At 44.0% G+C, this 121,896-nt stretch overlaps 1 protein-coding gene across 1 annotated transcript; it reads right to left on the bottom strand.

Annotated features, from left to right (window-relative positions):
- Positions 1–5,655: 5,655 nt before the first annotated feature.
- tmtc2b (transmembrane O-mannosyltransferase targeting cadherins 2b) lies at positions 5,656–120,207 on the bottom strand. Its single transcript, XM_036517465.1, has 12 exons — positions 119,814–120,207; positions 64,439–65,009; positions 40,384–41,209; positions 37,506–37,620; positions 36,122–36,207; positions 33,878–34,062; positions 32,974–33,052; positions 28,837–28,958; positions 23,012–23,093; positions 20,426–20,540; positions 14,004–14,067; positions 5,656–5,837 (listed from the first exon to the last, which is right to left on the bottom strand). Exons 1-12 carry the CDS (start codon positions 119,894–119,896, stop codon positions 5,658–5,660), a joined length of 2,508 nt encoding a protein of 835 aa, XP_036373358.1. The 5' UTR covers positions 119,897–120,207; the 3' UTR covers positions 5,656–5,657.
- Positions 120,208–121,896: the final 1,689 nt, after the last annotated feature.

A 121,896-nucleotide genomic window follows, 5' to 3' on the forward strand; every position in this document is an offset into this window, starting at 1 on the left:
AGCACTTCTTATTTTCTCCCTATGAAATTTTGACAGTCAGAAGAGAATGCGCTGCAACCAATGCCTCTTTATACAGCACTGAACACACCATTTCATATTTGCTGAATGTGAAAGATTCAAGATGGTTCTGCAGCCTTATTTCTTTCATGTGACAGGCCATGCTCATTTTAAATAGGCAAGGAAATGATAATCAGCAAATAGGTTACTAGTAATTTAATTTATATTGTTTTAGATGCTGTAATCCATGCACCGTGTAATCCATCCATGAGAATATATTTTTGTTCTGCTGGCATTTGTAAAGGAGTACTTGAATTAAATCAAGGTATTAGCATTTGAAAGGGTCTGATTCAGTGTTCCGTCCCTTTGGTGAATTCAGACATGATATGCTGTAAGCCTCTCTCACCCATTAATATAATAGAGCATGGTTGCCATGTCCACATGGAGTTGAGTTGCCTTTATTCAAGTATACGGCATTCTTGATTTAATCAGACATCATGTTGAAACAGGGGGAAAGGGGGGGGGGGGGGGTACATCCTCGTTTACAATACCAGAATGCGATCAACATTACTTCTAATGCTTGTACCTCGTCTGGCAATTATTGAAACTTGATCATGCAACACCTCTAATATTGTTAACTCCACGTAGGTTGGATAAAGGCATCTGCAAATGACTAAATGTAAATGTAAATTGACATTGCTTACAGTCTCAGTTAACAATGTCTTGAAACCATATGTAAAAAATACTTTTCTCCAATTCAACACCTTTATTTGACATTTGACACTGATTTGCAAAATGTATCGGCTGTAAGTGTGCTGGATGTGCATCACTGACACAAGAAGCACAGTATTCATAGTTCAAACATTTTTTCGACAGGGAAGTAAGTGAAAAATGCCTCATGACATGCCGCAGACATGATGGAAATGTTTTTCCACACTGGCTCGAGAAACTCTCCGTTTGACACAACACGCACAGAGCTCGCAAAACTGAGCACAAAAGAGAGAGAAAGAAAGGCTTTCTGAGGGGTATTGTATGAGGGTTTGAACTCTTTGCCCTCTCTGATTCTCTGCTTAGTCTTCCCAGGCCCACAATTTCTTAATACATTCCTAATAGCCTTGTGCAGACCCCTGCTTCTCAAAAAGAGAGGTCTCGAATAATAATGAATCGTTTTATGCTTGTACAGGAGGGAAATTTTCAATAGTTAGAAAGTGAAAAAAATTAAACAATGGAATTGTGTTAACAGAGAATTGTGTGTTGACCTGCTATGCACTCTGCAGGTTAAACATTTGAAGCAGCTAAACATTGGCAGCTAGGAATGTCAATGTAGTAAGATTTGTAAGGCTGTTAGTTTTCAGTTCACATAAACTGCCCCAAAGTCACTTTTACCTCCGATTTAAAACTTGTAGGCTTAAATGTACAAGCTTCATTTTCTGGTAATTAATTTTTTTTTTCCTGATTGTAAACAATGATCTAGATTCATATTGCAAGTGTAATGAAGTTCCCCTTTGATTCAATACCCAGTACTAATTAATACCTACAGTTCTATAATTCCAATTTTATATTGTTTCCATTTTACTACAAATCACATTTCAGAGATGTAAAGTTTTTAAAAATTCTCCACGGATCAGTCTCTGTGGCTCACAGATAAACCAGGGGAACACAGGTTTACAATTACCCCGGCACCTTGGGAAAATCAGTACAGTGTATGAATTCAGACGTTGACTTAACAGGAAAGAGACATATCCACACATGTGGTCTTTTCATACATTTGAAAGGGATTTTCAAATATTTACTGTACAATGAAAAGCCTCACCAGACATTCATTACATTAACAAATGCACTAAGTAAATTAAATACGTTATGTGGTTATGGGTTGGACAATAAAAATGAACTATAAGGGTGTCTTACAAGAATTCACTTTGATCAGCATTCTTTCTTTGGGGATCTGTATAATTAATGGTTATTTGTACCTGATTTTCTAATATATATCCATATATTCTTTCTGGGCTCAGTGAACTTTTAATGGAAATTATATTCTAAACCCACACGAAACATTCAACCCTCTCTGAGACTCCGTAATGAACCCATTGACTGTTCTCTTCAAAGAGATGAAAACATTTCTTACATTGATCATATATCCTCTGATCTGTCAGAAGAATGCTCCCATTTCCACAGAAACTGTGTGAACTAGGGGGAAGAGGAAAAGCTATGAATCTTCATTATTAATAGTACTTTTGTTTATTCATGTACTTGAGAATTATAATAGCTTGGGAACCAGCTACAGCATGCCCACTTAACGTGGACATGTCGAAGGTCACTGAACTAGGGTCGGAGGACAGCAGCAAAAATTATATATACAAAAAAATATATATATACAACTTCAAAAACAGAGCAACACATCAGAAAGTCTGGGCACAAACGCATGTTACCATGACTTTATTGTGGAAAAAAGCAACATTTTGGGGAGCCTGGACTGGCATAGATCTTGGTTTTTTTTTTTTTTTTTTTACAATACAAAAAGGAAAGGCTACAAATCTTGATAATTTATTCAAATACAACAATTTTCAAAAAATAAAACTTTTAATTTAGTAAACTCTCAGAGTGCTCCACGAGCACAGTTCTGGAATAACCCACTGTTTCGAAATCCCTGAGCAGAGACACACAATGAAACATTTCTTTTCATCTTTGTCAGTTTCTTCAAACAGTTCCTACTAGTAAAGAACGACTGAGTTTTTCCTGTGCAGAGGCGTGTGTGTATGTGTCAGTGTGTGCAGTCCACTGTAGCCACGCTCATTATTTCACATTGCTGAAAACAGCACAGTGTTGACACAGTCAAGACCATTACCTTCATCCTGCCTGACCATGAGTGTTTGCTGTGCTTTGCTGAAATGGTGAGGTTACAACACTTTAAAAGACCACAAAGGTTCAAAGGAATAACAAACTATGGAACAAAACTGAAAGTTTCATACAGTAATCATGGCTTACAGTACTATACATGACCTTCAGAGGGCATTAAAAAAACGCCTTTGAAGACTTTGACTGTGGTTGTTGACAATGAGTAAGGTCTCTCATATTTGACTATTTTTGTATCCAAGTAAAATTTATTAATGAAATCAAAGCTATAGCAGTTTGGATACTTAAGCTAAATAATGAAAACCAAACCAGAGCGTAGACAGAAACATTTAGGGACTGTTTCTAATTTGTTTATTTTTTTTTACTGACATAGATCAAATGTGACCCATTTCAAAAACACAATGTAAATATTAGATGAATAATTATCTGCAGCTACACTTCTATTTTTTGTACACTGTTGTTTGTAATGTCTTTTCCCTGTTGGTGAATCAAACTGAGATCAATTGGATTTCTCAAAGAATCTCTGATGCCTGCTTGCTGACTTTGGTTGCCATTTACTGCATATGCAAAGTAAATTCTAATAAGTGTTTTTATTGCATTAATGCATAATTAACATTTATTCTACAAAAGGGAATATCTGATTCACCAGTATCCACTGAAGCAACGTGTTATAAATTCTTCTCTTTTTCTATATACTTCATAACATAACCCAGTGCCAGCTGTTTTGTTAGCCAGGATAACAGAGAAATAAGTTAAAAAGAAGCTTCAAATGACAAGTAACAGAATTAAAAATACAAACAATATACATAATTACCTTTTCTTTAAAGGAATAGCTTTGTTACACCAAAAATAGAGATATTCCTGACACATACATCATCAGCTGCAGGGGAGTGGTGGTCAATGAGGATTAATTACTGCATGACGTGGCCAAACACTGTCAATATCACGCACTCTAAGAGAATCGTATATACAAAAAGGAAAATATTGGAGCAACAAAAAAACATGAGGGAAGACAGGAAAGAAAAGCACTATTATTTAACACACTTCTGACATGCTTGGCTGGCAGCCTTACATGAGAGCTTCCCTCACTTGGCCATTTTTTTTTTTCTCTTGGCCTCTGCATAATGCAGCGTTTCATAAAATATATTAAGGTTTTTTTTTTTTTTTTACACACACTGAAAAAGGAAATTAAAACATTAACGAACTAAGCGTTACGCAGCTGAGGAGTCTGTCGCAGACAGAGAACAGCTCCGCGGTGGCGCTGTGCGGACGGACGGAAGAAGCAGAATTCACTGAAAACTTATGCGGCTTCGGACGTCACCTCTGATGGGTTCTGCTCTGAAGAGCCTGGCACATAATCAGAGGGTCCTCAACATTCTGCCCCCCGATCTAAACCGCCAACCACCTTTTCCACGTCTAACGGATGCGAGTTAGTACCTTAGACCTACAGCAATTCCCTTTCTTATAAATCGACTTTCCATATACTACAGAGGCAGCTTGAGAGTGACCATTAGCGTTTATGGTGTTCGGGTCAGGTGAAGCAATGAGAGAAACAAGCTCTCACCCCCGCTACCACTGTAGCATTTAACACCTTCCTGTAATATAATAAGGCAAAATAGAGCTTGCACGCTCAACCTTTCAACTCAAATGTCACGTCAACTCTCATTCAAACTGGCAGTTTTTTTTTTTTTTTTTTCTACAATAGAATTTTTTTGGCAAAACTTTTTTTTTTTATGTTGTGTCCATTCATAAAGGAATGTGTGAAATGTGACTTGGACAGAACCAAAGAATATACCTTGCAACACCGTATCCTTAGAAATCAATATTAATTCAACTGAATTCGTATCATTGTAAAGATGTTTTCAATGTGAGGGGGTGGTGCTATCAGAGGTTACAAAGGCTGAATCCATTTCAGTTTTGTGTATAATGTTGAGCAACTTGCTCTTTCACAACCACACTGTCTTATCCACATTCAAGGCTCAATCTGTGCTCTACAAGTTGAAATCTATCAGAGAGCAAACAGAAGACCAGACCCACTCTGAGACTGGCAAAGCTTGAGTTTTGCCATGTGAAGGGTTAATATCCGACCAGCGCCACACTTTGAGGGCACTATTGGACAGCCTGGAACTGGAAATGTGGGTATTGCGCTTGGTATTAGTCTCCGGTTCAGCCGTTGTATTTAATGAGGGATTCAGCCTGATGCAAAGCAGATGTGCTAGCTTTCAGTTTCATCTCAAACACTCCGGATAATGCAGTGTGGCACACGCTCTTACATCTCACCACGAATGCCGCTGCCGTCCCTGGAAACCCACGGACACATCAGACAGGCAAAGCCAGAAACACGGGCATCATTCAAATTTCACTGCGCGTGTGGGGAAGAAACTCATTTTCACAATTGCACTCCTCTGGGTTCTAATTTTAGCCCCTAGTTTTTTTTTTTCCCCCTCCCCTCATCTTGCACTGGCCCAAGACAAATATCGCCCAAAAAGAACCTCTAAGCATCGATTAACTAATTCGAATCTAATCTGCTAGGAGACTTCAAGTATGCAGCTATGGCCCACTTCAAGTTAAGTGCTGTGGCTTAACGCACCGTTCCTGCGAGGGCTTAACTTCCGAACTAAAACGAGGAGCGTTAGGCCACTCACAGTTCATTCGCAGCCTTTCGCGAAGTAGCCGGTGACCCGAGGAGCGTCATTAACACTGCGTTACACTGTGTACACTGTACACTCCGGGTCCCTGCATTTCTGCGCTGACTTGGGTGGCCCGGTTTTAGGGTTTGGCGTCCCCCCCCCCTCCATTTCCGCTGGTCACGGCCCCATGGTCTTCAGCCCCTGTTTCTCCATGATATTCCACAGCTTGCGCAGGTTGGACTGGGTGATGACGTCGTCCGGTTTGAGCTGCAGCGCCCGCAGGTAATTGGCCTCCGCCTGCTGGAGCTTCCCGTTCAGGTGGAGGATCGCTCCCAGGTTCATAAGGGCAGCTGGGTACTGAATAAGAAAACACAAACAGTGCTCACCACATATGCCTTCAAGAGAGAGCTGAAAACTTATTTCGTCAAGCTTTATCTCTAGTCTACCTTCCTCTCTATCTATCCTATAGATCCCTATTTTCTATTTAAAAAAAAAGCACTCTACACTAGTTTAGCACTTAACTCAGTATTTTACTGACCTCTTGTAGTACTTTTCAATAATTACTTTTGGCATTGTGATGCATTGTGATGCATTTGGAAAGAGCGTCTGCTAAATGATGTAATGTAATGTAATGTAATATACATTTACATTTATTCACTTGGCAGACGCTTTTATCCAAAGTGACTTTCAAGTGAGGCAGAGTACAGCACAAGCAAAAAGCCACACAAGGAGTCAACAATATTAGAAGTGCTGCATGACCAAGATTCAATAGTTGGCCAGACAAGGTACAAGCTAGCTATTAGAGACACAAGTGCATTAAACTATTATTGTTATTATTATTATTAAAGGAAAACAGAGTTTAGGACATAAGAAATTGCTTTAGGTGGTAGTGTTTCAGGTGATCAGGTGAGTGCACAAGAGCTGTGTCTTCAGATGTTTCTTAAAAACAGTGAGGGATTCGGCAGAATGGATAAAGTGTGGAAGGTCATTCCACCATCGGGGGACAACAGGAAAGAAAGTTCTGGATGGCGATTGTGTGCTGCGATATGATGTGACCACCAGACGCCGTTCGCTAGCAGAGCATCATGGTCAGGAGGGAACGGGAATATACACAGGGAGCAAAACACTTAACCTCAGTAGACGCTATTGACAGTAAAAAGACATTACATTCCTTAAAAGGCATAAAGGCGTATATATAGTGTCACGACTGAGGAAAAGCAACAGAATACCAGAGTACCACTGGTATTTAAACTAATCGTTTTGTGTACACAACAACAAACCACAAGATGGCGATGATAAATTCATTTAGTTCTCAGCCTGAGGGAGTGACCAGACCCTGTGGACCTACCTAGTCATACTTCATTTATATGTTCAAGGATCTAAAGTCGGTCTGTGCCATATCACATGTTGCTTGTGTTTCCCTGACTGGATACAGCTATTTTTCTTCACGCTTAAAAAAACTTCCTTGTACCTGAGACTACTGTGTTTACATGCAAAAGTCAGCCTGCAGATAAATAATGCAAATTTTAATGTCACTTCTCATGAAAGGTTTAATCTATCTACTGTTTTTACACATGAATAATTCATGGAAAAAACATTTTCTTCACAGGAAATGCATGACAGTCAACAAACAAACCTGATACTGATAGCACCGAGTGGGTAATGTTCCAATTCAGCTGTAATATTTATTTAACCATGAAGGGATGGATATGGATGAGAAAGTAGTTCTGAGATCTTGTGCCGCCTACACAAGTTAATGTCTCTCTCTCTCTCGCTCTCTCTCTCTCACACACACACACTCACACACACACTCACTCACACACACACACAAACACACACACACACACACACACACACACACTCACAAATCCTGTGATCAATTGTTGGAAAAACAAAAGCTAACAAAATCATATCACAATGCACCGTCACCTGTACATACGGAAAAAGTGATAAAGGCTTAAAGTCAAAAAGATCTGTCTTTCTGTCCACTGTTATTTAATCTATTTAAATTATTTATCACAATGCTACAAGACTTCCTTCCAAAAGAAACCTTAGTTCAGTTTTTCTGAGTACAGACCCTCCTGACTCTGCACCATGGATGCCCATTTTCTTTTTGCTTTTCAGGCTCAGTGGTTACATTTCATTTCCACCTATAAAGCTATGCACACCCACAGTGCAACACTGTAAAAATAGCCCGTCAGGCCGGAGAAAATGTGGCATTGTGTCAGGCGTAGCGTCAAAGCTCTTCTACGAGCTCCGCTTCCCGTTTGTGACTGTGCACGCCGCCGGCCCCTTTGAAGCGGGACACAGGATGTGATGAGTTTTCCTGCCGATGCCGTGAAGAGAAAAACCCCCAGAATCCCAGAGGATGAATCAACCGGCCACATTTGCAGAGCTGGGCAGCAGAACCTAAATAAGCCCACGTTATTCATTTGGAAACCAAGGACTACCCCTGGCCTAGTAAGTGTAATCTGAAGTGTAACTGGAATAAAATAAAAGCACTTATTACTGTCTCAGCTTTAATGAAACGTTGTGGCATCTGAATGAATTCACAGACAGAAGCACAACATATGCATATGTACACCAATGAAGATCATTACTAGCAAGTGTAAAGTACAAAATCAGAGTTTTTACCATGTCACCAATTGGTTATTACCCAAATTACTGTTTGGTTTTTATCCATATAACTGTTGGGATTTTATTCAAATCACTGTTGGTTTGAATCCATACCATGATCAGGTTTTTGTTAATATCACTGATAAGTTTTTATTCATGGGCTTTTCAGTCATATTACACGCAGTCAAATCTTTACTTGCATTTTGTAACTGGTAAAGTTTATTTGCATAAACCTTACAGAAGTGATGAAATAGGCATCCCATCATTCCTGCAGAACTCCACAGTAATTTAACACTTACTTGCTTACCTGCTGAGCCATAACACCAACCCTGTAAAAATCAATGTCAGCACCAGCAATTAGCCTGTTTCACCTGTAACATCACCAGTATGCTGACACACCGTATACAGAATATGAATTTTTAGGGGGGCCTGAAATTTCGGTTGCCGAATTGCTTCGTAAGCTTTGAGACTAAAACTGGTTAATACACATTTTACGGCTTCTGAATACTCTTCTTTTAGTGAAGATAAAAAAAAAATGCTGTGAGGCCTGTGTAGACACAGCTTTTGTAAAACAGCCGGTCTTCAGTGTACAGGTGAGATAAACAAAGATGTACAACATCAAAGCAAACATCTGACTAACGCAGCTTTAACAGACGGTTTTTCAGCGGAAAAACCGAGTTAAACCAAGCAGCTGAAAGTGAAGCCATCTCATACTGTAAAACAAATAAATTATACAAAGAAAATAAATATCTGTAGGAATGGCAAAAAGAACTCAGATTTATTTCATAAGTAATAAATATATGTAATTTCTTCAAAATATAAAGGACAGATTGACAACCACACTGTTTATTTTCATCTGTGTGGTCATGGAATAAACCATTTCTTATTACTTTACTTTCTTATTACAATAAGTTATGTCACTTATTATTACTTATTACTTACCATGTTACTTATAAAACCATTAATCATTACAAATTAGGAAAGAGAAATTTGCTAAATTGAATATATAATTCCACCATCTTATTCAGAAGTTTGGAACACAATCACACACTAAGCCAGATGAAAATATATTTTCAGCCTCACATTACTGTGAGTGACTAAAATCGCGGGCGAAGCCATATCCTTTATTACAATCTATTTATTTAATTTATGACTGATTATCCGCATTTCATTCAGTGCCATCTGTTTATCGTATATGACTTTTCACAAGTGCGCCGAAAGGTTACTTTCGATTTAATTCACACCCCTGGGAGTGTGAGGCACTCCAGAACGACGTAGCTGCCAGTACATCTGAACCCTACAGAGGGACATCTGTGCCAGGGAGCGTAATTAGAAACGAGTGGCAGAGTTTCACCAGACGTTTGTGAGAGGAGATATAACACCGCTGAAGGAGTCTGGCTAAATTGTGGGGCTACGACTGTGTTTTCAATTAGCAGATTCCGAGATAAACTAGCAGGAATATTTTAAATTAGTCTGTGTACTTTGTGCTGTACAGGAGGCACAGCCATGTCAGAACATATAATACTAATTAATGTCGGCAACAGTAAGCATATTGTGATTGCTTCATGATCCAAATTTTTTAGGACTTAAGAAAGCCCCTTTAATCTTGACTTGGGCAACGTAAAAAGTTAAATCCTGCCCCAGAACAAAGAAAGTAAGAGGATGAACACAGGTTCAGTCCACAGACAGAACAGCATATGTTGGCCTCACAGGCAGTTCAGAATGACCAAAGCTGAATCCACAAGCCCTCTGATGGTGGGAGAGGACTGGATTTCCCCAAGGAAACATCTGGGATTCGCTCAAAGAATGCTGCAGTTGTCCATATGGAGTGCCCAAAACTGGGAGTCCAAAAAGCGGAGCCCTCAAACCTCGAAAATCACATCCTCCTTCCCCTTTTTGCTGCTGTTTGAAGCTGCCAGTGTCCATTTCTGTCCACTGTATCAGTTTCTCCTGCTCGAGGTCCTAAACTCTAAAGCATCCTTCATCTCTGCGTTTCCTTGAGTCAGGGTAAAATGAGTGATGCTTCTCTCAACGGGAACAATATGTTCAATGCCACGATTTTTGATTTTCCCAGAAGGGGGAAGCCATATTGATAAATAAATCAGGCCGCTTCTGGAATGATCCTATTGTCCCCTTGGCGGGGCCCCCGTCGTCCCATAAGAAAACACATTTGTTACCGCGGCCCAAGCCAAAATAAAGGTTGGCGTGACAAAGTTTTCCACTCCTGCTGACTCCAGCGTGCAAAAGCACACAGCCGCCAGTCAGAGGCCATGCCGCTTTTATCTCTCCCTGTGAATGTGTGTGCTCCCGGACAACCGCTCTTTGTGTTACCCTCCACTCCAAGTCAGATTAAACAGTGAGGGAAACACTGGTGATGTTTTAGAGCAAATAAATATTTTGTTAGCCCATGTTTGACCTTTATATATCTGGTCAAACCTCAAAATGAGTCCTTTTTTTTCCTAGGTGCAGACCTTTGCTCAGAGGTCTTTGAAATATGCATTGCTTGAAAGTGCAGAATTAAAAAATTATGAATGATCATTTTTAATAAATCATAAAATTGCTAGTTGCTGGTGTAACATATAAATATCAATAGTGAGGAGGTCCAACATTCCTACTAATATTGCTGAACTTGTCTAATACTCTGTGCACTGTAATTGAAATGAAAGCATTTCAGCTTGTTAGAAACAGTTTCCAGTTGAAATTTTCTCCTTTGCAGGAGTGACCTACTGCTTTATCTGTGAAGTGTTTGCAGACGTTTGTCAGACTGTATCGAACCACAGCATGAGATGGATACGCGTTGATACAGGGACAGATACACTAAGCTGCTGATCTGCAGTAGTTAAAATCACAAACAGCCCCAGCACAGAGGAAGAAGCTGCTGCTCGCTGCTTTAGACACTGCACTGATTAGGAACTGCAGCCTGCAACACAACTGCAGAAAAACTACTTTCATTCAGTTCCAGCTATTGTCTGTGACACCAAAGGCTTTCTCCTGAAGCACATACTTCCATCTTGTGTCAATAATTCAAGGCTAAAGGCTGGAAAGGGTCTGTGTTTGTTTTGTCTTGGGCCACACATCTTACCCAACATTCTGTGTGTGTGTGTGTGTGCGTGCGTGCATGCGTGCACGCGCATGTGTGTATACGTGTGAGCGAGTATGAGTATGTATGTGTGTATGTACGTGTGACTGTAACTGTGTGTGTATATGAGAATGCATGTACACGCATACATGTTTAATGGTGTAGTTCAATCAAACCTTCCTGTCCGAGCAGCAAAATGAAATCAGCGGGCCGAGGCGATGTAATAAAAGATTACGACCCTGTGTGCAGTCTGTCACAGCAAACACAATGATATCCCATCAGTCCCTCCGCCTTGTGAATGCCAGACAAGATGCTTTCACATAAGAGCGAATCCGGATGTGGAGGTGGTGGGGGGGGGGGGGGGACCCCGAAACAGGAAATCTGCTGCTTCTCCTTTCAATGCTGGTCAGGCAAACCACAGGAACTATCAAAGGGTCCCCCCCTCTGACCCAGCCCCCAGCCCCCACCCCTCGGTCCGACCCACCCCCGCCCCCTTTCCCTGGTGTGCAGTAATGGGAGTCCCTCCAGATGTGCAGAACATCAGAGGCCCTGTGAAGAAACAGCTGCCGAAAAAACCCAAAGACAAAGAGGGGAAGAACGTCTGGCCATAAACCCGTCTGATGCCACAGTAAACATACGCCTGCAAAAAAAAAAAAAAAAAATTGAATTTCCTGCCAGTCGTAAATACTGCAGATGCCACTATCTATTGGCAACCGCCGACATGCCTCTTTCAGACTGGCTCATCCTTCAGACGGGACGGGAGGGAGGGAGGGAGGGAAGGCGTCTGAGAATTTGATTTAAGACGCAGTGTGTGCTTCTGCTGCAAGCGAATGGACACATGTGCTCAATAAAACCACTGCCACTTTGGGCTGGATGTCGTTCAGCCTGCTGTGCTACTATAGGACAGGGGCACTTTGAGTCACACAGGGAAGAACAAAGGCCCCACTCTTCAGAGGGAAAGTGGACCAGGACTAAAAATCGTGCCTCTCGTCAGCTCCCAAAATAGACTTCTGCTGGGACGAGCTTGACCTTTAAGGTCGAGAGGGCAGGTCTATCTCTGTTTGTTCTGATATTCTGGCCCAGACTAATTTGCTCCCCGACAAATGCCAGTTTCCCTTGAGCTCCCGAATTTTGATTAACAGCACAGTCTTCACAGGCATTATTACTGAGAGAGATCACATCCAACACACACACACTGTTGCATACATTCTGCTCTGAACGGCGGCAGGGTCAAAAAAGGAATAAATGCAACGTGGCAGTGCAGCATAGTATTAAGGAGCAGGGCTTGTAACCGAAAGGTTGCTGGTTCAATTGCAGGGGCATTGCAGCTGTACCCTTAGGCAGGGTACTTAACCCACAATTGCCTCAGTAAATGTCCAGCAGTAAAATGGATAACACTGCAACCTATGCAAGTTGCCCTGGATAAATGACAATAATATAATGTAAAATAATGCAAAAAAAAAAACCAAAAAAACATGCGTTTTGTTTATTGTTACTCTGGCGCACTGAAATACCTCCAAAGATACAGAAATACACCATTACCGTTACCCAGCATGCATCTGTATGCATCTGCTGAAAGTTCATTCGAAGAGTATATTTCCTTGCTCTCTACAGCGAGAGGCAGCCCTCTTTTTCCCACAAGCCACTGAATATCTTAGTCTGTCACAGCAGGGGGTGGAGTCTCTGTGACTATCGACAGAAGATTATGCTAATGAGTTCCAGAATTTACCTTCCACTCTAATGAACTCCCGGTGCATTTAGTGGAAATGGGTCAATAATGAAGATGGTGGCAAATCCAATTACACAAAACACAGGGGTATGGCTGAGGACCTTTTTTGGATACATATCTACAACTGCACTTGAAAGATGTTTCACTGAGGCTATGTGCAGCTTTTCAAATAGTAACTGCAGAAATAATTATTATTATTACATTATTATTAGCAGTAGTTGAAGTGGTAGTATCAGGCATCACATTAATTTTGTTGTTGCTATTATTTTTGTTGTTAAAATAAGAGAATAATTGGTGTCACTGCTCAAAACTCAATGGAAAACAGCAACATGATGAACTAGCTTGAAAGCATTTCTTCCTCTATCTGACTGGAACCTTTTCATAATTAGTCTGGGAATCGCTGTAGCTTTCACACCCTATGCTAACGATATTTCAAAGGTCTCATGTTGGTTAATGGGGTTCACACAAATCTGTCACAGAAAAGGCAATGTTATTATTTTTTTTCAGATGACTGAGCATAGCCTTATTGCATTTAAGACGGCAGGTTTGAACCTTGTCCTTTTCCTGCTTTGTAATGAATTATAATAATCAGCTTCTCACAGAGCTGGAGATGAAGAAATCACTTATTTTACACAACTGTCTGTCACCATATATACATGCATATGATGTATCTGTTCAAGTTAATTACAGCAACACCATTAGGGGCCAACACTAGCGGGAGATTTATCAGGCTCAAATGGATTGTTAAATGAATAACGACATCCTTGGAAGATACTCTCCAAAACGGCCACATCTATGCAATTTTAAAACACTGAAGTCCCAAGAGCACATCAATACTCCATTTTTCCCCCCCGAATTTCCCTCTGCAAAATCCCTCTCACACTCTTCCTTTGAAGTCCTTGATTGATGCTGTGCAAACAGGCCTTGATTATTTTATATAATTAACCACGAACTGTTTAGTGCTCAAGTGACAATGGAAGCCATTGATAAAAACCCATGGCAATGGCATGGAAGTGCAGTGACTACGAACGCAGCCACCCAGTCAGTAATTGCAGGGTCAGTCAGCTTGAGTGATGCGACCCATTAGGCTGGTACTTACATTGGGTCTCAGAGTTGCTGCTTGCCCGTAATACTTCTCAGCTGCTTCGTTGAGACCGGCTTGTCTGTAAAGAAGAAAAAAAAAAAAACACCAAATGTTATTCCTGTTTAAGGCAATGGGATCAAACAAACCTTGACGCACAAGCTTCCTTATGTTCCGTGGACAGGAAGCTGCTTAGAGACAAGACAAGCCGTTAAACACGCAGTCTTCCGTGCTTGGACCCCGCACCAGCCTCTGCTGGCCGTGCCGAGGCCTGATGCTTTACACATTTCCCGGGTCACGACCCTTGGTTACCGTGTCAACATGAAAGCCACAAGACTGCCCCCGCCCCCGGTTAGAGAAAACATCCCCTCGCTGACTCATGTGACATTTTAACTTCTGCCTAAACAAAGCTGCTGCTAGTGGAACAGAGGGATGAATACAGAGAAACGCAATGACAGGAGCCATTTCACTGTGCTGAATTAGTAATGACATAAGTTATAATCAATTTGATTATATCACCTCCACCACCCCACCTCTGTCTCACAGTAAGCAGATGGTGGCAGTAAAATTAGCTGCTTTTTAGAGCTGTGTCATACTGGACTCGTTATAAACGAAGGTCCGTTGTCAGGAATTACAGACAGCAAAATATGACCCTCACTATACCTGTATGGAAGTCTGCTGACCTGCATTGTCAGTGTAATCGTTTTCTATAATACAGACACAAATACAATACTGCGGGAAAATTTAAAAAGGTTCTGAAGAACCAAAGGAACAAGTTAATTAAAACAAATGCAGATTTCATTGTTAGCAAATTAAACCAGGAATAACAATGATTTCAGTCAGCTTAATTTACATGTTTTAATAACAGTGCTAAACATGTATAATGAAGCTGTTAAGGGGAGCACAAAAACAGTAATTATGAAAAGGCCAATTATTTCAATATGAGTAAGTAGGACTGAGGACTGTTCACTGTTTTGGTTTGGTCTTGGATAGTAAGAGTATACACAACTCAAGCTGATAGGCTGCAGTCATGGTTAGTACATACATCATTTCCTTGTATTTATGAAAAAAGCTTATAATTGACAGAAATTAAAAGAAATTAACTTTTTCAAATGATACACATTTACACTTTTTAACTTCCATGTGCCTGCAGAACAGAAATATTTTATAATAAATGACTCAGCCTAAACCTGTATCCATTTCATACGCTTATTCTATATGGACATTTTTCTACAGTGACCTTTTAACCTATTTATGTCATTCTTTTTGGGGCCATAAAGTATTACTGCCGTGAATATATTCATAAAACCAAAAAGATTTTATAAAGAGGGGCTGCATTCCACTGATGGTAGCGAGTGGCTGTAAAGTTGTACTTTGAAAAAGATAGTCAGTGACTGTTTGCTCTGGAAGAGAACACCCTCATGATAAAAGCAAAGGCTGTCTGAAATCACATCTTTTAGAGGAGTTTTCCTCCATATGGCAGCAGACAGTCCAATGTTGAATCCATCCATGTCTAAAATGTATAATACCAGACAAGGTTAATAGTGTACGGCATTTGGCATATGTTAAACTGTAAAATAAGACAGCATATGTTGCACTGAAGAAAATGCAATGTTTTGTATGCCATGTTACACATCAGAAAATCCATTATGCACTTTCTGGAACCTACAATAGAATTAATCATGTTTAAACAGATAACTACTGGCATCAGGGGACATAATGTAGGTTGCATACTAAATGCAACAGACATTTACCTTTCTCCTTTACTTAACGTAGGGATGAAGAATTTGAAAAATGAATCCTCACTGGAAGTAAGTGGAAACTTCAAAGAAAGCGGCCTGTAGCCTGCTTAGCGCTAGTCGTTGTGTTAGCGTTACGCATCAGAAGCTGCCCTCCACATTCTCATTCGATGCACATTTAGACATACCCTTCAGCTGCTTGCTGGCTCTGAGAGAGGATTTACACATTCAGGCCAGTGGGATCGTTTTGGGAATTCACTTTTGGAAACATTCTCAAAAGAGTAAGTAGGTTATGGTGACCTCTGTCTCCTTATATAAAGCATACATACCAACTACCAAGTTCCAGTTCAAGTATAGATGCACTAAAGCCAATTTGATCTGAAAACAGTGGAGGTACAAAGTTGAGTTGCAGAGTTAGAGGAGAGGAATAAAGGTCTTTGAAATGAAAACAGGTTTTGATCAACACAAGGTCACACATAGCCGAGTCCTGCATTACAAACGTGTAAACTCCATATGCCATTCTCACTGCTCTCCTGACAGGCCTAAACATGCATTATCGCTGCTGAAAGAGCACCACAGGACCAGCCTTTAATTCCTCTATCTGTCACTCAGTTGGACAACTGCAGAGCATTACATGGATAACTACTGAAACTGCTAGAGGCTGCAAGAGCTTTTGGATTTCCCTGGGGGCAAGAGGCACACTGGGAGCAAACGCCTCCATGTGGGAAGTACAGTGATTACTGGTAGATAACAGACATTACTGGTAGATAACAGACGTTACTGGTGGATAACAGACATTACTGGAAGATGACAGACATTAGCAGGCTATTGTGGGCCAGAGCCAAAGGGCATGCTACCTTAAGTAGAAACGAAAACTTGAAACACCCCTGCTCTTCACCTGTGCTCCAGTGAAAGAGGACGTCACTTAGTGCCCACTTTCATTGGGCATTTCCTAAACTCAGCCAAATACGGAAAACACTGATGTCATTCCGAATGAAAAGGGGCCTCACGTACAAATGAAAGACCTAGCAGGCACTTACAGAGAGCCCTTTCACAGGACCCAGCCATGTTCTAGGAAGCTCTGTATTATTTGCATTCAGACTGTTTCCATGGGACTTTGAGCAGCAATGGCAAACCATGCCACTGCCTTTAGATCACAATCACCATGGACTCATTTCCCTCCTGAATCAATGACATTACGATATGCTCTAAATAAAGATCTTCACTACTTTATCTTTTACAAGTACACAACTCAGTATGGCTTGAAGGACCTCCACACCCTTCTCAAAAAACTCTCCTTAACCCCAGTGTAGAGTACAACAGTCAGGAGGGATTGTGGGTAGTGAGAGCAAGGAGGTCTGTGTCACCCCCACACTGAACCCGCTCAGAGCTGGGAGAACTATGACAGCAGCATGAGAGAGAAAAACTACAAAAGGATCATAAATGAAATATGAGTTGCCTAGCTGAGGGATGTATAACCATATTGCTGATCTGTTAAATAACCGTAAAATTGTCTCTTTTTTCCTGTGCTGCAACAAACTATCCCAGCATACCATATTAGCCATAGCCATAATACACACGCACGTACAAACTCACGTATGTATGCACAAAAGCAAGCACAAACACCCCAATGCTTGCGCATGCTCTCACTCAAACACACAAGAATACCAATGATTTTACTCCTCATATTTCCAAAACACCCTGGAAAAATATCTTCATGTGAAAGCAAGAAATACAATAGATTTATTTCAGTGAAAACACTTCAAATCTACAGGAAGCATCTTCTTATTGACTGTAAAAAAGTGCTTGGTTTAGATAATGCCATATGCCATCTGCCTCAGATTTACCCAAACTTGCCCATTGCCTCTGAAGTTGGTAATGACTTGATAAGTAATGACATTTCACACTTTTGCAACTCTTCTGTGGGTTCTGGGAAATAAACCCATATGCCACTTACTGTGTATGCAAATGTGATTTTCTAAAGTACATTTACACATCTTGACACTGTTAACCATAGAAGTTAAATTAAGAACATGACATTCTAGTGCAACATTATCTGAAACTGCACGAAACTGCACTGTATATAGTAACTACATTAACTGGTATGGTGTATTATAACAAGTGAACTTAAGTCTTCACATTTCTCTTTTCCTGAAAAATAAGAGCTTATTGCAATGTCAGCCACTGGACTGGTTCTTTTGATGATTTATTTGAGAAAATTTTTCATATTAAATTTGAAATTATTAGGAAGAACATTCCGGAGAGAGACTTGGACCTGGATAATCCCCACATTGTAAACCAAATGGGCTCAACTTACACAACCTCTCCACTTGTCTGGACCTTCTGACTAATGCTTTGTGAATCCTACGTAGCAGTATTTAAGATAAAGTGCACTCAGTTTTAAATTAGTTTTCCAGATGTGTAAATCCAAAAAAATGAATTAATGAAAGGCCCCTCCATATTCTCCTGTTCAAATGTGTTGAAGGATATGTCGTTTGAGCCTACCGGTTGCTATACATAGCTCATGAAAAGAACGAAGCTATGCTCCGTCTGTTTCTATGCTTTCCTCTCAGACTGCTAAACCATACTGTGCTCTTCAGGCCATTGGCAATCTTTGGTTGTATTGCATTACATCTGACAACCAGGGCTTTATTTCATGGAGTAGAATTCACAGAGTTTTGCTGCTGATTGGATTCCACACACTTACTCATCCACTCAACCAATGTGTGCATAATCAGTGCAATACTCTCAGTATCTGAGTAACAAGGACCCGGATGCGCTGAAAGGCAAAGGCTTATCGGTGGATATGCTGCATTTATAGGACTAAAACAGCAATTAAATAACGGAAAAACAATATTCCTGCTTAATGACAACCTATCTCAGGGGAGACTCGAGTTTCAAAGAAGGACCGCGGCACAATTCTCCTGTAATGTACGGAAAAAGGAGAATTCAATAACAAGAAGCAATACGCGCTATTGGATTCGCTGTTCCCCCACCTGGGGACCGTCTGGTTTTTAATGAAATATAATTACATGTCTAACAACACTGCTCAGAAAATATAAAATGTTACAATGCTCAAAAGTGATATACCTACCCACGATCACTGTAATTTTCAATTAAAGGAGTATCAACACAGAAAGTGAAGGTTGGTGATTTATGTAGCAAGAGATAAAAGGAAACACTGGCAATAGTGGACAACACATTAATTATGCAGGCACCTTCAGGAGAGACTGATAGTCCAGCTGCTGCTTGTGTTTATCAAGGGAAAGAAATTGCTCCTGTTTAAACTAGCTCTGTATTCTACATGGATTTCCACTACATTACATTATTGTCATTCAGCGGGCGCTCTTACCCAGAGCAACTTACATAGGTTACAGTTTTATCCATTTATATAGCTGGGTATATACTGAGGCATTTCTAGGTTAAGCTCCTTGCCTAAGGGCAGAGAAGCAGTGCCCCAGCATGGAATCAAACCAGTAACCTTTTCGGTTACTGCTCCTTACCGCTACACCACACTGCTGCCCGGTAACAGGTCACAATCCACAACGTACCTGTATTCATCTGCACTGCAAATTCAGTCTAAATATCACACAGTACAGAATCTGTAAACAGCTGCTGTTGTAACTGACAGAGCTGGGCACCCTCTACAGGTGTAAGCGCTAGCAGAATTCCCCCAAGCTGTCAATCAGGAGACCTGTCATATCCTGCACAGGGGCCTGCATCCTGGAGCAGGTCTGGAATAACGCGCTGATTGTTTAAAGGAGGCAGGAGAAAGGACAGGAGAGGAAGCAAACTTGTCAGAAGGGGAAGCCCGTGGGAGCCGTGAGAGACGTTTCTACATCTGAGGGCCCTCCGCACCGTCGCCCGCCCCGGCCAGGCCCGTCAGCGTCTCCTTCCAACACAAACACGTCCAGAACACTGGATCCAAACTGCAGGAACCCCTGCCAGAGAGGCAGGGTGGGGGGAGACAGAACCTCAGACGTTAATAAGGAGCCCAGGGTTCAGTGCCCTCTAAAACCCCCTCGAATGCGGGGCGGCTGGTGGGACGAGCATGGGGTCATGCAGCTTGGCACGAGAGGACATGGCGGTTACAGCACCTGTCTGCTGGAAGCGCATTACAAAATGACCTCAAAGCCACAGCATCTGCATTACCCTAGATCTGAGGCTGAAGAGTAAAAGAGGAATTCGGGACACACAGATACACACACGCACTCCTCCATACACGTGAACACACCCACACACACAGACACAGGTGAAGTCCCTACAGGTGTTTTTTGTATGATCCCGTGTACAGCGGTACACATCCCCTCACTCTGAGACGAACCTCCGCCTCATGCGTGCCGAATTCCCTCAGACTCTGACAAACCCGGCTCAGTATGCTGCCTTATTTCCAGCTTTCCATGCCGGCCAGCACTCGAGCGAAGGGGCGTTTCCGGCTGGGCGCTGAACCCCGGCGCCCCGTTGGACAGCTCTTCCTCTGAGGGAGCCAGGAGCAGCAGAGAGGGGGTGGCGGGCGTGTGCGCGCCGGGCCGAATTTAGACGGCAGCTCCCAGGTCCTGCCAGGCACTGCGAGGGATTACCGCACGGCTGCCGGCTAAATTACACCGCTAATCGCATAAGCCCCGAGAAGTACATTAAACGCTACAGTGCCCATCGCAACAGCAAACGCCCCCCCCCGCGGTGATGACATCGCATACCCACCTGAGCATGTGCGCGGCGTTGAAGACCACGTCGAACTCTCCCCCCTCCAGCCGGGCCGCCTTCTCCGCCATCTCCGCCGCCTCCAGCAGGCGGGACTCTTCCAACAAAAACTGACCTGGGTGTCAGAGGGAGGGAGAAGGAAGGGGCGAAATGTTTTAGTGCTCGATGAGGTGTCGGATGAGACGGACTTCGCATGGAAAAGTTAGCTTTGGCCCCGGGGATGCTGGTGGCTGGTTTGCCGAAACACATAAAGGGCGGGGATGGGGGGGATGGGGGGGTCTGTGGAATGTAGGTCATCCTGCAGGCACTCTACAGGCTTCAGAGATGAAGGGAGAAAAGCTTCTCTTACGTGTGGCATCCTTGTAATGAGTCCTGTCATTGTACCCACTTGTGACCAGCTCCATTCCCGATAATGCCACATTGTGAACTGTGAACTGTGAACTGCACCCACAGAAAACTAAGTCAGGGTCTGGCGAAATCAATACTCCCTGTTCGTTTCGGGCATCCTGACAACTGCGCCTCTCTTTCAAACCACCTGGCACGACCGAGAATATTGTCCTAAATATCTGCGGACGGAATCTGAAAACTGTTCTTGCGAAAAACTGGAGTAAAAAGGACAAAAAGCTGGCAGTGCCCGCCGCGATTTCCGCAAGCTTTCCAGTCGCCTTCATGTTAGAGACAGCAGCACCGTGCTACGCGTTACATCATTTAAACCGCGAAAAAAAAAGAAAGTAAATATTTTGAAAGAAAGTGTTTTCTTAACTAATCCAAAAAGCAGCTCTGACACGAGCTCTGGTGAACAAGCTGAATAAAGCTGGAACAGGATTTGCACAGATTCTGCAAGCGCTCATGTTAATAGGCCAGAAAAGGATAAAAGGCAGCAACAGCTTTCATGAATAACACTGTGCAAATTCAATACATTTGCCTAAAGGTTGCTCATTCTAGCGGAGCAAAGTTAATCTATGCTGTAAAATCAAACAGCATAATACACTTTCAAGAAAAATCTGAATATTTTAACACCTACTACACTCAAAGGGTTCGCTAAGCTACATGTACTACAGTATCTACTCCACCTTTGACTGTTTTTTTGAGCAACATCTGGATCTCCACTTCATCTTTTTATGAACTGTTCAGTTTAACACCTTTGTCTGTATGACATATATTAAAATGTCCTAAAACAATATTTAGAAGTGTAAAAAACTGATTATTTTGTGTTTGTTTTACTAATGTTCTAATGTCTAAATAATGGAAGATATTTCTTCCGTAGATACAAAAAGAGTATATTGAAACATGACAATTTCTGTTTCTGAATGATATACTTTATCCTTCTGATTAAGCTGTTGTTTCAAGGTCAGATAATCTTGTGAATTTCTACCAATCCTGTCCTGTATCCTCTTGCAGTTTTCCCGTTTCCAGTGGGAAAAAAAAGTGGAGAGAATTTCAGGTTTTATGCTTTGGAGCTGACATTTAGAATGTGTCAGAGGTGCACAAAGAGAGCAGCCACAGAACATTCCGGTACGTCAACACAATTCTCTGCAACTTCATTTCTCTTCAGCTGTCCAAAGCCCTCCCCTCAAGAGATTCTAAGCCAGTCCAGTCCAGCAGAACTGCGTCACAGGGAAGACCATAAATCTCATCATAGATGCCATCGGCGGCTTCCTTGTGAGGGAGTGACCGTGTTTCGCAGGAGGGGCGTCACCGCTCTGGACCTTGGCAGCAGCTCCTCAATGTCAGTTAGCTCTCAGCGTCACTCCGCTCATCTTAAATTGGAGGGGTCAATGCCGAGCGAGTGAATCGTGACGGTCGACACGTTCTCTTCGTCCCCTCACGGGCATGTGAGAACAATGCCTGGAAATGGGTTTATCTCCGCCGTGCGGCCTTTCGTGAGAGTTTTCACCCCTGTCTGCCCCGCGGGGACCTGTACCGCATGCTGCGCAGAAATGGGGAGACCGGGGAGGGTGAGAGGAGAGGGGGTGGGCGGGCGGTTAGCGCAGACATGCTAGCAGGAGCGCGGGGAATGTGGAGGACAGGAGCGATTTGGTGAGAAGGTTCACTGATGCTACTGAGCAGGAAACCGCTGAGCAAAATCTCTCAATCTGCCAGAAACAAACCCTCAGACAGGCCCAGAGAGACCTGAGGGACCACGTAGAAAGAGAAAGAGAGAGAGAGAGAGAGAGAGGGAACCAACAACCGGTCTGGGAGCTGAAGGAATCGATTAATATTATACGAATATTCTGAGAAAGAATGCTGCTCATATACAGCAGCGTTAGTCAAAATAAAGTGAGCACTGACATAAACAGATAAATAGTTACACTTTCATCTTAGTTTTCCTTCACTGCATGACACACCATTGACACCATGCAACGAGCCCACAGACAGTGCAGATATGGCATTCTGAAAAACTGCAGGAAGCTAACATCATGCAAGTCTGTATTCAGTACCTTTCAGTAGTGATCTTAGGCTCACCAGTCAGTGATCTTGGATTAGGATCAAACTTGCCACTAGGCAATTGAGCATAAATTCATTTTATGACAACAACTACTTAAAAATGAACCTCCCCCCCTCAAGCATCATGTGACAGCTTACCGTAATGCATGTAGCAGTTTCCTTTCGTGGGATCAAGTTGGATTGCCTTCAGAAAGTACCTCTCAGCTTCAGCCTTCTGTCCCTGCAAGAGAAAACAGGCAGTGTGACATTAATATTGAAGAGTTGCCTAATGACTGCTCATTTCAACAAGCCGTGCACATCTGAATTTCAATAACCACTGCAATTTCAGAAGCTGGTGATGACACAGAAGAATTAGCATAATTTCTGCGGTGATATGTGCATTTGTGACTTTCCCCAACATACAAAAATGTATGGAAAATCTTGACTCCAAACATAATATCACTAATATATGCTTGATTTCATATTTCATGCAAGTGCACTAAGCACAATTGCACATTATGATTCTCATTCATAAAATGTGCACAGGGTCACTTCAGCGCTGTGGCCAGCTGTTCCGCACCAGTCATGTGACCGCCAGGAGACCACTGTGATGTCACAGGGGGAGTGACAGGGGTTGCCCACGCTGCCACCTCTGCCCTGAGAACAGTGACCACACTGACCGTGGCGTCCGTCATCCCCCGTCTCCTTGGGATTGGCCACGGAAACACAGAGCTGCGAGAGAGAGAGCTGCGACCCGGCTGTCACGGGCTGGCCCAGAGCATGATGGGAGTCAGCGGTGACAGATTGCGTCCCAGTGGAGTCTGTCCTGGGAGAATTTCAGAGGCTGGACTCAGCTCTCTGACTGGACCCTAGCAAAGCGGGAAAAATTTAATTCGCCAGACAAGGCTGCTCCACTGTCATGTTTAAACATGCTATGCAGCGGTGTGGTGCAGTGGCAGACAGCAGGGCTCACAACTGAAAGGCTGCTGGTCCTACTTCCCACTGGCACACTGCTGTTGCACCCCTGGGCAAGGCACTTAACCCGTACTTGCCTCAGTAAATATCCAGCTGTATAAATGGATGCAACTGTAGCTTATACAAGTTGCTCTGGATAAGAGAATCTGCTAAATGACAATAATGTAATTCATCACGAATGCATTTTATCAAGACAAACCATTAACTGATACCAAAAGGAAAGTTAATCCTAAACCAAAATACATCTTTTATCTAAGGACTAGCACTGATGGTAAAAGCAATCAGAGAATGCGCACTCAATAGCAGACCCTACTGAAGCCACACAGCACAAGGGAAAGCTAGAGAGACACAAAGCTCTTTTAGTCTAAATGTTTAAAATGAGCTCCTTCAACAGTCGACTGAATAAAACTACATGGGGTTGGCATTTGGGGGGGGGGTAGTGGGGGTGGGGGGATTAAATTTTCATTACAAAGAATGCGTCAATAGAAAAAAAAAAAGTTCAAACCTCCACAAGTTTCTTTATTACCCAGAGGTTTTTTTTTTTTAATAATTTCACAGCAAAATTCCAGCTGTAAATATTTGAGAAGAATTTACCGTTGATGTGCGGAGCTATTTTCCTCGCGCAGAGTAAATGTTTAATGTAGCTCAAGGCATAAGGCTAATTGCAACAGTTTGAGTCTGCAATGTATTATTTTTATACTCTTTTACGCTCCACTTGACATATGGTAGCAGTGGACCACTGTAAAGCAGCAGGAGAAGCAGGGGCTATAAAGACAATGGAAAACTGTCCCGAAATGCTTTAAACAAAAGCCAACCTGTGCAGCACATCACGATCGTGCAACATATTGAAACTAATATTGCCTGTGAATGCCTGTTTTTTTGCCTTTTTTATTATTATTTATCACAGATTGCTTTCCTGTTGTATGTATAGGTATTTCAGGTTTAATGAGAGCATGTCGGCGCGTTAGTTCCGGTTCATTTAGGAATGTTAATGGAAGCAGTCATACAAAGAAGTCAGAAGCAGGAATGGCCTCCCTGAGCTGAATTCCTCTACACACCAGCTGCTTCTGTTTTCCCTCGATTTCTGTCCCTCCACAGCAGTCAGGCCAGAGTTTGCGACAGGTTTTTTTAAAATGTTTGTTGTTGTTATTGCTGAGAAGCCCAAGGGGAGGAATCTCACTTTGTTGCCATGAAGTAATTGGCTTGTGAAGCAATATATACACCTTGTAGTAAATTATGCAATCACACAGGGTGTTAAAAAGTAATCATTTATGGGATATACATATATTTGATATATATGTTTGATGTTAAAAACTAGAATCATTTATATGTGATGTACATATATTTGATTGACTAATCTAACATAATTGATTTCCTCATTGATTGTAATAACTGACAGAAATGATTACCTCTGTGTTGCATGAAACTATATCCTGGTTTTACACTCAGTTTAACTGTCATTGCTTTTAACATGTCCGTCTCAGGACATCAGAGACACAGCAGAGGAGCTGCTGTTCTGACGATCACAAAGGTGGCTGCATTGAGGACTGTGTAAGGAAATAAGTCAGTTTAAGAATGTGTTTCCCATCGGCCCATCCCTGACGTCAGAAGCACAGATACATCATCCCTCAGATTTCAGAGCAACCTGCGGGGGGTTCTGTCCTGGGAGGAAATGGGACACATTTCCAGAACACGCCTGTTACCCCTCCTGCGGGGATCTGACCCTCGGGCCCGGAATGCACCGGTAGGATCCCTCAGGTGGGAGAGTGCCTCCCGAGGGCTGGTTTAAAGCCGGCATAACCGAAGTCAGCTGTGAACATATCAGCCGCCGTCGGGGTGTCTCTCGCGATGAAGGGAGGGGAAGGGGCCCACGCCATGCATGAACAAAAACACGCACGACGGGAGAGGAAAGCCGAGCTGGAATCATGAGCCCTGTCGCCGGCTCGATCAGACGCATCCCGCTGCCCGCTCCCATGACCCTAACAGCCGCGCCGGTCAAATCACCCGGGGAGGGCCCAATACCGAGGGCAGGTCGGACCCAACAGGGCAGAATACCTGTCTGATCTGCCTTACTCTCAGATAACTTCACTATTTCATATCTCTCCTTGGCTTTTCCCCAAGATCTGCTGGTTTCATGCTTGGCTGCCTCCATGAAACCGTCATTCTCCCTCAATCCTCTCCCCTGATTAGGTTCCTCTTACACCCAGAGGATCATGGGACACTTGCCATTGTTTTCTCTCTCTCTGTTCTTGCTTGGGAGTGCGGATAGATGTAGCTCTGGATAGATGAAACTGTGGGCGGATGGATAGAGATTTGAGCCCTGATCGGGTCACTTTGGTCTGATCGGTATCCCTCCTTGTAGCAAAATGTATTCTTCTCAGTCTATTGAGTTTATCCAAGCTAGTAATCTGTTGGCATTCAGCTACAGCAATGAGATTTTGCAGTGAATTGAGTAGTTTTTTTTTTTTGCTTTCTACTTCAATTAAGCAAATTAGCTGAACAAAGACAATGGCTCTGGTTTCAGAGAAACGACCGCATCACGAGACGGTAGTTAAGAGAGACTGTCTAGTTAACATGCAAATCTTCATTGTACTTTCAGCTCAGAGGCTCTCTGTAATTATCATAAGTCCTGCAGTTTAGACAGAAATCAATTGAAAAAAAAGCTTTGACCCTCTGCTTTTATGCAAAGCACATCTGAATTCAACAGTCTTCTTATTTCAGTAAATGGCATTGATACATGTTAAAATACTGGTGCTTTAAGCTTACTTTCAGACAAAACACTCCAGAGGCAGACAAATGAATGAAATAATTGCTCCACTGTTTTGTAAATCTGCTTAGATAAAAAAGGTCTAAGGTTTTATGGTGAAAAAAAAACTAAATAAAGTACTTAACATGCATTAATAACAACTGGAGGAAAGTTTTAATCCATAAGCAAATCTTCACAAAATTTCCATTGTTGATGAAAATTGCATTTCTGGCTGCAGTTCTATTCCAAAATACACCCACTCCCAGAATCGGTTCACTAAAGCACACACGCTGTAATGAGAAAAGTAAACATCAAAAATCCAGGGCTTTGACGCGTATTTCTTTAAACGCGCAGTATTTGCCTTAATAGCTGTGACCCTTTCAAAGGAACTGACACGAAAGGAGGGGAAGCAGGGAAGTGGAGATGGGAGCAGACAGGAGCAGGAAGGCTCAGGGACGGTGGAGTCGGAGGTGCAGAGGTGAGGAATTCAGGCCTGCTCCTCGGCCTCCCCACACATCTCCTGCCTCCAGCCTCCAAAGCGGGGTTTATTCATTCTGACAGGGCCTGAGGAAAGGGGGATGGGTTGCTAGACTGCCTGGCCAGGCCTCTGAGAGACGTGTCATTAGTCCCCTTGTTCTCTGTCCATCCCACACAAATTTCGAAAGTGGACACTGAACTTCCTCTCCGCCAGAGACAGGTCGCCCAAATAACCCTCACGGAAACCGTCTGACCTGCCTCTAGCTGCAGCACATATGTTCTTCCTTTTCATAAAACAGAAGATTAATATGACTCTATTAATATAACTGATTAATATGGCTTTTAATTTATTCTTGAAGGCTTCAAGCAGGAGAAGAAACAGGTCTGAAATGGTAGGGCAGGATCTACGTATTAGAACATAAAAATGCAGTGATATTGTTTTTGATGTCATCTGAAGTCTCTACCTTCAGGTCTCTTTCTAAATATCAAAACATCTGCTGTCTAAGAGGTTTTTTTTTTTTAGGTTTGTTGCTGTTTTCTTCACAGAAACCGCAAACGGATGTTCTTTCTTCAGACTGTTCATAAAATAAAACCATGTAGGTCCTACGCACGCCATGCCGTGCCAAGAAACATAGACTGCATCATTTCTCAGAGTGCCTTCATGTGCTGAAATTAATGAAAGTGACAAATTGGTAATGTACAGCGAATTTATTACTGAACTGTAAATGGTTCGTTATGTTTATTTTATGTAGCAGGCCTTAGCTGTCTTACAATACACCCGTTCTGCTTTGCCTAACGAGGCCCAGAGCACTGCTTTCCCCCTTCACCCCCCCCCTTTTACAAAATGGTGCAAATATGCCTGGGTCTTTTGTTTGCAGTTTTTCAGTTCTCCACAATGAAATTAATCATGATCAGACATTCTGCAAAATATACATGCAGCTAGCTGCCTACACAAAATGAACACTGACCTTCAGTTCTGAGACAAAGCTCTCAGGAAGCTCTTCGCTGCAACAGTTTTAACTTCTTAACGTCCCTTTCGGAACATGCAGCAGTGTCCCTTGCTCTTTGGTTTTCTATGGTCAAATAAAACTAAACTAAAAACAAAACAAAACAAAAAAAAACTATACAGATGAGAGCTGTATTATGGAAAACAGGACTTTCACTGTAGTTTAACAGCTGATATACAATGCTATCTTGCTGCTCAGTTGGTGCTTAGAGGGAGAAAACAGATTTATCATCATTCTAGAAGGATAATTTAGGGTTCTGTAGTCAAAGCTAACTATAGAAAATATCTTTGTCTACAACCTGGCCGTAGTACCTAGTTACCTAAAATAACAGGTTTGGTTCAGGTTTTAAAGTGCCCAGATCCAGTTTCAGTTTCAAAGCCTTTACTGCACCTTACTACTACATTTTACAGGCTCTGCTGCTAAAATTGAGTGGGATCTTGAATGTCAGCGGAGAGAGCAGACATAGGCAGCCACAGTGACAGGTTTCGGGCCCTAGAAGCAGATCTGAAACGACACTAAACTGTGACGCGATTTCCAATTAATCAGCTTTTGTCCGGCGAACACGGAGCACCTTGAGAAACTCAACGTTGCTCACGCGCACATCTCTGGTTAAGGCAGGGCTGCCAATCGATTCATTCTGTTCAGGGACCTTGGAAACGCGAACAGACTGCCAGGCCGCATTAGCACTGGAGCTGGAGGGAGCGTGAGCGGGCCAATGGAGCAGGGAGGAAGAGGAGGAAGAGGAGAGGGGGAGGAGGAAGAGGAGGAGCTGCACTCACGGTGAGGGCCAGAAGTTTCCCGTAGGTCAGGTGGGCGGGGATGTGGTCGGGCTTGGCCTTCAGGGACTCTCGGTACCAGTGTTCGGCCTCCGTCAGTTTGTTCAGCCTCATGTAGGCCTCTCCTGTGCAGGGAGGTCAGAGGTCAGGTCAAAGGTTAAGGAACCACAGAACTCTCTATTGTTCCACTAACACGTTCGGTGACTGAGAGAGGCAGCCATCCAAAACGGCCCTGCCCCGACGCCTGCTGACTTTGAAATCTACACCCTGTCACCGAACGCTGACATTTGCCAGAACTCCTGTAGCTTTAACTTGAAATGTGTTTGGTTTTTTTCCCCCTCAAAGAACAGCCTCAAAGGAACAATTTTTCCAATTAATGAAAGCGTTGTCAGGGATTGCATGGTGATGAAGCAAATGACAGATCTTCTTAAACACTTCCCCTCTGTCTCAGACTAAGCACGTGCTTTAAGAGTAATCGCAGATCACTTTGCCTTGTTGTTCTCCAGCTTCTGTAGATAAGAGGGTGTAAGAGGGATTATTTCCTCTCAGAGATAACTATCTCCAGTTGCAGTACATCACTATGCCAGCTCAGCTAACAGCTTCCTTTTAGCGTGGCTAATGTCAATGACACAGCCTCAAACAGACAGCCTCGAGGCCCACAGACCAGTAACAATGGACTATAAAGATGCAGATTTTTTCCATAATTATTTTGTAATATAATAATAATAGTGTTTGTTGAATAAAGCAGATGTCTCTTCAGGGGGTTTCCACAGTCATGAAAATATTTACTGAATCAAACTCCCTGGACTCAAAGCCAATACACCACAAAGAAAAAAGCAGCATCAATGGCAAAAAAAGAATTTCTTCTCTTATATAAAGTATTTTCCCTAGGATATTAAGAATAATAATCATTTTTTGGAATGTTACTGATGCATAATTAGTTAATTAATTAATTAATTAGTTATTTTGTTTTCCCCATATGCCTGCAGGTGCTGGGGCCAGGTAGCAGCTACAACCAGGCCCATTTTCCCTTGAAGAGGCTTCCAGGGAGAGAGAGGTGTGGCTGACCCATTACTGATGGGTCGGGTAGAAGTTATCTAATGATATAGCGTTGAAGAACTAAGTATAAACACACTGTGACCCTGCAGACACCACCTGATCCTGTCCTGGCCTCCAGCGTTCTCCCACCTGAAAAAACACACTCTCCTTCACAGGCCTCCAGACATATTATTCCAAGAATCCGAGGACACGGCTTCTTAATTGGTGAAACACACCCAAAACAATGTTTTTAATGTAGTTATTGTAGGAATAACAAAGGAGAGATGGCCCATTGCAGAGCTTAACTTTCACTTGAACTTGTGGCGCAAGTTTCAAGTCCATGTATGCGGTATACCAATTAGAAGGCATATTATCCCAGCAGATCGAATGATCCACTATCACATGTAGTTCACGGTAATTCTTTTTCCTGTTTTAAAAAAAAAAAAGATTATAAACAGGCCTGCAGCCAGTATCTTAAATTTGGCTTAAACCTCTTATGTGGATAAGATAAATATCATAATTCCCTCTTTAAATTTAGTCTCAAGCAGAAACTCTAAATCTGTCCGATCTTTGAGTCAGGAGTAAACACAGGAATAAAATTTGAACTGACGCAAAGTCCTAGGTGTTGAAAGCCATATTTTCCAGAGGAACATTCCATGGCTGATTTAGGAGTGTTGGGGCAAGATTAAGTGGCAGATTAGATCAAAACTCTGACCCACTTTCTCGCAGCAATAAAATATCTCTCCTAATGACAGCTTCCTTTCGTTGGCCGGACCAGGAAACCTCTGACAATTTAAAAAACAACCTGATGAGCTTGCTATGTAAAATAAACAACTGGCAGTTCCGTTCCAGTTTTGAAATTCAATCAAAACAAATCAGAACGGTGACCTGTGCTAATCGAGAATGAAAAAAGCCCCGTACTGACCGCAAGCCTCCTCCTGGAACAAAGACCTCCCTAACAGGTTGGAAAGCTGACATCGGCATCAGCTTTTCAACTTATAATACCCAGGTTGGTCAGCATTTTGACTTAATTCCCACCCTTCTGTCAAGCCGCATTTAGCTCAAGCCATTAATTAGAAGGTTCGCCGTAACAGGAAGGCCACAGTGGAATTCAGCTCCAGAAAAAATTCATCAGAGAGGCAAATTACTATGAGATCGACAGAGCTGATGTTGTAGACTGGAAAACAGTTGGCAAAGACCATCAGGCAGGACTCTGCAGGGACAAGAACACGAGTGGAAAGTGGGTTCACTGGAAATAGAGTATTTTGTTAACTAGAGAAGGACCAGCTCTGGCGGCAAATGCATCCACGTTACTGTTACATCGTAAATGAGGGTGGTCACCACAGCAGAAAGTGAATGAGCTGCATTAACGCAGTACGGGAACGTCGACCGCGAGACTCAAGGAGGGCGTTGATCAGCTGCCGCAAAATCCACACTTTGAAGCTGCTTTCCGTGTCTCTCAAAAATGAATATACCCAGGCTGCAGATTTATGAGAACCTGTAAAAATAGAGCAGCTTCAAACCATCTGCCTGAGGAGTAATCTTACCTTCAGAAACCCAGATAATTTGTAGTGTTGCTAAAGTTAAGCCTTGATCTACTGTCTGCTACATATTGGTGCCAGACACACCTGATTAATAGGATTCCAAAAATTCATTCAAGGTGCTCCACAAGGCAAAGTAAACCTGTGAGAATGTTTGCTTGGACTATATTCCAATAATGCTGTGCCAAAATCAAACCAAAGGGTCAAAGTTCACTATTAAAGCCTGACTCAAGTGAGAATCAAACATTTTGATCTGATGCCCTACTTTCGGTAGCTTGGGTATATCCTGTTACTGCAGGGTTTGTATCATTTTTTTCAGGGAATTGTATAAATATAGCATTAAACTCCTAGATTTCTGAGGGCAGTCAAAATAAAATTTCCAACATTCCCAAGGCCTTGCACTCAGGTGAGGTTACTGTCCCAGGTGGGGCTGCATCCAGACGAGGTTTTCGTTTTTCCATTTAAGATCACCACTCATCCTCAGTGGCTGGAATTCATCTGGCAAATGGACTCCTGACATTTCCCCTCCCTGCTGCATATGGAGGGTCTGCCGCTTAACCAGCTATCTTTATCTGTCTTTATTCAGAACATCGGTGCACGTCATGAAGGCTGTTTGTCTTAGACACTTAGCTTTCTGAAAAGTTTAAAGCCAGTAGTTGTGCATACTAAGTGGAACAAGTATATTCTAAATTTTACCTGCAGTCTACTTATAGATTTGTCGACTTCACCCCCGCAAAAGTTGTTAAATCATGAAGAAATTGGGTGAAGAAATTAAAAAAGGGGTGAAGAAATTAAAAAATTGTTACATTCCACGTGTGTGCTAGCTCAGGAGTAAGATTAGAACCTGAGAGGGTTATCAGGGTCAACAGAAGTTTATTTTAGGCAAGAACACTAAATCAAAGTAAATACAATCCGCAGTGATTCCACGCCACAAGTTCTGTGCAAAAAAACAACAAACTAAAAAACTGAAGAGAAGAAAAACATGTCCTTATCCCCATCTTAACCAATCAACATTTACAGAAGCCTAATGGTCCAACAGCTCAAAGCCCCAAAGTTTAAGCTGGAAGGAACTCAGTGCCAATATTCTGACCAAAAATAACAGGGACAAACTTCCATTGAAGCTGGGCTTTAAATGTAACTGAAACTGGAAATTTGGAAGTGCTTTTGTTTTGTCTTCAGTGGTGTGGTTAGGAGAGTATCAGGAAAAATTTGCTGACACTGCAGGTCTTCGCTTCCCAAAGGTGGCAGGAAGTAGCTCACCAACAAGCTGACAAACAAGCCGCTGATTGGTCGGGTCACAATATAGCCCAGGAAGAGCCACACTATCAGAGAGGGCAGCTCTGGTTTATCACTGAAACTTTGGTTTGGCTAATTTACAGATATTTCAGCTCTCCAAGTACAGTGTAATTGTTTTCTCCCCCCAAGAACTATTTCTGGTCCCATCTCTGTCTCCACCACGTGACCTGTCATCTCCACAGTCTTCCTCCCTCCGGAATCATCACCAGATTGGGGCTATGAAGTTAAATCTGGACTCTGAAGTTAAATCTGAAATCCCGCTTACCCATCATGTTGTAGAGACTCTGAGGTGCAAACTGTCTCGGCATTTTCTGGATTGCTTCTTTGTACACTGACAGGGCCTCCTGTGAATAAAACGAGGGGGTCAGTTATTAATGAGGATGAACTAATTAGTCTAGGTTTTCCTTCGGGAAGGTCTTTCTTCTGGTGTTGACAGTGACAAAGTGAATGGGGTCACAACAGTGGTATCTTACACCGCACATTATAGTACATGTGTTATGAGAAACCAACCTCAGGGTTCTTGGGATAAAGACATACTCCTAACTTGGCCCACCATCCTGCCAGTTTGAAAACACCGAGCTGAGATTCCACATGTATAATCCTCAAGATTTTCTTCATTAAGACTGATCTTGTGGGTGTTTGATAGGTGCGGGCAACATTTATATGTTATATATTTTCTAGTTCAGGTACGTATTCATTTTTTTTTTTTTTTTTGCAAATGGGAGCACCATTCCCATTGTAGACATATGGATTATGTCATTTAAAATCCAGGGTTATTCAGTGGGTTGTTCGAATGGGAAGTTAGTTCATTTTGGTAGTTGGAGGCAACACTGTAGTTAAGGTTGGGGTTCTTGAATTAACATCCATTTCTAATGGTAGATTATATACACGGTGGCAGTGTAACATAGTGGTAAGGAGCAGGACTCGTAACCAAAAGGTTGCCAGTTTGATTCCCCACTGGGGCACTGCTGCTGTCCCCTTGTGCAAGGTACATAACACATAACCCATAAACTACTACCTCAGTAAATATCCAGCTGTATCAATGGATAACACTGTAAAAATTGTAACACTCTGGATAAGTGCATCTTGTGCATTTATAAATTTATAAATGACAGGTAATGTATTGATCTCCAGCTTGGATCTGTATGTCGGCCTAGTTCTGTGCCCACCTCCTGCTGGCCCTGCTCGTGCAGCAGCTTCCCCAGGTTGTAGAGGCAGCTGGTGACCGAGCTCTTGTGGGCGTGGGGGTCCTTCAGGTTTTCGTCAGGGATGTTGGCGCAGGTGAGGAATGTCCGCTTGGCCTCATCCAGACGCCCCTGGTTCATCAGGACAATCCCCGTGTTCAAGTACGCAGCTGCAGAGCCAGAGAGGCAACACAGGGTCAACATTCAGCAGGTAATAATCACGGGGACCTGGAGAGTAACTGATATATGGTAGCAGACTTGGCTTCCCTTGTCTGCTCAGGTTGCACAAATTAACTAAGGGTGGGGCTAGAATGGTGTTATGCTATCACTGACTGGTCGGGGAGTGTTGTTAGCCTGGTCTGACACTGCTGCTCATTCAACTTGAACGGATACGCCCCTGTTCTCTTGTGGTGGAAGTTGCTCTGGATAAGAGCGTCTGCTAAATGAATGTAATGTAACCTCCTCCGAGAGAAACCAATGCTGTGGTCAGTAGTGTGGCGTAGGTACTTTGCCCCAGTATTGCCGCAGTAAATATCCAGTTGTGCAAATCATAACATGTAAGAACTGTAACCTCTGTAAGTCGCTCTGGTAAGAGCGTCTGCTAAGCAATTAAATGTAGACGTAGCACTACAAAACTCGTTCACGTCTCCCTCTGAGACTGCAAATGGCATGGTCTCCCTCCCGGTAACTGTCTGCCACATGCAATACACCACAAATGAGTTAAAACACTCTCCTCCATTACCCTTGTCCTTTAACTCTTAATCACGATGTGGCAGCAATCCAACATTTATCAAATCAGCACTGTCTCTGAATAACCTTCCTTTGGACTGCCCAGGGTTTCTGCTGGAAAGCTGTTCCAGACTGTTTGCTTAAGGGGTCTCTGTCTCAGATGGAGGAAGAAAGTGGGACAAGACGCTGTGATCTCGTATATACGTCTGAGAACACATGACCTACACGTGAACTACCCTGCACAGTACATGAAGAGTTCCTGTTTAATTATGCGGCTTTTCGCATTTTCAGTCCTTAGCCTCATTGTAGAATCAACTTCCTCTCTTTAAATTAATACATTTACACCCAGGCTCATTAACACGGTGTCTGTGGATTTTAGCGATTTCCTTGATTTACTTTCTCATTAGTCTGGGAGTGAAATGTGCCAGCCAATTGAAATTGTTCAGGATCATGTGATCACATGGTCACATCCTAACATTATATTCACTGACTAAACCTTGGGACCCTAATATGTTATGTATGTTATACATTATTCCTCTTTTTGTTGCAAAGGATGACCATTTCCAGCACTATAGCATGGCCATCACACGCAATACCAAATTACTTTTCATGGTATTGAGAGTTATACAGGCTTTTAAAGTTGTAAATGATTCCAAGAGACCTCATATATCCTTTACCAGCATGATTTTCAACAGCAAAAATTTTTGGTCTTACATATTCTGTAATCCTTTTAGCAGAGGTAATGAACATGAAGCACAGTTCCTAATTACAACAATAGCGACCGTAGTGTATTACTTGCAGTCTCAATCCTCAGAAAACCACTGTAGTGCATGCTACTCTACAGTTTCATAACAGAAGTTCCTCAACATACTGAAAAAAGAAATGGCTTTCAAGTTCATTTAATTTGATTTAACTTAATTTCACATTTGAAGTTGATAATTCCAAATATGATCTGCACCGTTATAACTATACAGGGGCTTACATATAATGAGGAACTACATACTAGTACATATATATGTATGCATATACTCTCACAATCTTCTTAGACATTAATTGACTGTATATGACTAAAAGCTCTGACCGTTCCTGCTCTCTGTCACTGCTCGATAATGCAAAAAAATCAGCCCAATTAAGAACATGACCAGTGAAGAATGAGAAGTCCCTCCTTATACCTGAGGACTCAATTCTGCTAATCTGACATCTGACAGGGGCCGATAATGGCCCGCAAACAGCATGAGGGAACTACAACTAAGCAGAAGATAAAGGAGAACGAATTAAAACCAGACAGTAAGAGTGCGTTAGACCTGGATTAATTATCAGTGCAATTAAGAAAGGGTTTATTCTTTTGAAATGAATGGGGTTATACTGAAATGACTCAAAAGCTCAGCTGGTCCATTAATTCGGTGTGTGTCACCACCGTTTTCCCCATTTCCCAGGTGCCTGGCTGCAGACGTGATCAGGGGAGCCTAAAATTGCCTATAAAACTGAAACGGTACTTACAAGCCAAAGTTGGCCGGCTCCCAATCGCCAGCTTATAGTAATGCAGGGCCTCGGAGAACTTGTTGTTTTCTTGTAGCAGCAATCCTCTGGACAAAAAAAGAAGCGAGCCAAGAGTTTCAGCAGAAATCTCAATTACGGTGAATATTACCATCAGACAATAGTTGCCATGGGGGAATGCACTCTCAAACAGGAGACCAGGGAGAAAACAAATCGAAGTGTCATAGCTAACCCCCCCCCCCACACACACACACACACACACACACTCTGGGCGCACAGCGAGGGAGAGTGGTGCTAAGGGTGACATTTCTCTGACAAGGTGGTATCTCTAATTTTAGTACTCTCAAGCAAGCCTCCAGAGTGAAACAGAGGATGAAAGAGCAGAACTTTGGAATACAGTCAAGTGAGGAGAAGAAAGAAGAATACTGCCTATACAAATATGCTTAAAAATAGTGGTGTTTACTAGAGATACACAAGCACTGAGACAGGATAGCCACAATCTTTGTAAAATAGGACACTGATTCACATGTTGTACAGGTGTCAATCAGCTGCTGAATGCAAGCCAAAGCCTCCAGGACTTTGGATCTCTGGTCCCAGGAGAGGACACTATGCTGGAGTGTAATGGTGAGTTCAGCTGTTGGACACAGTCCTACATTGCATTTGCAACCAGGACTAAAATCTTCAATGTGAATCTGCAGGCCATGGTTTTGTATACCCCCCACTGCCCTGACAAATCTGCTGTCCAGGGTCTATACCCCAGAGTGACCAGGAATATGGCAGAAACATTCGAAAGACATAGTGTGTCTTTGCTGTGTTCCTCAGTCATTCACCGATGCACATCTGTGAAATTCGTCATGTCAGAAAAAAACTGCAGGGTCAGGAACAAAGCTGGCCCTGACCTTGAGCACATCTAAAACGCAACAACCTTCCGCTCCCGGACCAGAATTTAGCAAGGAGCTTGGAAGGCTGTCCTTCAAAGCCACAGTAATGAGATGTGCGCTTGAAAAGTGGCCATCTCAATGAGAATTCATAACTCATCTTCGGTTCCTTTCAACATGCAAGGAGTTTAATTCAGCCTGCAGTCACAAGACATATCCAACAGACTACACAGACTGTGACAGAGAAGAGAAACGTAGCCAAGGGAATCAGAGGTGTCAGAGTTATGGGGTCTGGTACCCTTGGCACTTCAGGGTTAATGTAAGTATCAGAAGTAGCTGCTGTCGTCCCCAAGGCTTACAAAAGCCTGATTAATGGAAACACTGTCACAGTAACAGCGCCCCTGGGAATTCAACAGACAGTTTCCTCAATGAGGAGACTGCCGATCAATAGACGCTTTCTAAGGGCCGGTCCCGCAGAGAAAGCACAGGGATGATTCATGCATACTCACAGATTATACAGCATGTCGGCCATGTTTCTGCGGTAGTACAGGGCATTCCTGTAGGCCCGTTCGGCCTCCGCCATCTTCCCCTGATTCTTCAGGACGTTTCCGAGGTTGCCCCACGCTGGCAGGGGGTAGAGAGAGTCCGTCAGTACACTTTCCAAACTTTTTACTCGTGTAAGATTGTTGTTCTCTCCTGAGAGCTTTAGGTAGGCTTTGGCCACCTCCAGTAGCGCCAAAGGTATCTCAAAGCAGCAAAAAAATGAAATTAGACATGACAGCACATTGGTCCTCCGCTCACATCAGCTGAAATATGGCTCCACAAAAGCTGTTTGTCATCAGAAGAAAAAACAAGGTCAAACATAAGCGGTAATATTCAGTGTTGAGCCTCTCACAGCACCCAGATGGAAAGAACTGCTCATAACACCGTGATCCTGAAAGATCGATAACAATATTACATTTAAATCCTTAACAGATTCCTTCTGCGCTGCGCTAGGGTCAATAAATAATATATCACGTAACTTAAGTGGCCGGCCTGTTGAATGTGTCAATATTTCTGCCAGGAAGGTAAATCCACACTGAGGGAAAGTACAGACAGTTGGGATCCATCATGCAGTCAGTCGCTCAGACTTTTTATGCACTATTTAAGCCAATCTACAGCCCTAGCTCCACACCACTGGGACGACAAACTGCAAGTGCTCTGAGGCAGAGTCACTGTAAAAAAATCTCTCCTCAGAATGCTGTTTCTCTTTAATCTCCTGACAGCTGTAAAGAAGGGGAAAAAAATCACAAACATAGCCATTCAGGCTGTACTTTTTATTAAAATATATAAACCGATCTCTTCGTCCAATGCTTATTTTAGGCCATGCATTTAGTAGCACACTTATTAGTGAGCCGTGCCTGTATTAAATTCCATTTAAGATGATCAATACCTCTGTAATAAATGACAGAATTTTCCTGTCCTGTTTCCTTTGCACTGCAAGAGTACTGCATGGAAGAACAGCCTTTGGGTTGGTTTGTGGGAGCCCTCTAGTTTTACTGCGCACTTCTGTACAGTAACAGGCAATTTTTATTTTTACTATTTTTCACATTTTAGAAGAATATGAAAGACATCCAAACTTTGAAATAACACAGATGGAATTATGCAGTGGCCAAAAAAGTGTTATAAACAAATCAAAATCTTTCATTTTAGATTCTCCAAAGTAGCCAAAAAATATTTTTCAAAAATAATTTTTTTGTGTTGATAGATAAATATAAATAGTGAAGCTGATGCCTAAGAAACAAATTTCAAGCATTTAAGCACAAGTCTTCCGATCAAAATGTTTTTGCGTGCATGTTTCCCACTGTCTTAATCTTGTGTGTGCGACCTTTTGACTGGTACTGTATGTGTGCGGCCACTGCTTCATAGCAGGGCTTTCAAAGGACAAGCGAGGATTATCTCTGCGTGGTGCTGTCGAGGAGCTGGCCCACAACGACTCTTCACACATCGCTTGACAGTGAGCCAAGGCAAGCGCTGATGGCCTTCCCAGCCCGGGTTAACAGCCATCACAATTCTGTACCTCGGCCAATCCGAGAGGGAGAACAGTTCACATCATATGCCATTGTTTCACTTGTTCATCTTCTGATTCGAAGGAGCAAGTCAAAGAATTACGCATGACTGGCCCTGGTTTACCATACTGAAACGTGTGCTCGGACGCAGGGTTTTTCTACGGCAACTAAAAGCAGAAATGTCAAAGGCGAGCACAGAGGACTGACTCCCCTGTGGTGACAATGAGGTGTCCAATTACAGGGGTACGTTTCAAACAAAAGGTCAGTGAACCGTCAAAGGACCCTTCCCAGCATGCCGTCTGAGACACTCATTTTCAATCAGGCTCATGAGAAAAAAAAATGTTAAAAAAGCCCCTTCTCCTGTTCATATCACAACTGTACTAATACTAGGCAGGAGTTACACTTGTACAATCACTGCCGCTAATTACACCCACAGCAGCGTTAGTGACAGGGTGAGATGCTGATTGCAACTCAAGGCTCAATGCCATAGTTTAACTCCTTATAGGGAAATTGTGGTTTGACCCATAATGCACCAGCAGAACCCCATCTGTATTAATTAATCCCAGACAATGCATGACATGAAGTCATCTGTCTTGTCGTGGTGCTCCTGTTTAGCAAGTATATATATGACACCATGGGCTAACAAAAAGAGACTAAGATAATACATTAAGACATAGATCTGTCCTCTCTCTTTTAATGGTGTGCCTAGAGGAAGTTAAGATAACATGCAATATATCATTTTTATTTCCACAGAGAAAGCAGCAGACTCAACCCTCTGGATACACCCTTCCAGATAGAGGAATTATATTTCTAAGGGACTGCCATGGCTATTATAACCCATCCCCCGCAGGGCTGCCTTTGTTAACGACACCGCAGCTCTCCTGAGACACTGTGTCATCACTTACATGGTCCCTCGACAACTCCCACTGTCTAGTAAGAATACGATTTGAATGAATTTCACTAGATGCTCTCTCACACCCACGCACACATGCACACACGCATACAGACACATACAAATACTTACATCAATGGGACGATTGCTTTTCATGTTCATACTGTTAAATTGGTAGTAGAATCAATACTGTCTGTGTAATGCAAGTAAATTCTTCTCAGATTTTTGTCTTTGCTTACGCTGTTTTTAGGATACAGAGTGATAGGATAACCAACACAAACTCTTAAGTCAGCTCAAAAAAAAAAAGAAAATCTGGGTACAACCACAGTCCACAAAAACAACAATACCCCATTTGGAACAATACCGGCTTTCACATTCATCACTGTGGTGTATTAAAAAAAAATTCCACAAACTCCGAAGTGTGACTTGTAATAAGGTCCGATTTACCTTTGGCAGGGTTCACCGTTATCCCTGACCTGTACAACATCTCCTCGTTCTGCCAGTCCTGGTTCCTCAGCACGGTCTTAATGCCGTAGAGGAGGACCAGCGCGGCACTGCAGTAGAGCAGCAGGGTTTTGGAGGTCCGTCTCCTCAGCCTGACGTACAGGGCCCGTATCCCCACTGTCAGGAGCAGGCAGAAGCCCATGCTGGGGATGTAGAGCACCCTCTCGGCGATCACGAAGCCCACGTAGAAGAACAGGTTGGTGGCCGGGAGGAAAGGGATGGCCAGCAGCCCCAGAGAGAACACCACCACGTTCTCCGTGGTGGGCAGCGAGGTCTTCGGAACGCAGTGGTTCTTCGTACCGTTCTCAACGCTCTTCGGAGGTTCCGAGCCTGGGCCGGGGTGCTCGGGGTCCGGGTGACAGCTGTGCCCGTTCGTGCTGGACTTCCCGTTGGTGACGTGGGCTTTCCCGTTTGCCTCGCGGAGCTTGGCCGGGCTCCGGAGGCCAAACCAAGCCAGGAGCAGCAGCGCGGCGTAGAAGGCCACAGTGTGAAGGTTCCTCCAATCGGCCAGCGTCCTGAGGAGAGGCAGGGCGTCCATGGACCAATCGAAACTAAGCGTGTTGGGGCACAAGAGCAGCCACACGTTGGCGGCGGGCAGGTAGAGGAAGGTCAGCGTCCTGGTGAGGAGGCTCGAGGAATCGGCCGCTGGGTTGTCGGAGTTCGAGAAGTTGGGCGGCTTGTTGCCCATCCAGTAGAGGCGACTGGCCAGCAGGACGGCGCCCCAGGTGGCCAGCAAACAGACGCTCCAGAGCAGGCCGGCGTTCTTCCTCTGCAAGAGAAAAGAAAAGCACACGGGGTGCAACGTTTCAATCAACCGGACACAGCAAGGCCACTGCAGGTAAACCGATCTACAACGGGGAGAGCCAATCCACTTCTCCGTTTGGCTTGAGGTTTCCTCCAAATTGATTTTAATCTGAGCTGTATTCATAAACTGAGCGGCGGACCGAGTATAATTTCGATTTTTGAACCAGCGTGACGAGGTCAGTGAGGGAAGAGTGAAAACACAGGAGTGCTTTACAGGGCCGTGAGGATCTCAGACTGCATCCATGGACAATTTATTCACCCCAGTGCTTTCTGCAGTATTGGCAGGACAGTCTGAGAAGGAACCACCAGGGCCAGCAATAATACAGCTTTTGTTGCTGTGGAACAATTTCAAATGCGCACATGAACAGATCGAGATATAGGCTGTTTATATAGTTGTGAGGCACTACATGGAAATGACACAAAGTTTACTAAAAAGACACCTTGTTCTTTAAAAAACATTCCATTTGTCACAGCCTAATTTTAAATTGTTGTCCTTCATCCCATGCACAGAATGAGATGCCATGTAGTTATGATCAGCCTCCTTTAAAAGGACAGACATTCTGATTACATCACAGCAATTATAACTAAGAAAGTATTACCCATACAATTTCCCCTGTAACTTTACATCTCTATCTTCCACTTATTCTGTCCTCTGGCATATACAATACATTACATTACAGTACAATCATTTAGCAGACACTTTGATCCAGAGCAACTTCCAGCACAAAATAACATAAGCATCCATTCAAGTTAAATAAGCAACAGTGTCAGACCAGGCTAACAACATTCTCAAACCAAGGTTTATACCTAATATACCTCAACACATAGCAATGTATCAATCACTACAGGTCTGACACTAAACAAATTCTTTGTTCCTACATGGAAAGAGTTACGATGCATCTGTAGGGTGTTTGGAACTTTAATTCGTTAATACAAGCATGGTCAAAAAAGGTCTACTGCATGGGTCCCGGCAGATGTATGTCAGATTGACCAGCTTCACAATGTTTACTTTGGAAACCTGGTGCCACTAGAGCTCTTTATGGTTTCCTTTTTCCCCCCAATAAAGGTAACATAAATAAAGAGAAAACAAACACCACATCTGTTCCCGTACGAGAGAGGCAGACAGCGATTTGCTTGCAGGGACTGCGAGGAACGTTGACATCATAACCAGCGATGCCAAGAACCAAACTACAACATTAGCTAGATTCAGGCTAGATAATCAAGGAATTGGGAATAGCCGATTCCAAAAGAAAGAAACAAACAGCACCAAGACCTGGGGTCATTTGAATTCAACTATAAGAAAGTAATTGATGTACTGTATTAGGTCACTTTGAACAATTTTTTTTATGTCTTTTGATATTTTCTCAAGAAACACATTTATTATTATTATGAAATATTAAAATTAATATAAATATAACATAGATTTGAATCTTTTTTTATTTTTGTTAGAATGTTTTACTGATGACTGTTCAAGCTGTACAGATTCTTCTAATGTCCATGCGCGGTCAGTGCAGACATCTATTCTCAAGAGCGGAGCGGTGCGAATACCTTTATTCACCCAGCATTTTTCAGGCAATGCTCGTGTCACACATTTTTTACCATTAAAATGAAGAGGCAAGGCCTCTGCACAAGTATGGGTTCAGCTTCCACAAATCCATCAGAATTGGCACCTAAGACAAAGGGATTCCTTTCAGCACCCAGGCTCATACTTTACAGAATGGCTCTGCCTCAAGGTTCAGTATTGATTTTCTTGCTGTACTTTATCACAGAGGTCTGAACCCGGGAGGTGAAAGTGTATTCTGAGGGGAAATCTGGTTAGAGAGGCAATTTTCATTCCGTCCCATCATATTAATGCACTATTGATGTACCGAGCAGGTTCGCTCAGCCAATTTCAGCGGTTGACACAAATATGCTTTCAACTTCACAGAGTGGGGGAAAAAATGCAATGGCTAAATCTACAGCCAAGTCTCAGAAACAAGACGGGAAACCAAACCAAAGCAAAGTGGCCATAACCGAGAACCTCCAGAGAACGTTGAAAAAACAGTCTTAATGTCTGTGTGGAAAAATATCTCGATAATCTGCAAACGTCCTCCTCCGTTTAGTGATGGAGTTTAATTATGTGTCTGGATAAATGTAACTGCAATGACAACCCCCATAGGTGCACACGTGTGTGTGTGTGTGTGTGTGTGTGTGTGTGTGTATGTTTGTGTCTGTGTGTGTGTGTTTGTGTCTGTGTGTGTTGTACGCTTTAACTCACATTGCTTGCGTGACTGTGACAAATTCAGCATTTGAGAGCCATGGCATGTCTCCGTGTCAATTTTTTCCAGCCTCCGTTTCAGCCTGTACATCAGAGTCAGGCTACAGCCACTTGATCCAGCACACTAAAACGCCATGCTGCAGTCGGATGATCACAACAGGAGCTCATTTCTCCTGATAAATAACAGGAGCTGCATCGCAATGACGGACGTAGGAATCCCGGGCCTGGGTGTGCGTGAGAGCGCCGTCTGGGGAGCCGTTTGCTCAGACCTGTTACGGAGTGCGACAGGACAGCGAGGGCCCCGTGGAAAATGAGATGCTACATGTGGAAGGGATGATGCTGTAAATGCAGTCCCCTGCAGCGTCTCTAAACAGCATGTGGCTGAGACCAAAGGGACCAGTGCTGCTAAAGAGACAGGCTGAGCTGACCAGACACCGAGTGCGTCTGCGGACCCGCACTGAGACAGGAGAGGGACTGTAAAATCTATCTTGAACAGGAACAAGTCTGAAAAAATTTTTACATTTATATTTACGTGAATTCATTTGGCAGGTGTTTTTATCCAAAGCGACTTGCAAGTGAGGCAGAGTTCAACACAGGCAAAAGTACAGCGTGAAACAATTCTTATAAATTATGCTATGAGGTGCCACTGATTGGTAAAGTGCATAATTACATTACATTCATTTAGCAGACGCTCTTGCCCAGAGCAACCTCCAGCACAAAAGAACAGATGTATACCCATTCAAGCTGAATGAGCAACAGTGTCAGACCAGGCTAACAATACTCCCAGACCAGTGAGAGGGAGCATAGCACTATTCAAGCCCTACCACAAGTTAACTTGTGCTAACCTGACTATACAGCCTAGAAACTAAGGGAAGCCAAGTAAACATAAACTACCATCCTACATAAGGACATGATTCGCAGTAGACTGGTATGTAGTGGAATAGTTAATTAGTTGCTTAAGTAATTAATGTTTACAAATCCTTAGGTTAAAACATGTGCAGCAACTGAGCTTTCATCGCCTTAAGTAACCAAAGCATAGCTAGAAAAATACAGCTGTTGGCACCCCATGCTGTAAGCCTTTGCAGGAAAAATGCTTTTGCTACACAGGGTATTGTATTTTCCAATAACTTTTCCTCAAAGACCAAAGGCAAGTACTGGCCTCATGAAAGCTTCCCGATCGATGTCCTGCTATTTCACGAGGGTCACCGTTGTCCAAACTGTAGGGTCACTTCCCCGGAGAGCACCAGAAAAAAAACAGCGGAATGGGAAACAGCTGCAAAATGCGTATTTCACAGGAAGCCAACACAGGTTTCAAACAAGGAAAATATATCTATATTGCAGAATGCACTTACAACAGTCTTGAAGATTCATGGTGTTTCTAACACTTATGAGACCACACGGCCAGCTGGATCTGGAGACAGCACCCACAGCTGGTGCTTAGTACTGTCACATTATTTAATAAACTGGGACCCACCAGGAACACAGAGGTTCTGGTCATGATCCCAGGGGATACAGACACACAAAAAGGCAGTGTAGGGCCACTAACAGGAAAAGGAAAAACCCTTGTTTCATAAGAACGTTAAAAGACAAACAACAGCTTCAGCATGACATCACAACAGCTCGTGCCGATTCATATAAATTTACTCTTAAGTCAGTCGGTGACCCGACGCAAACTGGCACACTGACACTAAAATGGGTTGGTCTAAGGGAAATGCCAAAATTAGGTTAGCGGCCCCAGGTAATTGGCGTGTGAGGCCAAATTACACAGGCACGAAGGTTACTTCCTCTCAGCCACACAGCGCAGGGACCAATTAAGAGTGTATGACACGAAGGAACGCCGTCTGTACGTAATAGCTGCCCCGCGTAAAATTAGAGCTAACGCGAGTTCAAGGAACGTGTCATTCATCAGCAACTGCACCACAGAAATGAATGAATGAATACATAACTGATATCATTTCCAATGTCATCAGGGATACGGCAGTGGACGGCATTAACCATCCCTGTGCTAAAGTGATTCTAACATTGCAGCAGTGTGGGGTAGTGGTTAAGGAGCAGGGCTCGTAACCAGAAGGTTGCTGGTTTGATTCCCTGCTGAGGGCACTGCTGCTGTACCCTTGGGCAAAGTACTTAACCCACAATTGCCTCAGTAAACATCCAGCTGTATAAATGGACGAAACTGTAACCTATGTAAGTCACTCTGGATAAGAGGCTCTGCTAAATGTCAATAATGTAATGTAACATGAAATGAGAGCGCCTTTTTAAGCACTTAAACTTATAATTATAAAATACAAAAAATATGCTTAAAATATGTATCTACATGACCTCGTTGATAACAACAGGCTGGACACATTAAAATTGACCTAAAACCTTACAGTATCATCTCTATAATTACTTCTATCTCCATTTGTTTCAGACATGGGAGATACCGGGCCCACCAACATGGCTGCTGATTTTTTTTTTTTTTTTTTTTTTTACAGTAGGTCACCGCAAGTCTGATGAGATGTTAAGGCGGCAGAGGGAGGTGGCCTGCGAGTGCAGCAGCGCTGGTTTATCAGCCTTGGCGCTGAAATGCACCATGAATTACAGCCGATAAAAAGCAATATGAAATATGCGCTTTTCTGCAGACATAAATCAAAGAGGGAGTGCCGTGGCAGGGGAATCAGCACGCTCGCTAACACTGTCGGAGCCGACGGTTCAAACAATTACCCCCCGTCTGAACCTCCCCAGATCCCGCAGACGGGCCGAATTCCACGAATCCCAGCCTGGTTTTACACTCTGTGTGTCAATCTCAGCTATGAATGTATGCCGACACCTCTGAGGTAAGAAGAAGGTAACATCCTAGATCAGCCGAGTGAGGGCTCATGCTTGTCCATGCTGGCTGGGTCGGCACGGGGGCCACAACCACACACCTTGCATGGGAATGGGTGAGGATTTATGGTGCACCTGTTGATTAACAGCAACTTTCTCTCTCACCAGATGGAAATTTTAAACTTCTTTTGCTATTTAGATGAAGCATGGAGACAGAATGAATCCAAAGGAAGTTCATACTTGGACAAGATTGACACCTGGACTGTACAGGTGTACTGGTGTCAGGTGGGACATGGTCAGTCAGGCAGAGTTATCCCTGTTGTGAGGTAAGGGGTGGGGTGGGGTGGATAGGCACTGTAAGGCATCTATAAAAAATTTAAAAATATTGTAATATATTGATGAATATGTTGTTCAGACTGTTCAGACTGACTGACAGAGAATGTATTGTGTATAGAAACAAAATGTATCAATGTAATATTTCATAAAATACCTAAATGGCAATAATCCACATATTTTAAATGTACTGACTGAATTAAAAGTATATTCTCAAAGCCATACATAAAAATATATAAATATTTGCATGGGAGGCAGCACTAGCATAAGGCCAACAGCTGGCCTGGGGAAAAAAAACAATGTGTCATTTCAACTTTCCCTCTCTTTTCCCTGCAGAGTGGAACACCACTGTGCTAACTGCCTTCAAATTGAGTGAAACTCCATTGGACCAACTGCACCCAAATGGTTCCCAGCAGCTGCTTGTGACCGATGCATGCATCTCCGTGTAACAGCACAAAATGGGTGACCCAACAAAGAAGGTCTGCAGCCTGCTCTAGTATTCTAAGGGAAATGTTAATCAGAACAAGATCAGAATGGCAGACACCAATTAGAACTGGAGCAATTTCTCCACAGAAAAAAAGGGGTCTTCAAGGGGAAATTCAATTACTTTAGATGGCTTGCATGCCATTACTTTTATCTCATTCGCAAACAAACATGTATATCCCGATAATGTGTTCCCAGTTAAAATGTCTGCCATTCAGCTGCTTCAGTTCAATTACCAACTGCAGGAGTCTCTGAGCTCCACTACTCCATTATAGAGAGGGTTGAGGAATGTGAGCTTTGTCTCTGTCAATAATCCTTTTTAGCTAGAAAAATGTGACTTAACTCCACTCCGCAGGAGGCAAGAGAGTCTTTTTCTCTCCTTCTTCTTTATTTTTTTTTTTTAAATCATTCTCTCCAAATCAGTTTAGAATTGAAACAATTTAGCCTTTATAAAGCAGGACATATGAAGAAAATATCCTTGCAGACGAGGTGCAGAATGAACTGATTACGGGATCTCTCTCGGTACCCAGAATCCTTTGCCGCACCCTCAGGCGGGGAACCTGACAGGAACCAAATGAAATACAACAGGGTTTTCAGCACTGACACTCCGCAGGGAAAACGAGGCTGAGCTTATTGATTCACCTTTGACTCATGGCACGGATCGCCGGCATCGGACGACCAAATCGCATCGTTCACATTATGTGCTCAGGGATTTGCTTCATCCTTTGCTCTGCGGTGCGGCTACAGCGTAATCCCCTGTTTACCAAGACATCCAGTGCTGCCGGGCACTGGAGAAAAACACGATGAAAGAAAAAAAAAAAACTATGACGGCACGCATCGGCTAAGACATTTCAGAGCGTTTACGGTCTACAACCTTCTTTCTCGGCTGTGGTTCTTCCATCGCCATCTTCCAACACAACTCGGATTTTTCCTCATGGACCACAGGATCAATTCCAGACACACACTCGCCCAAGTCTCTCAACACTTCAGCAGCAGAGCGTCAATGTATTCTGTTTAAGCTAAGAATGACCAGTACATTGGCTTTGTCCACCCTGATAATTGAGGTTTCTTGTTTCGATCCCTTTAAGGCGCCAAACCAGAGACTTTGAAAATGGATCCTGCAGTCTGTTTGCACAACAATCGGCAGTGAAATACATTGCTCAGGGGGTGTCTTCCCACATCATGGTGCAGAAACTAGGACTACATCAGCCTCTCAGACTCGGACTCTGCTTCCAAAGCTGAGAATCCATTCAACACACATGAAAATGGATATGTTTATTTTAAATTACTAAATTACACTAATGTAATGTGAATTCCAGGCCGGATTCTGACTGTACTCCCAGCTATCCCTGGAAAGCTCTACAAATCTGCAGCTGCATGGTGCAAATGACATCCCAATCACACTTGGGCTTTATATAAAACCTCTATTTTCAATAGCTTAAGGACTTGATGGATTATTGTCCTAAATAAGTCTTCGCTTCCTAACCGCAGAGAGCTTTATCCTCAGCAAACTGACATGCTGTCTGGGCTTGTACCATCTCGGCACAACCTCTGTCATCAAAAAAAAAAAAAAAATACTTTAGGCTTTCTGCTAGTTACCTTATTTTCTGTGTTTGTTTAATCCTTGCACTTCAGTTGGCGGGACACACTTGTGGTAAGCACAAAGTGAAGACAGTGCTGACTAAGGGGATTACGTCAGTATTAATACAGCATTTGGATGCGTATGGAGCAACGTCTGTGGTTAAGGTGATTCCAGCCACTGCTGTTGATAACTGCATCAGCGAAACACCCATGTCACTGGAACGGTGATACTGATAAACTAACCGAATCACACGGCAGCGCTGCTTATTAGGACCGAACTGGGGCCTGCCGTGCTGAAAGCAGCGACCTCATCACCAGGGGGTTGCGAGCTCAGATCCCAGGAGGGACTCCGCTGCTCGAGACGTTCTATAGACCCAGCTGTACTGTCAGCCTCTCGAATTCAGCCGTTAATTCAGATCAAGGTCAAGGTCAATCTAAGCTCAATGAACGGCTTGGTTGATTGAACTTACCGAATGTAGGCTGAATATAACTCTGTGCAAGGTTTCTGCTACAGCGATTTCCAGCGAGGAAAAGGAAACACTGCTGAAAAGTGCTGGGGTAACCAGCAGAGGAAGGGGAGACTCCTCGGTTAGCTGCTGAGAGCCCTTCAGATAATAAATAACTGCTGCATGGGCCATCACTTTCAATAACACAGTCATGGAAAAAGAGCAAGCGTGAAAGGCTGCCGAGTATTATTACACTGTCATAGTACATTGTGGGGATTAAAGCTCTTCTGTAGGTTAAACACGTCAGTATTAAGAAAGTTCATTTCCAACGAGATGTGGAAAAATCCAAGGTGCTTCTTCTTAAAATAGGAGAAACCAATCAGACAGAGGAAAAAGGAGGGAAAAAGAATAGGAATTATAGGCAGCAAACAAGAACTGCAGTGACAAAAATGCGCATTTTGTTTGGAAATAAATCTGAGATTTTGCCATTGGAAGTAACTGAAACCACATTAAGAGAGTCTGGATAAAGGGATAGCTCTTAAACATCGTCCTTCTTTCCTTCCCTCTTTTGTGCTTATTTATCCTGGAAAACTGTTCAGCCTGGAAAAAGAGGCTGGTTCAGCATCACTTCTGAGGAAATTAAGGGATTGCAAGGAGCCTGAGGAATAATTTCCCATGATTCCCCAAAAAATGCCACAGATTTTCAATTTAAAAAAAATAACTGTTCACATCTGGCCATATTGCTTTGCTTACGTGCTGTGTGCCCTCTGCCCAGGCCTGCCTTCATTACAAGGAATCTGGAAGGTTAGACTTCAAATCCAGGAGTCGTTGCTCTGGATAAGAGCTTCTACGAAATGACAAAATGGAAACGTAACTTCTGAGGATTACAAGATGCGTTTAGCTGCCTGGAGAAGGGGGTGGGGGGGGGGATGTCGCCTGCGGGATCCGCACCTTGCCGAAATGACAGAACCGTTCAACTCTTTCTTTGAGACTCTCTCCGAGCAACTCCGCTGTGCGGTTTTCAAACATGTTCTGTCATCTTCTTTCCACCACACGGCCCTGACAGAATAACTGCCACGGTGTTTGTACTGGCTACCCTTGACCCGAGGAGATCCAAGCAGCCAGAGAGCTGATGATTTGTGGTACAGAGCAGAGTATTTCACAGAAAGACTTCTGAGGCCTTAAGAGAATTCAGATGCTGTTCATCGTATATTAGATACCGTCTATCGCATGTGGTAAGATGAGACGTGATCCTTTGAACACCTTTATTGAACTGAACACAGAAATGTGGTGCCCTAAGAAGAAACTGTAAAGGCATAATGATGCATATTAGAAAATGATGAAATCACATTTTTCTGGTGTGCACAATCTGAAGCAAGAGACATTGCCATTCATGAAATGAAATTTCATACAGTAGAACAGCAGCTGCTTAAGATTCTGAAATACTATGCACAGTCACACATGCAAGCACAAATACACACACCCACGCACGCATGCTCACATACACTTATCACAGGGAAATGAGGGGGAATTATCATTCTCAACATCATTTCACAGATGAACGCTTCGATGGATAATAATTGGTTTTGCATTCATCAACCCACAATGCAAAGTGTAGTTTTGAAGTCATTCGCCACCCTGCCTCATTGACACAAATTAGGAAGAATATTGTCTCTGTCACGGTTTAATTACACACCACAGTGTGGAACCCCCTGAAAGAATATCAAGCCATCCGCTTGAAAGCACCCTCTTAAATAACACCGTGCTTCAAATGCCTGGTGAAAGCACAGTGGAGAAAAAAAAAAAAAACCACTGAATGTAAAACAAAAGCCGGGCCTTATCAAGACTGCAATGCAGCCGTTTTCGGACCGTCTGCGCTCTCCGTCACTCTCACACTTTCCTTTTTCCCGTCCACAAATTGCACTACTATCACAACCCGCTGCCCGTGGAAAGATAACGACTGTCTATTCTGTTCTGCCTATGCGGTTCCATCCGAGTCCTAATAGAACAAGAGTTATTCTGGCACTGAAAGTGGCAGAGTCTGCCACCACTGATTTCCATTTTCTTACTACTTTAGGTTCAATCTGCGGCGCGGTACACAGAACGTGAACTGCGAGCTGTGTTCTTTTATTCGTACCGGGCTAAACGAAACAGCGCGCACAGCAGTTCGCGCAAACCTACGTACACTGCAATATTGTATCTGCCAAATAATTACGCCACTGTGCATGCGATGACCTGGTGCTGGAAGTGAAAGCAGGATGCAGGACAAAGGCGGACTCTGTGCCTTGGGGAGGAGGTGTGAGGAGAGGAGATAAGGGGAGAGAGAGAGGAGTCCCCCGGGGAGTCTTCTTCCCATGACTCCCCAGCCACGGTCCGCCCATACCCCTCCGTGGCCTTGGACTCAGCCCAGTGCGACGGGTCAGCACTGGCTCCTACCGGTGGCATTCTTCAAGATTATAAATGACTGGAGCAACAACAGAGTACTTTAAAGAGCACTACATGCTCCAGATGCGCTGGCGGCAGTTTTGGGGGTCGGTACCCCTGATCAGTGGCTTCTCAGGCAGATTACTGAGGTCCATTGTCTGAAAATGGGCGGAGCACGTTGCTGAGGACTGGGCCGCTATCAAAGAGGCTATAGCTTGGCAAAAGACCAGGGCACTATCACACAGATAAATGCAGCCTGGGAATTCAACAAACCTCCTCCTCCTGGACTTTTCACTCTCAAATTAATATGCAATAATAATTTGACTACAGTTTTTTTTTTTTTCCAATTTTGCTATTTTGACAACCACCATTACCAAAAAGAAAGCCAACAAGTGGACTGATAACTTTAAATAGACATAAGTATCAAATATCATAAGGACATGGGCTGTGAATCTGAATTAATATGCTTGATAACATAACAATTACAAAGCCTGTGAAAGAGATAATTATACAGTGTACTCTGCTTCTTAATTAATATTGATATACCCCACTAGAAAGAATTAGATTGAGTGAACATGTAATGTAATATGGCAGTCACTGGAGTGAAATGGTGCACAATTCATTTAAATGTTCATTAGAATTTGAGTACAGCATATCTCACAATAATTACCAAATCACTTATGTGGTAAAATGTTTTGACAAATAAGCTATGAGGTTCAGCTCAGTGCCTGGACACCAGTATTTTATTTCAATTTAGCTAGGAATATTGACTGGGTTACAGCATTGTAGCTCAAGCAGAACTAGCAACGAGGTCAGTGACATTCAAAAACTGTAATTGACACCAGTCAATTTATTTGAATTAATGAAGAACAACATTAAAACATTAAACTTTAAAAAGTATATGAAGTATTCAAAGAACTCATATAAGGGCATTTCTCAAGTAGTTAGAAAAGAGTTTGTTCAAAACATAAGCTTCCACTTTACCTCTTCATTTGATACTGTGGTCATAACAATTACCCGCACATAAGAATCAAACCCCTCTGGTCAGATGTGATTGTTAGCCAAGTGCACTGCGGTGGGGATTCGCCTGACACAGCAGAATCACTATTCAATAGAGCAAAATCGACTAACCTTTCAACCACAAAACTAATATTACAAAAGCACAGGCCAGAGATATAAGCGCTCCAAGCATATCTGAACTTGCGCATCTAATGCAAAGGAAAAGTATATTTCAGCTGCATCGTTGCATTGCTGAGACAGCACATGGCGGATTTCCAGTGTGACATAGCTCCTCTCATTCCCATGAATCACCACCATTGCGTCCAACCTGGCGTTGTCACGGCGCTGTGATAATTATTACAGTGTCACAATGCAGACATGAGTAATGGGTCTGAGACACACAGTCTGATGCTGAATAGCCCATTATCAGAAATGAAAGGAAAAGCACAGCGGTTTGTTGATAAAACGCTCCAGGAAAGCAGAGGCAGCTGGAGCTCCTCTCTGTGCCTCCGGACATCTTTATTAGTGCACAGGCACGATGCGTCTGCACGGCCGTGTTCTAGAACGAGAACGAGTCACATTAACGAGAGTCCCATCGCTAATGAGCTAATCACTTAAGTACTTAAACCGGCAGAATTGTTTATGTGTATATATATATACACACATATACATATATATGTGTGTGTGTGTGCGTGCGTGCGTGCATGAATGCATAAGTGTTTGTGTGTGTGCGTGTGCATGCATATGTGCGCACGTGTGTTTCTGAGCGAGTGAGACAGCAGGAGAGAGTATTTACCATGTGTGTGTAGTATTTATTTTTTTATTGAAATATTTTCCAGGAGTTTAACTCGATCGCCTCTTTGCTAGAGGTCGGGCGATGAGTTTCAGTTTTTCCCACACTGGTCCATGGATTGTTTCTGATTTTTTTTTTGAGCCCTTCTGGGAAACACTTGTACAGTACACTCTGTACAGCACTTTACAAGAACCTCGATAGTAATATGCACAATATTCAATACATTTTGTTGTTGTTGTTGAGTATGCTTTTATAAAGTTGTCATCCCATTTTGGAGTAATAAATTGTTTAGTAGTGGAAGATTGATGACCACTAGCAAAACAAGCAGGATCTCTGATTCTTGTACACACACACACACACACACACACACACACACACACACACACACACACACACACAGAGAGAGAGAGAGATGCTGATTTGATCAGACTGATGATGATTTGCTATGAGTGAACAGAAATTTATACAAACCATGCTGAAAGCCAAGGCTTTCTAATGCATTTTAAATCCCCATGATTGATATTTGGCCTGAGTATAAGAAACAATTTAGGTACCAGCCATACACAAATGAAACTAAATGAAACCACGATAAAACAGATAAGACATAACTCCTTTGAACACAGTCCCTTTCAAGTACTCCCTTTAGCTGAGGTAATCCATCACAGTAACAGATAAGAAACAAAGCAAGAGAAATCTCATCAGAGATTCTTGTCAAAAACCTACAAAAGAGACATATCTTGGAAGACAGTGTTGGAAAATGACTGGAGGGTAATTGCTTTCCAAACAGAACAGAAAACATTAATATACTGTACTCAAATCGACTGCTGTGTTTACAGCCAGGCTTTTCTGAACTGAAAACAATGAGAGTCCCCTCGGCCCAGGTGACATCAGCGGGGACAACATGTTGTGACAGCTTGCCCTGTGGGGCCAAATTCATCCCGCAGCCCCTGTTAGTGTGGTGACGCTCTGGAACACAGTCCCTTAGAGCCAGCGTTGCAGTGGGGGCGCGGCAGGGAGGCGCACGCAGGCCCACTGTGACTGACAATGCACTCATGAAGCTATTTCCATTGATCCTGCATCAGGTGGTAGTCTTCACCAACAGCTTCCAGGAGAAGATCCCTTTTGAAAAGAGTTTTGATTTCTCTCCCCTCAAAGGGAGGTGAGAAAAAACAGACTAGCCTTAATGAGCAGAACTGCCTGGAACGAGCTGCATTTATCATGGGAGAAAGAAGAGTGACAGGGAAACTCAGTATCGGCCCACACGAAAATAAAATATGGTGCAATATATTGATAAATGTGTTGTTCAGCCCAAGAATATATTGCCAATACATTTAAGATAAATTACTGCAAAGCAGAAATATATTGCAACATAACAAAATGGCAATATATTCAATATAATGATTACAATAAAAATATATTCTCAAAAATATAGTTTTTGTGTGGTAGGCTGGAACAAGGTGAAACCTCATACTGACTGATTTGTACGCTCATCAGTCTGTACATTTGAATTATTACCTCTGGTTGAATCATCTCATCTCTTCTCTTGGTGGAGTATAAAGGCATCAGCTACAGCCATTACGCTGAACCAGATGAACAGAGTGAATTACTATAATGTTGCTGAGGAAGTGCATAGTCACTGATCTTTAGAACTGTGAAAAGCTACACAAGCAGAATACTTCAATAACACTAGCATTTTTGCCATCCTACAGAAAAATATACTGTATTATTTTCACAGTATAACACAAATTGAAATAAATAAAGGTCATGCATGTTGAATTCAGAGTAACCTCCCAGTATATTGCATTTAGTTATTCTCAAAATAGCATTTCTAGATATTCCAGAGTCTATCCAAGCCACAAGCGCTCCCACTTATCTGTAGATTTAGTCATTACTTTTTCCCTCCCCAAAGGCATGCCTCACGCGTCCACAGCCAAAATGAGGAGATCATGGAAGCACACGGAGCACTGTTTTTACAGACACAGAAACCACAGCGATCTATATTTATCCAACGGCATGACAACACAGCGAAAGCAGTGTGACGTGTCACTTCCTGTCCTGTCGCCGGAAAAATGAACACAGAAACAATAGAACGGAAGCAAATTCAGAAATAAAGGAGAGGAATCACAACAGTCAAAAATGTGCAAATGAAAAGGAAAAACATTTTTTTATAATATCTGGAACTGAAGCACTTCAGCTTCTGGGAAATGTTATGTTTGTGTGCCCTGGTGAGCGAGTCTGCTCTCTCTCCTCCTCCTCTGCTCCTCGCCTCAGGCTGATGTGGGGTCAGAGCTCTGGCTGTCTAAGACACGATGTGTGTCAGCTTCTCTTAACTATGATGGGAAGTGGGAGGGGGCCGGATGCTCCTTCTCCTCAGCGCAGACATGCTGCTGTTTTCAGGGCAGAATTGTCAAACATTCAGGTCCACAGGAGCATAGAAAGAAGCATACTGCTGCTTCCATACTTCAGCATCATGGAAAACAAACATCTCTGACACCAAGACCTTCAGAAAACCAGAGAAAAATGGTCGACCGCAGTGGTGAAATTACATGAATTAAAGCCCTAGACGAACATTCCTGTCCTTGCCAAATTACAAACCAAACCAAAGTTAATAGTCTTAGTTATCGGGACTCTAGTTTAAAAACAGCCCCGCCTAAATTGAAGCCAAGCCTCCACGTACAGTACCGAGCACCGAGCCGTATTCCCTAGACCCCTCGTACCCCCAGGGGCATAAAGAGAAGCAGGAGGCTGGAGAGAAACAGCAGAAGGATCCTCTTACACCACCACGCTCACTTCATCGTGTGGAGACAGCAGCCATTACCAGGCGAACACGGAGTACGGGAGGCATCAGGACTGTGGAGGAATTCACAGAGACGTTTCACAGGGAGGGCTTGTACCAGGCCTCAGTGTGGGCACTGCACCAACAGAGACCAACCTGCCTGCTCCCCACGGACACGGACACGGACACGGACACGGACACGGACACGGACACGGACACGGACACAGACACGGACACAGACACAGACACAGACACAGACACAGACACAGACACAGACACGCACGCGCATGCACACACACACACAGACGCACACAGACCACATCTGTAAGGAAACACAGACACCGATTACCGGATTACTGTTACAAATCCAAGCCCTGTTCTTTCTCATTCTCTGTCTTCGGCTATCAGAAACCATAGCTGCAGACTGTTACCTCGAGTGCCACCTAAATGAAAGGGAAACTCTTTGTGTTTGAGTTCTGAACCATCCGAGCCATTTAGTTTCAGCAGAATTAAACACATGCACGTTTAATCTACCCTCTGAAGCTCAGCACTGTGTCTGTGTGATGTCTGAGGCAGCCTTCTTCAGGAAGAGAGGCGCCTTGCATTTGAGCATCTTGTCATGCCTGGCCAGTCTGTTGGTATTCCAGTGTTATACCAACAGGCACTGTGCAAAAGTGTGGTCAGAGGTTTTCGGGGCAGTTGATTCTGGAAGAGCTGTGCTACCATTCATTTGAGCAGCAGAAGTCTGACACAAACTCTTCTCACTACAAACTCTTATCCGCTGCGACACTTATCCGCTGCAATACAGACACATGCAAAATCATTTTAACAGCATTTTGCCATAAAGGATTAAGAGGAGTGCAATAACAAGCTTAGTTTAGCTTGTTTAACAGAATATGAAACATTGTATGGACTTCAGACTTCAACCCACAAAAAAATGTAATATATTGTGATATACTGAGAATTATGTTGTGTAGCACAATAATACATTGCAAATTTAAAGTATATTAATGCAAAGTAATAACATACTGAAATATAAAAAGGCAATACTTTACATATTTTCAATATATTGAGCTAAAAATATATTCTCTAAAACATTCTCAATATATTTTGGTTGTATGGGAATCCTTTCCAACCTTCTTTGTGTCACTCTAATACATGCGGCGCTGGACGGTACCCTTTTCTTTGGAGGGTGACCCTTTATCTGAGTGGAAAGCACCGAACAATGTTATTCAACACTGACAAGCCAGAGGTGCTCCATGCTTTTTCACCATATGAACTGTAAACAGAGCCTAATCTCCCATCAGAACGAAGGCTGTGTTTCCTCTGCTGTTGCAAGGATTATAAACAACGAACATGTTACGACACTGGAACCATTTTCAGACAACATGGGAACAATTGAGCTTTTTTTTTTATAGATCAAATTAGAAACTGGACCTCAAAAGGGATCTATTTTTTCCTTCGCCATATCCTATAAATGCCCATGAACATATAACAAACGTTTGTGGCAACATTGTTTCCCTTCTTTTTGCAAAGCTCTGGATTAAATTTACTGTCCAAATGTTTACTTTAATAGCCAAACAACAATGCAATTTTTTGTCATGGAAAAACCCTGTAATGGCCAAATCCACAGGAATAAACATTTTACAGCAAATTGTTAATGAACAAACATTCAGAGCTCATACTCTCCAGCAATAAAGCAGATGCCAAGCTAGGTGTGCTAACTGCATCAGCCCTTAAGTGTTTGTTGTTGAAAATGGGCCCGTTAATCTGAACTGCACAGAAAATTAGCCTGTAAAATGCATATTTCTCTTAAGAATAACCTGATTACAGCAGAAATTTACTGGCAGTCAGCAGTTTTAAACCTGTGTGCCATTTAAGGATTAGGTGGGAGTTACACATCCCTGTAACTGCTTGTAATCTGTTATGAAGTCCACAAGATGGATCTCCATGTGAAACACGGTATGTTTATTAAACATAAGATTCCACACCGCCATCAGAACATACATTTCACAGGGCATGATCCGTGTAATGTTATGCTTATTTCACAAGTACTCAAGGTGATGTTAAGATCAAACACTTCAGCCTGTTCTTTGTTTCTGAGTATTGCACTCTCAGGGGCGTTTAGGTAATTGCAATTTAACACTGTAATGCTACTACATTTTTACCTCATTAGTGCTCTCAATCCTGAGCTGTGAAGTGTAATCAGAACATCAATATGGATGGAAATACTGCTTGAAATTCAGTTTCAATTTATTCTAAAGTTATTACTGGTTGTGATACCGATTTTAGTTGCAGCTATAGTCCTTAAACTGAAACACTGCATAACTCAACACCCTTGACAAATGACACTCATAACAGTGATGAAACCCACCGCAGACTTCTGCTAGGTGTTGACTCAGGATTCAGGAAAGTGGCAGACGGATTGGTCTCTCAGGCCCCTGTATCCATTCTTGCCATTGCTCAATGACAAAATCAAGAGACTACCCACATTTATTCTGACAGTGTAAGACAATTAGTCATACAGTTCTGGCTGTTAAACACCATGAATCACAAACGGTCCAGACGGTTAAAGTAAATCAATACAACTTTTTTTTTTTTCTGGCGGGAGATACTACAGGTTGTTTGTTAATTATAACATTTTTTCCGCCCTCAGAGCGACGCTTGAGGAAAAATGAGAGGGAAACGTGGAGATGCTGAAGACGGGTCCTGGTGTTAAATGAAAACAGTTACAGGCTGAGACTATGCTTGGCTGCTGGAACACAAACAGGTTGAGGGGTGACCAAGTGCCCCCAGCACCAGCCAGCCTTCACACACATCCTGTCATCACACTGTGAGAGGCTGCCAAGAGAGGCTACACCGTTAACCCCGCTAACCCCGGGTGCTGCCCCCCTCTGCATTACCCTCCTTCCCTCTCACACATTCACACACATACAACTGTGTCAATGCACACACAAACATGCACGCACACAGCCATGCAAACACGCACACAGGCAACCACATGCGCGCATACAGAACCGTGCCAATGTGCACACGCACACGCACACACACACGCACGCACGCACGCACGCACGCACGCACGCACGCACGCACGCACACACGCACGCACACACACACACACATGCACACACACACGCACACACACGCACATGCACATGCACACACGCACGCACACACACACGCACACACATGCACACACACACGCACGCACGCGCACACACACACACACACACACGCACATGCACACGCACACGCACACGCACACGCACACGCACACACACACACAACCACACGCGCACGCACACACGCACGCACACACGCACACACACAAACACGCACACACAGCCATGCAAACACACATACAGGCACACACACACGCACACATACAACTGTGCCAACGTGCACACACATACACACACACATATGTGCGCACACACACACACACACAAATTTGAAAAAACAGCACAGCACTGCACTGCTCCTCACCCCTCTTTCTTTGACAGTACTGTGCACTTCAACAACAGTAGAGTGCCATACATACAGTGTGCAACAGTGACGAAGGTGTGCATGAGGGGTTCTGACAATTTCATATCATTACTACATGCAAATCAACTGGAACAGGAACAAAGAGATACCAGCAAATGTATGTTTGTGCATGATCTATTCTGGCAAACATGCTTCTTTTATTAAACGTTAAACCAAAATGTTGGCAGTAACACCAGCGTTGTATGTTACCCACCTCCACAGCCATAGTGTTCTCCTGCAGACCTTGTGTTTTTGTCATACATTATAATCGGCATGTAAAAACAGGCAGAGTGTCTGAACTCCTCCTCAGCAGTGACACGGTTATCCTCCAACAATCGGAAAATAACTGCTGAGCAATGCAGATGCCGCTGTCAGGGTATGGCACAAACCGAATCAAAGCGATGGAGCAAACTTTGATTTGAAAAATAAGCAGAAAAGGCTGACATTGCATCAGCAGTCAGTACGGATCGTGTTATAAAAAAAGAAAAAGAAAAGCAGAGAGCAGCGGCCATCAGTCTAGCAAGGACAAAGAACATTAGCATTTGAATTAAGCGCCAACAAATTAGCCTAACATAAAGCAAGGATTTGGCCAGCGCGGGATTCAAATTAGTCTGACATAAAGCAAGGATTTTGGACAGCCAGGGATTCATCGTTTTGGAGTAAAAAAAGAGAAAGAAGAGAGAGGGAGAAAGAGAAAGAACATAAATGGCTCAATAAAATGTGATGAAAATGCATGATTTTCATTCGGGTGATTCCAGGGGGGGAGATGTCTCATCCAGTGTACAAGTTGCCGCTTTTTCCCCCCACGCCATCAGACAGAGGTGGCCTCGCTGAGAGCATCCAGCTCTGTCCCAGGTCCCCACTCACTGTGACGGCTGCGAAGACACCGGTCGTCCCACCATCCCCCCCCGAATGAACCGGGCCAGGCTTATAAAGCTGTCACGCAGACCAATAAATAGGCCAGCACTGGCCGATGGGCAGCGGCCAGAACAACCCAGACATTAAAAAAAAAAAAAAAAATGTACATAAAAACAGGACGCTGACTGTACGATTTACATCCGATGCTGGTGGGAAAGCCGGAGCCGTGTTTAACATATAAGGAGGTAAGCGAACGCCCCAGTTTACAGTATGTTAAACTGGGATTTATCGCGCAGTGCTAACACTCCCACCCGAATCTGAATAGCTCGGCTGAAAAAGGCCGGTCTAATCCCTTAAACCTTCCCTGTGCCCGGCTCCCATTGAGCGAAAGGAAGTGATACCGTCATTAAGGGCCCTCTAAACATTCACATATCTAGCCATAAATCCCTGCTGCTACCCCATCATTGGACAAGTGCACGGCGGTTACAGCCTGGATATCCTCTATTAATGGTACAATAAATACACTATGAAATCGAGGGATAAATATTTAACTGCTAAAATAAATCTGCTTTGAAACATTTGGCTTGGAAAATCCACCATATGTTATGGATGCAAACTACATCCAAACGCGCCATAACGCTAATTTAATATAAGATGCCTGCTTCTATGTCATACATTGGCTTGCATTTTAAAAGTTAAAAAAAACACACACTAAAAGTATTGTAATGAAATCTGAAATTAATTTGCTACCCTAAAAAAAATATGTACTGACACTACAGTGTAGCGCCAGGCTTGCTTTGAGTGATAAACTCAAATTGATTTCGCCAGTCTTATTATACTATTACACTGACATTTACCTCCATCAAATGCAATTACCAAAGATATTAATGATGCTATTTAGCAAAGTCCCAAATGTTTGGTCAGAATAATAGGTTGTATATTGACTGTGCAAATGTTAACAGGGATAATTTCAACCATCATTGCTTAGCTTTATTTCAGCAAATAGATGCAGTGGGAAAGATCTGCAGCAAAGAAACACACCTAAAAATCTCACAGACCATAAAATACATAAAACCATAATCACAAAACAGGCACATTATAACAGTTTCCTGAATGGGAATCCAGTCAATGGGCTCGAATAAAAGCAGACTGACATCTCACTCAGACTGTGGCAGAAAGAGGGGCTCAGCTCACTCATTAAACAGGACAGCTGAGCTTAAACACCTCACTCTCTTGTTTTCTTTAATCACAAAGTAATTAGTCTCACTTCCCTCCTTTTTTTCCCCCCGCCGAAGTCTTCTCACTTTCGGCGAAAGCAAGCCTTCCGTCTCAGCAGGAGACGGCTCCAGCTGTCACCGTGGCCTTAGCCCCGCCCCGTCCCGTGGAATTCCTTATTTATTTCCCTCAACTTCTCGCGGGCCTTCCGAATACAAAGCCTGATGATAACACAGCAACACAGACTTATCCCCATTGTCTCCCCTCAACACCATTACTCCGCTGTTTCTCAGTGTGGCTGATTCACGCCCCGACGCTTAGAACTCTGTGTTCCAGAACTCAATTTACCAAAAAAAAAAAAAAGTAACATTCCAAGATGGCTGATAGGAAGAGGGCAAAAATAAACAATCAGGAGATAAGCAAATTAATTCACTTCCAAAGAATGAGAGATAAGGAGACCAGGCAAGCAAGCTAAACTGGAGGGGGTTCAAAGACTGAGGAAAACTATTTCAGGGAGCAGGATTCTAGTGAGGCCTGCCAAAACAAGGACAAATGACACTTTTCTGCCTTGTTTTGGTGCACAAAAAAAGATAGTGAGTGTTGCTTCAACATGTAACATGTAAACCCAGACCAAGGTCAGAAACATAACCTTCACGAGGTTTAAAGGTAATCCTCCATTTAATAATTCCCAAATCACCATTATTTCGATAACCCTAACCCAATACAAGTAACACTCCGTCACAGGGTTTTATGCAGACCCTAAAACATCTCAGTTACAGAGTGATCAAAACTCCTCAGACAAGCCATGAAAGAATAGTCTCCAAGGTCTGTGCTCCAGCATCCATCATTTTCGGTTTAATGCACTAAGGCTTCCGTTTGCCCCATCGCACCCTCAGGCTCTCCCCTGTTATTCATGGAACAAATTATTTATTTGGCTGAAGCTCTTATCTGAAGTGACTTTCAAGGCTATTGAGACGCACTGCATACATATCACAAGAGTAACAAAAATAAAAGTACAGCGCAGATTTCAGAAATAAATAAGCATCAAGTTATACGTGCGCTAAATATAAGCAATGCATTATGGGTTATAAAATATCTATACAAAGCAATGTATCTGTTCTTAGCTGCAGGTGCAAGGCAGCGAGACAGATGTGAAAGGCACACACACCTTTATCACTGCTGACACCACAGATGGATCTGGGAGGTAGACGTCCAATCAGATGCTGAAAACCTGTTAGACACGAGGCTATCATCACCTTCTATCACTTCAACCACCATTACCACAGCTCCCACTCCTGTGCCAAACTGACAGGCTATTAACAGCGCTGTCTACCACATCAATGGATGGGCAGCTCTCCAAAAGCCGAGAGCCTCCGATTAGTCTTAAACTAGAGAGAGGGTTTTTTTTTGGGGGGGGGTAACCAGACAGCCCCAGGCTCATCTTCCACACCCTAGTGAACACAGAAATGGAGTGGCCTGACTCTCCTCATGCCTTCGTTGCCACAGAAACGTGCCAGCGATCTCCAGCGAGTGTGAGAACGTGACAGCGTCGTCGGCGTCCGAGCCCTCCTCCTGATCTTTTTTGTCACGTTTAAAAACTCGTCTCCTTCGGTTTGTTTCTGAAAATCGTAAGTTTCTGCTGCTCCTGTCACCCTGACAGCAGATGACGGTGCGGCACCACTGGGGAAACGTTAGCCTGACAGCTTTCAGTTCAGTCCACACAAAGGTGAAGGCAGGTTAGGAAGGTACTCTGAGGGAATTCTGGGTGTAACTCTCCGCTGATTGGAAGATGTGGAAAAGGTACCACTGCAGCTGCTAAGCAGGACCCCTCTCTGCTTAATTTAAATGTGCGTTCCTGCTAGCACCTTGGCAGGTTGTTATTTACAAGCTAATGGAAGACAGCGCAGACCTAGAACCCAGGTATACGCTGTTGCGTGGATTTATTATAGTGTGAATTTAATACATCAATTATTGAAAAAACAGATAAAGCTAGTCAAAAGTGTAAGGCAACACAGTCCTTGTAAACACTCTCCTTGCATTTTGTTTCACAGAAGTTCAGCATAGAGAATTTGAACGTACTGTATTCCGTACAGTCTGCTCTGATTAATCTGACCCATCTTTAAAGAGGTCATGCGTGTCAGCTGTGCCATGTTCTAGTGGCATAACAGCACTAATGCTTTGCACCTACAAATCATCTTGTTCTGATCATCACTGCAGCCTGCAGATTGCATACGGCCACCTTCTCCAGCGCACCTCCTGAGAGGTCTGGTCAGCGAGCTCTCCCACAGCCCCGTGCCCCTCCCCGCCGTCCTGCAGGCGTTTCTGGTAGGACGCGTGCATCCGTTTGCTTGAAGCTCTGCAGGTCTACAGCACGTAGCGTACACAAACCGGGGAAGCATGATCGTCTGTTTCCTCACTCTGTTTGCATATCCCCCCCGTCCCGCTCCGGAGGACAACGCAGCGGTTCATTCCGGATCACGCAGCTGTGCACACACGGTAAACCTTTTTCAAATTACGCTCTTAATGAAAAGCAAACAACGCAAGCACAATTTTACACAAACCAACCCACGCCCATGTACAAACGTTCCGCTCGCGGTTTGCCGAGCGGTTGCGCGGGGCAAAACAACAAAACAAAAAGACGGAAATTAGACACACGCAAAGAAAACAAGGCCGCGCCGGGCGTGGGGGGGGGTTACCTTGCAGAGGAGGGCGACGGCCTGCCGCAGCTTGAGCCGGTGGAAGACGAAGACGTCGTAGGCGGCCGAGACGGCCAGCACGGTCACGCCCTGCTCCTTCCACAGCATGCTGCAGGCGGCCAGGGCCAGGCTGCCCAGCAGCCACGCCCAGCAGCGGGCGGAGCTCGGGCGGAGCTGGCAGTGCCGGGCGTAGCAGAGCAGCGACAGCAGGAAGAAGAGCGCCGCCCCCACGTCGGCCCGGCCCACCACGCCCGCCACCGCCTCCGTGTGCACCGGGTGCGAGGCGAACAGCACGCCGGCCATCAGCGTCCAGCGGCCCCCTCCCAGCAGGAGGCGGGACAGGCCGGCGAACAGCCCCGTGACGGCCGCGTGGAGGGTGACGTTGACCAGGTGGTAGCCCCAGGGTTCCAGCCCGCCCAGGGCGTGGTTGAGGCGGAAGGAGAGGGTGCAGAGTGGCCGGTAGGACTTGTGGCTGCCGCTGTGGGTGAGCAGCGTGCCCCAGAAGTCGTCATAGAAGATGTTGGTCCACGGGGTCTCCGGGAGCAGGTCCTGGTTGGTTTTGATCGCACGGCTGTGGAAGAGGGAGAAAGACAATAAGCGACAATGATCCACCAGCTTGCAATGCAGAACCAGGGAATGTTTAGTATAATAATTAAGTGGTTATGAACCACTTAACCTGAGCTCTCGTGGTGTGGAGATATGCATCTGGGTCAATTCTAGCGCCGCGCAGCAATTGACATTATTGATTCATTTCATTGACAGATGAATCACTTCATGATTCATTTGCTCTAGACCATCCAAAACGTCCACTTTAATCTGAAATTTTCCTTTGTGATTGCAGTGATCTTCTATTAGAATATACAGTATATAACAACCATTCTACACTGATGCAATTATTCTGGGCCAGGCCATGCTGTAAGGTAGCTGGGCCTGACTAATCACAATCTGGTGGTTTTCCACTGTGGTGCAAATGTTGTAAAACACACTATGAAAATAAGGACATATAAACTGTCACAGACATACAGTCAGCATGACTCACCAATAAGCATCTTATACACAAATACGCATGATAATAGTTACTACTAGCTATACCTGTTTTCCTTGATAAAACATGTAAGAACACAGCTTTGCGTGCTTCCTCTGATGAATGAAACTATTTATAGTTATCGTTGCCACACATCTCCACTGCCAGAGTGAATAAGAATGAACTTTAAAAAAACACAGGCCTCCTTACTACATGCCAAAGATGACATGTGCAGTCCTTCGATAACTTGACAGACAGTGTGACTACAGCATTTTAATGGAAAGTTTCCTCCTGGAACATTTCCTCCTTCCTGGTAGCTTAATGACACAAGGTTCCCACACAGCTAATTAACGCCTCCCTTTGCCTGCTTGGAACCAGGACCGTGTCAGACAGGCTGCCTCAGGTTAGCCGTCGTGTGGCTCAACAGAAAGAAGAACCACCAGTAATTGTTCAGATTCCGGTAGGTTTCCCATTGTCTTCCAAGACAAGAGCATAGTGCCTACAGTCTTTCGTCCTTTATGAACCTCAATGACTCCTCCACACAAAGACCTGAGTAATCAATTACTCAAGAATGCCTTGACAACAGATATAAGGTAAAAGGGTGACAAATATACTCCATAGAGAAGGATAAATTAACAGAGGCTTGACCCTACCACTCATCACTGCTAATGTGTTCACCTGGAGCTGCAAGCCTTCTGTCTCCAGCTACACTCCTCTATGTGATGCATCACAGTTAGAGAGTCTACTCGCACCGCAGACAAAAGCAGGACTCAGAGTCACGTCAGGCCCATGCAGTAAAGTTTATATTCAGCAGCCGTGGAGAAAAGATGCCAAAAAGCAGCGGCCAGGGAGGGAATTTTTTTTTTTTTCCCCCACTGCGTGAAAACTGCACACATGATATTTGTTTGAACGGCGATGCTGTGAAATGTCAACCGTGAGTCTGGCCCACAGACTGCGCACGGGGGAGTCCAAAGGCTCAGCTCTGCTTCTAAAAGGCAAATCCGTGTTTACGACACAGTCTGGGGCCGCTGCCCTCACTACCATAAAGAAACTGTAAATAGAGCTATATTTACTGCAATAGAGAGTGTTCTGTTTACAGCCTTATTGTGGCCTCTCCACCGGATAGAGTGACCATACGACCGGGAAACAAACATGGCTCAGTCTCTCGGCTTAAGATCCTCAAGCGCAGGCTCTTCCGAATGTTTGAGCCGGAGCCATCGAACACGAAACAGATCATAAAGAGCGAAAGAGCCCAGACCAGAGAACGCTTACTGTGGGTTCAGGGACTGAGGTCGCACGCACCACGCCCTTAACCAAAAGCAAACGGAGACGGAGAGAGAGAGAGAATGGCGTAAGCCGGCGTGGCCAGGGCGGTACTAAAGCCGTGTCACTCAACAGCGCCCCACGTGCCAGTGTCTGAACGCCGGGTGTCTGGAAGCATGGCTCACCAGGCCCTCCACATCAGGAGAGGCAAACGCAGGTGTGGAACAGAGGATGATTGTGTGAGGGGTTACAGAAACCCGGGGGGGGGGTTGCTGAGGGGGGTGGGGGGAGGGGTTGGGCTGCCAGTTTAAGGTTGGACCCCATCCCCTCCCGACAGACACACAGTTACTCACATTACATTACACTACATTACATTGCTGCCACATCGTGATTAAGAGTTAAAAGACAAGGGTAATGGAGGACAGTGTTTTAACTTATTTGCAGTGTATTGCATGTGGCAGACAGTTACCAGGAGGGAGACCATGCAATTTGCGGTCTCAGAATCATGAATGTTTTGAAAGTTTTGTAGTCCTTCATTCACATTTAATTGCTAAGCAGACGCTCTTATCCAAAGCAAATTACATAGGTTAAGTTTTTTTTTTATATTATCCATTTATACAGCTGAATAATTACTGACTGCCTTAAGTACCTTGCCTAAGGGTACAGCAGCAGTGCCCCAGCAGGGAATCAAACCAGCAACCTTTTGGTTACAAGCCCTGCTCCTCAAGACTACGCAACTCTGCCATGTTACCAAAGACCTGACCCAACACCCATCTCCTCCTCGTTTAAACCAGTGTTTGACCTGGCCGTGGAGTGGACACAGGACTTCACCCCAGACTCCCTCTCCCCCGCAGAGTCAGTCACCGGCCATGCCTTTGCCACCTCGCTCTTTGTGCGTGTCTGCTCCTCTCTGTGTCTGCGTGACAGCTGGAAGGGGAAGTCAGAGGGATGTAATTAAGCTCCTTGGAGAGGAAGTGTACGATAACATACAGCTCTGTAATTAATAACTGCAGCGGATGGGACACGACAGTTGTGATATCACGCCGAGAGAGCCAGGTTGTGATCAGTCCCTGAGGTTGCAGTAATCATCAGCCGCCCCCGAGCAAGAAACAAGAGGCAGAGGCCTTACTTTCAAACTGATTTTGACGTTTTGGACTACTTTTCCATGAATCGATAAGACAAAGGGTCACTTACGAAACGCAGTTTGACACTCGGCATCACATGTGCAGCAGATATCCTGTATTCATATGTGGATGTGCTCATCTACATAAGGGTTGAGTTAATAATAGAACTTCACACCGAAAAGCAGTCACTGTCGTGTTATTTTAACGTTTTAATGATTATTTATTAAAAGTCACGACAACAATCATGTAAACATTTATCTCGTGCCTCTGACTCCATCCTTAGCAGTTCCCCCTGGAGGAAGTGTGCTGGCAACTAGCATGCCTGATTGCAGGCTGGGGTGGGGGGGGGGGGGGGGGGTGGGGGGGTGGAAGGAATGGGGGTTAGGGGGGAGAAACTGCTACTCTCGTTTAGAGCGAAAATTAAAGCAGGTGGAGGCTGGGGAGAGAGACAGCAACGCACAGGAAGCAGAATATACAGCATTACTGAGCAGGGAGGTTTAACCCAGTGCTCCAATGTGTCTATCAGATAGAGAGGCGAAACAGCCTAAAGGGCACCAGATGACGGGAAATAACGACGAGACGACAAAAATGGCAGACAAGCGGTTGGAGAGGTTCTCTGAGCTTCGCTCAATGTCACTGAAAACCTACACCAAACAGGCAGACAACTCTTAGCTTTGCGATTCACAGGTCCCTCTTTGACATGAAAAGAACTATAGTTCATTACACGTCTTAAAAACGTTTCACAGAGGGCACCCCCCCCCCATCTCTTCATGGTGGACCAGAAAAGGCAGACACGGCGAAGACGGTGTTAACCCGCCCCACTCTGGCAGCGAGCTCGGAGAGGACGGCGGTGCCAGTCAGCGCTACCCCCCCCCCCCCCCTTCTGCAGCTGCACGTTAGCAGACGCCCGTGAATCAGCTGAGCTTGCAGACCGCCGGGTGTGTTGGCGGAGCCTGGGCACGGTTAATGGGCCTTCATGGGGGGGGAAGCGCTGGGGGGGGGGGGCGAAACTTGGTCTACGACGCCCCCTCGACCGCCGCGGTTCGCACAGAATGTGTGCTGGAGCTGCACTGTGCACCCTCTGCCCCTTCGGAGGAATGGATACATTTGCACTAGGGCATGCCCACATTATATTACATTACATTACATTATTGCCACTTAGCAGATGCCCTTATCCAGAGTGGCTTACACAGGTTACAGTTTTTACTGGTTATCCATTTTACATGTTACGTTATCCATTTTGCACATTATCCAAGTAATCCATTCAACATGTTATCCATTTATCCATCTGGATATTTACTGGTTAAGTGCCTTTGCCCGAGGGTACAGCAGCAGTGCCCCAGCGGGGAATCAAACCAACAACATTCTGGATACAAGCCCTGCTCCTTACCCCCATGCTACACTGCCTGCTGCCCCTACAATGCCTAATGACGGAGAGGCTCCCCATTCACGGCCCACCAACGGCTCATTAATCCCCTCTCTCCGCCTGCGTCCTCTCATTCACGCAGCTCAATGTTCTGTTCCAGAGACGCACCGGAGCGGAAGATTCGGGTCTCTGCGCCCGGCGGACCCTTCAGAGGGGGAGCTGGCAGCAGGAGCTGGGCCGCGCCGCAAACCTTTTCCAGCCCAGAGCGTCCCGTTCCACCGAACCACGCGCTGGTCCGCCTCGCACCGGGACGCCCAGGTCACGGGACCGTTAATGCCGGAATCTCAAGATGTCTCCCCTGCAGGAGTGCCTGAATAGTGTTTACCGAGCAGCAGACCATGTGTCCCTACCAGCAACAAACCAAAAAAAAAAAAGAAATTTTTTCTCTAATTATTTGCATAGAAGTAAGCAACATGTGTTTTCACAACCCGAACACTAATTGGATTTGCTGTTCAGATGCAGTTTTTTTTGTGTTTTCAGACACTGGCCTGCCTCCTTAAGCGTGTGACAACGGAGGCCTTGTTAAGCAGGCTAAATATGAGCCAATGTGTTTGCGTTTTGAAAAAAGTGCACAGCAGAACTTTACCAACACAAAGGCGAGCGATGCTAGGGGGAAAGAGAGGCTTGTTCTCATTTCAGAGCCATGACTAATGGCCCCTCACAGCATCCAGCTCTGCCCCCTAAACCCTCCCTTTCTCCTGGAAGGGAGCATAACCTGATATTGACACTGTGGTACTGTGGATCAGCACACATTATTATGCAAATGGGGCGTAATAAATGTTCCACTGCAAATACACACTAAGAATTTTAATGTGACATGAAGATCTTTACACGCAGTGATGAATTAATTTGGTGTTCTGTGCGACACCCAGGTTAATGAAAGGTTTAACTCGCACCATTGCATGGACATTTTAATATTATTACAAACGAACTTGAACAGAGTATTTAATACTTTCCCCCACCATTCAGAACTGGAATGGCAGCTGCTGTCATTGTTATAAGGTGAGGAAATAAATAAAGTAGATTTTCCTTCACCTTTCAGTGAGATACTTGGGAAGAATAAATAATTACATCACATAAAGACACAAAAGCAGACCCCCTACTGACATGTACACACCTCTTTTCTGAAGACAGAAAGAAATTACATCAACCATCTTAAACATGTAATACACATTGAATATGTGTGGTGCAGTGGTATAGAGCAGGACTCCTAACCAAAAGGTTGCTGGGTCAGTTCCCTGATGGGCAACTTAGAACTGCCTCAGTAAACATCCAGCTGTATACATGGATGAAACTGTAACTTATGCAAGTCACTCTGGATAAGAGTGCCTGCTAAATTAATCATCTAAAGTAAAATAAGACACATTAACAATCTAATTTCACTGATACACTTATAAGCACTGCAGTCACCACTGCCTTTGTTACATATGCTCATGTCGCTAGCTTGGCATAGCCACCAAAGTCTTCAGACTTTCTGGTTGAGTTTAGTGTCAGCTGTGCTAACCTGAATAAATGCACAGTTTCACTTTTCATTCGTCCCAGTTCCACCTCGTGCTTTTCCTTTTAGTGACAACACAAACTGATTTGCGTTTCATCACTTGCCCACCTAAAGACTGGATATTTACCTGATCACTGCCATTCATGCTTGTTTAAAAGGGAAATTCACAAATATCTTCACTGCTTGACTTTTGACAGTTTGTTTAGTAAATGCTTTACAACGCTTAAAACTGCATTCTGGCACAGTATATTTTTTAGACAAATGTATAAACAGGTTTATTTAATTTTTTTATACTGACAAATGTCTTTTAAAGGAGTTTCTTTCTTAGAAGCTTCAGTAACCAAGATCTCAGCCACCTTTAGTACTTCTAATATTATTTGATGAAAGCCAGCACTCTTTTATTATTATCACTCTCATTTATTTTTTGTACAATATCAAATACCAGGAATTCCAACTTGACTGATTCTATATAAACTTTAATATGTTGGTAACTTTAAGGAAAATATGCATTCTGCACATATGTTGTGAATGCCAAGCACCCCAGAAACAGTGCCCTTCAGGCCAGTTTAATTCATTTTTATGATGACAAACTACCCAAGGCGTTTAGCCTGACTTGTCAACAGGGAGGAAAGACGAGCTGCATTTGGAATCACATCACAAGGAATGGAGACAGTCCCACCGGTTGCTGCAGGTGTATTGTATTTAATAAGAGAGTTAAAGCAACCGACAGCTGTTGCACAAATCTTCAGCCTCATCTCCGGCTCCGTCATCCAGCGCAGTGAGCCAGAAGCCTTAAATGAGAAAAGCGGGCAAGGTTTTCCAGCCAAGACGTTTCCAACAGCTCACGTGAAAGTAGCTACAATGCCAGGTCCATGAGGTTTCAGAGCGCAATGCTCTGTGAAGCAAGTATCTAATACTAGCTAGCAGAGCACAACAGAAGGTTTAACAAATTCCATAGCTGAACACTGCCTCAGAATAATTTTTTTCTTTTTATGGTGAATACAGCATTTAATGTTTAGAGTGATTTCAGTGCCGTTAAGCTCTAGTGTATCTGCTGATGAAAACACTTTGGGCAGCACCTTAACTGACACTGTCCGTTACATAAAAATGATCTGATGACATATGACAAATGTCACTGTAAAGTGCTGATGTTGAGGTCGTTAACTGGCTGGAGAAGTTCATTCAAAGGTCCGCGTCACAGCAGTTAAATGACTCAGTGGTTCACCGCAAGGGCATTTTACCAGAAGTTCAAAACAGTATCATCATTGTCCAATTTAATGTTTTCTTATGCATCCCAGGATTATAGCACAGGATAATACTACACTACTCCTTTGTTTTTATCATGTATTGGCTTTCCAGTACTGACTCTGAAGAAGTGAAGCTGCAGTTGGGATGGAAAGTAAATACAGTAAAAAATCCAGTTTTAGTTCATATAGCACATTCAAGAAAGGAGCCATCACAATAAAGGCCATGCACATTGTAACTGATGGAAAATAAAGCTGGATGAACAAATAGGATCAAAGATGTACAAATTAAACATAATAAAAAAAAATCACCTCTAGATGCTGATAAATTACCTAATGCTGGTAGTATTAAATACAATAAAGCAAATATAAGAATCCTAACCTTCAAAAGCAAAGATATTTCTTGATAGGACACCTAACTATTATAAAGTATGCTACTGTAATGTTTATGAGAGCTCCAGGGAAGGAAAAATGTCAAAAGCCTCCCAACAAGACAAATTTTCTTGGAAAAGGAGGACGATCTGCTTGAAGTCTCCTTATGGCAATCACACTCAAACCTTCAGAGTAAAGCCACCTTACCGCTGCATAAGTCAGTTGGCCTGAAGGGAGTTGTGAAACCTTTACATCACTATTGAAAAAAATCAGGTATTGGGATTACATGCATTGTCACTGCTGATGATGAACAGTGTCAATTTCTACTAACAATAGGATGCTACAGCAGGAAACCCAAAAGAACCGCGATGAAAGAAGAGAAAAGCTGCTTTCACCCATCGCCTGTGTCAGATCTGTGCTAGGAAGCATCTCTGGAGTTTTACTTGAAAAGGGGCCTTAACATGCTCCATGAACACACGGGCAGCCACAGACGAGATAACCCGCTGGAGATGCAAATGAGAGCGGGGCAAACCTAAAGAGAGTTTCATTAACGACACAATATGTCAGGAGTGTCATGGCAACACGGTGGCAATAAAGCGGGCCTGGTGTCGGTGGTGGCGAGCGCTGGTGGGGGGGGGGGCAAGCGCATTAGAATTGCAGATGCTTCAGTCCTTATCACAGCCATGTAAATACAGGGCTGATAAATGACTGGTCGAAGAGGTGTGCAAACTAATATATTCACCGCACCTCACTGAACGAAGAGGCGGCCTTCATCCCGCTTTATTCAATTGGAACTGAACTTCATATTCATGCGTCTTTCCATCACGCACCTGAGGAACGCTGACTGCCACACTGCGCAAAGGGCAGAAAGTGGAGATAAAAATGCTGGGCTTAAATAACACACACACAATGCTTCATTATCTGTGCAGCTGTGTGGAGCCGGAACGGAGACTCTGGTATGGGCTTTCTGTTCTGCGAAGGACGCTTCCTCACCCAGCTTCAGAATCTGGAACCCCTTCATATGTGAGTTTGAAAAGCACCTTCACAGACTCCCAGAGCTTTGGTCCCTCCAGCCAGCTTCTCCCTCTCCTTCCCAGCCCGGAGAGTCTTGAGCCCAGGCTTGCAAGACGGCCATTGAGGCAGGAAAGCCACTTGCACATTCATGCTGTTTTTATGGCTGGTGTTTTCAAGCCACATGCTTTCATGCTCTCGAAATCTGTCCACACACCCCCCCCCCTCCACACTACCCCCCCCCTTCTGTGTGTGTGGACAAAGCAATGAATTTTCATTGACTGAGGTGGAGAAAGGGGTGCTGCTTATCATTCAGCCTCCCCATAAGAAACACTTTGAGAACAGGAGACTGGGGAGGTCAGGCTGGGAAAGCACTCAGAACAGAACTTTCTTTGTGAGAAGCCTGGATCTCCACAGCTCTGGAGCAGGTATTCAGAGCTTAGAGCCCTGCACTGGGAGCTTCTGCTGGTGCTGCTGGGTCATTCATTTCCTTCACCTGAGAGCCACCCTCTCAGGGGATGCTGCTGTGCTGTTATTATCTTCAGTTTCTAAATATCTGCAAAAATAGCAGAATATTCTGCTCTCTGTCTGAAGCGATGGGAGAGGAGAGTAGCAGGAGCATGTCTACCTAAATCTGACTGACACTGATGCAAGGGAAATCACTTCAGACCGGATGATGTTCATTGTGAAAAATAATATACGACAATGTCTAATGTTGATAATTATTATCATCATTATTATCAACATCACCACCATCATCATCATTATTGTCACCATCATCATCATCCTCCTCATAATAATTACAACCTATTTGGGGCATTCAAGGCCATTAAATTATGTTAATCAGAGTTGATCTCTCTTTGCATTATGCATTCCTTTGTTTCAAAACACTAAATGTGACAGATTAATGTCAGAATGTCTCTTTTGAAAACATGAACTCTTTTAATCAGAAAGAGCAGATTAAAAGCTCAATGTCTCAAGGGGTAATTTGTCCTTTGCATAAATAGGCCTTCTGTGGCGCTGCTAAAAATGACATCATACGATAATACAATACTAATGCCTCGTGCCAAAAAAGGAGCCAAAGAGGTAAAACATCCCGAAGTGCGTGATGCAACCCGACAGAGGAATTCAAATAGCAGGAATACTCCAGTTTCCTTTAGCATGTTCTACTATTGGAACAGTGCCTGAGAAAAACGCCGTTCGGTTTCCCATTAAAGAAAACAATCCTGGGAAACAGCGGAGGCAGCGCACCCCTCTCACGCACAGGGCAGATCTGGGCACTAACGGCCGATCTCAGACACCCCCGAAAACCACGCCCTCACACCTAGCCGTCCGGCCACCGTCACACAATCAAACGTTTCCTGTCTGTTGGCAAGCGATCAGACAGAGCGGCGTTCAGTTCTCATTGCTAAATTTAGGGAGGAAATGAAGGAGAAAACACAGCTAGCTGAGGTCAGGGTTTGTTCTTACCAGGATTTCATACCAGCCACCCCTGCCACACGGTCCTTGGCATATTAGAGGGGAAGAAAGGTGCTTTATCTTACAGGCAGCACAAACTCTCCTGCAGTTTACAAGGCACAGGGAATTTTTACGAGCCAGACCACAGAAGGTGTCTGTAAAGGGGAAGACAGTCATTGATCTGAGTTTACACTAACATAATTCCCCTTTTTGATCTGGAGATAACCAGTGTCCCTTTAATAGGCCACAGTGAATGTCCTAGCCCCTACACCTCCCCACCCAGCCATTAGCCTGGGAGAGAGGGCTGCAGTTGCTCCTGTTCAGCTCATGCTAACTGCGTGACTCGACCTAGGCCACCATAAAATGCGCATTGTCAGGGATGAATGGCGTTCTAGTCAAAGTGACATAAGTGGTTAACAAGATTGGCCTGTGAAGCCCGTAGCGCTAACCCGATTACCAGTCTGTGACCACTGAGACTCTAAGGCGGGGGGTTGGGGGGGTTGAAGGGGATGGGGGCGACCCCAGCCATCACACGGCTGCTTGTGGATTTTCTCGTTTTAGCAAGTCATTTGGTTGTTTGTTTCCAAACGAGTGATGCAACAAGGAATTCATCCAATCGTTACATTTGTTCAAACTCTTGACTGCAGGACGCCGCTGGAGAAAATCAGATAGGGTTAAATGTTGCGTGATCACATCGCTAAGTTGCAAAACCGAGCACTTGAGAGTGTTTGGCAAACATTTAATTCGCAATGGTATTTACTTTGCGTGCAACATGACAGCGCCACACAAAATAAACATTCACTACTTAACCCAGTGTGCCAGCGCATAATCTGCTTCTCCTCTGAACGTTAAGAAGCAGTCATAAAATGTATTAGCCAACAATGATTCAAATAAAAAAGGAATAAGGAATTTCATCAAGAGTTACAGCTTATTTTTACCCTCAGATTTCACAGCATGTTCCGTTTACTGTATTTGGACAGAGCTGCTCTTGCATTCAAAATAAGTAGAAATCACTTCTTCCGTTTGGCTAATTCTGTTAGACTCGAGTCTCCGCAGGAACACAGTAAAGAGCTGATGCACTGCACTAATTAGCAGCCCTGATAGGGAGCTGTCAGCTAAAGTGGGCACTTCACATTTGAAGTTAATGCTGGCATCTCAAAGGAGGGGAAGCCACTCACAATATGAGCAATGTCCCTGCAGCCGAATGCCAGAAAGCCGCCAACAACTAACTGAATCAGGCACTGTAATATGCTCACCCTTCTATAACTGAGGATGAAACAGGAGTCCAAATCACACCCCAGATGGCCGTTCTTATCTCCCCATCAGTTTTATCACTAAAGTCTAAAATTCCTCCGCTGCGATGCTGGCTGAACCCGCGTTTTCAGATAAACACAGGGTCCTTAAGCTTTTAATCCGCTGTACCCCATTACCTTGGGTTTTTGTTCCCCAACACAAAGAGCACCAGCCCCCGAGCGGCCCAAGGGTTCCCCGTCACCTGTGGGTCCTGCGCATTCAGTCCCCCCGGTGTCCTTTGTTATCTCTTTGCGGGGGACAAATTACGTCTGTGTTATCCCACATAAAACAAATTAAAAACAGATTACGGACCTCTGCGTTCGGAGGCACAGCGAGAGGGCCGGGAACCCAGATCCAGCCTGATTAAATTCCTTGGGAATTGGAAAAAGGGGTGTGTGTCCGTGTGTGTGTGTGTGTATGGGTGTGTGTGTGCGCGCGTGTGTGTGTGTGTGTGTGTGTGTGTGTGTATGTGTGAGAGAATGTATGTGAGCCTGTGTGTGTGTGTGTGTGTGTGTGTGTGTGTGTGCGCACGCGTGTGTTTGTGCGTATGTGTGTGTGTGTGTGTGTGTGTGAGCCTGTGTGTGTGTGTGTGTGTGTGCGCATGTGTTTGTGCGTATGTGTGTGTGGATGTGTGAGAGAATGTGTGTGTGTGTGTGTGAGCCTGTGTGTGTGTGTGCGCGCGTGTGTTTGTGCGTATATGTGTGTGTATGTGTGAGAGAATGTGTGTGAGCCTGTGTGTGTGTGTGTGTGCGTGTGTGTGTGTAGAAACACAAGCTTTGCCTCACAGGTACTTGACTTTTACTTCCTGAAAGGCGATCTGCAGTGCTGCAGTCCTTAAAATACACAGAGGAGCTGCATCCGACGCCACAGCAGGCAAACATTTACATTTATTCATTTGGCAGACGCTTTTATCCAAAGCCACTTACATAGGTTACAGTTCTTTACAATGTTATCCATTTATACAGCCGGATATTTACTGAGGCAACTGTGGGTTAAGTACCTTGCCCAAGGGTACAGCAGCAGTGTCCCAGCGGGGATCGAACCGGCAACCTTTCGGTTACGAGTCCTGCTCCTTAACCACTATGCTACACTGCCACCCTCCCAAACGAATGGGAGACGCTGAAGTGGATTCTGGGAAGGGCACAGTAGTCTCAGACCTGGCTGAGCTCCATGGGTGATGCACCCTGCTCACAGTCTGTGGCTGTGTGCTGTATCTTTGTTTCAGGGTGGCGTGGTTAGGACACGCCCCTACATCCTCAACACTTGCCCACTGGGGTGGTGGGTCCCATACTACACAGAGCCGACTTATAAAGCACGGACAAGATGCGCTTACCGCTGTACTTGCTGTACAAGGGAGCAAACTGGTAGAAAAACAGATGGAATAACCTATGTGTATATATATACCTTAAAAAAATATAACATAATAATGTACTTCAGTCAGCTACATAACTTTTGCATGTACTTCAGTCAGCTACATAACTTTTGCACGCAAACAGGCTTACATCCTACCCATGTTACAATTGAGGACCAGGAATACCTCAAAAAGGGAACACATGTAACACATGAGCAATATTCCAGCATTTTCAAATGTTCATTATTGTACAAGGACCCCCTGCCTGGCTTTTTGCCCCGTGTAATTTACTGCCAATAGCAGGTGTGAAAACCAATTAGAGAACCTGCCCGTGTAGAGCAGGGCCGCTGATATACGGGGGGATTATTACATCTCATAAATCTGTCAGCGAGTGGCTGCCCTCACGCTTGGCCACGCCCTCATCCCTCTCTCCGCTCGAGTGGTCTGAGCAGACAGGGGTCAGCTGCTGAGGCCTTGGTGGCTCCTCTGGGGACAGCAGTGAGCATCACAAATGCAAGAACACACACACACACACACACACACACAAACGCAAGAATACACACACACACACACACACACACACAAATGCAAGAATACATACACACACACACCAACAAGTGCAAGAATACACACACACACACACACACAAACGCAAGAATATATATACACACACACACAAACGCAAGAATACATACACACACACACCAACAAGTGCAAGAATACACACACACACACACACACACACACACACACAAACAAACGCAAGTATACACACACACACACACACACACACAAACACAAGAACACAAGAACACACACACAAACAAAGGCAAGAACACACACACACACACACACACACACACACACACACACACTTTTTCAGGGATTTATTAGGTCACATTGGATATCAGAGGCCTCAAAGGGATGATAAACCTTTGTATTACCGTGATTTTCACTTTAGCTCCATTCCCCAGCCTCGCATGCACACCTACTAACATCCTGGAGCACATCCTGGCAAAATGTCAATATCCATAAGACAAAGCTGTGCATCAAACAAAAGAGCCATCAGCCAGACCTTCAATTAAACTATAAATCAACACAACTGTTTAGCTAATAAGGAACACATTATCAGCCCATAGTTCTAAAGACTCCTACAGGCTGCTTCAGAGACTGCTTATCAAACAGGACTTATCAGGTGCTGTTAATCTCCTGCCTCAGAGGAAGGAAGCGGTGCATCCAGGACTCGAGCACGGCCGGCCTTATCTCCCCCGAGCTGAGCGTCCCACAAAGGCCATCTGCATCGTACACCACAGGTTTATTTAATTCAGCACGATATCAATGTAGGGTGAATTTTTTTACAAGTCTCTGTTTCACACCAGGAGTCATAGAGTCCGTCCGCGACCTTGGGGCGGCAGGCCAGGACCTTGGAGCCGAACGTTCCAAAGGGGCTTTTTTCCCTGTGTTTGCGGGGCGCTCCCCTGTGAGCGAGGGGATTGGTGCGGGGGCACGTCCGCTTGTCCTCTCAGCGAGCGAGTCTCGGACTCTCGGCTCACCCGACCGCCCGCCCTTGGGGCGGTTTATCAATCGCCCGTTTTGTTGACCCAGAGGATGGTGAGGGGGACACAGAGCCTGGCACCAAACTGAGGAGCACACGTCCCAGGAGTGTGGGGGTCTGGACACCCAGCGAATGCGTCTGAGAGTGGAGCACTCGCTCTCATCACATCACGGGCCTCATCGACACACCGGAAGGCACTGGGCAAAGACACGCCATTGGTGAACCTGGATCCCTCAAAGACAGCCCACAAGTATGTGGAGGCATGTCTAAATGAGTTCAGCATATTGGTGATTAAAAATATTCTTTCCATGAAAATACTCTGTTACAATGTCCTCCGTTTATTAATGTATTCATCATAGTGACACTGGTATATCTTTATACATTGGATTACAGCACATGCATTCTAACTAGGCATTTGGCAATACTATCACAGAAGACTGCCACAAACCATGGACTTTGGACAGTTAAAACTATGTTGTACCATTCCTCTTAATGACTTCAAACATATCTACAGTATGATACCTGAGAGGTTTACATGTTTTAAATGTACTGGTTTGATGAGCCATGTTCTTGTGTTCTCATATTCTGTGCTGTATTCCATGTACTGTGTTTTCTGTATGCCACTTTAAATCTGTGTTCGTGTCTTGAGACTGCGGTTTCATCTTCTTGGAAGGATCCCCCTTGAGAGAGAGAGAGAGATGATCTAATCTCAAAGGGATTTACCAGGTAAAATAAAGGACAACGAAAAGCCAATACTACAGGAGTCTGTACTGCGGTCGCTGTGGTCATGAGTGATCACTGCTGTTCCCTAAGGATAGGACTGTGAGTGGCCAGCCTCTCTGATAGCGCCTGGCTATCTATCAGCCTGACAGTCACGATAGCAAATCGATCCAGTCTAGACCACGCCAGCATCTTGGGGAGGACATGCTAGGATACCTCGCTTCAGCCGGAACTCTCTTTTCACCAAATTAAACAACCCACGAGGAAAGGGCCGCTTCTGCTTGGTTGTCACCATTTAGGTATGTCTTTTCAATGCCACAAGGATTAGCGTTACCGTAAGCATTCCGTGCAACGCGAAGTGAATTCCAGCAGAGTCTCCCATACTGGCACGCGCCACTTCCTTCCTTCCTTTGAGGTCATCGTGAAACTTTCGTTCTCTCTGTTTACCGTGGGGGAAAGGCACACTGCGTTCTGTGCCCGAGTCCTGCGCGCCAGAACGGTTCATTTCAAGCAAAAGTTCAGCGCTGTAATACTTACAAAGGCAGTTAACGTACATATAACCATATCATTAATTCATGAAGCACAAATACGAGTTTTAACTATGTATACAGCATAAAATATTCACATCCCAGGCCTTTTACAGAGAAAACACTTACTTCTGCCCTGATAAACCACAATGAGATTTTTGTGTGTTCATACGAGATGATGAAAAACACAGGTTTATGAGATTATATACTGGGGTAAGGCATAGTTGGATTCAAACATCTTGCTGAATACTGTAAAACAAAATAAAAATCAAGCATTTCTTGAACAGTAGGACATAAAACATATGTGCTATGAATTACTTTTCATCCACATTCCACCGATTGGAGATGATCTAAGCTGCTTTTCTTTCCTCAACCACATCCACTTGGGAGACAAACTTCCACGTATACCTGCGCACACATTCAATTTGTACATGATTTGAGTGAAGTTTGCCCTGAATCATCTCATTACGGGCAATGCTCTCAGGAGAGGGTCAGGTTCAGCGATACCTTCCATTCTAACCAGGGCCATACTGCTTTTCAATTAGGGGCCGGAGTTAACTGAAGACATATGTGCAGGATTCCTTTTCACAAGGTTATGACTGGACGCACACAACCCCCCGCCAGAGAGCCACAGAGGGGCCTCAGCATCTGAACCCAGTCTTTGCGCTGGAGTAACCCGGGCCAACGGCAAGCAGCGACCTGCAAAATAAACTGATCTGGGCGCAGCTGTGGTTCCGGTCCAACAAATGGTAATGGGGTGTGAAACTGATAGCGGGAAAAGACCCAGATTACCGGGGCAGGCGGCCGGGCAGGCGAAACCACACACACAACCTCCTGCGCATCGTATTACCGGTCATTGTCCTAATTTGGAACAGATTCGTGCTGTTTACCACCAGGCGCTGATTCACACTTTCACTTGTGCTGACTGGTGCGGTGTCTTCGTACATCTGTGCTCGCTGGTGAAAATTGCCGTCCTTAAGTAACGGGACGTGATTCGGCAGAACTTGTGATGGCCGGTCAATCAGCGGCCGAGGCCTTCAGGGAACCGCCGAGACAAACAAAATGAGTCAAATCACACCATCTAATCCCTCCGCCACCCATCGCGTGAGACTGGAGGACCCTACAAAACAGATCTGAAACCCCAAACAACCACTTAACTCTTTTTAAAGGCTTTGTCTTCCACATGGTGTCAATTTGCATTCTTGTGACAGAGCTCATTACGCGTTTTAAACTTTACAGAGCACGGAGCGCCCAAACCGCACGTCCGTCCTGCTCAGCAGTTCCCTTTTACGGCTTTTTGTTTCGCAATATATTCCTTCCACGGTCGTGCATGCGGAGCGCTTCAAAATGAGGGACTAAGAGAAAAAACAGCACTGGCCTCGCGCTCTGTGGAAGAAATGCACAGCCTGCATTGAACGCAATTATTTCCCTCCGCTGCTGAGCTCAAAAAAACTATGAGACTCACGGCAATAAAAATAATTTGGTTTATGATGATTGATAACAAACATCATAATGAAATACGCAAATAAGTAACATTTTGAATGGCTTGCATGTGCAGTTTAGAGGGATTTTCTTTCTAGCACAAAGCACATGCTTACTTCGTAAGTCACATGGCTGTAATGTTGGTACATAGCTAGTGATGACCGCTACCATCTCATGGCCAGCTATTCGTGCCTAAGGGAACCATACCAACCACAGACTAAATGGAATTTTGTGAATTCTCTGAACTGATCCTTGTTCCGTTCCATCCACTGATATGTGGTTGTGCCAGCAACACCACGTTCTCTGCACCCAGAGATCAGTAGTTGTCTGGTGGGACTTCCTGCACTTCCTGCTCCATGCTTAATCGAGACGGATCCACCGACGAGTTGCTACCAGTGTTTCGCCCATTCAGTAAAATCAGTTCAGCCAGCACACAGCTTGGCTGTGCCTTTCTCCCCCTCTCTCTCTCTCTGGTACCCCCTTTCCATCAATGCTAACTAGGTGGTAGTTCTGGGCTGGTGCTAGTGCCGGTTCGGAGTTGGTTCAACTTGCGTACCTTCTAAGCATCGGTTTGCTTTTCCACAGGCTAGAGAGCCACCACAGAACCACGTCAATACATCACTGTATACGTCTCTGCCTTCCCGTTAGTGCCGAGCACAACAATGGCTGACTCCATCGGATACAATGGATTGTCTTTCTGCCTAAAATGCTCAATCTATGTCCAGTATCCTTTCTACATAGGCTTGGACACTAAGTAAATAATACATTGAAATGTCATAATTCAGGTATCCCTGATGCAGTACTAGATGATGCAACAAAATGCCATAATGATTTCAATATATCAAAATCTCTGAGTAGATCTGGGTCGTCTGTCTTTGTTAAATTCCCCACGCTTAAGAGTTCATTTATCAGGTCTGCCAGAAACCCAGACCCCTAATGCAAACAGAGAAAAAGCACAGCTATCAGGCTGCGTTCACAGCACAGTGTGAATATGGCACCAACGCTCTTCTGCTCAATATTGCAGCAGAACCACTGGATGCTGAATTCATCAGTTACCCTACACCACCTACAGCGGTAATCCACAGAGAAAGTAACACAAAACAAAATATTAACTGTAGGCCTGTGAAAGTAAATGAATTGCAATTGTGCTTTTTTCAACTTTCAGATGTTTTTATTCCAGCCAAAGAGCACTGCGTTATGCCTACATCCCTGAAACAGCCAGGCACACCGTTGCATACTTCCTGAAACAGCCAGGCACTTTACTTTTTTGCAACAGTGCTTATTTCATGCTGAAGCTCAAAAGGTTCTTACACTGCCCTCTCCTGCTCTCTCATTGGGTTAGTGGCTTGTTGGCAAGACCGGTTTCTACTGGCCAGCCAAGAGTCCACCATGTACAATCACAGAGCCAGCCCCAGACTATATCCACCCAGGACCAACTGGCATGGTGCGTCAAGACACCTTTCCCGTTGCCTACTGTCAGTGTGTCTTGGCCTTTACACACTTCACACCTACATCCCTGTAACAGCAACAGCAGACAGTTGCTCTAAGTGGCCTTTTCTACAAAGGACTCAGCCTCAGAAAGCCGGGAATGTTTCCCATTGTCAAAGGCCCTCCTTTGAAGTGCTCATAAAGTCTACTTCCTGATTAGCACCAGACCAACAGGGAAGCACACGCCAGGGAGCTAACTATGAGCACCGAACAGCAAGAGACAAATCACCAGGGCTGTGTTCTTTCCATTTATACATCCACTGGCCACGTTCCACAAATGCAAACAACTTACTATTATTATGAATGACATGCTTACACAGCACAAATGGAGCAACAAAAAATACAGAGTAACAATGCAATAACCTGCAATAACCTGTGTTTCACACGGCAGAGTCGGTCCATGTACAGGCATTTGACCACTGGAAAAATGTTTCACACAGAACCACCCCCTCTACATCTTTATTATATGTTCGTAGTCATTTACACTCAATCAGGCCTGTGGATGTCGTTAAGCCTGCACTCAATTTCTGTAAACGTTTCATTAGGATCTGCCACAGAGGTGCCACTCGCTAGCCCCACAGTGGTTTAAGATATTAAGGGGGCCTATACATAATCTGCATCATGGAAAAACCTCCAACATGTGGGTGACACTTCAAACAGGCTTTTCTTTTAAAGAAAAGGCCACATAATAAGCCTTTCACATGTACGTAGATTTATGGGTGCGATGTAATCCATAATAAAAGCAAGAAATTAAGGGGAATATATTATGTTGCAAAATATTAGACGTGTTTATTATAGCATGCAGACTTCTGAGGCCTTCTTGGCGTGCTTTGCTCCGTAACGGGCGGTTAATGCGTCTCAATTTCTCAATGAGAATCTAAGAAGCTGGCCTCACATTCTATCCACCAATGGTAAATGATCTAGGTTGGTTTTAAGCTCGTCAATGTCAAAGCTTGTAATGCAATGTCTGTTTTGTATGAGTGCACAATCCCTATAAATAATTGCAGGGCAAAAATGTATTTATTTGGGTTCAAAAATAAAATCGCTTTTCCACAGAAGTATACATAATTGTATGAAATTTAATATTCTGTGCATAAGCACACCCTGAATGTTAACCAAACGAAAAGGGAATAGGTGCTGCCCAATGGCTGCGACTGCTTTGCTGACTTTTTCACCCTCAAATTATAAAACATCGTTACCGTCATTCACTGCTGAGGTAGCCACTAACTCAGTCACTAAGTGAAGGACACGGTAGATTCCTCTCATTGCAGAACAAATATAAATGTCATTCAATTGACAGTGATCAAGACTAATGTTTCTCATTGACAGAAAAAAAAGATTGTGGAATTCCCTTTGTCTGAATAATCCCAATTCGTGCTCTGTCCCCAATCAACCCCCAGTTTCAGCAGATCACAAAACCAAAGCGTCAACTGCAGAAAATCAAAGGGCTCGCACATTATTTCTCCATCTCAGCGCATTGAAACGCACAAAGCCGGCCACATTCGCCACATTTCTGAAATAGCTGCCGGTGACAGAATGTAGCTGGATAGCAGGGGCACAGGGGAGGGGGTAGGGCGGGCAGGGTGGGGGGTGGAATACCCCAACATGGAGCACAAAGGAGTGGGCGGGGCTCTCTCCGAAGCCGGGTCCGTGAATGGCTGAGACAAAGCAATGAGGGTGGCTCTCCATTGGCTCAGGAGCGAGAGGGAGTGGGAGAGGAGGAACACAGAGACTAACAGGGGAGACGCGGAGAGAAAGACAGCGACGGACAAAGGAAGCAGGGAAGGAGGAGGAGAGGAGAGAGGGGGGCAGAGAGAAAGCAGGAGAGATGGAGGGAGGAGGTGGTAGAGCGAGAGAGAGAAAGCGTGAAAGAGGGCGAGAGAGGAAGGTGACCCGCTCCTCTCTGTACGCATGGGGAAAGAAACAAAAAAAAAAAACAGGGGATGTGAAATCACTGGAGCGGGACCGTGTGTGGTCTTTTGTCACCCCCCAGAGAGCTGGGGCCACCACGCTTCCTCGTATGGGGGGGGAGGACACACACACATGTCTGTGCACCACCCAGACAGGTCCGGAGACAAAGGCAGTCCTATTCAGCGTACGCGTGAACGAGGGTCACCGACACCCCCCCCCCACGCTGCCGCGCGTGGGTGTTTCCCTTCAGGGCAGGACAATGTGAGTGACAGGTGTTTGACGCTGATGGAGAGTGACAGGTCAGGATGTCGAGGTGGCCCTTTTTCTTTTTTTTGTTTTTTTGTTTTTTTTTTAAATCGGAGGGACGGAGAGACATCTACAAAAGGAGGCTCATTCAGACGAGAGCACGGCGGGAACCCGTGCTGAACGCATTGCGTCATTAAAAAGGCACGTTTTACAGTGGACGGCACAAAGGAATTCCACAGACAAAGAAACAAGGGAATGAAGCTCCACATTAATAAAAGCCATAATGCTCCACATTAAAAAAGCCAAGGAGACGTGGCCCAGTTTTTTAACAACAGAATTCTAAAAACAATTTCTAACAACATAAAATTGTTAAAAATTTTGCATACTGCCTTAATGTATCATTAATGCCTTAATGTCACTGCATAATTTTAAAAGATTCAAAAACATCAAAGAGGCTCCATTTGATGCAACAGAAACCTTTTCCTGTAACATTAATATCTAACATTAATATCTACTTCTGCTTCCCTCAAATTATAAAAGTAGCAGTAATATCCTTCTATTTCCCAAAATGTCTTGTGCAAATTGAGTGAGTCCAAGTAGTAATACCTTGTTCCAAAAGATCCACTGGCATTTGGAACCAGAGGGCCTCAGTCTGCTTCAGATTAGTAATCGGCCTCATCAAGCCTCTCCCAAAACACTGATGCGGCCAGCCTGTACCACTTTTTTTTCCCCCAGGTCAGGACAGCAACGTGTGCATTGTTTATGAAGATTTCACTTAAGGAATTACAATCAGGCAATCCTTCTAAAGAAGGGATCAGGGGTTACAGAGAATCGGATGCAGGCAAACTGAGGGAGTGCATGCTTCACCCTGGCTGTGGCAGACCAGCCAGGACTTAACCAATCAGCTTGTGCTTCATTTGGAGACTTCTCATAAGCTTATCTGCTCATTAGAGAGGATGATCAGGGTTACAGGAAGAAGGGGAGAAGTCATGCTTGGAGAGTCATCCCCCTGACGTCCTTTTGCTCTCACACTCTCATACAACCAACGTAAAATCCTCAAGCACAACACACATACATTACACTACATTATTGTTACCAGATGGTCTTATCCACAGCAATTTATATAGGTTACATTTTTTTATGTTACCCATTTATAAAAGCTAGGATTTTACTGAGACAATTGTGGGTTAAGTACCTTGCCAGGTATACAGCAGCAGCCCCAGTGGGGAATAGAACCAGCAACCTTTTGGTTACAAGCTCCGCTCCTTACCACTATACTGCACTGCCTCGCACATAAACACAGGCAGTGGTTAACAGCCCACTAGGGCTGCCAGGGCTGCGAGGTTGCCAGGTTTGCACTTCAGTTATATAAATCCACAAACAGCACAACCCATCTTTTCTTTGTTCTGATGAAACGGAATGAGGGGAAAAAAAAAAAACATGGAAAGGAAGCAGACACATCCCCTCAAAGACGCAGCATTTGATGTGAAGCTGTGTATTGACCACTGCCCTCTGAAGCTACAGCCATCTGTGCACTGACCTCACCGAGCTGTTTTTCAGGGACATCCATTTCCCATTCATCAAACAATCAGCCAACAATGCATTCCGCACCAATGTGACTGACTGAAAGATGACAGACAGAGATTATTGGCTTCCACTTCTGATTACATATATATATTTTTTTTTCTTTTGGAAAAGGAGATTGAGTGGAGCATGTGCAGGTCCATAAAGGATGCTAACAAACCCATTGATTTCCTGTTTCTTCCAGCTGAGACTAACTAAGGACTCCGATGACAAGATGTGAAAGCTCCACTTCAGACTAATGAAGCGCCGTTTGTGGCACAAAAGAAGGTATTAACCTGAATCAATATGTCACAAATCAAATGCATGCTTTTTTCCCCCATATTGCTTTGATTCTGAATTATAAGGGCTGACTGCTACACAAAACTAAATTATTCCAACACTTGTCAAAAATAAGGCCAAGAAAAATAATTGCCATTGCTATTTATTCCCGACTGACAGGATCATTTTTGGCATATTGTTGACAATGCATGATTTTCTTACCACATTCATGGTTTCCTGTGCAACATTGTTTAGAGGCAGTGGAATATTTTCTGTAAAGTGGAATGATCTGACCTATAATAGGAAAATGGGTAGCGTGCAGCACATTTTGCAAAAACAAGGACACTCAGATGCCAGGAAAAGAAAGCTAAAATTAACTGACAACTCCTACACCACCTTCCTCCTTACTCCAAAACATACACCGTTGCTCTTAGAACAACAGCACAGTTGCTCCTCGGACAATGTTAGTACATTTAATATCTCGAAAATCAAGCACATTTTTCTTTTATTTATTTATTTATTTTTATTTCTTTTTGCTTTAGTCTACAAATGTTTTACACTTCATATTAAACGTCCACATGTGTATTTAAGAGGTTAATAATGGTGGTAAATCAGCAGGTAAACGTACTCCCAACAAAGAAAATCAAACCGGGAGAGACTGGAGTCTTTGAAACCACGCATTATAAAAGAAGGACTGGCAGCTAGCATATGCCGTAAATACTTCAGCTGTAGAACATACGGGTAAACGCCCACCCACGTACAGCATCTGATGTTTATGTGCAATGTGGCAATTATACACAACAACCTAAAAGCCACTTACTCATGCATGGAGCCAATCCAAACACCATCAGCGTTAGATACAGGAAAGAAGAAAGACACTGCTGTAGTCTGCTAGTGATTCATTCAACCCACCACTTTACGGCTATTTTTCTAGTGCCTAACCAGTTAATTAGAACCAAGACCTGAATGTCTTCATTTCTGTACGTAATAAGGCTCCCTGACAAATGTGGCACTTAAGTCCTCATTCAGTGAGCACCATTCTCCAGTTAGGTTCTCCTTTCCATGTGCTTAATATTAAATTCACATATCAAGGTTAGATTGTTACAGTATTAATTCAAGAATAATACTAATGATGAATTACAGGGGATGATGAGAGGAAGGAAAAGAAAAGGCTCAAGTAGCCAAAGAGGCGTACAGAGATGAAGGAAAAACACAAGAAGAGGAAGAAACTGTGTCTCTAGAGCTGTCTTATTTGAAGCCCTTAATAATTCCCACCCCCAGCAGCAAATTTTTCTTCAACAGTGCCTACAATACAGGCTAATTAGCACGGAGTTGGTCTCAGAGCAAGCCTCTGTTACACAAAGCCACTGCTGAGAGAGGGTGAAGCCTGTCATAACAGACAATCACCCAACCTGACCTGGGCACAGTCAATTACCTTGGCACGGGATTATTTGTAGAGTGACGACATCCAAGTGTAAACATTAATAAATGACAAGAGCTAATTAAGATGTCACTGTGTCTGGGTACATCAAAGGACTCCTTGCCTTGTCTGGGTTAAATTTATGAGGGGGGAGCTTCTACAAACACAGCAGGCCCTATTCTCTGAATTGTCTGAAACATCAAGCCAGCCATTTCACAAACATATTTGATTGACAGGCTGGATGATAGCCTGGATGTACACTGGTGGTATGCGCTGCTCAGCCAGTTTGCTGGAAAAACGGGCAACATGTTTCACTGCATTCCTCTGTGCTAGGTGAGACTTAACGACCCAACTCAATTATCATATAAATAGCATATAAATATGTGTTACTCGTTAGCTAGCTCGTCTCAGTTTGTCACTCAGGGGGGCAAGGGGGTGAGAGAGAAAGTGAGTGAGCGAGCGAGTGAGAAAGGGAGGGAGGGAGGGAGTGAGAAAGGGAGGGAGGGAGGACATAGACCGGTTCTAGGCGTGCTTCCTCCAACAGCATCCACAAACATGACATATTTCACAACCCCCTATTCTTGTTGCTTGCGTTAGATTATAACTAAACCGTCGCCAGCGTAGACGGCAAGGTAATCATCCAAAGAGCACGCTTTTTTTTTTTTTCCCAGACTCCCAGATTATATTCTCTGCTTTATAATCCTGTGACGATGATGAGAGGATGAGAATCTGGGTCAAACGTTGGAGCGAGAGGATTTCCGCTCCAGTAAAGGTAGTGGAAAGACGCCTGAAGCCCTTTCCGTTTCAGACCAGACAAGGCGAGCCTTCCCCCACTGTCCTGATATCCCCTCCCCTGGCTCCTCCCACTTTCCCAATTATGTACGGCAGCGGTACAGACACCCATAAACCCCTTCCCCGCAAGAGTGATCCACAACCTATTTAAATAAGAATGAAGCTGAAAGTCAAGACGCTGGAGGGGACATGGCAGAGAGAGACAGAGTGGTGTCACGGAATTTCCTCGTCCAGCGATAATCAATTAACGAGGTACTTAACGAGACACTTCAGAAATAGCACTGCAGCCAGCCAGGACCAGAAGTCATCAATCAAAAAAAAAAAAAAAAAGAGTCAAAGGAATGGGAGGGGAAAAGCACAGATTGATCCAATTAGCATGTTCATGATAGCTCTAATTTCAGCTTTTTTTCTCAGATACTGTCAGATGTTCCTGACCGGAATAATTGCTTGGTGGTTGGTTTGTGAATCCAGCTGAATGGAAAATCGGTCATCTTGCAAAAGAAACTGAATGAGTGCATGGTTTTGACTGGTGGCTATTCATTTTTTTAATGGTTCAAACAACATTAGTGTCAGCTGTGTGTTCTTCAGTGAATAAAGTCATGCTGTTGCATCATGGTGAGCGTCAGCTTCTCATTAGCAACCTGTGAGATGGGGGGGATTAATATATTCTAATACAGATATACTTCAGCTGCAGACAATCTCTGTCACTGCCGAGGTTTCCCTCGAGACCTGGTATTAAGCTCAGAATCAAAGTAACCCTGACTGAAGTGTGATTGCAAGCAGTGGGAACATCTTACAGCATGTTCTGTGCCTCATGTTTCAGCCAGGAGAACAGCTGTGAAAGCTCAGTAGACTGGCTTTTCCTCTTAAAAAATATACAGACAATGTTTTTGTGCTGTCATAGCGTGTCTTCTGTCCCTCTGTTGCATTAACAAAGAATAATTGCGCATTGTTTTTTATTATTTTTGGACAACAGCTCTCTTGAGGCTATGACAAAAGTTGAAGGAACGCGAGAGCTTTTCTGTTACAAATTGATTGTCAGCACGAGACAGGCGGGAAGGCCACAACAGAGTAGCAAAAAATATTCCAACCAAAAGCAACACAAAGCAACCCAAAGCAAAGTGTTGGCATTGTAAACTCACGTCATGAGAAAAAGATGCGTTTCCATTTCAAACATGAGTGAACAGCTCTCTCGCTGCCGCCTAACATTTAAGTGCCCTACATCCCTCATCCCACTGTTATGTGACCCTGGCTTGTACCAGCTGCTATGGTGGCTAACCTGAGTAATAATAATGTCATGTTTATGGGTTGGCAAACAGCAGGTCCGTTTCGAAATTTAATGACATAAGGCACACTCTTTTTTTTGAATGGAGTGGCTTTGCGTGATGTAAGGGCCTTTATGTGGGCTATGCATTCCTCCACTCCCAATGTACCCTCTTTGAAAAATGCCAGTGTCAGTACAAAGGATATGCAGAAGGGGGAACAAAGAAGTCAAGTGCTAAGATCAGAAGAGTATAAATAGACGAGCACATGCTGGCCAACCAATCCAGCCCTGAGTTTTAATTCAGAGCTGCAGGGAAACACAGACCCAAGAGCTGTTTACGCCTTCCGTTTTCAGCAGTGACAATGTTTCAGAGTGTGACAGTGTTACAGGAAGGAAACCTGCTGGAAAGAAATTTTCCTAAAGAGTGCTAACAACATAGGAATTAAAGGGGGAGGGCTTTTTTGAAGAGGTGCCAGCATTTCAAGGAAACTGATTTTCATACATAACTTTTGAAATTTACGCATGCAATATGCTAGACAGACAACTACTGAAAACCTTCTACTCTGTTCCGATCTTATTAAGAAGCAAGGCCGGGGTGAATTACATTACTGGCAATTGCAATATCTTTGAGGCTGAAGGTAATACCATGCTGCAGAGTACTAACTGCTTCTGAGGAAAAAAAAATAGCTTAAGGAAAACTACCAAAGTCTAACATTCATCACATCATAAAGCTTTACACCCGATTGTCTTCTAGGTGTTGAGGTTAGCTGGTTTGTTTGGAGGGAGCCAAAAAGGTAATCTTTCAAATCTTTCACCACCAATAAAGATGTCAGCCAGGAAAAATGATTTTTCTTCCCATTGAAGTCTTTCAATGGGTCATGCTTGAAGGGTCTTTTCATTGCTTTCAATGGGTCTTTTCAAAAGCTTATCCAAATGTGTTGGTTTTTGGCCCTGTCATTATTCAGGGGTACCAAACATTGGCCAGAAACCAAACCAGCCCGGGTCTCTCCACATGTTGCTATTATTAGAGCCTGAAACACACAATATCACACTACCCACTTTGTCCCACTCACACTCACTGCTCTGGAATACTCCTGGTAAAGAGAGCAGATCAGTGCAATAATGAACACACCTCTACGAGCTAAACACACCTGACATCAGTGCTTCACGACTCCAGTCTCTCTACTCTTGCCTTGCACTTAAGGAGTCCTACTTTTCTGATGTGCTTGTACTGCACATCTATAAATCACTTTTCACTTTCAAACTTTCTCCCTTCTCATTGCTTACTGTCGCTCTTCCTCGCTGCAAAGTTGAAAGCTGTTTTAAAGATGCTTCACTTCCATTTTACAGACTAGTGAACCTCCGAGCACAGGAACCAACAGGTCTAAAGGCAGACAGCACACCATTAACCTCTGAGGCGAGTCCAATCACATGAACTACTCAGTACTCCCTCAACCCAAACTCACAGAGGTGCAAAAAGCCAGGAGGCATTTCACGGCCACAGCTTCTAACTGAAGGTATAAGCAGGCCACCCGCACACCTAGGCAAACATAAGAGGGACACCTGGCGAGAACAGGTAGCCTACCCACCCCCAAATCAAACTCTGTGCCTGAGGCAGTTCTTGCACTTTAGAGAAGAGGTCACGGGGTCATTCGTCATCTGTGTTGGACACACAGTCAATAAGTCAATAAGTACTTCCTGTCACAAAGTGCAGTGACAGAATGCAAATGAATTAGATGATGGATGATCTCTCTCTTTTGTTCAGAGCAGACAGCACTTGAGGGAGTCTCGATGGCCCATTTGTGCGTATCAGTTTTTACATGAAAATGTCAGCTGAAATCAAGGCCTGACTTCCCCGACAGTCATCATAAATGGATTTGATCTGTCATGTCAGTATATTTGCCATTTGCAATGTCAAGAGAGTGATGCTACCAAACAAAGGCCTCCTTCAGTGAGAGTGATGTCCTGATAAGTCTTAATATGTGCCCGAGTACAGATCACACACTTTGTCATGACCTGACCTAGGAGACATGGTTTGCGGCTGATTAGCTGTGAAACTGGGTTATCTGAATAAAATTACTATAATCATTTTGTCCTCTCCTCAAGGCAGCAAATCCCTTCAATCCCCCTGAATTACACAGATGTTAAATCCATTGGTCTGGAGGCAATGAGCAGAGAGCGCAATCAGAAAAAAGATAACGCCAAATGCCCTGTTAAATCAGAAATCATTCCATTTGAGGCCGCCCACCGGCCGGTAATGTTATCACCGGAGCTGTCCCGCGTTTATTTATAGAGCTAATCCCCTTATCTTTAGTGAGCTCAGGTGTTTGGAAAATCCCAAGCCATCCGTTCCATCAGACTTAACAAGCAGAGGGTGGGGGAGGTGGGGGAGATGGCCAGGTCCACTGTGCGGTCTGAGCTGGGGGAGAATCGTGAGTGGCCGAAGTTTACTGCTTTAAAGACTAACCCTGTGCTTAATGAACACAGAGAGAAAACCCCTGCCACCACACATTCAAACATGCCAGGACTGCTGAACTACCCAGCTTTATGTGCGACTCCACCGGTCCAATCTATCAGATGGCAAACCTCTGAAGCTTTTCTGAAGTTGGCCTTCTCCATCGGCTGCACAGAGCTTTCTCTCTGTGAAATTCTGCCAGGCAATGGCAGGTTGTAGCTTTTCACTGAACCTCTCCTCCCACATTGTGTGAGGGCTTCAGAATTGAGAATCTCCAAAAAAAAAAGATTATTAACATATTCCTAAATATGTCCCCATCATTTGATAGGGAGCTAATGACAGCAGGGAACAAAATATATAATCAACTAGAAGCACACTGTCAGAGTATTTCAGGAACCCATCATCTGTGACTCACAATGGCCCGATTGCTGTCTTCATTATAGATAAGGATTAGCCATCATTCACACAGAGTCAAGAGGCCCAGAATAGCAAAGTATAATCCATATATTTTGCAGATAATGGGGAATATACATATATACCGATGTGAAGAAGATATTGGAGAATTATTCATGTTTTGATTGATGCGAACCGTGGACCTCAGCCTGTTTCTGGCTCAATCAAATGACGGCTGCCGCTCGCTGTGTGCAACACCTCTTGTTATTGTACTGAAATGGCATTCCCAGAATTCCAGGGTGTAATAATGAGACGATGGCATAAGAAATAGGCCCTTAATTTGGGATTTGGGCTGAGGAACCGCAGCATGGGGAAAGGCCCCTCGCCTGCCGCAAATCCTAAAAAGCCGCGCTGAGTAAAAAAAAACAAAAAAAAGAGGTGATCGCAGAAGGCACCTCTCGGCTCGCTGAGGGGGTGGCCATAAATTATTTGGGTCGAGATGAAATATGAATCGTATAATACATGCAGCGGGGAGGTTCAAAACAAGGCGCAGCCCCACGGGCCCGGGCATCCAGGATAGCAGGAAGTGGAGCAGGAGGAGTCCTCCCATGAACCTGCCTGAATTACATCACACTGCACTGAGCGCGCCGGAAGCTGAACGACAGCGGCATCCGGGGGCTCGTGGACGTGGAATCAGGGTTTAGCTATTCCCCCGTGCTCAGGAAGCTGGCACTTCTCTTTTATTCACCGGACTGCCGTTCCCCGTGAATACCGGCCGCAGCGTCTAAAACTGCTAAATAATTAAATCGCCAAGGGAGAGAGCGGAATTCTCCACCAGTGTCTCCCAGCGAGACCCCAGTGCATTCCTGGTGATTAAGGCAGACGCTTGAAATTCGAGTCACGCGAACTGGGTTAAAAACAGCAGCGGGCTGTGCCTGCTGGCCACGGGCAGGGCCCCGAAGGGGGGGGGGTTGGCGCGATAAGGGTGAGGCTGGGGCGCGATAAGGGTGAGGCTGGGACGCGATCCGCCGCCCCTCACACTCAGCGGTGCCCCTTCTGCTGCCAGTGGGCCCAGGGCACAGTGTCCCCTTACAAACACACTCAGGCTGGCGAAACAAAGTCAACAGCAGTAAGGAGGAGGAAGTGGGGGGGGTGGGGGCTCTCACATATCCCATACACTGAGACCCCAGAGATAAAAGGGGTGATTAAATGCACATTATTCAAGTTTGGGGTTCATGAGAGCCCCCCGCCACACACCCCCTCTTCATTTCAAACAACGCTCTGTCGGGCCACCCTAAATGCAACAGTGCTGCCCCCCCCACCCCCCACCTCCCCTTGCCCGAGGGGCACTCAGCTTTTCATGAAGTGTAAAGACGAATATTATCCCGCCTCCCTCCTCTCATCTCTTCATCTCTCCTCAGTCTGAGTTCAAAGTCTGCCCTTCCTCTGAACCGCAAGAATAACGTACGCATTTCAGCCTCTGAAAAGAGACTGTTGGTCTGACCAAGTCCTCGCCTGGCAGAGAAAGACTGCAAGCGCGCTGACAGAGAGCACTCCTGCCAGGTATGCTGTGGTTCACTGCCTGACAACAGGCTCACCAAACTCAGCTCTGCTACCATAGAGCAGATCATACTACAGTTACCATGCCACTGAGAGTACAGCCACCACACACACTCCCCTGCACGCTATAAAAAGAAGAAATTATTGCTAATTGTATTAGACCTTGGCTACCACATGCAAAACTGGCATTTTATCATTGTTTTCATCAGTACAGGCTCAGGTGAGATGAACTGATATTAATAAAGTGGACGTGAACACATCATAAACTGAGACATTACGGCATAAAAATTATTCCTGGAGTGCTGAATATTTAACAAGCATATGTACTCAGAAGCGACTGAGAGATCAAGCGTGTCAGAAAAAATATCATTGAATCATTCTGTTCATAGCCTCCCCGAACGAACTTTAACATTTCCATAATCTCTCCAAGTCTTGCCGTATCAAATCATTTCGGACTCTGAATTATTGCCTTAATGGCGTAATGGCTTCTCACGGGCAGTAACTAATACTAGCATGACAGATCAGCTTGAACAGTGTTCAATAATGTAAGCGTCCTGTGCTCACTCGGGCTCCCCCTGCCAGGGAACATTAACGGTCATTTGCTGAAATTCAGTCCGCATTTTATGATCTTGATATATCTTCGTATGATGACAGTTAAAAAGCAATATTTCATTCTCTTGGTAGTGAAAGCCACAAGGTCCAACAACCAGCAGTAAAGGGAAATGAGCTGTGTGGGGCTACGGTATGTCTGCAGGATTAAAATCAGCCAGGGCTATTGGGGGTTGGGATCCACTGTACGCACACAGCAGCTTCTACCTATGGCAGCAGCAATGCTCACTTCTAGCTGTTTCCACCCCATTGCACATGTTACTTCATTCTTCCACTCTGCAGCCAAAGCTCCATCAAATCAGCTGTGGTCTGTCAGAGCTGGGCCTGTTACGGGCTTGCCCAGATGGGAAAACCCTTCACATGAACACATTCCGCTCCACAAACAGGCCCTATACTCCCTCCATAATCCAGCGCTTCTAACAGCAAAGCAAACGGAGTTCACTTCTAAACAGCGTGATCTTCACTGAACCACGAAGGTACTGAGAAGAAATTATGGTTCAGCCTCTCTCTCTGAAGGCTGCGTCTGAGAACGAACCTTTCACAGTCAGCTTCAATGTATTCCAGCTTCACACCTTAAAACACAAACTAGAGCACGTGAAAATCTTATGAATAAAATTACCTGTGACGAGGAGCCGGAGTCAGCGAGACATGTGGTCCAAGAGCATGCAAAAAGAACAGAAGGACTCTGTTAGACATTAATAACTTCACACTGTCTGCATTTATTTACACACAGTTACGTTCAGAAATGTCCCTAATGGAAGAGTATTATCCACGGAATTCCAGCCTTGCTGAGACCCATCACCTTTACTGTGCTTTAAAATAAAAACAGCTCATTTTTGAATGCCAAAACAGCTTCTAGCGTCAAACATGTGACGCTACATCTGAGGCAGGACAATTAATCATGACCGCATGTAGGTTAGGACAGACAGAGCAATTTAGTCCCGATATCTGGGACTACTTCTATCTCATATCTACAACCTCCATTAATGTGAAGGGAAAACATGTGACACGATAAACTATAAATAAACCTGGGACTGGATGAGCACAGTGATGGACTAAAGCACTATTCCCCACTGTGAAAGCTGTAGTAGTAATGGAATACATTATACAGTACTTATCCGGAAAGCCTATTTGGCCAATTCCAGATGAGGTGCTATTGATTAATGTCTGCCAATGAGCAAACAAAGGATATTGAGAAAAATCTGCTGGGACCAAACAGGATCATTAATGTCGGGGTGGCCCCCCTGTCTGTGCGACACTATGAGTGCTTCAGCAGACCTGAAATCAATGGGGAATAAAACTATTCTCCTGGCACCTATTAAATGGAGTGCCCCAGTTTGGGAGTGTGGGATTGTGCATTGCACGGCAAAATAAATACACAGCACATGTTGAGTGTAACATGAAAATTATTCTCATTTTAAAACCTTGATCCAAATGCTTAATATATTATATGGTTATAATAATACACGCAGTTTAATGTAAACTTAAACTATATTTGCATTCATATTATTCATAACATATAATATTTTGTCCATATTGCCCATCATCCCTTGCCCAGTTATACAAGTAGGTCCTGCATTTCTCCTGCAAGAGGCTCATGGTAAAACTAGGCATTAACATGCAATTATGTCATTATCTGTAGGTATAAAATAACCCATACACTTCCCAAGTTCCTCAACATTTCTGGGCACAGGGAATAAATATTTTCGCTCATATCAACACCGGCTTTGCCTAAACCAAACTGAGCGTAGCTCCTCTGGCCGTTTCCAGAGAGCGCCACCTCCCTCGGACGGGCTGTGTCACATGACCCCGCCCTGTGCATGTTTCGAGACGACGATCGATGCCGCCACACCGAGCGGTGAAATAAACAGACCCGCCACCTAAATCCACCTGCTCTCCCCCCCCGCACAGCCTCTAACCCCCCGTTTCCCTCTCACTAATCCCATATCAAAGCAGGCTCACGGGTGCAAGGGCCTTGTTTACTCTCTCTTCCGACTGTAGGCTAATTACGGCATTGACGCCACTGAAAAAAAAATAATTTACATTGTTTACTGTCTGGGGGCTGCTTGTTATGGATATTCAAAGCTATGGCTGCTTCCTGAGTCTTGGTCACAACAAATAACTGCACAATTAATAAGCCAAGACATGTGGGGGAAAGATTATGATGAAAAAACACAGATTTTGATAGGTTTTTAGAGCCGCTTGGACCTGGAAGTGAGAATGAGTTTGCCTTGGGTCTATTTTCCGAATCAACCCCCGAGCTTCTGAACAGCGACACTCGATACCCACTCAGTGCCAGAGCCAACACTGCACAGCCGTGCCAAATCCCACGACGCTGAGAATTCAGCCTCGCTGATGTAAATTTCATGTCCACCTTGCAATTAGGGGAGGAATGCACAGTCACAGCCTTGTAATTATCCACTTGCAATACAATATGCAAAGGCAGAGCATATGGCTTCCAGCAGCCCTAGGTGCCACACTGTAAAGATTCAATGCCGCGCTGAACAGTGCAAAGCTTTACAACTACAGGGTAAGACAGACACCGGTCGATTAGAGGAGTGAAAAACGGCCCTGCAATTAAACAGACTTAAGTGCTACCAGCTGAACCTTGCCCAATAGCCGCAGTACCGCAATAATAATAGAGGTAAGTATAACCTCATTGCCTCTAATAAGGGCTTCTGTTCATTTTTGTCGCAGGAAAAAAAAAAAAAAAAGCTCATGAGTGCACTTGTACAGCAGATCAATGTCTGTGAAATTTCACTAACAGCAAGTCCGGGCCCGGTTGCCAGTGGTTACCTCTGTAATGGCACATAAAGAGCTGGTGCCTAAGTGGACCGTGGAACTATGGGAAGGCGCAAAGGGTGAGGGCTGGCAAGCTCCTGGCTCACGCCAGCCAAGGGTTACCCCCGTCCCGCCCCCTTTTGCATCACTACAGGGGCACGAGGAGGGGTCCGACAAAAATGATGCAATCCTGTCTGCATGTGACCTTGGGGTCCTAACAAAAACACACCTTATCAGCCCTTCTAGAGGGTTCCGTGCAATCTGTGTGGCACAAGCTGTTAACGCAAAAAAAGATTACCACAAAATGAAAGGGAGTGCTGCTGAACTGCAGTGACCATACACCATCTAGCTCTGCTAGTATGACTGAAGGGGCGTATTATTTATTACATTACATTACTGTCATTTAGCAGACACTCTTACCCAGCATGACTTACAGAGGGTACAGTATTATCCATTTATACAACCTGATATTTACTGAGGCAATTTTGGGTTAAGTACCTTTCCCAAGGGTACAACAGCAGAATCCCAGCAGGGAATTGAACCAGCAACCTTTCGGTTATGTGTCCTGCTATGGTACACCATGAAAACGTTCCTGGCACATGCTCTAATGTTGCCAGATCAATTCCCAGGTGGGCCACTGCAGTTGTATCCATGAGCATGTTACCTGAATAGCTTCAGTAATTATCCATCCGGATAAATGGATAAAGTGCAAACGCTATGTGCAGGTCACTCAGGACAAGAGTGTCTGCTCAGCGAATAATGTAATGTAATCTAAATCAGAGCTTTTTTTACACCGTATGTGTGAAATGAGGACACTGCAGTACCAATTGCATTCACTCTAATGACCGAGCAGCTACATTGTGCCGGAGATCTTACAAATACTAAGGCAGCATGTCTCCTCCTCCCTTTCAGTCTCCACAATGGGTAACGGTACTGTACCAGAGGTTCTGCTGTGACTCCGGGAGCTGCTGCAGGCTGGCAGAGCCCCTCTCGCCCGTGATTGGCTGACCGCAACAAAGGATTCCACAGCCAGGATTGCTGGTGTGGGATATTAATGCATTCCACCGCCCTCTCTGATGCCTCTGTGCGGGAATGAACTTATCAACTCTGCCCATTGTCAGTGCTGTCTGCGGTGAACACTGCGGTACGCCAGGTTAACATCTCCTCACAATCCCACAGGCCTAGTAAATGCCAAGGAGAATGACCGCCCTGAGAGTGTTAGGGGGGGAAAAAAAAGCAATTCTGCCAGATTTTCGGATATTTCCCCAAGAACACCACACCATCTTCATCCCGAATCACCCTGGAAACGTGTTTTTCTGAGGCTGACAGGATCACCTCAATTCTCTGGCCGTACGCAATCGACATTAAACCATTCCGCTTTTCTGAGGCACAAATTCATTTCAGTTTTCCTATTTGTCATTTGATTACAATATACAGCCTAACTCCTTGCCTATAATTTATTTACATATTTATTTATTCATTCATTTGGCAGATGCTCCATACAGAACAGCTAACAAGGTCATCATGTCAACATCTATTAAAATGTACTGCAATCACAGGAGCAACACAAGTGTAAGTACAGACCAGCCAGCATCACAGTAAATGAGCATCAAATTGAAATGCTGATAAAATATTTTCACACAGCTGTAACTGCATTAGCATACTGTACACACAGCACTTAACAATTACCCTTCAAAGAGGCAAACCTAAATCTCACTAACAAGCATATACACCCAAATGATGTCACCCAAAGAGCAACACCACCTAATATCAGAGCGTTCGTATGCAGTCAAACAATCGTCCAAAAAAGCAATGCTGACTTGCATGCCCTTGCATCACACAGTGGTCTTGACAATATAATGCCTAACATTGATTCCTCTTCTCACGTGCCTCCGCTGAAGGAATCAGGTCCTACATCCCAGGCCAAGGTTCAGGATCGATGTCATCCCTCACATTTACCATATGTATTTCGGAACTCCTAAGCCTGTAGGCATTAACATAATTCAGTAGAGATTTGAGAGTAAGAGAGTTGCAGGTTCTCCGCTTCCCAGCTTACTTCCAGCGTTCTTCCATTACACTCCCTGATTTACCAACAGCCCAAAACTGAAACATCTGTTTCATCTCCAGTGAATCTGCTGACAGTTACTCAAAGAGCCCCACAAAGTCTTATAAGTCTGACAAATGTGCAAATAACCACGGTTTTCAGCAGGACTTCTGTTTTATTGCGTAATACCTCCAAGAGCAACGGAGAGGAAACGAAGGAATTAATGAGAAACAACCCAGGTCGCAAAAAACCACTCCAGTGCTGTACCCTTTAAGGAATCGGTATCTGGGGCCCAAACGGACCCTCGAAGCACGAATCTAAATCTTTGTTACGGAGAATCATCCATGACAACGCATCGTCATTATCGGCGTACGGCTGGAGAGAGATTTTCAAAACCGCATATAATGTGCTTTTGATTAGGAGCGGCTGTCTCCCCTCCGTAGCCATACGATCCCCCCCACCCCACCCGCGTGCGGGACAGAGCCAGGGAGCCGCGGTCCGTCTCTGCGCCGTATCGGGTTGCTCGCCCCCACAGATGCGGCCCGCTCCCCACAGACGGTCCCACGCGAAAGATAATCTGCTCAAGCTGCTGATTAAAGCGCTGTAAATGGGGCTGAACTTGTGATATTAAAACACTGGCTTTCGCCCCACTGAGGTGGGGGGGGGGGGGGAGGAAACGGGACACTGAGAAAAAACCGAATCTCCTACAACTGCCCTGGATATGGATTTCAAGAGAAACTGTTATTCTAACCAGATTGTTCCGCTATAAATCAAAACCTGGCCTTGGTGGTGAGGGTACCTTACGGTAGCCCTGAAAGAGAGCAGGAGGCCTCTAAACTGGCATGAGATAACTCACAGTCACTGAGACGTGATGTTAAAGGTGCTGCCCTGTGTGGGAGGATAAAATGCTGCTAGAAGAAAAACCTTGAGCTGCAACTGCATTGTGGTTTAGGTCTTCATTTGGACTAAACGCGTGTCATACTGCATGTTTCTGGTACATATAAAATATATCTCAACAGCATAATCGGGGTAAATAGTGAGGTTTTATTAAACAGCAACACGAGCTAGGCTGTGCTCCTTTAAAGATGAATTTTAATGGTGGTCAGGCTGTGGTGGAAAGCCGAGCACAGGCCAACTATTTGAAGGAGGGATAAAAGACAGTGATTTCAGTAGCTAAGGTCTGACTCTGGACCAGTCTCCAGATACCATAAGGCCCTCCATGCAGCCTCCAGCCTGAATGTTCTTCTTACTCCATGCATTATTCAGGAGCTGTTCTTTCACATCACTGAAACAGTGACCAACCAGTAAACACCAGCATTTCTGTCTTGGCTACCCACCGTTGCAATACACTCCTTCCACAGACGGAAATGAAAGTACGAACAAAATATGTTAATCGATCAGATATTTCACTTCACTATGGTAATTTTCTAGACATATTAAGTGCTAAAACTGGAATTTATGTAAGTCGCTCTGTAGGGTCTGCCTAAGGCAGCAATGTAATGTAATGTACTGAAAACAGTTATGGGTGGCTTTACAATATCCAGCATCCACAAGCCATAAACACATAACTGACGCACTGGAAACTGTGTTTCACTGAGGAACTTTCACAGTTTAAAAGTGTAATTGGGACATTCTAGGATTGTGAGGATATCATTGTCACAGGACCCAACGGCACACTTAATCCCACTTCTCCGCAGTTTAAGCGACTGCAAACAAACAATCATTCCGGAGTTAAGACGCATAATTGGAGGAATTGAACAGCTTGCCTTCGCTTAAGGGAACAGCAGAGCGAAACAAAAACCCAATGATACAACTACTGCCAGTAAATGCGAGTTTGGAATAAAAGTCAAGATCAGCAGGTTGTCTTGAGCAATGGAGGTTTCTTTCTGCATTTTTTACTGTTTTTTTTTTTTTGCTCAATACAATCTTCATCCCCAACCCAACAGCACCTTAAGCGCTCGCAGTTTGTTGGAAACAGTTTGCAAGTTTGAAGCACAGCACATGTTGAAACTGGGAACATTACGGCTGGATGTTTTTCAAACCTCCTGATTACCAGAGACCTCGATCTTTGAGGATGTTGAGTCATTACTACCCAATTAAAGGCCCGTCTCGAATGGAGACATTAAGCGCAGGGCCGGCCAATTCATCTGTTCTTTCTGACACCGAATATCAATCACAGACACAATTTACTTACAGAGACCACTCTAAAACAGCACCCGTGGGTGAACTACATAGCATTCCCTCACTCACACTCCAGACCTTAGTGTGCCAGTCACCATATGTCTCTAAAAGGATTAATCCGAGGGAGCCGTGTGACAGCTAAGATCTCTCAGATGATCAAATTTCCACATTCAAAGTTGTTGAAGTGCGATGACATTTTATTTTTTTTTCTCCACAAAGTAAATCAATGTTCTGTCCCCCCCCCCCCCCCCCCCCCGTCCTCACTAAGAGAAGGAACATCAACATCACTGTAGGTCTCTAAGGACCCATAATGCATTGCTGCAAAAGAGTAAGCTGTAATCAGGTCAGATGCTTTTATGGGAGTCTGAAGCCACTCACAGTCAATGTTAGATGCTTCCATTTTAGTGGAATGCCAAATGAGGGGTTTGCTCCTAAAACATTTGACAGCCAGAACTGAACAGAGTATTATATGAGACCATAGTAAAACGATTTATGTCTATCTTTTACCATCAATCTCTTCACGTGATAAACTCCATATGTACATAATGTCATCAAAAGGCAAATACAAAGTTATTGTATAAAAAAAAAAGAAAAAAAAAACGTGATGACGCAATCTTGAGGGAGACCATAATTTTTCAAAACCATAAGCAACTAACAAAGAGATCAATTCATTCAAAACAAAGATGGCTGCTGCTTCTCTGGCTGCTTGCTGGGGGGGGGGGGGGGGGGGGGGGGGGGGGGGGGGGGGGGGGGGGGGGGGGGGGGGGGGGGGGGTTGTGGTGCCTCACACTTTGCTGATGCACTCAAAGACATAAATCAAAGCGAGTGTCACCATTACAGGCAGGAAGGACTCAGGGACGTTGGCTTAAACTAGGCTGTGAGTGGGCCCTTGAAGTATTCAATGACAAAACGTGGAGCTCCTCTGTTAGTCAAATCTACTTGAAATGGCTGGGAGATCCTCGGCATTTCAGAGCAGTCACCCACACGCAGATTAAACGCGTCTTAAATCGAGCAGGGCCATGCGTATACATTTAAACTGCTTTTAATGAGCAAGGCTATCACTTTTTCCCCGGGCAGTAGAGAGGTACATTTCGGAATGCAGATTCAAAGAGGGCCTCAGGTAACCAACAGGTAACTCTTGAGCCATACCGAATATTTCAGTGATGGATATTCACGCATGCCCCCCAGTTACAAACGGAAGGATTAGGTAAGGACTGGTAAGGAGGTCATCATTAATACAGCACATAGCGAGCCAGTGAGAGGCTCTACCTTACTGTCAATGTTCACTATGCACAAACTGGGTCCAAGCAAACTCTCAGGTATGTGTGTGCATGTGCATGGGTGTATGTATATGTGTGTGCATGTATATGTATATGTATATGTGTATGTCTGTCTATACATATGTGCACATGCGTGTGCACATGTATACATGCGTGTATATGTATGTGTGCATCTGTGTGCGTGGATGTGGGCATACACGGGTGTGCGTGCGTGTGCGCACATGAAAAGATGAAGCAAAAACTGAACAATACGCAGGCAGGTAAAACAGACAGGACGTAGTCATCCATAAGAGAGCGTACAAACATCATTCATGTACTGGCCCGCTTTCAGCCAGGCGTTCACTGCTGCACTGGCAAAATAAACACTGGCTGTCTGCTTCTTAAGCAGGCGGTGAAAGAAACCTCACCTCCGAACTGTTCTCCCATCCCTTCAGAGCAGCGCCGGTGTGGCTCGTGACAGCACAGACTAGCAGCCCCCCCCCCCCCCCCCCCCCCCCCAGAAGGCAGGGCTGCGTGGTATCAGCCTTAAGAGGGCCACCTGCCGAGAGAAAACCAGCCTTCCCAACTGGAGACCGCTTCGCTATGTCAAAGGCTTTGCGTCCATCTGTTTTATGCTCATAAATATGAAAAAAAATAAATAAAAAACTCTTAGCGCATTAGAAGTTTACTTAAAAAAACAGGGCGCACAATGTGTTGAGCTTGGCTATCAAGAGCTGGCAGGTTATGGTGACTTTGTTATGATGGCTTTGAACATGTCAGCAAAACGCCACTAAAGTTAAGTTTCAGTTAACTGTCCTGACTTGCATACACAATCCCCATGTTTCAACTGTTCATTTATCGCCTTAAGACATTCAGTCCCGGTTCAGATACCAGTCCCCGTTATCTAGCGCGTTGGTTGAAGGTCTGCCATAATCAGTTTCACAGAGCAATGAGGCCAAAAAAACATCTTCAGAGTCAATAAATAAAGGCTACTCCCACCTCATCCCAGAGAGACAAACATCCCTCTGCTGGACCCACAGTGGTGCAGGCCACATGGGCTAGGTTCAAAGGTCAAGAGAAGCTCCTTGATTCCAGGACCTCTGGGTCAACACTCTGTACAAATAAGTCAAAATGCAAACCGGCTCCAACACTCAGACTACATGACTAAGCTCTCCTTTGTGTGGGGGCTAGATGTGTGTTGTTCACCACAACTTAGAACACTCCAAATAAGGTCTGATGCAAACATATTGTCAACAATCTGTTCAACAGTACTGAAGGGGCTTGTTTTGCATAAGGTTGGGTATCTCAGACAAAAGACCTTCACAGAAGTGCGCTTTAATCAGAAATACTAAAAATAGGAAATTAGTCTCAGCTACAACGGCAAGCTCACTATCAATGTGTGCTGTTTAACATATTTACTAATTTTTCTGAATTCTGAGACAATGTTAGATTTACAAACATCTTTCTGTGCAAGTTCTCCAGCTCTCATCTGATAAAGGGAAGGTTGTGTTATAGGAACTCTGAGGAAAAAGGTAAGACAGACAAGACACAAAAGACCATTTTAACATAATCCCCTTGCCAGAACCATCCGGCTCATTTTTAAGCCAGTGAAACTAACATTCTGAAAAACCGCTTCACACTATACTACTACAATTATTTGCAGCCACAGCAATGCCAAATCAATTATATGCCCAGGAAATCACTTTACATTATCAGAACAACAGCAATGTGCACTTCAAAACACTCTTCAAAATTCTGTTGATGTTCTGCCAAAAATAAAAGGAGAAGAAAAACTGGCAAATGGTATTTAGCCAGCTCAAATAGCGGAGACTTCACTCACAAACATCTCCGGTTTCATAACTCACACAACGGCAAAACGCCGAAGCCCCAGAGGGGCCGTATTACAGCACTGAAATGCATTCCACCTCTGCCCTTTCTAAAGTAGCAATTTGCTGAAAGGCTGAGGGGGGTCAGACCTCCAATCAGGATTCAGCGTTCACTTTAGAGCGAGTCGTGCCGCTAACAGCCCAGGCTTCCCTGCTTTAAATAAGGGCAGGGCTCCCTGATAAAAGCAAAAGGTCACAAACGCTGTATAAATGCAAGGGACCGCGGGGGGGAGTGACACAGCCAAGGCAACACCGCCAATTAACAACAGCTTGCGACAAGTGTCCCCTGACAGGTCTGCGGCCACATAACAGGGGTGACGACCGGGAATAACCAGGTCCAGGGGTGCTTCTTTTCCCCCAAACGGCCCACCAAGAGGCCACATGGAAAGCACTTACATGGAATGGTGTGCCACGGGCCAATCCCTGCGTTTCATCTACCCCCCATAAACAAAAGAGGCCACCTGCACTGGAACACACAGCATGGAAGGATTTAAGAGTAGGGTGACACACAGGACCACCAAGCACACCAACCACCAAGGAAGGGTCTTTGCAAATAATTCTGCACACAGTCAGATGGCATCTGACTCCATTTCTACAAGCAAGAGCCTCCGAAGTTTCCGTAAAACCCTGGTGAAGCTGTCCTGGACAACACAAGCATCACCAAAATCACGCTCCACTGTAAAGCCCTGGCAGGAGAGTATTCCAACAGAGTAAGAGGAAACCCTTTGATTGGACTCATGAATTGAATGCAGTTGAAAAGTTTCAACTTTAAGAGCATCATGTTACCTTCCACCAGGAGTGTCAGACTCAGTTCATGGAAGGACTCCTGCACAGAATATGTGCCTCCGTTCCAACCAACTCCCCCAGCTCGAGTGGGCCAATTGGTTAATTTTCCAGCTACAATACGACCACACCATATCCCACAATACACTGCAGTAAAACGATAGGGCGCATACACAATTGTTGGTTACAATTTAACACTTGTTTGAAAATGTTAGAACTCAGGAGGAGTCAATGACTGGGCGGACTGAGCAAACAGCAGAGGTTCGAGTGAAATTCAGAACAGCCATTCAGGAACCGAGTTTGATACTTCAGATTTACACTTTCAGGACCACTGTGCTCTCAGTGACATCTGTCATTCACAATGAAGTGCTTGTGCGATCACAAAACAACACTCCTTTCAAGCACCCCGTTTTTGACAGACAAGCTAAATGCTAAATTGTTATGGTTTGAAGTACTTCTTGCTCAAAGGAGAGATCACTATGACATAACAATTGAAATGAATTCATAACACCGTGGGTCTTTCAGCTTAATTTGAATGTATTCAAAGCGCAGCCAGATGGCAAAACAAAGCAGCGGTATCCAGGTGAAATGAATGCCCGAGGGGAAATGAATATGCGCTTTCTAAGACCATTAATTACAGCCTTTCAGCTTTCCTCCCAATTCCCTTTCAAAAGCAAGGCCAGCTCTGAAACAAAGCGGCAGCTTTATTTACGCCAGGCATAATTGCAATTTTTTGTATATAATTACATAATTACAACAACAAGGATTTATTTGACACACTTGAAAATTCGAGAGGACTTCGCCGAGAGGACGGGATCGGTTAGAATTGCGTGCGAGTTCTGCTGGACAGTGGAAGCGGATTTTGGGGCGTCTGCAGATGACCCTAGTTTTGTCCTCGTGGTCCCCCTCCACACCGCCCTGACCCTCACGGCCGGGTGGGCACCACTGCACCCTCCACTGTCTGTCCGACCGCTCGTTTCTCACCCGCTGCCTCCGCTCTCTCGGGCACGTAGGCCCACAGAGGCATGATGGGATTAATCCTGACAGGCTCGGTCCACAGAGGCACTGTGTCCCTGCTCTCAAACACTGTGGCCTCCTCTCCTCTCTGGCTGCGCTGACCAGCGCATACACAGCCAGGCAGCGAACAAAGGGCCCTCTCCGGGGCCCCCATGAGCGGTCAGACCACACAATGGACAAAGGCGAGGGCCGTGGTCAGCCAGCGGCATCGCCTTATCGAAACGTGCCCCTGCCCCGTGTCAGGGGACGCCCGGAGCGGAGAGGGGAAGAAAAAAAAGCGCTCCCTCATTGAAACAGCAGACTGTGGCATGCTTGTTCTATTCTGCCCACAAGGGAGGTTTTGGTCCTAATGGATTGGGATCTGTTTCACTCTGGCCCCCTCTCTCACTCACACACACCTCTCAATTCCACAAGTACACAGAGCATCTAAAGAAGTCTCTCTCTCCATCTCAGTATGCATTACTATATTAAATATTCAGTATACAGATTTTGGATACTTATGAAATGTTTTCATGGTGTACTACAGCAGTAAGGAGCAGGACTCAAATGAAAGCTTGCTGGTTTGATTCCCCCACCGGGGCACTACTGTTGTACCCTTGGGCAAGTACCTAACCGAGAATTGCCCTAGTAAATATCCAGCTGTATAAATGGATAAAAGTCACTCTGTATAAGAGTGTCTACTAAATGACAATAATATATTAACATATAATGGGGGGTCAAATTTAACTTATCATCCATGATTGATGGTGGTATACTTCAATGACAGATAAATAAGCACTATTTATCCACCAGACAGAGAAGTGGCTGGCAACAGGTGATGAGGACTTAACATGATGATGTCAAGTGTTGCGAAAAACCAGAGAGAAAATCCAAGATATGGATCGCTTATACAAAGAACAATACCTGTCATCCGTACGTTGACGGAAATGCACTGGTGCTCCCAGTTTGGTGCAGAACACTCTTATCCAACGAGCCCAGCCTGCTCGCTGGCTAATGAGGTGATGCACTGCACCGCTTACACAACGATGGAAACCTCTGGAGCGAATCACGGAAGGTCATAAATGATTAATTAGTTCATCCAGTCGGCAAGAAAACTCATAAGCAGCCAAAATACATATTCTTTATTTTTCTACTAGTGTACATGCAGACATAGATAAACAGGATTCCCTCACTGCGTATTACTGCATAGAAAGAGAAAGGCTAGTGTTGGGACCAGACAGAATTACTGTACATCCACCTGCATTCATTAGCCATCCGAGTGAGTATTGCCTCTATGCCTGAAAAAAAAATGATATGGAAGTCAAAAAACTTTACCTAACTTCAACTAAAAATTTGTGGTCATTCTGTATGCACTCCAGTGCTCCAGTGATACCAAGATGGATCTTCATCATACTGAGTCTTCTCTTTGAAATAAGAAGCTCATTTATTTATTTATTCATGTTTATATTATTTATTTAGCCGGACAAGGGTTACACCTTCTTTGTAGCTAACACGCTTACAGCACATTAATAGGACTTTAGCACGCTGCTAAGTGTCCGAGATGCAAAACTGTGAACATGTGCTGGATTTGCATGTGGGATTACTCAATTGTCCATTATTAGAGACTAAGATGATTACCTCTCACCCAATAAAAAACACAAGCATGGAATGATGAGTTCAGAGAGATAATCTGCTGGATTTATTTCAAAGGCCTGCATAGAGGACTCGGCCAAACGACTGCAAATGCAGCCTCCTCCCCTTTTTACGCCACGCACAGTTAATCTCTCACCGCAACCGTGTGCTAAAACCCGCCCACTACATATGGCCCATTCTTCATCCCTCCGAGTGTCGGTTCAGTGATCACGCTTTCGTTGGGCTCGGTGGAGCTGTCCTCTGCACACAACGGGCCCTTTCATGAGGCCACGGGGCTTTGGGCAGAGAACGGTCCGGTCACCTCGGACTCTCCTTCTCCCCCCCCCGCCCGCACATTCAAAACAACAATCTGTCTGGCAATCAGAGCAAAGCAATTTTCTCCCCACCCCCATCGGACCCGCCAAGGCCTATCCAATTCCCTGGCCCCGATGCCCGCAATCAAAGGCTCAGATGCTGAACCTCCAGCCCCTCCACCTGGTTCCGCGGAGGGGTCCTCCTGAAACAAACTCAATCCCTCTCAAGGACAGAGACAGAGGGGGGAAAACCCCTCTCATTTCTCCATACTAAGACTTTTGTCTAGACACCATCTGGACCACGGTTGGTTGTGGCTATCTGGTCGCCTCTCCTAAATCTCTTTTACATCATAAATGCCAAAAACAATTTCCACAATCTAAAACAAGCTTCGCCTTGCGCTGTCCAACACACAACACTGAGCACTTTCTTATTCGGAAAGAGACCATGTTACGGGCCTCCTCATTTGGAATGCCTATGTCAAAATAACTAAGTGAGTATTTTTTATCATTTTACATTGCTAAAAAACTGACAGCAACCACAACCGAAAACACTTCCACTCATAAAAAATTACTGTTCTGTTTACTTACTTTTTCCCCCTCACACAGTGTTCAAAAGAGTGGTGATAGACTGTATAATGAGATCTTTCACAGATCACCTCACCAGCTGCTCTGAGTGCAGGCGAGCCATGGGCGTGCGGAACGGGGAAAGTTCACCTTAAAAAGCCCAGGTCACTGTGGCCTACTTTCTGCTAACGCAGTGGGAGTGCCACTGTGCACCTAGACTAATTTTGCTGCGCTGACAGTCAGGGAGGAAGCCAGTGACCCTGAAGAGCTGTTAGGAAAAACAGCCAGTGTCCCTGTATCACTACTAGCACCTCCTGCTAGGTTTAGACTGATGGATTTCTATACTCCTACGGTCACTGTTAGCCCTGCAACACAAAACGAGCGGACTTTGCAGAGGTCACACCAGGACAAGACAAGACGCTGGCGCATCGCTAACCCTCAATGCGTAACAAATTGAAAAATTTGGTGCCCTAACTGAAAAGGCACCACGGTTGCTATGTTGAGCCAAACACTCCGTTCTGTTGGTGACCAGAACACAGGTTTTCTTTTTCTTCTGACATAGTAAAACTCAGCATGTACACTGCATTACATTACATTCACTTAGCAGAAGCTGTTATCCAGAGTGACTTCCAGCTTAACAGAACATACTGTAAGTATATCCACTCAAGTTGAATGAGCTACAGTGTCAGACCAGGCTTACAACACTCCCAGACCAGTGAGTGTCAGCATAACACTATTCAAGCCCTACCACAGGTTAACCTGTGCAACCTGACTAGACATGGGAAGCCAAGTATATTACCATATGATAAACATATTCTGGACCGCGGACAACATGTCAACATAATGCCTAATATCAATGCGAAGCTAAAGAATGAGAAAAATGAAACTGATTACTCCAGTTGCGCAGATGAATACTGGTGTTCAATTTAAAGTCCTGATGATTCTGAGAAAAATGTACATGGTATCTAGCCTACCATTTCCCTTGACCTAAATCTGAACTGACTGTGTCTGAGACTAAAACGCTCGCAGTTCCACCGCGGGCTGTGGGAAATGATTGCAATGCAGAATATATTGGAACGTCTCATTAATAGTATTTTTAGCAACAAACAAGACGCTGTGTGCCTCCGCTATCATGCATTTGCGGTGGAGGTGAAAATAACACACAATTGGAGCAGCCGTATCTCAGACAGCACCGAGCCAGAGAGGGAGAGGGAGGCCAACTATCAGGCAGAGAGAGCGTCCGGAACTGTGCTGATCTCAGAGGCCTATAGATAGAGGGAAGCACACCACGCTCAACCCCTAGTGGGAAAAAAAAACATAACTGGAGTCAGCTTTCAAACTTCCAAACAGAGGGGACCAGATCTGATCCCTACCACTGCCAATGTAAAATAAATGTGAAAAATACTTTAAATTTTGTTTTCGTGGTATGTTTTGCTTGTGTATGTCCGGACACAAAATATAAGTATGCTGACAAATTATAACACAAAATTAAGTCAGCCTAGGAGATAAAGTAATGGAAAGTTCCTTCTGCTTCAGAGTTGCTTCTGTGCCATTACCCCTTTGCTGGTAAATACTGCTTTCATAATTCTAGCTTCACTATTTGAGGAACTGTGACATTTCAGGTTCTAAATTAGTAAGGCTTCATACATGTGTCATGGGTGCCTTCTTTAAAAACAAAGCCAAGACATTTAAATGTACACTTGATGGCAACGTGTGAAACCTGCTAACGGAAAGCTAAGATTTTAATAAACCTGTCAATCATCTGTTCATGAAACACCAATGGCTGCACCATTCCAGCACTGCACAGAACCACTTAGATTTCACCACAAACCCAACAATCAAAAAAAAAAAAAAAAAAAGCCCACAATGCTTTGCAAAGCCAGCCATCTGGATCCAGCCACTGGAAGATTAGAGCAAAGGCCTGGCAAGTCTGGTGAGAGCCTGAAGTCCCTCTCCCAGAAGGGTAATTACAGGGCTGGGAGAGGGATGGGACCAGAACCCCAGACGCTGGGCTCCGCCCTTCCTGCAAACGCACTGCAGCTCCAGTTCGCGCCGCCCGAGGGGCGCGCACCGCAGCGCTGGAACACACCAAACCCGGACATCGCCACGGAAACCCAGCATCGGCTGTATCTATTTCCATCCACACGCAGACATCCCTTAACCATCAGGCACGAATGGCAGGGTGAGGACGTCCGCAACGGAGTCCTCCACAATGAAACGATCAAGGGCAGTTCTTTTTGTCCAAACCCTGCCTTTTTTCAGTGTTTTAAATACATATTTGGTTGAATATCTGCAATATATTCACAGCCACACGGGACATTGGTGGTCACAAATATGTTAACGGCGCTAACGGATGTGAATGGCAACTTTCCACCCAAAAAAGGAAGTGACTAATGTTGGTTCACAAAGTATTTCAGCTGATTTGAAGTGTGTGCAACCTGCACTATTTCAAAATAATATGTTCAATATGTTACTTTATTACCAAGCCAGGACAAGCTGTAAGGAGATATGTGCAAAGAACTGGATATGAAGACAAAATAGGACTCAGTGTACAATGTGCACAGGAAAGACCTGTTACACATTGTTATTACACATTGTTACATAACGTTACACCATGTCCTTCATGTTAATTCTAATGTACAAATCCTGCATATAGCCAAATAACAGTGGCTTCACTGTTTGCATGGCTTATGTAGCCTATTTAATTTAGATTGTAGACAAGGAAAAAGTCCATGGACACAATTTGCTGCATAATGAATCAAAATCTGTTCAGCAGTAACTTCTGAAATCATGATAGACTACAACGACAGCTGCATTAATGAAAAGCACCTGGTGAAGAGGGCACTACTGACACCAACCACTGAGGGTGCTCGGTGCCCATTCAAAATGTATACACTTTTAACTGAGTAGTTACAGGACTACCTCAGTGCATATAAGAAACAGCACCCTTCTAGATTAAAAAGAAGAATGTGATACCAACTCATAAGGCATTTACTGGGCAGCAAACTGTTGCAGCACACTACTACTAAAAATGTATTTTCCCAAAAACTGCCTTTCGAGTGCCAAGCTACTCCCATCTTCTGTCTGTTAGATTCCCGACATACATCAGTCAGATTCACATAATGTATACGGTTTAACTTCATCACACCAAATTAAAGATCTTTAAAAGCTCTCAAAAGCACAACGTCGGCAATAGCCAATGCTGAGGGAATTCGTCCTTCAAAATAAACTCAATCCATCACATCTATTAATCAAATGTTCTGGACACTTCCCTTCACAGGGACACTATTAAAGCAAATTACTCTGAGCGGCAAAGTGCTGTTCAAGACAGTATTACTGAAGAGTTTAGCTCACTCTCTCTCTCTCTCTCTCTCTTTCTCAAGCACAGGTCCAACCCTGTGCTGGCTATCCTCTTTATGAGATTCCTTTCACAAAGAGCGAGTTGAGAGTGAGACAAATTTCTACACACACTGCTCATTGTGAAACAGTTCAAACATGTCGAGCGTGAATGTTATGCCATTTCATGAAAGCTTAGTTCTCTGCATACTGTAGTACCTATGTGCTGGTTGAATGGGCCCTCCATTTTCCATGATGTCAGTTCAACAGAACCCGTGCTATTTCAGTTTGAGAATCAAGCGGTGAGACTAAAGCCCCATCCTATACATTCGAAAGGATCTCTCGCCGATTTCCCCACGGAACGACATTTTAAATATTAATGGTCCACCTCTGAGGACCAGGGATGAAGCCCAAAATTGTAATCTTCAGTACATATTAGATCCCTGCTTCTGGATCAGGCAGTACTGAAGAGCCCCTTTAAAAGTGAATGAGGTGGGCCTTCAGAAATACCTAATGCAATGTAATGGATCATGGTGCAAAACTGGACACATCCACACATCTACGGTGCTCAGGGCACAGACGGCTAACACCTTTCTGGAGATGACACAGGCTTATATACGACTGACATGCATCTCAGTTGTAACTCTTCCTCGGGTCAATAATAATGGATCACAACACCGCATCACTACGCTATATCTGAATTATGACTCTCGTTTTCTACGCAGACGTGACACAGTTCTCACTGTATCACATGCTGAGATGGGTTTCTTACAAAGAGCTCTGTAGGGCGATTGGATTCCACACAAAAGAGAATTCAGTACTTCACAGTAGCAGGACTGACATTGAGGTCACAGAGGTGGAGTCACACTAAATTTGGGACACACATCTCTTGTATTAAGAGTCTGACTGAAAATCTCTTTTATTTGCTGGTGAACAGATGTAGAAATATTGCTGTTCTGAGGGCTGTGAAAATCCAGGTTATATCTAAATCATCTTCTCTATCAATGACCACCCAGTGGGTCAAATGTCCTGTTCCTACTGCCATGCCAGGCCGAAGCAGGCTTGCTGGCTCAGGTACAGTTTGGACTGCTTTTCCACTGCCTTCTTTTTGAGCTGACCAAGGACCAACTGCAAAACTGGGCCCACAACTCATCTAATGATGGCCTGCTTTCAAACAGGCCAGGAGCACAACTAGCAAAACTTCACCATTCCAGTCAATGCCAAAGCTAACCTGAACGTGGAAATGTTCCAGTTCCATCTACAGTTAATCTGGGAGTTGACATTGATATCTCTCTACAGCTACGCTAAACGCACATTCACCACAAAAAGTAGAGGTAGGTCCATACTTTTAACTTGCATGGCTCGAACAAGGATCAATACAGAATACAACCAACTGTAGCCATTTCTCTAAATGTTAGCTGACAAACATAAATTTCAGGACTCGATAAACGCAGCTGCTTCTTCTGCTAAGGCATCTACAACAGAAAATGTGATGCCTGTTGAAATTTGTGTGATGCGTTATAGCTGAGGAATTGTGACCCACTCAGACAGGTCTGGCCTGTTTCCAGGAGGGCACAGCCCAGCACAATTACATCAGCGATAAAGGAATAAAAGTTTATTCTTTCGTGAGCTGCAACCGCAGATAACTGAGCAGTGTCATTCCAAACGGAGCCCGTCGGTACAGCAGCAGAGTAGGTGCTCCCATTACATCATTCTATGGTCTTCGTGCATCCGACTCACAGCCTCATGCATTTTTATGAAAAAAATTCATCTGAATAATGAGCCATTTGTTACACGAGGAGAGGCTGGCGTTTTGCAAGGGGTTGCAAGGGGTTTTCTTCAAAAATAGGCACAGCAACATAAAACTGCCCGTTTAATTTTTCATTGCGCATCATCGCAACGCAAGCACGAATCGATTTCGAATCCTCGGGTGGAGCTCTGGCGGCAAGCCTTGCTGCTGCCAGCCGTCCCACACATCCGGCCCCAGATCACGTTTCATCCTTACTCATTAGTCAGGTTAACAAAGGGACCGTCCCCTGATTCACAGAAAAAAAAAAACACTTTCTCAAATCACAGGGCTGAGTTTAATGACACATGCCCACTTCAGAAATCAATAGGGTGTTTGCCTACTCTTCTTTTCCATTCATCCACTTCAGTGTAACTCACACGGGCAGATTCTTTCCCTAAATAATGAGTGCAAATACACAATCAAAACGTTTCCTGGACACATATAGCTCAGATTTTACTTTCCAACTTTTTATCACTTTCTTTAAAAACGTTTTTTTTTTTAAATGAACGCCTTCTGTTTGAGATGTTACAGGTATAAACCATGATAGCTGATCTATTGCTCTTTAACAAACACAAACCCTTAAGCAGCCATGCGTGAGGCTGGGGTGGGGGGATGGGTGTGGCAAGGTAAGAGAGAGAGAGTCCCTTAAGAATATCCCAGCATTCCTAAGACTCTTACTGAATAGTCTTAGACTCAGACTGAATGGTGCAGTTTCAGCACTTAAATCGGACATTGTATTATTGCACAGTAGCAGTACCCCATCAAATGCCTGTCCTGTTACACGTACAGCTTTCCAAATGGTTAACAACAAGTGCAGACATTGCAAAGTACTATAAACAGAGCACTGTTTAATCCACACTTTATGAGAGATGGTGCTGTTCTCAGAAACTATACCAAATGTGAGGATTTCATTCATTTGGCTGTGTTTTACTATGCTTGAAACTACTGCTCAACACCAGCTGACAGGTGATGACTGAGAAACTTTTTACGACACAAACAAAGACAAAAGGGAAAAAAAAAAAAAAAAAACTCTTCAGTGGTAAAAGTGTATATACTTTCTATGTGTTATGTACATGTTCACTGCAGCCTTCTCATACATGTTCTACACAAAAGGTTAAGTACTGCTCTAGGGAAGAACCTAAAAGTAAAGGCTAAGGAACAGATGTTGAAACATGTCAGTTCAGCATGTGGGAGGAGCACAGCAGAGAAACATACATCTGCATGCGCAGACGGACACTTCAGTTACCCAATCAGGTTGCTTCTCACTGTCACTGTGAACTGCTGTCTTAATCACAACAGAATCAAACTTTCATTATATTTAATGTGTAATTTGAAACAATTGATAGACGGGAAGGATGACCTCTTACGGCATTTAACTGTACAGCCTTTAGGCAGTAAGTTACACTTGGGAGTTACAGTGTGTTACATTATTACCATCTGGCAGATGCTCTTATCTAGAGCAACTTACATAGGTAACAATTTTGTCCATTTATACAGCCAGATATTTACTGAGGCAATTGCGGGTTAAGTACTTTGTCCACGGGTAAAACAGCAGTGCCCCAGCGGGGAACTGAAGCAGTGACCTTTTGATTACAAGTCCTGCTTCTTATCACTACAACACACTGCTGCTCCAGTTGTAAACTACAGAGAGATGCACTCAAATGGTAGAGTTTAGTACTATATGCGAATGTGTCAGCTCTTCTGTGAATGGCTTGTAAAAAAAAAAAATGGACGTCATTTAAAAGCCATGTGAAAGTGTTCTAACAATATTTAGAATGTCAATGGTGGCATTTGTGACTACAATAATGCAGTTACGACAATATAATAATATAATAAACACAAACGCACTAAGGCTTTGAGACACGTATGTGGGAGTGTTAATTCCGTTCGAATCTTTGACATGCTTAATGTTTAACGACGGACTTTATCTAAAGGCTGCTGAAAAGCTGGCCCTTTAATGAAGTTACCACGCAACAGCAGCTCTGACGACCAAACTCATAGTTCCCCTGTAGTTACATGTCACATTTTTACAACTGTTTTATTGGAATAAAATGAATGTTTATGATACCATAATGACTGCAAATTCATAATGATCACTACGCATCATTGCTTGGCAGTGGGTAGGTTTAAAGGTAACTATAAAGGGATCATGTGTTTCACTGCAACACAGTAACCAAAGTTTTAAGAGGAAGGCCAACACATCCACCATAAAAACGGTGTGAGGAGCAACCGAAACAGAGCTGCAACAGCCAAACTACCTGTCTCAACCAGCAGACACACAAAACATATCTATTTCAAGTCAATACACAGAAATTAGCAAAGTTAAAACAGGGGCACTGTTTTCTAAGCTTTAAAATGTAACAGGCATTGCGAGAAGACGCCAACTGTACCTTTCCAACTTTCACAAATCAAAACAAGATGCAACAGTTATACAGCTTTTAATAATGCAGTTTATACTGTAGGATACCTGATACTGTCCTGTTAAATTTTACGGTCACTTATGGTTAACATTTGGTACTTTTAAACCTGCACTGCATTAGAACAGGCAAGCAGTTTATATTTAGGAACTGCTACTTGGGCATATATCAGCCCTCAAGAAATACTGTTTCTCCAGTCTTGTCAAAACTGCTCTTTCTTAATTCAAATAAAACTTCAACATCTTAAATTATGTAACAAGACAGTGCTTGCTCAAGGCAGTGCTGCACTACTTGAGGGTACCTCACTTTCTTGTCCAGGGGAACCTCAATAAGTCAGATACAAAATAATCTGTTATTTGGTCCAACAAAATAAAGCCAGCAAGACGTCTAGTAAAAGAAACTAAAAAGGAGTATGCTTATTAAATTGTTCGAGGTTATCGAAGGTGGCTGCGTCTTTACCATACACAAAGAATGCTGCGGAGCAAGATTTGACAGACTTTAAATTAAAAAAAAAAAAAAACGTTTCGTTTCATTGCCTGGAAGATATTGTGGAAAAACACACATAGCTACAGCTGGGAGTCTGTTTTATCATTCAGGTGTGAATCTGTATTTTAAGACTGATCCGCATGCATTTGTACCCTTATGGACTGAGTTTTCCCTCGGTGCAGTCAGTCCCTGGCAGACGGCCGTTTTATGACTCGCCTCAACGCGTAATGCTATTGCATACTGTGTTGCATACAAACTAGTCTACGAGGTCTGAGGAACACAGTCGCGGAGGGTCTAAAAAGATGTGAACTATGCACTGACCACAAGACAGACCTATCTATCCATTTTTACAAATTATATACAATTAGCAAGGTATTGTGAGAGCAATAGACCTACAGCAATTTCAAGTTAAGAGTATTTGAATTTGAAATATAGCATAAATGTGTGAGAGCGACTGTGAGAGAAGGCGTGGGAAATTCAACAGCGTTATTGAAAACAAAACCTGAGACGTAACAGCATTTCAGAGCGGAAAGTAATTAAATCATAAGTGACGGCGAAGTTATGACCGTAAAAGCAGGGAACGCAAACCTTCAGCCCTCGCGCTACTGTGGCTTTCGCTCCAATGTAATTGAAAGAAACGGCACTCTGAATTCTGATCTGATGAAACATTCATTTCCCATGAGGAGTAAAACCAATGGAAATCTGGTCAAACCCCACCAAATACATCCAGTATTCACTTATTGGATAGTTGCTTTTCAATGGGGCATGAAACACGATTTTTTAAAAATAAGTTTAGGGGTGCCTGCTGCGTATTTTAAAAATGCATCTTCTTTAATTGTTAGATTACTTCCCGGAAATGGGGCACCATTATAAATATGGTCCAGTTAAAATGAGCAATGCAAGAGTAATTTCCATCAGGTAACAACTGTGGATAATGAGAGCGCCGGGCTTCACGTAGATTTGAGTACCGTAACACAGCAACCTTTCCCCAGTTCCTCCGACAACAAGCGCAAGATCAACACTTTGATTACATATTCGGTCCGAGCACCACGTAAAGCTTTACGGTTGATTTGTAAATTAGCGCTCATTTTCTGATTTATCTGTCAATGACAAGGGCAAAGTACCTAACGACGAGCAGCGGTTATCACTGAATGAATAAACAGCCATGTTTATGCAAACCTAACAAATGTACCTTATCCGTCCTTTGGCATAAGCACAGAAACACTTCTTGCAACTGCTAGCTATTCGTGACACTGTTCAAGTAATTTAGTTACACTTATTTTAGATTATTCTACATAAAATAACGGTGTGTCACATGTGCTCTATTTCATGTCTCAAACTTCCACGGGAACGCTGTTTACTCGCGCAGTGGCCCGGAGTACCGTCGAATTCACGGAGGATGTTGCCCTAAAACCCCAGACGTCCGAAATCACAACTGAATCCTCACCACAACAGTATTTTATTATATATATTTCTTTTATAATCAAACTTATAACTACCGGTAAAATATAACCTTGTAGGCAGCTAATATCTTGGAATCGGAGAAGTTAAGGGACAGGTGGAATAGTGATTTCTGTACCTGTCATCGTAGCAGAAATCAGCGCCCAGGGTGTTGAGATACAGGACCAAAGCCACGGCGCTGCACACCAACTCTGCAATCATTTCTCAAAAAAAAAAGAAAAAGAAAGAAAGAAAATGGAAGAACAGGGGATATGAATCAATTCCCGTCTCTATTTTCTTTCTTCTTTGTCAAGGTGTCTCTGCAAAAAAAAACTGAAATTCCGAGTCCCCATCCTCGTAAACTGGCGAAAGTGAACAATCCAGACATTCTTCCCTCTAACCCATTTTTAGCTGGCGGCGATCAGCGGTGATCCGGCACGAAAAGAAGACAAAACGAGTCGAATTTACAGTGTGGACGACTGCATTTGGAAGGCTGTCCTCTCCGCTCCGAGCTGATGCATCCTGCTCACTGAGCAAGCGGACTGCCTGAGCCGCATGTGGTACAGCCTTTTCTGCGCATGTGCTAAGCTCCTCCTGCGCCCTGTCTGTTGCATTGTTGGAAAGGGCACAGCGTGCGGAATCTCGGAGCGGTCGGGTGGCTGAATTCTTGATCATTTCTGTAAGCAATATGAAATAAACACTGAAAAAAACTTCTCCCATGCTTTTTTTTTATATATGCCATAAATAAACGCGCAGTTTAATTGCACGCCTGTTTCGTACAATTAAATGTTTTGAAATCGTCTTCGTTTTCCACACGTTTATATTTACTGAATCTTTGTTAGTGATGGGGACGCAGTGTTACTTGGCTGAAGCGTGCTCGATTCGGTTAAGGGATAATCTTTAGTGTTTACCGTAACATTGCGTTTAGCACAATTTCGTGTTTATCCGGCCTAATCCTTGCCGTGCTCAAATGCATTAGTTTGAATAATCCAAAAATACTTAAGTAATGCTTCAAACGTAACGATATGTCGATTTGAACAATTGGTTACAGCTGTTTTTGTTGGGACCGATGTCACAGTAGTCAGTTGTATAGTAAGTCTTACAAATGAACATATTCATATGTTATAGCCTATGTTTTATGTAGATATATATTCTATTGAACGAAATTCTACCAAGCATGTTGTTAACAAGTCTTGTAAAACATTCTAATGATTAAATTGCAAATATTCCAGGGTTACGTCACACTATGTAACTGTTAATGATATTATAATCTAATTAATAATAACAGCTCCATTAAAGAAACATGTTTGTTTTCTAAATTGCTTAGATTATAAAACCCAAGGGTATGAACACATGAATAGTAAAATTCAGCTATGTTTTTACAGTTGTACAATTTTTTTAAACAAGGCAAAAGTGATTATTATTAATGGATTCTACAACAGTGAATGGCTGAAAAAAATTTCAATCTCTGTAAACAACCTGGGTTTGTAAACGGCCATTTGGTTATAAAGATGGCTACACGAGTTGTACAGCTTCAGCTTTATCTGACTTGATACATCTGAACACCCACTCCTGTTGTCCACAAAAAGATGCATATATCTGTTTTTGTTGTTATTATGCTGTTTCTAGGTGGAAACATTCAGACACTCCCTACCTTTTGTGAAATTTAAGTGTAAATCAGTTGTGACAGGTTAGCTGGCCAAATGCAGTCCCTTTGCAATGAGCTCGGAAGCTGCTGTCAGACACAAGCAAACTGCATCTATTTCTCACCATGCTCCAGTATATGATAAATTAAATCTATTCTGAATGGGAAACTGGTATCAGTCCTTTACGAAAACATTTAAATTTCCCTAAACGTCATGCACACCACATTTAATGAAATGGATTGCTATTAGAGTACACCTCTCAGATCTCTACCTGTGGAGTTTCACTGAAATTTGACCTTGTTTAGGACACAAGGTACATAAATTATTTTTTTTCATGGAACTCAGTGACCACCTCACATTCTGTAATATGAGTATGGTGATGTTGTGTAGTGATACACAGATAAACAGCACTAGGTGAGGTACACTATATGGACAAAAGTACACCTGTTTTTCAGGGTTTGGGCTAGGCCCCTTATCTCCAGTGAAGGGCAATCTTAATGCTTCAGCATACCAAGACATTTTGGACAATGCTATGCTTCCAACTTTGTGGCAACAGTTTGGGGAAGGCCCTTTTCT

Source organism: Megalops cyprinoides, chromosome 23, assembly GCF_013368585.1.
Source record: "Megalops cyprinoides isolate fMegCyp1 chromosome 23, fMegCyp1.pri, whole genome shotgun sequence".
NCBI classification, from domain to species: domain Eukaryota; kingdom Metazoa; phylum Chordata; class Actinopteri; order Elopiformes; family Megalopidae; genus Megalops; species Megalops cyprinoides.

What these genes read in the sequence shown, in the direction of transcription:
- tmtc2b (XM_036517465.1), bottom strand. Translation starts at nt 119,896, where the DNA reads ATGATTGCAGAGTTGGTGTGCAGCGCCGTGGCTTTGGTCCTGTATCTC. An exon ending in GATTTCTGCTACGATGACAG is followed by an intron (nt 65,010 to 119,813) that starts GTACAGAAATCA and finishes CCTCTTCCACAG; the next exon opens with CCGTGCGATCAAAACCAACC. An exon ending in AAACTGCTACATGCATTACG is followed by an intron (nt 20,541 to 23,011) that starts GTAAGCTGTCAC and finishes TCTGACACCCAG; the next exon opens with GTCAGTTTTTGTTGGAAGAG.